At 39.6% G+C, this 144,179-nt stretch overlaps 5 protein-coding genes across 13 annotated transcripts; 4 read left to right on the top strand and 1 right to left on the bottom strand.

The window, feature by feature from the left end:
• Window positions 1–72,584: 72,584 nt before the first annotated feature.
• Window positions 72,585–81,803, top strand: zc3h12aa (zinc finger CCCH-type containing 12Aa). Of its 3 annotated transcripts, none has more exons than XM_025911762.1 (6): window positions 72,585–72,716; window positions 73,905–74,338; window positions 74,792–74,931; window positions 78,184–78,418; window positions 78,558–78,664; window positions 78,791–81,803. In XM_025911762.1, the coding sequence occupies exons 2-6, from the start codon at window positions 73,965–73,967 to the stop codon at window positions 79,831–79,833; spliced, it is 1,899 nt and encodes a 632-aa protein (XP_025767547.1). In that variant the 5' UTR covers window positions 72,585–72,716; window positions 73,905–73,964; the 3' UTR covers window positions 79,834–81,803. The 3 variants fall into 3 exon arrangements, with proteins under 3 accessions (XP_025767547.1, XP_005455344.1, XP_013130015.1); XM_005455287.4 differs by lacking the exon at window positions 72,585–72,716 and adding an exon at window positions 72,769–72,946; XM_013274561.3 differs by lacking the exon at window positions 72,585–72,716 and adding an exon at window positions 72,769–72,970.
• A 2,048-nt stretch (window positions 81,804–83,851) lies between these two features.
• On the bottom strand, window positions 83,852–87,503 carry LOC100702376 (centrosome-associated protein 350). Of its 5 annotated transcripts, none has more exons than XM_005455284.4 (8): window positions 87,305–87,503; window positions 86,955–87,074; window positions 86,755–86,839; window positions 86,375–86,559; window positions 86,213–86,303; window positions 85,975–86,143; window positions 85,467–85,706; window positions 83,852–84,088 (listed from the first exon to the last, which is right to left on the bottom strand). In XM_005455284.4, exons 2-8 carry the CDS (start codon window positions 87,021–87,023, stop codon window positions 84,031–84,033), a joined length of 897 nt encoding a protein of 298 aa, XP_005455341.1. In that variant the 5' UTR covers window positions 87,024–87,074; window positions 87,305–87,503; the 3' UTR covers window positions 83,852–84,030. The 5 variants fall into 5 exon arrangements, with proteins under 5 accessions (XP_005455341.1, XP_005455340.1, XP_005455343.1 ...); XM_005455283.4 differs by having other exon boundaries at window positions 86,955–87,055; XM_005455286.4 differs by having other exon boundaries at window positions 85,975–86,113; window positions 86,955–87,055.
• Window positions 87,504–95,400: 7,897 nt separating this feature from the next.
• Window positions 95,401–100,368, top strand: LOC102083321 (probable cyclin-dependent serine/threonine-protein kinase DDB_G0292550). The gene is made up of 5 exons (XM_019364288.1): window positions 95,401–95,518; window positions 95,701–99,559; window positions 99,773–99,871; window positions 100,115–100,167; window positions 100,283–100,368. The coding sequence occupies exons 1-4, from the start codon at window positions 95,401–95,403 to the stop codon at window positions 100,116–100,118; spliced, it is 4,080 nt and encodes a 1,359-aa protein (XP_019219833.1). The 3' UTR covers window positions 100,119–100,167; window positions 100,283–100,368.
• Window positions 100,369–105,335: 4,967 nt separating this feature from the next.
• inpp5b (inositol polyphosphate-5-phosphatase B) lies at window positions 105,336–125,289 on the top strand. Of its 2 annotated transcripts, XM_005455280.3 has the most exons (23): window positions 105,336–105,790; window positions 107,305–107,384; window positions 107,668–107,765; window positions 107,899–107,928; window positions 108,041–108,151; window positions 109,139–109,282; window positions 113,205–113,295; window positions 113,795–113,965; window positions 117,012–117,113; window positions 117,396–117,510; window positions 118,405–118,521; window positions 119,865–120,052; window positions 120,257–120,368; window positions 120,455–120,564; window positions 121,907–122,042; window positions 122,152–122,262; window positions 122,452–122,617; window positions 122,870–123,105; window positions 123,252–123,359; window positions 123,631–123,715; window positions 124,163–124,290; window positions 124,377–124,488; window positions 124,848–125,289. In XM_005455280.3, exons 1-23 carry the CDS (start codon window positions 105,734–105,736, stop codon window positions 124,955–124,957), a joined length of 2,718 nt encoding a protein of 905 aa, XP_005455337.2. In that variant the 5' UTR covers window positions 105,336–105,733; the 3' UTR covers window positions 124,958–125,289. The 2 variants fall into 2 exon arrangements, with proteins under 2 accessions (XP_005455337.2, XP_013130033.1); XM_013274579.3 differs by lacking the exons at window positions 105,336–105,790; window positions 107,305–107,384; window positions 107,668–107,765; ... (1 more) ...; window positions 108,041–108,151; window positions 109,139–109,282 and adding an exon at window positions 110,456–110,619 and having other exon boundaries at window positions 124,848–124,998.
• Window positions 125,290–125,427: 138 nt separating this feature from the next.
• Window positions 125,428–138,869, top strand: mtf1 (metal-regulatory transcription factor 1). 2 transcript variants are annotated; one of them, XM_003450508.5, is made up of 11 exons: window positions 125,428–125,537; window positions 126,755–127,282; window positions 130,863–131,101; window positions 132,376–132,507; window positions 132,764–132,837; window positions 135,413–135,546; window positions 136,026–136,103; window positions 136,314–136,416; window positions 136,500–137,158; window positions 137,413–137,482; window positions 138,140–138,868. In XM_003450508.5, exons 2-11 carry the CDS (start codon window positions 126,818–126,820, stop codon window positions 138,619–138,621), a joined length of 2,436 nt encoding a protein of 811 aa, XP_003450556.1. In that variant the 5' UTR covers window positions 125,428–125,537; window positions 126,755–126,817; the 3' UTR covers window positions 138,622–138,868. The 2 variants fall into 2 exon arrangements, with proteins under 2 accessions (XP_003450556.1, XP_025767148.1); XM_025911363.1 differs by lacking the exon at window positions 125,428–125,537 and adding an exon at window positions 125,568–125,824 and having other exon boundaries at window positions 138,140–138,869.
• The last annotated feature ends 5,310 nt before the right edge of the window (window positions 138,870–144,179 follow it).

The following is a 144,179-nucleotide window of genomic DNA, read 5'->3' as shown; positions in this document are numbered from 1 at the left end:
TGTTTCCTGAAAATTTTATCCACTCGCCCCATGGACATTTATCCGGTCCCACTAGAGGGTATTTTAAGGATAAGCTGTACTAAAAAGGACACACCTTGATGTCTGCTAATGCGGGGCTTTTTTCTCTTTATGGTTAAAAAAACCTTGATATTTTTTTTTCTTTTATGATTATTAGAACCCATTCACTGAACAATACAGTCTGATGACAAAGAAAGAAAAAGAAAGGCAAAAATTTAATGTAAGAAATATTTTATAATCATTATGGAAAACTGAATGGATGTAATATTCTTGATTAGAACTGCTCTAACCAGGGGTTAAGCAACAATAACATCTATTTATGCACTTCTTAATTATTCTTATCATTTCAGCACTCGAACATTTCCATGGGATGCTTAGTTGGCTGAACTGTTAACCCAGTGTTTTTAGTTTGAGCATTGTAGCATGTGTTGCAGCATTTCCTGTATTTTCTTCATTAACTCAGTGTCTATATCCCCAAAACAGAAAACAAAATCTCCATACGGCTTTAAAATCTCTGAACATGTTTTCCATATCTCTTATATAGCTCTTTAAGCCTCACAGCAGAACAAAGCATTTTACAATGCTTCTCCATGCACACACACTCTAATACCCAGTTCCTGCTGAGATAGGCTGCAGCCCTCCTGCAATCCTCGACTGGATATACGGGTTTCGAAAATGGATGGGTATTTTCTGTGCACAGCAACCAAATTGTGCGAAATGGGAACACACACTATTAATTTCAACGTTATTTAAATGAATAATGGTCAGTTAAAATTTGTGGATTTTTTTTTTTTAGTACTTTTACTCAAATCACATCATTTGCAGTTCTTTCGCTCGGGCAGCACATCCGTCTTTCTAAAAGTGTGGAATATTCCATGTTTGTTGCTTTTTTGAAGTCCTTCTTTTACCATCGACATTGTCAGTGAGCCCAGCAGTGTGCATTAGACATTAAAAGCTCCCTATATCTAAAATAGGCCTCTGAGCATTAGAAGGAGCTGTGCTGCTTTTAACTTGCTCTGGAAAATGAGAGCTTATGCTCCCTCAGTCCTTTGTTTCCTGATGGTTCCAACTCTGCACTGCATCAGCTCTGAGGAGCTTGGGACTTCAGAGAACCCTCTTGAAGCCATAACATCAACCATGCAGAGAGTAACACAGAAAGCGTTACAAAAGTGCCCTGGGAATTTGACTTTTTTTCAGGATAATAAGTAGAAAGAGCTTGTGTTAACTTAGGGAAAAAGTCGATTGAGAAACCCACATGTCACCTTTCCTGCCTTTTCAATAAGACCACTGTGTGAAAAAGACAATTAATCTTGGGCTTAACTTAGGTGGGTGGGGGACTTGGTTAAGTGAAAAGGTGGAATGTACTGCTTTGCTTCTTGATACATTTTGAACATTTTCTTTACAGAGCTCGTCTAACTATGGAAAATAAATATTATAAGAAAAGTAAGAGAACAGAGTTAGCCAAACAAATCTGAACTCACAAAATAAGTGAAAGACTTGGTATTGTGTTGTTCTTCCTATCAAGAGGATTGTATAAATGAGTAAAATGAACTCAAGGAGAACCCACACATATTCTCTGAATGTGCCTACCTGGAAGCTAAAATATTGATATTGTTGCACAAGGATGCTTTCCAGTTCTTCTCCTGCAGGTCTGCTGAACCCACAAGGTCTGAATGAAACACCAGCAGTCTGGGAGAAGAATGTGAAGGGCTCAAAGGGTTGAGAGCATGGGGGAAACCATGCTGAATGTCAAACTGAGGGCTAGAGAAGCCAAAGCAACAGCACAGTTCTGCACTCAGCTAGCAATCCTGGGCTGGTGATTGTAGTAGTTTTGCTGAATCTCCAACATCATAAGTATCACAGAGATCAGTCAATGGATGGGAGGTCTTCTAAAGTAAAAACAACACAATTATTCTCTTTCTTTAATAGGAAACATTGGGTGTTAACAAAAGATGCATCAGTAAGAGTAATTTGATTCTCCTTGTGTGTACTCTGACTTTGTTCCTTTTACACAGCTGTCCTCTTACAAGATGTAGAATATCTTGTAATATCACAATGAAGGAGCCTCAAGGTAAAGGTGAATTTATTTATATATTTTTTTTACTGATTAATTTATTCTGAGCATACGCTCTTACAGAGCTGTCCTTTTACCAGATATGGAACCAGGAGCTGTCCTTCTTTTAACAATAATAAACAAAAGGCCAGTGGTACCAAATGGAGAGAGATAACTCAAGTGCATTTCCTTGTTCTCAGGTGCACTGTAGACAGCATCACATGTGAACTACTCCTTCTTACACAAATATCTAATCTGATGGTCACAGACATTGCTGGCATTGTATCCCTGAGGACTGAGGACGCAGTGGCATTTAACCACTCTCAAAGCTTTCCCCTAAGACACTTGAATTAACGAATACTTTGGCTAATATTAATCAGCACAGTGCTCATTTCTCTACACAACAGATGTGTGAGATAAGGTCAGTACAATAGTATATAGAGAAAGCCTACCTACCCATATGGAAAAGATGTATAGAAATCTTATAAAGTTTGTATCTGTCTTGTGTGAAACTTGTATGAAAAGCCTACAAGAGTGAAAACAGATATAAGATCCCTTGAAAAATTATATAAATGAAACTTGTATGTTTTGGATACTTACTAAAACAATATATGAAAGTAATGAGAAAGTGGCCACTTTCACGAGAAAATCATATAAGCCTTATATGATTCACTATATGTAGTAGGCCACATCTTATGCAAGTCTTTAATAAGTTTTTTCTATTTCTTTTCCATGTGGGTATGAAGGCAGGAGTGAGAAGTTTGGTTCACAGCCTTTCTTCTAATCTTTGATTCACCTGGTTTTGCGCTTCCTGATCTCCATCCTTTTCATTTGTGTTATACTTCAGTTAGATGTATGCACTGACAACTACCTTTAGGCAATTGAAATTGCTTGGTTAGGCTCAAGTAAAGATTGTGGTGTGGATTATAATATGCCCCTCCACAGGATTAACTATCCACATGAAAGAATTACCCTTACCCAGTGTATATAAATAGAAGGTCACACTTAAATGAAGAGGATCCTTTACAAGCTTGAGCTGAAGAGTCAAGAGTGAGCGATGTCTTAAGACACATATGACAAGCCTTTTGTGTAATCTGGAGGCTTTAACAAAAAGCAGCATTTGACACCATGGAAATGAGAGAGGATGCAACTGCTTGCTGACTACATAGGAAACAAAATTTCCTCAAAGCAGCTTGTTAAAATAATAAAATGTATTAATATAACACCTCTTAAAAACAAAGTTTACAGACAGAAAAGAGAATGCTAAATTCATAGTCAGATATTACCTTCAGAAAAATAACAGAATAAAGAGAAGACATGGAAAACATCATGTAAAGGTAGACACAAAAAAGAAAGAAAGAAAACATTAATTGCAAAACAATATGAGATTATAGTAGGACAGAGTGAGACGTGTCACATAAACGCAGGTTTATAAAACTGTTTTTTGAGTGATTTGAAAAAAGTCACAGATTTGGCAAGCCTTGTCTCCTCTGGCATCCAAAGTCGTGAGACCCTAATGACAAAAGCACAGCCCCCTGTAGATTGATTTATATTTTATTTATTTTATTTTATCGATTTTGGAACAGGAACTTATGGAGCTTTGAGGTGGTCAAAGCAACATTTATTTATATATTTATTTTTGCCTTTGCACAGAGCCAGACAAGCTGTTTGCATTTTCTTTATGCACAGCACTCGGGACAGAGAAAGAGACACTGTTCCTTCTGAGTCAGTGTATTCTCCTCCTAACAGACAACTTCCTTCCAAAGAATAATACTGTGCACAAATCTTAAGCCACGCCTCATTTCTTTGTATTTTTCTTCCAAGGAACCAGAGTATTTTCAGAGGAATTTGTTTCTTAAGCCTCGTAACACTGACCTATGAATCATTCAAACTTAAAAAGGCACCTAATTCAAGAAATGCTGTGTCTACACATAACAGACAACTTAGCAAAGAACTCAAGGTACTTTGTTAATTACATAAGAACACATGGTTTGATCCCATTTCGTTAGCTGATTCTATGAAAAAAGTAAAATATATGAAAGCAGATAATTCCTATGAAGAGCGAAGTTCGAATCCACGGTCAACAGGATAAACTGAGCTGATGAGTGACGTTAAAATATTTTCATGTGGCATGGATTCATAGCTTTGCTTATTCTTTGTATGCAGTCACTCCACATGGAACATTTGCTACACATTTGATCTGAACATAGCACATGAGGGTGGAGTACCTATCTGATTCTCTTACTCACCCATTCATTCATGAACTCCTACAATACAGGGAGTGCAGAATTATTAGGCAAATGAGTATTTTGTCCACATCATCCTCTTCATGCATGTTGTCTTACTCCAAGCTGTATAGGCTCGAAAGCCTACTACCAATTAAGCATATTAGGTGATGTGCATCTCTGTAATGAGAAGGGGTGTGGTCTAATGACATCAACACCCTTTATCAGGTGTGCATAATTATTAGGCAACTTCCTTTCCTTTGGCAAAATGGGTCAAAAGAAGGACTTGACAGGCTCAGAAAAGTCAAAAATAGTGAGATATCTTGCAGAGGGATGCAGCAGTCTTAAAACTGCAAAGCTTCTGAAGCGTGATCATCGAACAATCAAGCGTTTCATTCAAAATAGTCAACAGGGTCGCAAGAAGCGTGTGGAAAAACCAAGGCGCAAAATAACTGCCCATGAACTGAGAAAAGTCAAGCGTGCAGCTGCCAAGATGCCACTTGCCACCAGTTTGGCCATATTTCAGAGCTGCAACATCACTGGAGTGCCCAAAAGCACAAGGTGTGCAATACTCAGAGACATGGCCAAGGTAAGAAAGGCTGAAAGACGACCACCACTGAACAAGACACACAAGCTGAAACGTGAAGACTGGGCCAAGAAATATCTCAAGACTGATTTTTCTAAGGTTTTATGGACTGATGAAATGAGAGTGAGTCTTGATGGGCCAGATGGATGGGCCCGTGGCTGGATTGGTAAAGGGCAGAGAGCTCCAGTCCGACTCAGACGCCAGCAAGGTGGAGGTGGAGTACTGGTTTGGGCTGGTATCATCAAAGATGAGCTTGTGGGGCCTTTTCGGGTTGAGGATGGAGTCAAGCTCAACTCCCAGTCCTACTGCCAGTTTCTGGAAGACACCTTCTTCAAGCAGTGGTACAGGAAGAAGTCTGCATCCTTCAAGAAAAACATGATTTTCATGCAGGACAATGCTCCATCACACGCGTCCAAGTACTCCACAGCGTGGCTGGCAAGAAAGGGTATAAAAGAAGAAAAACTAATGACATGGCCTCCTTGTTCACCTGATCTGAACCCCATTGAGAACCTGTGGTCCATCATCAAATGTGAGATTTACAAGGAGGGAAAACAGTACACCTCTCTGAACAGTGTCTGGGAGGCTGTGGTTGCTGCTGCACGCAATGTTGATGGTGAACAGATCAAAACACTGACAGAATCCATGGATGGCAGGCTTTTGAGTGTCCTTGCAAAGAAAGGTGGCTATATTGGTCGCTGATTTGTTTTTGTTTTGTTTTTGAATGTCAGAAATGTATATTTGTGAATGTGGAGATGTTATATTGGTTTCACTGGTAAAAATAAATAATTGAAATGGGTATATATTTGTTTTTTGTTAAGTTGCCTAATAATTATGCACAGTAATAGTCACCTGCACACACAGATATCCCCCTAAAATAGCTAAAACTAAAAACAAACTAAAAACTACTTCCAAAAACATTCAGCTTTGATATTAATGAGTTTTTTGGGTTCATTGAGAACATGGTTGTTGTTCAATAATAAAATTATTCCTCAAAAATACAACTTGCCTAATAATTCTGCACTCCCTGTACACCTGCCAAGTTTGAAGCTAATCAGTGAATGGTTATTAAGAAAAATGCACAAGAACACACACACATGCACACCCTCTCATACATATGCAAAGATTTTTTCACTTTTTAGTGAAATTTTCTAAAATGACTAAATAAGCGTCTCTCTTAAACTGTAACCGTTCCCATGATTCTTTGACTATTTTAGACGTGGATCACCAAAGTTCTGTTGTATCGCCTACATGTGCAAGTGATATAGCGGTGTCTTGGTAGATGAGAGCACCATGACTTCAGCGTTCTTTTAATTTTCTGAAGTTTTACTTCTTTTGGCATAGGAAGCAAGAGACGATAAAAGTTAACATAACAACTGTTCATTAGCACCACTGATGGGCTGATTAGCTAGTCATTAAATCGTTATGCACACTGTGTGCCTAACAGTCAGCTCCATATTTTTATCTACAGCCCTCCTCATTCCAAACTAATGGCAGGAAAGAAGAGGGTGGCTCGATCAACTTAATTAATACCAGATATTGTGTGAAGTGGATTGGATCAGTACTGTATAGAATAAAAACTAATGGAAGAGATGCTGATAAATGAGACTGGGCCAGCATACAAACAGACCGAAAGTGTTCAGTGAGCGGGATAACCATCAAACAGAGAAACAATCATGTTGTCCAAGTTCAAAATTAGAAAGTGGAAGACTTACTCAAGGATGGATTTAATTATGTCTGTACACCCTGTTGGGTCAATCGAGCCATTAATAGAGCTTGTATTTTTACATAAAGAGCCTGACATTAAACCCATCAACTTATTCATAACTCACGGGTGTGGAACATTCACCAGTACTGGTGGCTATTCAGACGCTGAGAGGACCTGACTTCTTGTGCCACTTTTTTACACTAATATCTAGCTAATAAATGAAGCTATAAGCCAGTATTTCCTTTAGGAATGATTCAAGTCTCCTTGCTTTTATGAATAATGCTTCACACTGTAATAGACACCTCTGATAGGAGCCTTGGAAATCCAGGAAAAATGACAACTGCAATTACTCTGTAAGCTAAGAATTTACATCATTCAAAAGATGAAAAATGTGCAGGTCTAAGGAATGAAATAGTGATTCATGTTCATATCCTCAAAGTGGGTATTCAAACAGAGGGAGGAATGACATAAGAGCAGTGCCTCAGCATTGATAGGGTTGCTGAAACACCTTCAGACCTGTCATTACTGTTCCTCATGAAATGAGCATCAAAAGAGTGGAAGATCCCCCACGGTGACATTTAGAAAGTTGCCATACTACCGCTTTGATATTTCAAACAGTTTGAGGTTTAAACATGCTGTCTTTGAAGCCTCCCAGTTTCAAGAGAATGTCAAAAATAATACAGGCACTTTGCAGAGGGGAGGATTTGCATAAGTTTTATCAAACAGGATTTTTTTTTAATGAAATGCGATGCTGTCCAACATATACTACAGGCAACCACAACTTCTCCAAAAAAAAAAGCTTGTATCCTATGCATGCACCTGTCCAACTTCTGCAAACATATTGCAACAGACTTTCATAATTTTATTTTTGGTTCATTTGTAAATATGGATCTGGTATTTTTTCTATAGTGATAAAGCATAAGATTAACTTTCACATGAACTCATGCAGGTGACACAACACAAATTACTTTTTACCGGATTCATGTTACCAGTAGCGTCAATCTGACTGCCAGTCTCCTACACTGGTGCAAAAGAATCGCCGAAATACATCAGTGTTAACAACCTGGGTTTAAAATATTCATTAGGCTACTTATCTCTGCACAAACGCTCCACAAGAAAAACACTCACCTTTTAAACGATGTGGCATTTAACCAATGCTGAATTGGTACTTAGGGGCCGAAATGTGCCAAGAAAATTTCCCCCACATCATTACACCACCACAGCACCAGCCTGAATGTTGATGCAAGGCAGGGTGAATCCACGCTTTCATGTTGCTTTCAACAAATACCATCTATGTGTTACAGCAGAAATTAAAACTCATTAGACTAGGCGAAATTTTTCCAGTCTTCTGTTGTCCAGTTCTGGTGAGCCTGTGTGGACTGTACGGTTGGAAGGAACATCTGCTTTAAAATTTGATGTGTTGTGAACTCAGAGATGCTCTTCTGCATACCTTGGTTGTAATGAATTACTCATGCCCTTTATCAGCAATCTGGCCTTTTCCCTCTGACCTCTGGCATCAACAAGACAACTGCGGCTCACTGGATATTTTCTCTCTTTCTGACCATTCTTTGTAAATCCAAGAATTGGTTATGCAGGAAAACTCCAGTAGATCAGCAGTTTGTAAAATATTCAGCCTACCTGGCACCAACAACCAAAGGCACATGAACCACCTTTCTTCTTTATTTTAATGCTAAGTTTAAACTTTAGCTTTATTGCCATGTGTCACATTGCCACATAATTGGCTGAAGAGACAGTTGTATTAACAAGCAACTGAACAGTTGTACCAAAGAAGTGCCTCATGAGCTTATAATACAAATACACTAAATTTTAAATTCTTTAAATTTCACCAGGTCCCATTTAAACATCTTCAAAACAAACTTTGTAAAAGTAAAAAAAAGGCTTCTCAGTTTACAGAAACATTGTTCTCAAATCTATTTTTGCCTATAACACTGATATAACTAAAGGTTTAATTCTTGATAAAGTTGTCAGTGAAACACTTACAACTTAGTCAACTTTTGATTCTTCTTTAACTTTTGTGATTTTATAATGATATTCTGTCTTCTACTGTTTTTTCTAAGTTGTTTTTGAGAGATTAGAATCCAAAGGGAATTCATCCCCACTGTCCATGACAAGTGGCCCTGTTAAAATTGGTGGTCCTCCCCACCACCCGCAGCAGCCCGATAATGGTTTGTTATGGCCGTGCCCCGAAAAGTGATGATACACCGCTTTGGCCAGCCATGCTTACTCACCGTTAAATAGGGATATCTCTTTTTTTTCCTGAACACCTTGCTCCACTGCTCTGTCCATCATAATAAGGGCTCTTGTATCCCGGCTGTGGCTGTGAGAGAGTAATCGGTGTGAAGCAGGGAATAACATATCACTTGGTATGCCTGGAAGCCCTTGCAAAGCCACAGTCCTAATGAAATATTAATCTGCAGCTCCCCACTAATGATAATGCACTATCAAGCATGAGTTGGTCCAACTGAGGCAGGCAGTTCCCTGTCACACTCGTGTTATGAAAGGATATCCCTGCTATTACAGCCCACAAATGAGATTTGAATCTGTGAATTACAAAATGGTTAAAAGGGTGGATCACTGCCTTTATTAATTCTTTACAGCCACTGATTTCCTCAGACAGTTGCACACACCTCTCACCCAGTAGCCAGTTATATACAGCATGTGCCTATTAGAGGAGACCCTGCTGTACCATAGGCGGGTTTCGTTCTCAGTTCTGCTATCTCCCACCATCTTTTTCTTTATCATTTAAAACAAATACACTTGTATCCATATTTTATGCATAAAATGAAGATAATACAATGCAAAGTTTAGCTGTACTGCAAATGTGCATTAGTATCAAATACTATTTATATGACATATTTTCATTTGAATGCACAGGAGCTTATATATTTATTTTTAAGACAACATTTTTTTAACCACATGAAAAGTGGTTAAAAAAGTGTTTGGCAGTTTTTCTAATAATCATATCCATTCTTACCGGTGCAGTTACAACAGTTATTTTCATTATTGATTTTTCTTTTTTTTTGTGAATTCTTCTCTTGAATGAGACATCACTGGCTGACGCTAACATTTTTTGAAGGTTGCGAGTTTGTTATTATCTCCTGGAGCCTTTGGAGTCTCTATGTTTTTGTTTTCTTTTCCCAGAGGCTCTAGTTTCCTCCCACAGTCCAAAGACAAGAACCTTATATTCGGTCACTTCAAATAGTATGATTTTCCCAAAGTGATGCCATCAGAGATTCAGTTTGCTAAATGCAAATATTCATAACTACCTAGCAGAAATGAGTCAGTGCTCGACATTTTTATGTGTAAGAAATAATTATAATTATTAAAACTTAATTGTCATGTCAACCAGAGAAATAAGCGGCAGTAGCTGATAAGATTGATAAAGTTAATGAGTTATTAATGAGGTCCAGGGATAGAAATACTGTATAGTCTGATCTATTTTCTCAGAGGATGAGAAAGAAATTTTTAAAAGATGGGAAACCAATACCTCAAATACAGCAGTGGTATATAAACTGTACATTATCGATATCGGCATCAATATAAGGAGCTACAGCCCAGGTTCTCTGGCTTACATTATTATTTAGGTATTTCTAGGGTGATTTTCCTCACCTGCTTCTGTGTTGTATCTATCTCTGTCATCTATCCATCTTCTTCCACTTATCCAATTTAGAGGCGCAAGGGGGGTTGGAGACAATCCCAGCAGTCATAGGGCAAAAGAACAGGTCACCAGTCATTCGCAGGACTAACACGATGAGACAGACAACCGTTTACACCACTAATTAACCTGACCCCATTCATGGGGGAGGATGTTGGAGCAACTGGAGAGAACCCACACAAGCATAACGAGAGCATCTCCCAGCCGGATGGTGGATTTAAACTCCAAACTTTCTTGCTGAGAGGCAACAGTGCTAACCACTGCACTACCATGCTGCCCTCTAAAAGCTACTTTCAGTTGCTGCCTCATACAACAGGGTCACCACAGCGGGTAGCTCTGCATATTTGATTTGGCAGATTTTTACACCAGATGCCTTTCCTGATGCAAGCCTGAAGGGATGTGTGTTTCCCCCAGTGTCAAACCAGTGAGCTTTTACTTCTTTAGCAGTTGTGTAATCCACTGGCATTCATGTGTCGAGTCCGTCTCTGTCATTATGTGTAGTATTACCAGTCATTAATCATTAATCTTTTTCTTTTTTTTGCATTACAGAAAAAGTTAAGGGTTTTCTTGTTTTCTTCATTCAGCACAAAATGGGTGAGGATGCTGCACTAAGCTCACAGGGTGCTTTCACACTCAAAATTACTACCTTTCAAAATTAAAGGTGTAAAACCTTGGTCCAGTGAAAAGTGATAATTTCAGTCTAGATACAGCTCCGTCATAATGTGGTTTATTTCGAGTGTAAAAAAATTGTCCCAGCTGAAAAAAGAGAAATGAGCTGGTAGGTTGATAGAGTTAGTAAATCCTTAATGAGGTCAACAGAGAAAAAATAGCATCACTTTTTATCTATTTTCTCAGAGGATGAGAAAGAGAGAATTTCAGAAGATGGGAAAGATATACCTGAAGTATTAGAGGTGTATAATAAACAGTACATTATCAATATCATTATCAATATTAGGAGATGGCCGCCCTGTTCGCTAATGATAAAAACCCAAAGGAGGCACTATATGTCATGTTAAGTTTCCATACTTGTAACATGAACCCAAAACTAATGACATGTTTGAAATGTAATGAAAATGCAAACTGTGTTTTGGGCTCTTTTGGAAAAAAGGCTCTTGGATTGTTTACAACATGCCAAAATGACATTGACTAGCCACCCAGTATCCATTTTATACATGTAGCTATACACAAAGGTATCCATCCACACAGAATGTGCTTTTGAAATGCAAGAGATCATATCTAGAGAGAAGTTTTAGTGACTGACAAGCAAGTTCAAAGGGACTGTTTTATCACTTATCTTCAAATGTGGCTCTGTCCTACATTGAGGCAACACAAGCCTCTTTTAACTTTGAATTAATTTTATTCTGTTGAGGAGGGAAACATTTTAGAGTAAAATAATAACACCTTCTATCTGTTCTTCAGGAGATGCTATCAGGGCTATCATAATGAAACTGGAGATCTAATCCAGAGAGAAGCTCTGTTGTCAACAATGATTTAAAACTCACAGCACAGGCGCATCACTCAGACAAATCCTCTTAGCCACTAAAGATGAGACTGAAACTCGGTTCCCACTGTGAGGAACGGCAAACAGAGTTTCAAATGTCATTTTTCAGTAATAACCCTGCTTGTGTTGGAGAATTAGTACTGAACATCCCAGTAAAGCTGCATCAAAAACAGATGGTTGTACCCTTGTCTGTTGAAAAGCTGAGGATTTCTGCCAGTACAGAGTCACTGCAGTGCTGCTGGTGCTGAGGTCACGGGGTCAAGGACAAGGAGAGGATGGAGCAAGAGAAAAATGAGTTCTTACATTCTCCGACAAGCCATGTCCTGAGTGCAATTTTCAATTACAGCTGTAGACAGTTTGTGTGTGTGCGTGTAGGTGTGTGTGTGCTGAGCACCAATGTTCATGTTTGTTGGCTTTTTGTATGGCATTTGTGCGTTTGAGTGCACTCCCATACTTGCAATGTTAACATATGTGTGTGCGTGTGCGTGTGTGTGTGTGTGCGTCTGTGCATTTTCAATAGGAGAGACAGCCAGCAGGACCCTGGCACTGGGATCCCTGCCCATCAGGACTTGACGAAGAGAACAGATGGAGCTCTCTGAGGTGTGCTTTCAGCTCGGAGTTCCCTGCTCCTGCCTTGCAAGCTCACTCCCAAAACTAGCCCCCACCCCCACCCCCCTCCACACACACGCACACGCACACACACACACACACACACACACACACACACACACAAACACACACACACACACACACACTCCTCCGACCACTTCATACACTGCAACCAGCTGTGCAATTTCATCAAAGCAAAGCAACTGGTCATCCTTTTTTACAGTAAAGCCACAAACCACAATGCCTTCACTATCTTGAAATGCAAGGCGTCGTGTCCAGGTTATACAATCCTCGCCAATAAAAACAAAGTAGATGAACTGAGTAATATGCAATACTGGTGATTGGCCAGCCACACAGTCTCCCGCGATACAGCTGCTGTAACTGTGCTAAATTAAATGAGTGCTGTTAAATTATATGAGTCTTCCCCGGCTCTTGAATGGGTGAGCATCATTTCCAGTCTTCTGTATTGATTCAGGCTTCTTTAATTTTGCACACAGGATTACTTAGTTTACTATACGTAGGCTTTATGAAATCTTTGAAGATTGAGACCCAACTTCGCAGTAATCAATACTTTTATATTAAAAATGGGTCAAATTGCTGCTCTTTGATGATTTATACACCCAACCTTCAGTTTCTTGGAGCATCTTGGCTAATGCTGTGGTTTAACTTTATAGAAACCAAAAGTAAAGGGAGAATCTTGGCATTCACTTAATGCAAAGGTTTCTGGTAGCCTACTTGAAAGTATTCAAAAGGCATTCAGTTGATATCATCTCCGCTAGTTACAAATCTGCCTGCTTGTTACTGATCTGATCCTGTGGAAACATCTGTTGCCACTTTGATATTATTTTAGTGGGGCGAGTTGAATTTTTAACACACCTTTTGAATGCGAGTTGCCGCCCTTAGGCTAGTAAGTAGTTTCTATGTAAATGCGTAATGATGAAAGTATAACTGAATTAGTCAAATTAAACAGAAGAACCACAGTAACCGTTGGTCAGAGTGTGCAAAGACTGGGTCCTGTCAGACATCCTCGGCCAGGATTTTTTATTTCGTAGAAAGCAACTGATTCATTAATTGAGCTGACAGAACTTCTAATATCAGAGTTATAAAAAGAACAGTACTGTTGTTGTTTAGCAGACAGAGCCGTCAATAGAAAAAGATTTGAATTCACTAAACACTGCTGTATCCTCATCCACACCTTCTCTTAATGCTTTTGCATGATGATTAACTGTCGCTCTTTCTTAGCTATCTTTATTCTCACCTGTCTGTTAAATACCTCAGAGTTTGTTTTTGTCAAGGCGTGAGTATTTTTCTTGAAAGGGACCAGCTGTCTATTTATTTGTTGGAGGCATATTCTCATCAATACGCTATATAGGTTTTAATTAATCTGCAGACAGCCTCTGTATGTGTTCTTAAAGATAACGACGGGCAAAGGCAGGGGAGGTGTGCTTTTTTAATTTCCTAGCATTGTTTGTGCCTGTGATTGCATTTCTCCTAACCAGAACTGTATGTATTCAGCAAACTCTCAATTCTGCCAGCTCACACAAGAAATCATTGTTTTTCAGACAGTGTTGTGATGCTGCTGCCGCCGCTGTTGTTGTTTTCTTAAACTGTTTTTGCCGAGGAAAGACCGAGCCCTGCTTTTCAGACATCACAGACTTACACCTGGGAGATGCTCTGTATGGTGCACCCCTGAGCAGACACACAAGAGCAGTTGGGGGTTGAAGACCTTGCTCAAGGGCACCTAATTAGTAGTTGGGGCAGGAGATTATTCGCTCCCTTCCTGCTCCCAGAGAAGTTCAATTCTGTGACCTTCTGCTTACAGTCTTGCTTCGCTAACCTTGAGGCTACAGCCACCCTCGACTGTACAATAAAATTCAGAACATTCTACAGCACAGCGCAATCCAGCATGTTCACATTAAGGTGTTTTCCATGGGGTTTTTTTTCCTTCTCCCATACTCCCGTGTGAGCTTAAAGGATGAAGCTAGTCTTTTTCCACATCCTAATAACCTCTATAATCTGCCCCGTTGTTTCTCATTTATTATTCTTTATCGATTTTCATCATCAGTCCTAAACCTCCCCTTAGCCCTTCTCCCAATGAATCATTCCCTTCTCTTTCTCTCTCTCGCTCTCACGCACACACACTCTCTCCAGCTGATGTTGCAACTCTCAATCGATTCAATGCCCCGAGCATATGAAGTACGGTGCCATTTTATTTTCAGTATAATACATCACAATCATGCATGCTAATGGTTTATTGTTTTGCAATCGGAACAAGTTCTGAATGCATTGTGTGGTTGGGTTGCTGTCAAATGCACTGCCGTTTGCTATACTGAGGTGATGTAAAGTGACAGCAGGGTTGTAGTTGACAAAAATAAAACTTTGACAATATGAGATTGGAATAATAACAGAATAAGTGCACGATTTTTATGCTGGGTGAAGTTAAACCTCAACAGAAAACTAAATGTGGGTAGAATGAATGGATTTAATGTCTTCTAAGGTTCCAGAGTTAGTGCCAGAGCATAGGGACAGACAGCCATTTGGTTTACCTTTTCATAGAAAACTTTCACAAACAGGCATACATTCATGCTATTATTTACGTGCACAGCTGCACTTGCACTGATGTGCTCTACCGACAAAAAAGCTTAGAAAACTCAAAATGCACAATGGGAAACCTGTTAAAGTTATATTTAGAACAGCACTGCAGGAGGCAATATTATATAATTAATAAACCTGCACACTAAGCTACCTTTTTTCAGTTTACACAACAAATTTAAGGACAAACAACTCGCTTTTAACTACGTGATGAACTGCTATGCATATTTACAACAATGAATGCATTCTTTAAGAAAGGCAGCCACATAAGTCCAGTAGTGTATAAAGCAAGATTGCCTCTTCTAAAGGTGCAAGTGAAGCAATGAACTCACTACACACCAGAACAGTCACCGATTGTAACTGAAGAATCTCCTTAACTTATTTTCAAATTATTTCTACTTTTGGTTATACTTGAAAGCTAATTGCACAAGGTCATGAATGGCCTATTCTTTGTTCCAACGAGGTTTGCTTTCCAAAGCTCCAAAATCATCAGGGAAGACTTCAGTCTCTGTTAGCCATTTAGCCCTGGCCAGCATCCTCCTCAGTCATTCTAAATACATCTACTGGATTCAGGTGCATTAGCCAAATTTTTAGCTTGAGCTTGGGCCTTCCCACAGTGACTTAATGCGGATGTGGCTATTCAGTTTCATTACCAAGTGATTTGGACTTATTTTACTTAGCTTTTATGTTTCTGGTCACCTGGCAAATGTTAATCTATTGTTCACGCCCCTTATAGATTTTTTTTTTTTATCCACCACCATTAATTCAAAATTTTTTGATCTGTAAAACTTAATAGAAAATACCGTTTTTTTCACTTTCCACTGAAGGCTCTGCACTACAGTATGAACTGCTAAATGCCTGCTTTTTCTACACCACAAAGTTAGGTGGGCTTTAAATAAACCCAAGACATAGACACAAAAGCCCTGTACTCTTAGTTCGATTCACTGTATGTGCAGAAGGGATCTGGTAACAGGGTCAGATCTACTTAGTGAACTTTCCACCACTGTGTCTCTTCTAATTTCCTTTGACCAGACTTTTGTGTCGTTGTGATCTCTATCTGTGGAAACAACGCCTTAAGGGATTAATAACTTGGGAGATGGAGGTGGTGATAAATGATGCCTTGATGGTACTCTGTCTGAGACTGTACAAATTAACTCCAGTTCACTTGACATCATTTCTCTCGCTTCTCTACACAGCACATAGCTGCTCCATTATCTTACCGTACCCTCCATTGTGTTTGATATTCAATGTGAAAAACACACATTTTAAAACAGAAAGTATCCTGAAACTCTAATACTGTTGGTGACTGACTCGCCAACAAAGCAAAAGAACCAGAGTAACTTCCATGCTGGGGTTTGCCGACAGCTGAGAATATACCAAAATGATTGCTATTGATGCTCTGAGGCACTCAAGAGTGAAGGGTTTTAATATGATAATATGAAGTGATGATTTGGAACAAATAGTGCTTTGCCTTTCAGTGCCTTTCAGAGTTGTAGCAAAACGTGTCGGCAGTCCATATTGTGATCTGCGTCTCTGCCAGAAATAATGTATTGATGGCACTAAAAGACCTGGAACAATGAAAAAAAACATCCTAATGAAATTCTCTCTGGTCTTGCTCCTTTGGGCAGTGAGGGCTACCTGTTGTGTTTCTCCATTTGCACATATCCATTTCATATGGAGTGGCTGCCATATCTTCAGATTATTTTCTTTCTGGCTGTCTGACTTAAAAGTGATATAAACTTACCCACTGTGAAAGATCAAAAGTGACAACAGTAACAGTATTTATGGCAGGCAGTATTTATCGACCACATACTAAATTCTAAGTATTCTAGTTTATTTTTACCAATGAAATGAAAATTTTGCTGGTAGATTATAGAATGTAACTAATTTAGACTAACAAAGAAATAATAGATAAATAACAATTATTATTAACAATCATTATAAATTAAATAACAAATAAACTGTCGCAAATTTTAGTTTCATAAGAGATGTTCATGAGGTTTTTTGTTGTTGTTCTCTGATCATTTTCAATATTTTTACAGAGTTTCCAACAGTAAAATACAAAATAAAATAAAATACACAGAATTCACCATTTTGACACGTAAAAGAATCAGCAGCACAAATTCTTGAGTAGACCTTATTGTCAGTGTCATCACTAAGCAAAACAAGCTATTTGTTATACGTATATGAGTTTATATTTACTTTAACTACACACCTAAAGTCTGCTGGAGTCATTTGGAAACAGGTCCCATCCCTGAGTGGATATCCAGTCATAAATCCAAACTGACCGATCAGCATTAGCAGATTATTTATTTATTCATTGCACAAAACAACAAATAAGTGGAAAACAAACACCATCAGCTGTATCAGCTATAAATGTCATTAGCATCCTGTTAATTTGCAAAACTCCTGTAAAAGAATAATATGTTTGAATTGTTTTGTTTTAATTATGACATATAACTAATGTTATATGACCAAAGTTCAGTTTAGTTATAATTTGATTGTTTTTGTCTAGAATCAGAATCAGAATCAGAATCGTGTTTATTGGCCAAGTATATGTGCAGACAAATACAAGGAATTTGGTTCCGGTAGGTGGTGGCTCTCAAGCACAGCAATGTAAATCACACACACACACACACACACACACACACACACACATCTATATATACATTACACATGCATACACATACATACACAAAGCTGTGTAAACCAACTATAAATAACTAATCTAAACTTATATACATAAAATACAGAAATGAAATGAGGTGGAATGAATACTACAGAATGTACATAAGGTGCAGTTGCAGTCTGGCAGTGGGAGCAGTGTGACAGGTCAACTGTTTAGGAGGGAGATGGCGAGGGGAAAGAAACTGTTCCTGTGTCGGGTGGTCCTGGTCTGCAGGCTTCTGTACCGTCTGCCAGAGGGCAGGAGATCAAAAAGTCTGTGTCCAGGGTGTGAGGGGTCTGTGATGATTTTCCCTGCCCGTTTCCTGGTTCTTGAGAGGTACAGATCCTGGATGGAGGGCAGGGGGGCGCCGATGATCCTTTCTGCTGCCCGTACAGTCCGCTGCAGTCTGCTCCTGTCCTGTTTAGTGGCTGCACCATACCAGACTGTGATGGAGGAGCACAGGACAGACTCAATGACCGCAGTGTAGAACTGGATCAGCAGCTCCTGTGGATGACTGTACTTCCCCAGTTGTCTCAGGAAGTACATCCTCTGCTGGGTCTTTTTGAGGATGGAGTTGATGTTGGTCTCCCACTTCAGGTCCTGGGAGATGGTGGTACCCAGGAACTTGAAGATCTTCACAGTCGACACAGGGCTGTCTGATATGGTAAGGGGGGGCAGAGTTGAGGGATGTCTCCTGAAGTCCACTGTCATCTCTACAGTTTTAAGAGTGTTCAGCTCCAGATTGTGCTGACTGCACCAGAGTACCAACCGCTCAACTTCCTGCCGGTATGCAGACTCATCACCATCCTGAATGAGGCCAATGACGGTGATGTCATCTGCAAACTTTAGGAGTTTAACAGCCGAGTTCTTGGAGGTGCAGTCATTAGTGTAGAGGGAGAACAGTAGTGGTGAGAGGACACATCCTTGAGGGGCACCAATACTGAGGGACCGAGTTTCAGAGGTGATCTCCTGAAAGAGGGTGAGGGTGAAGGGGGGAGAGGTGGAAGGTGTGTTGGGGGTCAGTGTCTGAAGCAGTGTCTCTGGGGAGGGGAGGGTGAGGCGTGGGAGTCTGTCCGTCTCAAACCTGCAGTAGAAAGTGTTTAACTCATTGGCCAGGTCTTTGTTTGCTTCAACAGTGGGTGGGGGGCGTCTGTAGCTGGTGATTTCCTGCAGGCCCCTCCACACTGACGCAGGGTCGTTGGCTGAGAGCCGTTCTTCCAGCTTCTGGGAGTAGATCCTTTTAGCTGCTTTGATCTCCTTGGTCAGTGTGTTCCTGGCTTGCTTGTACAGGGCCCTGTCACCACTTCTGTAGGCGTCCTCCTTGAAGCATGCGTAAATGCGTAAATGAGCACATAATACTCTATTTGTGTAAGCAAACTTCAGCTTTATGAGTTGAATAAACAGCAAAAGTGTTTCAACAGTTTCCTGCTTTGAACGGGGAAGCAGACTGTGTAAGAAGCTGTGTGCACTCATTTATGGCACCATGCATGCATTGGTCACCAAGATACCAATCTAATCATGAAAGGAGGTAACAAACAGCATGCACTCCAACACCAGTGTTTTATTGTTCTAGGTTCAGGCACTAACTTTGTATGATAGAACACCATTTGGTTGCTTGGTTTACAAGCTACAAATCCACAGTCTATGTTGTGTGAAGAATAATGCCAGGGATTTAAGTTACGCCGCAAACGATTACATCCTGGAGTTGTTGAGCCTGTGAAAATGAGGGACTAGGTATAAAACGCCTGTAAATCCTAAACTGATAATCGAATGATTTTGTTAAACCCTTAAAAGCTGTTTGATTTAAAAATCCACTTTAGGGGTGAACAGAGACAAAATAATTGTGTTCTAGTCCAAATACTTATAGGTGTAACTATGTATACAGTATGTTTGATATGCAATGAGCAGTTATAAAAAAAAGACAAAAAACCGAAACCTATAAAATCTGTTTTTTGTCTTGAAATATAATCAGAAAAAAACATCTTTTATACAGATCAAATTATCAAATTTCTGCATTTCTATGAAATGCAGTGTTTATGATATTTATTATTCAAGCACAGTGTAATTTAGTTGCTATTTCTGTTGTCATTAATAATGATAATTAACAACACAAAACTGAATAATTACTAGTAATAATAATAATGAATAATAATTTAGGAATTGATGAAGAGCTCTAGAAAAGCCACTGAGTGTTAGCTTTGATGATACAGTATGGGCATCACTGGTTCAATTCCTGAACACAAATGTAAATAAAATAAAAAAACAGGGAAATAATACGTCTGGTGTACTTGTTTTTTTAGTAACCTTTTTATATATTATTGAAATGCTGTTTTTTGGAAACCATTCATTCATGGACTTTAAAGTTGCTGAGTTATAGGATCTCCACGTTACACGGAGCTGTTCACAGTTCAGTGGGCTACAACTAGAAACATTCATAATTTGTCAAAGATCAAATAATGATATTTACCCAAGAGTAGTCAGCAGATTAGAGAACCTGAGTGTGTACGAATAAAACATGATGGGGTTGTAAAACGGCGACAGAGTACTTACTTGCCACACAGTTTAGTGGATTAAGGAGTGCCACAGTCACACTCGCTTAAACGTTTGTGTCAACAAGGAAAGCAAGTCACTGCCTGAATCAATGCGCTGCATGCTGTCTTGGATGCTTTAGAGGTTATGCAAATGAATGAGGCTAGAATGTGACATTTTGAAAGCCCTGGATGGATAACCCCTATTAGCAAAGGCTTTGACGGATCTTAAAAGGTACTTTCCCCTCCCTTCATGGTGGTTTATTCTACTCTCTCACTCCCCTTTCAGTGTGATTTGTGGTCAGCAGGGTCAGCAGTGAGTTCATATAAAACAAACAGAGCCTCCGCTGTAGGGGAGCCCACCTGTGAAATGGAAGCCCTCAGTAAAAAAAAAAAAAGAAGAAGAAGAAGAAAAGAAAAGCTGCTGGATTCAAGAACCGTAGAGCACATAAGTGATTCTGTGTTGCATCAGATTCTGCAAAAAATGTGGCAAAGAAAGCAGGGCTTACTGAAACCAAGACTCTGCATTTTATCACTCTGTTGTTTCACAGTAGTGATTCATGGAAATGAGCTACAACAAGCTGTCCATAGCTACAGAGTCAACAGCCGAGCGTTCCCAGAACAACAACCAGAGCCAATAATTGCTCATAGTCAAAATTATTACAAGGTAAACACACATCATAAAATGAGAACAAAATGTCATATTCACGCTCCCCAATGAAGGGTGGGTATTGTTTGCACAGTGCCCAAATGACATGCTAACCTTTATAAAAATTGGTTGCGGCAATTAACTGATGGGATGACAATAGGAACACCCAAAAGCAAAGTGTGATGGATGAGGCAGCAATTATCTGGTTGAAAGTCCTTAAACAGAACGAGTGAGAGAAGAATAGAGAGGATGATTGAATTCTGACACACACAAGTGCTCAATTAGAGGCGGGATGTAAAATTGCTGGTGTAACCTACAATTGTTGTAAACGGTGTTGGCGAATGATGATCTGCATATACCTTGAGATACTGGGCTTCTTCAGCAGAGTAAGGAAAACTGGATTCTTAGATTGTCCATTATGATAATAATCACTGTTTACATATGTATATTTATTCTTTTATTTGTTAACTGCAAATATTTTTTTAGTGAATTAGCGAGAAGAGACATTTGTGTGAAAAAGAACTGCAATATATTTATATTGTGTTGACATTAATGTGACATTGTATCTTCTGTAAATGTGCAAGCATAAACTATGACGCTAAGAACAAGGAGATAAAAGACATGGCAATATTATCACTAAAACTGCATTACATAGGCTATAAACGCAGACACCAGCTCTTCTTTTATGAGAAGTGTTCTATTTGTCATCCACCCTCCAGCCACCTTATGGCACCTTTAACGATTTAAAGTGGTGGAACTGTGAAAAACAAAATAAATGGGGTAAATTAGGGTGATAGTGGTGCTCCTTCTGCGCTGTAAAACTGCTAAATTCTATATTGTGAAATCACAATATGCTAAAATCGGAGACAACTATTCATTTATGCTTTTTTATTTTTCTTTTAAACTGGGTTAGATGTAGTCAGAACTTGCATTGCAACCAGTCAAGATAATGAGCAAAGCAGGGAGCTGGACATTTGTTGTTTCTGCTTGTTCAGCAGTTGTAAAGAAATCTTTATAGGGGAAAAATGTACATCAGAGATGCTTAAAATTCACTTTTTGAGACACCTTTTATCCAGAAAGCTGAGCTATCAACCACAATCTTTGTTAACCCTTATTGTTAACTTTTAACCTTCCTATTCAAACGCCAAAACTGTTTCATAGGTCACTATATAGTTAAATGCAGCCTTTATTTGTGGTAAAGAGACAGTGTAAGGAAATTTGTATTATTTATTAGATAGTATTGAGGGTCATATTTCTTGCTATTCGGAGGAATTGATCACGAATAATGCATGTTTTCTCTGTGTAGCTATTCAAACAAGCTCTCTGGAGGATAAAGTGGATTCTTTTAGAGAAAAATAAATTTAGAGAAATCTAAACAATTTTAGGTGAATAATGTCAAATTTATCTAAGAATTCAAGAAAGACTCGTTAAAGAATTATGATCTTAAATGAAATATCCTCTATAGTACAGGCTACCACTTAAAGAAAGTGGGGGAAACAAAACAGGCCATTGAGCTGAACATACAGCCTAATTAATTATTTTAAAGTACTTAGCTTGGAAAGCCGTGTCACTGGAGAGACATGATTGCCTGTGATGATACCACTTAGGGAAGGGTTCCCGTAGTAAGGAAAAAGAAAATTACAGGTTTGAATAAGTGGATGGTCATTACTCAAAGTCTTACACACGTAATTAAAGATTAAACAATGTACTTGATACCATTTATCATGAATAGATAAACATTGGGAAATACATTCAGATACTTCACTTTATGCTGTTCTGAGTGCAACCTCCTGTTGTTAAAATTATGTGTTGCTCCATGTCAGCATGTCATCGGTGCTCCTATATATTAAGCAAGTTGCTGTTCACTAGTGGGAGCTTTTACAGGTGCCCAAGTCTACATTATGCTCTACTTTAGTCGCAGCGTGAAAGACAGGAAAATTATCACACCAGAGCCGAAAGTTCAGTGACAAAAGCCATGCAGTCATTCATAAATCCCAAGGGACACAGACAGAGTGAGAAATGCGACAAAGGATCAAAGTCATGAATATTTAAAGTGGGGATAACAGATATAAAGTCTAAAGGCATGACAGGTAAAATCGAAGTTAGATGAGCAAAGTTTGTATTATGCCCAAGACGATCTGTATATCTCATTCAGTTTTGTACAATTCAGTCCATTTAGAATAGAAATCAGTGCATCTAGGATGTTAAGCTGTTGCAGTGAGATTTAAAATAATATAGTAGATACCTAACAGATCAAAGTGAAAGGTGAAGCAGCCAGACCTTACTTCAATGACCAGGGGCATTGTCATCTGTCACCTTTATAGCACCTCAGTTTGACTTGAGCTGTTGGACAAACACACAAACAAAAATTTAGACAGGATCAGGCCCCCAGCTCACTGAACCCACAATAGTTAAAGCTTTAGAGAGGTTTCCTATGAGCTTTCATTTCTTATTGTAGTTCACTTGTTTGTAGTGGATGTTGAGGAAACATGAAATATGACAGCTTTTAACCAAATTAACTTTAAACTCAGTACTGCACCTCCTTCCCCAACAATTATGGCTTAGTCACACTAGAGTAGAAATAAGATGGCAACCCCCTTGCACCAAGGAAAAAATTTAATAAAAAATTGGTCAACATTCAGGCCCTGCGACAGACTGGCAACCTGTCCAGGGTGTACCCCGCCTCTCGCCCTATGACAGCTGGGATAGGCTCCAGCGCCCCCCGCGACCCTGAAAAGGATGAGCGGAAGCGAATGGATGGATGGATGGATGGTCAACATTCAACCTTTGGGCAACCAAACAATTGTTGTCCAACTCGGACTGAATATATAAATACAGATAGATTGCCAACACATTCCAAAGAACTGGAGACATCATCTGCGACATGTCTCTTTGCAATAGGGGACTTGACCCAGCTGGATGCCAGCAAGCTATATTCCTATATAAAAGCAATGTTGCCTATGTCACTTAGCAACTTGCAGTTAAATCACCATTCTTGAGCAACTACATAACTATTTGTGGAGGGCTTAAAGTTCTGGCTGGACTCTGAATCTAAGTAGTTACTTACAAGTACAGTTACTTGCCCTGTTATCATAATCATATTGCACGTCATTGCCAATTTAATCCCATTCATTGCAAACTGATAACAAATTGATGCCATCTTTTTACCGCTAGTTTGACTCAAAGTCGCTTTGAAGATAGCAACTGACTGCTATTGGTCACAGACCTGGTCCCTATTTTTGAAAAAAACATTTCCAAGATAACAAGATGACAACTTCATTGCATACAATCACAATAATTTTGGTTACTGGTTACTACTTTAGTGTAACTGTAGAATTAGTTGAATGACTGTTCAGAACCAACAAAGACACAGATGCATACAGAGATTCCTTCATTTATTAGCATGATTTACAGAACTTAAAGACCACGGGTAGGTTTTCATCACATTTAAACTTCCACCTGAGAACGGCCTCTCCTGCTACAATCTTCTATTCCTTAGTAACTTAACTGAAGCAACTAAAGCTGTTTCCTATATCAAGGACAGTTAAGAGGCAGCTGAGGAAGAAACTGAGATCATTTCCTATTATTATTCCCTGACCAATTTTTTTAACAGCCAAAATTCTACCAGTGACCTTGTCAAATGCTTCCTTCTATAGCCACTAGGCAGCCACTGTGCCAAAAAAAATTGATGACATCTACAAGCACTCAATTTAATGTTGTAACATGATGTGCTGTGAAAAACTGTATTTTCATTTTGTCACCCCAATTCATAAATAGATCCTCATTTCTCTGTTGCATATTTCACTAGAGGACAATGGAGTCACACGAAACGTTACACAAATCTCTTCCCGGTGTCTGACATCTAATCTAATGCCGTCCTCCATCCATTTATTTTCACTCCTGCTTTACAGACTATTATGTTTTTAACATTTGAGACTCCCAGTGCCCAGGCCCTCCTTTATCTTATTGAGTGACTTCTCGGTTAGGCAGGATACTTGGTTTGCCATTTGTATGGGTGCAGGACGCTTCATAAAACTCCAATGAGTCAATTAGGTTTGCTATCCAGGTTCTTCACCAGATCAGAGCTTTTCAAGGACTTCGGCTGATTTAAACCGTGTCACAGGTGCAACAGTTTGTCCAAGAATGGCATTTTTAAAAAAAAATCAAAGAAAAAGAAAGAAAAAAAATGATGGGATCATGTTGAGAAGCTATGATTTCCCCCGTCAAGAGCGCCATCATATATATTGCATGTGAGTAGATTTCTCTGTGTGTGGATGTTTTGTTATTTCTTTTTCTGGTGCTGCATGTATCAGAGTTCAACCAAAATAGTTGACTTGAATAAAGAGTTGACTCTTTATTCCGATATTCTCATCTCTCGCTTCAGGCAAAGACAGCGATACACCAAATGCACACCCACATGCATCATTTCAACAGCATCCCTTTTTGGTGACAAGTCCGTTCCCACAAGCATTATCTAACATAATATTACACTCCATAATTCACTCCGTAATCGGAAGGCTGTTAGGGGAAGGATAGACTAATGTAAAAATTCAAGAGAAGAAATTTTAATTGCCCACCATCATATCTACTTGATCACATTTACAAAACCATCTTTTTTTCTTCTTTGTATCTCGGTCCCACACAGCCAGCTCGAGTCTTTAAAATAAAGACACGTTTTTATATAAAGTGATTAATGTTCGTGCTGCACTGTAGGCTGTAATTCTGGAATTATTTATTGATTTCAGACATGGGCCTTTGCCTCTGGGTGACATATGAGCCTAAGCAACATGTCCTACAATGCAATACCTGTGGTACACAGATGATGAAGTCATGCATTCAAAATCACATTAGCATGGCTTTGACCAGTTTTACATAACGTATCCCCAGATACTGTGGCTCCTACTGGGACTTGAATAACGCAGAAGGCCTTGTGCAGTATCTTCCTGTGTTCTAAATACCCCCTCTCAACTTTTTATAAATGTGCAGCATTTATCATTTGGAATTCTACCACAAAAGCCTCTGTGTATCACTGGGGGAAGGAGCGAGAAATGGCAAAGGGAGTACTGGAATAAATTATTCGCAGACAAATCTTTTATTCCAACACGGAGCACAGAAAACAAGTGTGCCAGCTCCCCCAGTAATTCAAGAGGTACTTTTCTTTTGTTCTGCCCTTTGTTTTTTGCGTGAATGTGGAAATAGAAGTTGCTAAATAAGGCCCCTCCCATTTCCCCAATTCCCCTAAAAACTTTGTCTATCTTTCTCTTTCACGTTGGCAACCTCTATTAACCAATAGATCATTACCTTTTGTTGATTTTCAGTAAGGTGCACGTGTAATTGTAAGTGACACACTCAGAGTCTAGACTCCGAGTTGGCAGGTGCATGCCTTCCACTGTTTATTAAGTTTGCCAATTGAATAAATTACCTGTGGTAGCCATATAATTGAGTTGACCTTATAAAATAGCAAGACGGATGGCTCTGATGTGCCACAATGGACGTCACACCTTCCTCCTCCCTGTGTGACCCTCTCTTTCATTGTTTGGACTAGATTCCTCTTGTTAAGACTTCATTACTGCCACACTATCAATATTTCATCCTTATTCTCTCCAGCTGCTTTTGGTTGCATTGTAGATGACAGTCACAGAGGAGGAAAGACTTGGTCAAAAGGAATGAGATTGAGGAAAAGGGAGAGGAAGCTCTTTCATCGCGCATCAACTGATGACTGTGTTGAAGCAAACGTGGTGCTTGGATGGGGTATCACAAAATGACTCACAGACCTAAATTAATACATTTTCTCATTAGATCGTGTTTTAGAGTTTGGCATGATAAGTGGAGCTTCCAAATAAGACATTCAGCTTTCAAGCCATTTGTTTCCCAAAGGGTCAAATTTAAACCCGAGAACAGTTCATACTTCAATTGATAGAAAAACTCTAATTATAGGTAATGTCAGTTCATTATAAGCTGTTTTTTAGAGTGGTCTCGCTTTTCATTTGTACTGTATTGTTTCTAACTGGGTACATTAGTGCTTGGGAGTTTATCTCAAAATCTAAGTGTGTTACAAACTTTGTTTCCACCATCAGCCCTGGGATTTGAACTGAAGTCTTTTCCTCACAAATCCACCCCGTCTTACCTTTAGCTTGCTACCTACCTTCTTGGGAGCACTAAGGCTTAAAAGAACTTCATCACTGCAGTAGCCAAGGACTGTACTCAGAGCTGCTACTGGATAAAACTCTCCAAGTCTTAGAATAACATTCTGTTGTTCTTCAGTAAAGCGTGTTCACTCTGCCAGCACAGTCTCTTGATCATGTCGAGTGTTGCGTTGCAGTTTCTTCAGGAATGTTTCAAGGCCTGCCTTGTTGTTACACCTGGGGTTCAAGTGTGTGCTTGAATTATTGATGCCTACAGGTGCATATAGTACAGTAAATGATGCATAACCCTCATCTATTCCAACCAAGGTCTGTATTTAGAAAGTGATATTCGCTGCTACAAGATTTGATTCACTCTAAATGATCGCTGAACGTTATACATGACCACATGACCGCTTACACAATATTAAGTGAGATTATCGCCTACTTATGGTGCAAAAGAGGGAGGAATTGCATCATCTCTTCACTTCCACAGCAAAAGTGCCGCAGTGATGCAGATGTTTTGTACAGCATCAAAATGTGTTTGCTCAGCGTATGTATATGTGTATGTGTTTGCCCCATGTTTTAGTGCTTGTGAGGCGTGCGTATTTGTTGTACTTGCTTGTATGTACTGAATACACATGTGTAATTGTAGGTGTGTATATGTGCGTGAAAGAGAGAGACAGCGAGAGAGAGAGAGCGATCTTGAGATACCTGTTTGTTTAGCTCCAGGCTTTCAGACTGTCAGTGCGAGGGCTGTGTAGTGAAACAAAACATGCTGTCATCTCCGTAACAAGTCTAGCCGCCGGGACTCAACACACACCTCGGTGAGACAAGATGCTATGGCACAGCATCTAACTCTCCACATTCTGGCTCAGCAGTTGACACTTAGGACCACAGCTGCTCAGGGGATAATGCAAAGGAATGAAACACAATACTGTTTTCGCATTTCTTTTTGCTGGTTCTTTAAGCTTTATGGAGCTCACTCATTTTTTTACATGAGGCAAATTTGACGAGATGTTAATCTACTCGGGAAACCAGCTTCGGTTTGAGAGATAAGGCATCACACAGGCTTATACCTGAAGATAAATGCGATCATCTAAAAGGAGGTGAAAAAGGCCTGCGCTCTTTGAAGAGTTTTTTTTTTTTTTTTTTTTTTTACCCTGCAATTCTGAGCCAACCTTCATGTTGTTTGTCTTTGCCCATCTGTTGTCTAAACACCATGCTCCTAGAGGCACATCAGGCCTGGTCTGTAAGCTGTTACAGACGGGAAGTCAAGCGCCTCTTTCAATTACTCTCTTATTGGCTTAGACCTCCCTCTGGACAGGCCAGGGCCAGTGTCAATCCTGCTCGTAATGAGAGGAGATCTCTCCCCTCGGAGGAAGTGTCTCTTTGGGTTTATGTTACATGTTCTCCTAACCCAGCAAATAGGAAGTGCATGGGTTGAGCATTGTGTGTTTGACCATATGTGTGTACAGGATTTGTGAGTATGTGTGTTTGTGGTCATGCCCCTCTACATTTTACCTCTCTACTTTCACGTTTTCTCTTGTCATAATCACTTCACACAGATGCAATCCTTTCCCAATCTCGGTCATCTGTTCAAACATAATCTACGACCAACTAAGCATCAATTTTGGAGCCACATTTGACATTTTGCTCGACAGAGGACACTGCCCTTTTGCTTGCCAGCTAGTTGTCTGGTGTAGCTGGCCAGTACAAAACACCCAAACCTCTCTCCCAGCTAAATCTAAACTTTTTGTTCTACCCCAGGGATTGACTGTGTGTTGTGTGTATGTGAGTGTGTGTTTGTATTTCCCAGCCAGACAGCTGTATGCCAGCCCAGTGTGAAGGTCAGGGTACAGCCCGACTAGCAGCAGGAGATGTCACACCAGGACAGGCCATGGCAGCCATGCACAAAATTGCCTCAACAGATCACAGACCTCCACCCATCTGCTGTGACGCCAGATTGGGGGTTGCAGAAGGTTGAATTCAGTGGTCGAGCTAATAGCTCTCAGTGAGATTCACCACAGTAGCGTAGACCAATTTGTAAATTGAGCGTTTGTTCCCTCAGAGATTTGTGAATTAATGAGATACTACTCAAATGCTCCGGGATTGCTATTAAGGTTCCACTACTGGCACATAGTGACCATATGTCGGTGTGATTTTTAGTAACAACCATGGCCTTCAACTTTTGCTTTGTAATTTAATTTACAGCAATAAGAGTTTTGGCATTTCAGCAACAGTCCCTCCTCTTAAATGTTACAGGTAGGTTACATTTGATATCAAGTGACAAGGTGTAATATACCTGTCTTTGTGGATGTGACAAGACAGCATTTTTAAAGCAGCAGGCATAGTTGCTGTCCAGTCAATGTGACAAAAAAAAAGGTAATACCTCGATAACTTTGGCAGCACATAAATATAAGTCATACCTCCACCTGTGACTGTGATAGAACAACATCCCAGCTGTCAAAGCAAACAAACATATTGCTGTCTTGTCAATAGGAAAAACACACAGAGGCAAAAAAGAGAGGATTCTATGTTTTCTAAGCCTGCTGAAGTGCACAAACATACTTTGACAGTAACTAGTACTGTAGTCACAAAGTGATGCAATAGAAGTGGAATGAAACTATAATTTAGTAGCATACCATCCTCTTTCTAGAAATCTGTCAGTCAGACATGTAAACACCAGCATCATCTTGCAAGTGCATCACAAAAACGATTTGGCTCGACCGAAGAGCAGAATTAACTGACAACTTTAGAGGAGCGACCAAGTTTCTGTGTCAAAGTTTAATTACATTCTCCTACTGTGGAAATTATAAAACTGCTGACCTGTGGGAGAATTTGATGGCTTGCAGTCACACTGCATAGAATATGTATTATTATTATATACAGCTTCGAGATTGGTTGCGGGGCTGAACAGAAAGTCTGCGAGAAAGTGCCTTTCTGTCTGCAGTTTCTATTTCTGTTTCCGTTCCTTGTGGCTGATGTGTCCCATCTTGGAGGAGTCAATCTTCCTCACAAAGGAGGAGCCTGCCTTCCCTAGGGACATCGTTTATTCATGTATCAGATTTATTTTTTGCTGCCATGGCCTCCCTGGATTCACACCGCATTTATTACGGGGGTGTGGGGTGTGGTGGTGGGGGTGTAATGAAAATTGAATTCATATGGCGAAGCCCCACATGCATTGTGTGACTTGGGTGCAGTGCGAAGGTCTCCTCCCTCCACTACAGCTGACTGTAATATCAGATTCAAAGCTGAGATAGAAATTTGCAGTTATAAAAAAAAAATACCGAAAGTTTTCAAGGAGAGAAATAGTCTCAATTTGAAGTTAATAAAAAAAGAGTATTTAAGGATGGAAAGTTCATTTTTGTTTCTTTTTTTCTTTTGCGGTTGAGTTTTGCCGGGGGGAGGAATTGAGCTGCTGGTAGAAACAAAGTCTCAGCAGCTCTTTGGAAACGCACAGAACAACAACAATATGAAATAACTGATTGCATAGATGCATCCATCAGCTTATATTTATTTTATTTCAAGCAACACAACTCTGAGAACTTCAAGTATCTGTAAAGAGAAAAATGCTCAGAAGCTATAATTGGCTGCAATTCTCCAAACAGAACAATCTTCACACCTTAGCTGTGTCCCAGATCTATACTTCATACTAATTCTTAAAGGCTATTTTTTTCTTTTGTCTGCACAGCGCTCACAGTCGGAAATGACAAAATTAAGTGCACTCGCAGATGTCAGTTCAAAATGAGCTTGACTTCCAAGTGTGCAATTGATGGACACTATTTTCTCATAACACAGTGCACAAAGGAAAAAGACGAGCTGTTCGTAGTTTAAAAAATAAATAAGTAAATAAAACAATTTGTCGAACGCAGTACGACAGCTCAACGAACATCTCTGAAAGCCAAAGCTAAAATATCACATCTGAGGAAACACAATGTTCTTTGTCTTTGTTCAGTTTAATTGGCAGTCTCCTTTTAAAATACCAGATTTATTGATGCCTGTCTCTGTGTGTGTCCTTTTATTTATTTTAGGAGGAAATCATGAACTACATGAATTTCATGTAAAGTGGGTAAAAAATGATAATAATTTAAAAAAAAAAACATTCAGTAAGATTATTACACAGTATATACTGTGCAGTACTTTTGTGATGATGTGTTTTCCTGCTGTCGCTGTTGACCATGTCTGCTCAGGAAAGAAAACATTTCAGTTCAATTCATTAGAACAATAAAAAGAAAAGTGGACAGGATGCATCTTGTATTACGTCCTCACTCACTTCTCCCTGTATAGGCTAACTGACTCTTTATTTTATAATTAACATTTAGACACATTTCAGATGCAGTCTCACAGCTGTGCCTGCAACGGTCGTGACCCTTAATCTATTGATACTTGTTTCTGGGCATTCATTTATATTTTTTACTGTTTCTCAAAAAGAATTTTCCATTATTTTCAACATTATTTTCTTGTCCCTGAACATGACTTTTCATCAGTCCACTCTCATATGTACTGATTCGTGTCCATGTAAACAAATTCAATATTTTCCACTTTTAGGGGGAAAAAAGGTCCACATTTGGAGGTTGGAGGGGCCGCTGAAACAAGGCGTTTTGACAATCATACCAGAGTTCCAAGTGTACAGATGTGCATACATCATTTTTGTCATTTATGTTATTAATAAAAAATATGCTGCTTGGCTGAGTAACAATAACTGAGCCAAGATTGGGCGATAAAAACTACTGAGTTGGAAATAGATCATAGGTTTTGGTTAAAACACAGCAATTAAGCTTTCGTTTTCATGGTTGGCATGGTGATAACTCAGCCAGGGTGACACTTGTTCAAAATATTATGAATCAAAATTCACTTTATATGTATTGCTTTAAAATCTATACACATTAACACACAAAAAACATAAATAATTCAAATCAATGGAAGCGTGATTGTTTCACTCGTTGTTATAAGATTAGGCTGATAATCCAGACATGTATGCATCATTTGTGATGTATGTATACATGTATACAGTGTGATGGTTTTGTTATAGATCCAAACATTGTGCAAGGGAAAAAGCAGTGTTGGGGCAAATACACAGTTTTTTGTTACCAATCCCCCAGATAGTGTGCATTTTATATGTAATAACTGCAGCTGTGACAATACAACATGATGTTCATAGTAAGATATGACAGAGTGCTGAATGAGCAAATAAGGGAGAGATTTCTTAACCAGTTAGCATAATGTTTTGTTTTGTTAGAATTCAAACTGATAACTTTTATTAATAATGTCATCAGATCAAAGCCAGAAGACCACTCACAGGATTAAAAATGCCTTTAAACATTCCCCTGGTGACAGATTATACAAAATGGCAGGGGAATGAAATTGCTGCATCCAAAATGCTTGTCATTCACGACTTCCTCTACGCGCTAATTGGGTAACTCAATAGAGAAGAATGTATTGTAGACATACTATCTTTTTGTATCATCACTGATGAGTGTTGAGTCACAGAGTCAAATCAATAAATGCAAGGGTATGGTACTGTGTCACAGTGTGGTGGCTTTGTTGAAGTGCAGAGGATCCAAACTGCAGGATGCAGGAGACACAAATAGTCCAACATATTAACAAAGGCCAAAGAAAAACAAAGTCTGAAATCCACAAAGATCAACAACAGAAGAACATACAGAAAACACATCAGAGAACACTGGTAAGACACCACTACATATGCATACAGTGGAGGAAACTGGAGCTGACTAAGTGCAGACTAATAGGACAGACAGGTTAGAACAATCAGGAAAAATCCGAAAAGTAAAACAAAAATGAGACACCACGAAGAGAGAGACAAGGAAACACTGGAGTTCAATGGCACAGATAGGGAAACAATGAGGGAACTAATCATGCAAGAAGTAGAACTCAATATACAAACTGAAATAAATAAAGACCAAGAATCCCCAAACAGTACTAGAATAGCCATATAAAACTATACAATGTGATTACCAGAATGATAATGAAAGCATGAACCAAAACATAAGATCACAACCTAGTAACAGCAACCTAATAGGAAAGCCATAAAGTGAAAACATAAATCAAGACTCAGCAACCGTAAGAAAGCAAAGTATCAGAATAATAAAGAAATCAATCCTGGAGTCCAAAACTTCAAATAATTTAAATTAATAATAAAACGCCTATCCTAATCCTAAACGCACAAAAGGCACTGGGACCATGGAAAATGTAGTGAAGTATATACAGTGAAACTACAGCAAAAACAGCTATGTTTAATTGCGCAATTATCCAGTCAGCCAATCACATGGCAGCAATGTGGTGCATGGATACAGACCTTCACATCAGGACCTTCAGTTAATGTTTATATGAGACATGTGGCATGGGACTCTGTCCTGTTGTCGGTGCCAGGTTTGAGCATTTTCAAACTATTTGCCTTGTGTCAACAGTCCAAGCTAATAGTGGTGTAATGGTGCTGGGACTGATTTCTTGGCACTGTGTGTGCCTCCTAATCCCAATCAATCATGGTTTGAATATTGCTACTGACCCTGTGCATCCCTTTATGGCCACCATTTACCCACTGTCCAATCATCATTTCCAGCACCACAAGACACCACAAGACAAAGTTTGTCTCTAACAGTTAGTCTAGTGTACTTCATTGGAAGAGAGCATCATTTAGAAACTGGATTATATAAAAGTGAGGTTTGCAGCACAAATGTAAAGCTGAAGCAATCATATCAACATGGACAAGAATTTCAAAGAGATAGATATATTTAACAAACTGTTCAACTCAACTCAACATTAACAAAAGACTTCTGATTACGCTTTCTATAATAAAAGGTTGCATATTGCTTTGTCAGTTACTGAAAACACAGTTTTACATTGGTTTGCCCGACTGTACTGTAGTATTGTCATTTTGCATTTTTACCCTATATCCTATATACCCTATATCAGATTGCATGAATGGTTATTGATTTATATGATTTTATATGAGCTTACAATGACACTGAAATGATTATTTTTTTTATTTAAGAAGCATCAGATTCAGAGAAGACCACTGTGCTCATCTTATCCACTGCTTAAAGTGGATACATGCAGACTCCCTGATAGGTAGTCAGTGAGACTGCATAGAATAAACTGACAGAAAATACAGAAAGACTTCACACCACGACAGGGAGTCGAGAACTATCAATCTGTTTCCTCCAAAGAGTCTTCATCTCCTCCCCCTTCATCTTCATCCCTTCCCGCTCAACTCACCCTTATCGTTTGTCCCCTTTACCTTGAGTACATTTTTCCTTCATCCGTCTCTGCAATTCCTTCTGCTGTGCCTGACAGGTTGGCCTTTTTAAATGACCGTTTGTCATTGAGGGAGGCGTCAAGTTACTTTGGAGAGCTGTTTGTCCTCAAGTACGAGGCAAAAGGAACACGGGGAGGAAGCGGTGAAGTAGGGGGAGTGGTAGATTGAAAAGTGAGGAGGAGATGACGGGAGGAAGGAAGGGGGTGAGGGTCTGGTTGATTTACAGCCCCACTGCTGTCTCAAAAGACTAGATCTCTTTTTGTCTGAAAACATCCATTTGTAACAGGGAAAAATGAATTTGTTTTGTTATTTACTCATCTAGTAGAAATAATGCCAAGTGAATTTTCCTTTTGAACCACCTCCAGTCCTGGAGTTGTCACGTGATTGCTTGTTTGAGATAACCTTTAGTTGTTGTTGTTGTAACCTCTTTTTCTATCACTGTCTATCTTGGCCTTCTCTGCTTTCCTTGGTGACAGGATTTTCTTTTCTTCTTTCTTTTTGCAGGCATAGTTGCCTCCAGATTTTCCACTTTCGACCACATAACCTATAAGGTAAAAGCTATAGCTGCCTGATTCTAGTGGCAGAATCAATCTCTACTTTTCCTGGGAGATGACCCAGTGGCATATAAAGAAAAAGACGCTTTTTTGGAACCTCCCTGATCTATCCAACAAAATCAGCCTTTACTTTATCATGATAAGTTAAAGCAAAAACCTATAAAATAAATCCTGCCTCACGACTGACAGCGAGAGGCAATGTTTTAAATGCCTAATGTAAAACTAAAACCACTGGACTGAGATCCTGTAACTTTAAACCAAAAGTAAAGCCAGTTGATCTTTTCAGACATGGCTGATGAGACCTTCTTTCCTGTCTCTCAGTGCGTTCCCTCCTCTATCTTATTCTCTCATTTCTGTCTTACAAGCTCACTCTGCCTACCCCGCTGACATGCTTCACCACAAGCACTAAGCACATCCCCACTGTTGGGTCTAGAGTTCACACTGCTGACAGTGCCAATTCATTAGTGTCCACTGACGCACAGCCAAACTCTAAGTAATGCCACAAGGCGTTACAATTTCCTTTTTTTCCCCCCAAGATTTTTTTTTGTTTTTATGGAGGTAGTGATTAAAAACTATGCTCTCCCTTCCTTCATCCTTAAAACCTAAATCAATTAGATGGAGAAAGAATCAGAACGATAGTAAATGCACCCGAGCATCAGAGGCCACAACCAGGAAGAAAGACACACACACAGCTTTATGTGTGGCTGGCTTCCTCTGAGCCTTTAACACTTTAATTAAATTGGATCTGCTTCGTAATTATTCTAATTGATAAATTATAACTTGATTATGTCACATTACGCCTCAGTAAATTTAAAATGCGCATTTGCTTGACAAATACAAAAATGACTACCACACATTTGAAGTTAACGTGGGATGGCCTTGGCCGTACCAAGGGGAATCCACAGAGCACTGAAGATTCCCATTCATTTTCTGTTGCTGTGCAGGGTTGGGCAGTAATTTGTCTCCTTTAATCACCAGGAGCCCAGTCAATTAGAGCGCTTTTCATTTTATTTCAATAACTAATCTGGGAATTGGGGTTACCGACTTTATAATGCACATGCTGTAATTATATCCACAATATATTACCACACTTTGTCTTTGTGTTTACCTCTGACTGGGAAATGACAGAACCCATGGGCTATATTGCCGGAATGGTTCCCCAATGGTCACATTAGCTAAAGCTTGTGTCAGATTTGCTGAATTAAAACAGAGAGGGATTTGCTTGATGTGATGAAAATATCAGTACACGTGAATGGCAGTTTGTAAAGTCAGTTTCACTGCTAACGCACTTTACAAACAGGAGTAAATGGGATCATGAGCAGTTCAATCATGACTCAATCAGCAAAAGACAGCAGGTACTGGTGTTCTGTTGTTCTCTGCTGCAAACATCATTTTAAAATAAGAAATGAATGAACAATAAGCTTTCCCAAGATGCCTGCTCCTCTTGCAGCTACCTTTGACCCACAACATGACCCACTCCATGAACTTTGACGCCTCCAGTCATCAGTGGTATACACAGAAAAAAATGTGTGGGTTGCAAGACAATATGTGTGGAAGATAGAAGTAGAGATGAGCAGTCTGGAGCTTACGAACCCTCTGAGACCTCATTAACTGGGGAGCTTTCACCACTTGATGTCATCTGACAGGATCTGCTGACTGATGCTCGTAGCACAAGTGGGTGGCCACACTCCAAACTTAGTTGTTTTTAGTTTAGTTCACTGAAAAACATTTGACAGTGGCTGCTGTTTGCCAAGTGACCTTATATTTGGCATTCTGCAAGTCAAAAGGTGTTTGGTGACGTAGACTACATGCAAGACATGGATGTGGCTTCCACAGGTGAAGCCTTCTGTGAAGGTAAATTTTAGAAAATCTCACCGCTAGATGTCAATAGATTGCAAGTGTATGTCAAGTCTATAACTCTACAGGACACTATAAGACAAACAAGTAAAAAAAAACTTTTTTTTTCCAGACTCCATGTGTCAAGTTGTTAGGTTATATTACCTGCCAAGTATAAAGCAGGCGTCCTTGGCATCACTAATCCTTGTCTGTCTGCAACTCCCTCTATCTGGGGAAGGCTACTGTACCAATATTTACTCTCATTTTACCACGTGGCCACTTGTGTTGTCCCTTTCCTTCTTGTTTTCACATCTTAGGTAAAGGGGAACCCTTTTCAGATTATAAAATATAGGAATGATCCTTAATGTCTTAAGTCTCAAGGTGCAGTTTGCCTCTTCGGCATGTGAACACCTGCAAGTACGCCTTTGGTGCCTACATATGTGATCGGTCTCTAGGCACATACATAAAATGTAATTAGGCATATGGATTAATTTAAAGTGTGTGAGAATGCATCAATTTGTTGAAAGACTTCACTACACACTAATCACTGTATATGAGTGCAATATTCTTTTTTTCTATTGAATAACTTTTTTAAAATGACAGTCTGGGCCTTATTTAATGGCCAGAAGGAGGGGGTGACTCCTGTTATTTGAAAAAAAAAAATGTATGTAACTAAACATCTCTCTTATTTTATTACTTCTGCAGATGTTTTCTTAATTAGTTTATGAATTCAAATCTTCTTTAATATGGCAGGATGTTCATTTTGTAAACTATGGTCCTGCTTAGGAGGAATCAGATGATAAACTAGCATATGCTTTAGGATGTACTACAATGTAAGCTGGCAGCAAAATCAGGTTTTCAGTCAGATTGTCACATCTTCTCTGGAATATAAATAAATAAAAGACTGCAACAGCCAGTCATCTGAGTGTTTCAAAATGCGAGCGCACAAAACAATGGATGATGTCACAGTGGCTACACCAATATTTTAAATTCAGCCTATGGTTGTTGATGGCTAGAGGATTGAACTGAATTGGAAGCTGTATTAGCGAGTACCATTTAGTATCAGGAGTAACAGATGGTGCAGTACAGCATGCTTTATCTTAGGAATGAGTATGCAATTGGCACATAGTAAGATCAGCTGATGACCATCTTAGACAGATGACACAAATTACTTAATGTTCTTGCCCAGACTGAGCTCCATTAGCACAGGCATTTATAGTCAGATACAGCTGCACTTACAATCGATATGTTGTGAAGAATTCACAAAAAGAGATCCAGGCGCTGGCTTTGATTGTTAGCTTTGTGTTGGCTCTCGCTCGGATGAGATGATTTCTGCAGTACTAGATGAATGTATTAGATACAGTCTGGGCCTATCATGCTGTAATTATATTTCTAGTATTAATTATGTTTGTACTAACCACTAATGGTGGTATAGGGTCCAAGTTGTCCTACTCTTTATCTTTGAATTGTTTGTGTATTTATGTTCCGTCTGCTGAGTGTGACAGAGAGTATTGATCATAGTCAGCAGTTTTGTTCAGCAAAGAAAAAGCTGTTTTTGAAAAGTAGCAAATTTCAAACCTAAGCTGAGCAGTCACACTCTGTAACTTCAATTTCTAGATACATTTTTCAGATTAAACTCTTAGCAGTAATGTGTATTAGTCTGAAGCTATGTGCTCCCGTCCCCCACTAAAATACTAAAAAGTACATCTGAAGTCTACCACAGCAATTGTCTGTTTCACAAAGCATATTGTATTTAATCTTTATTACATTTTATAGCGAAAATTGTGAAAAAAAAGTTTTAAAAACTTTATAAATAAGTTATATAAGCTTTAAACTTAACTATAAATGTACTCAGTGTATAATCACAGACTGTAAAGAATTAACATTAAACATTACTATTAGCATTAAAAATGTCAATATGTTGTGTTTCAATGATACTGACTGCTAATCACCAAAAGCCTGTGTGATTGCTCTGGTGGGGTTGATAATGACTTCAGGGTTTGCATAAAACCTGTCTGATCATGTGACTCACTGTCTGCATTGTGAGCAGGCTTTGGAGGCTCAGGTCCTTCCAAAAATTGTCACTGTGCCCACATGGCTGAATTTCTCCAGAGAAATAAAACTAAAACACTTTTACAGTGTACAATTAAGTTATCCAGTATGGTAATGATACGGTTACTCCTCCTATGTTAAATAAAGCAAAATAGTAACAATTGACATTTTAAAAAGTCTTTTAAATAACTAAATTAAAAACAGCTACAATGCTTTATATGACCAGCCAATCAACCATATGACATGTCAGGTGGTGTGATTTGTTTCTGTAAACAAAGCTAATGTGCAATTAAAGTTAACATGGACCTGAAAAAGACTAGTCAGAACCAAGCTCAAGCTACTGATTTGGCTGATATTTGCTGTTTTTAGTGCACTTTATTCTGACACAATGACCTGAATGATGGAGATAACATTATTACTGAGGAGACTGATGGTGCCCATGCCGCTCAACTTGAGATATTGTTATTCTCCATTCCCAGCTGGTGACTCTGTGTCATAAATCCACTTATGCACCTTGAGAAAATGCTTCTTCATGCTTTTTACACTTTGCTATTTAAGAAAGCATGCTGAGCATGCTGTGTGTACATGGCTGCAAATGTGCATTAGCAGTTCTTTAAGTTGCATTAATTTGCTGTATAACCCATGAAGGTAGATAAGTGTACTGATCTGGATTAATTATATAGATGTGTAAGTAACACTTTAAACCAAATGCACATTTTTAAGTATTAGTGAGGCATTAATACACAATTCAACATTTATAAAGCATTAATTCTTAGTAGCTATTAGTAATTTGTGAACAGAAATATGAATAGTTTCTTCTTGATTAATGAGCATATGTTTAATGACAAAGTATTTATACTTTATCAAGAATTGTTAAATTACTATTACATTAAGTGAAATGAGTTATTATCATTTGGAAAGTATTTACCTGTGCATTTATACATATGGTGATTAACACAGCCACTAATTATCTATGAGTGTAGGAGTTTTGTAAATACTTATTGAAGTTCATGGTTAATTTAAGTGTTTTGTGTGACCACATATTTTGTGTGAAGTACAAATGAAGGCCAGCAAAAAGGCCAGCGGTACCTTGAGATTCAAAGGAGTCTCAGCTACTATCACAATGGAAAAAGATAAAATAAGTAAAAGATATTCAGAACAAATGTGTATTACAAGTAGTGGTGGGCGGATCGATCCAATTTTCGATTGTACCAATAACTATTTAATAATAAAAAAGGAAATATCACAAAAAAACACTTAAGGTGATGAAAATTAATGGAGATTTAGCAATTCAATGACGCATCCACCTTATTTATTGAAAAGTATCGTTATCGTATCGGTATTGGCGATTCTGACCCGTATTTACTTGGTATCGGATCGATACCAAAATATGCAGTATCACACACCACTAATTACAAGATGCAAAGATAAGCCATTTTAGATTTAGAAAAATAGTGAAAGTGTACATGACCAGAAGCCACAAGGTACTGTTACTGTAACTGAAATAACAAATTTTCAACTGAAGTAAATAAATGAATAAGGTTTTCAGAAATCAATAATAAATATTTTTACAGAGCTTCACAAACATCTGCAAACACCATAAACAAGGTTTCCATCATATTAAACTGACAATGCAGGAAAATGGATCTATGATGCTCAAGCGTTTAACATTTCTTAAATTCATTCAACTTCCCTCTGATTTGCAGTCAGTCACTTTTCCTCAGAAAAATCAGCATCAAGTCAGGTTTATTTCTAACGTGCTCCTGAATTAAACAAAGAAGCCAAGTTGTCCAGTGCTGAGCTCTCACACGGGTGAAATGACCGTAGTGCATCCTCTCCTCCTCCGGACAATGAAAACTCAGAGCAGCTCCTCAGTGTAAGGAAGCAATCAGGGGTGTATCTCCCCCATCAAGGACAATCCCCAATCAAAGGGCGTTTCCATGGAATCTCAAAAATCCAGCCTGTATGAAACAGGGATGTTACTGCATCTAATCAAGACCATTATTCAGTGGTTATAATCAATATAAAATATCTGAGCCATCATTTCTATAAATATACATCGAAATAATTTCCTGAACACTTACTAAGTAAATATGCTTTAAACCAATAAAAGTTCCTAAATAACTGGTTTGTACTTTATTTAGCAATTATACTGTTTATAAAACATAAAAACACTGTCATTAAACATGTGAGTATATATGCGTTATAAATGATTTATAAAGAACAACATATGTATTTGTATTTATAAATTACATACTTATATGTACAAGCAATGCTTTATTTACTAGTACTTTACTAATGCTTAATAGGGTGTGTTGTGTTACTGAAGTGTTTCTTGTAGTAAGAAACTTTCTGCTGTGCATTTATAACATCTAGTTTTGTGGTCATGCTTATTATTGTACGATTGTTGTCTTACAATATAAAACACCTTGAGGTGACTGTTGTTGTGATTTGGTGCTATATAAATAATACTGAATTGAATTGATTTTAACTACCTTTTCAGTGTGAGCACACTGATGCTATTTAGCTATGTTCATAATAAGTGAGTCGCATAGCTGATTGCCATTCCTTTCATTTTTATCTCCTTGTCGCTGTGGATTATCTTCCACAATTCAAGCAATAATGCAACTTCTGATTTAATAATACATAATCCAACTTAGCGTTATCCTGCAGAGGGTCACTGTGGACTAGACCCTATTCCAGCTCTCGGTGGCACCCTGAATAGACTGCCATGGTTTACATTCACATCCATCACCGCTGAGAATTACGTGCTAATACATTGGAAGTAAGTCGACGCACCCAGAGAAATACTCATGGGCACTGAAAGAACAAAAAAGAGGTCTAATCTCCAAGTACATTTTGGTTTGAGGCAACAATCCTTACCACTGCACTGCCATGCAACCTGGAATGTATGAATGAATAAATGTCATTTTAAAAATAAATCTAATATGACTTCAAGCATGAGCGAAAACCAGTCCTGGTGCTAATATCAGGTGAACTGGATTGGTGCAAACAGTACTGCCAATCAAAACACTTTTCAATAAACACACAGTGGAAATGTAACTTGGAGTTTAATGCTGGCGTGTTTTAAATAAAATCAGAAATGATAAGACCTTCTGAGCACCTGATAAGGTGCCATGAAAGGTGAAACAATTTAAAAACACCATGCAGTTTGTGGGGATAGGTTAATTTATTAATCCAAATTGCCCATAGGTGTGAATGTGGGAGTGAATCTGAGCGCAAATGGTTGTCTGTCTCTGTATGTTAGGCCTGTGACAGACTTGCGACCTGTCCAGGGTGTACCCCGCCTCTCGCCCTATGACAGCTGGGATAGGCTCCAGCATCCCCCGCGACCCTGAAAAGGATAAGCGGAAGCGAATGGATGGATGGATGGATGCAACAGATAACCATGCACATGTGCAGTTACAAAGTTTTATGGTTACCAAGATATGCACAAAAGAAAAGCTTCACAGGATTATGGTATTTACTAAAAAAAAAAATAAGCAGAATTTATTTATGCTACACATTTAAAACGTAACATTTTAGTTTAAGATGCATAAGTGGGTCATTTAGGTTGTTTTCTAGCAATATCTAATTAATGTAAAGTTCTCATTTGATCTTCTGGCTATTCCTCAAAAAATGTTCAATTTTTAACTTACCTTTTATATATTTTACTAAATTGTAGTTTTTGCATTACTACCCCAAGCTTCCAAAGGTGGGCCAATTTATTTACCACATAGATTATTTTATCAGGCAGTATTCATTCAGCATTCAGGCAGCAATCAATCCCCAGTGATTGTGTCACTGTAGACAAACAGCTTGTGCCATTCAGGTGTAGGTTCAAATTTCTGCAGCACAAGACGGTCAAATATGGCCGAAACATTTTCTGGGTTTGTGATGCATGCATCCTCTATGCAATATCTGGAATTATTTTCACAGGGAGATAAATGGGGGAAAATGTTCAGAAGAACCTGGGGGAAAACATTGTCCAGCAGTTGTGCAGTTGTTCAATAGGACAAGGTAGACATCCTTCCTCTGATGAAAACTACCGAGTCATGTGAGGTTTACAGCACAGAGTTTGCATTCAGTGGCAGCTATGCCAGCAAGAAACCAATGGTTGTTGTACTCCTGAGCATGATATATCACAACAAAATGTTGGATGGAAATAGAAAGAAAGGTGAAAAAACACAATTAATTACATTCTACAACAAGACCAAAGGAGGTGTAGATAGTATGGACCAGATGATTGGCACCGCCACCTGCAAGTGTAAAACATAGAGGTGGCCCATGGTGTTGTGGTATAATTTGACATTGCCACCCTGAATGCCTAAACCTTTTTCACAGCTCAAGAATGGTATCATCAATGCATGAGGGGTCTTTCTCACTGAGCTCTCAAAAGAGCTTGACACACGGCATCTGAGAAGTCGACTGGAAGGTTGCCCCAACAGGAAAAACCAGACAGGCCTAAACAGAGATACCACGCTTTCAGACCCATGTAACGAAGATCGGAAAGTCAGCAGTTGGTGTGGGAAATGCAGTGTATCTGTGCGCAGGGATTACCTGCACACCGATGGACCAAATTATAGCTTAAAATATAATACAAATGATTATTCCTTATATATTTATATATATTATTTTTTGGCCTTTATTTCAAAGGGTACACTGAAGTGTGACAGGAAGCAGAGGGAGAGAGAGAAGGGAAGACATGGGGTTAGCCAGCCCGGATTAGAACCCGGGCCGGCCGCTCTCAGCCAATTCAATTCAATTCAATTCAATTCAATTCAATTTTATTTATATAGCGCCAAATCACAACAAAAGTCGCCTCAAGGCGCTTTATATTGTACAGTAGATAGCACAATAATAAATACAGAGAAAAACCCAACAATCATATGACCCCCTATGAGCAAGCACTTTGGCGACAGTGGGAAGGAAAAACTCCCTTTTAACAGGAAGAAACCTCCGGCAGAACCAGGCTCAGGGAGGAGCGGCCATCTGCTGCGACCGGTTGGGGTGAAAGAAGGAAAACAGGATGAAAGACATGCTGTGGAAGAGAGACAGAGATTAATAACAGATATGATTCGATGCAGAGAGGTCTATTAGCACATAGTGAGTGAGAAAGGTGACTGGAAGGGAAAAACTCAATGCATCATGGGAATCCCCGGCAGCCTACGTCTATTGCAGCATAACTAAGGGAGGATTCAGGGTCACCTGGTCCAGCCCTAACTATATGCTTTAGCAAAAAGGAAAGTTTTAAGCCTAATCTTGAAAGTAGAGATAGTGTCTGTCTCCTGAATCCAAACTGGAAGTTGGTTCCACAGAAGAGGGGCCTGAAAACTGAAGGCTCTGCCTCCCATTCTACTTTTAAATACTCTAGGAACAACAAGTAGGCCTGCAGTGCAAGAGCGAAGTGCTCTAATAGGGTGATATGGTACTACAAGGTCATTAAGATAAGATGGGGCCTGATTATTTAAGACCTTGTATGTGAGGAGCAGGATTTTGAAATCAATTCTGGATTTAACAGGAAGCCAATGAAGGGAAGCCAAAACAGGAGAAATATGCTCTCTCTTTCTAGTCCCTGTCAGGACTCTTGCTGCAGCATTTTGGATTAGCTGAAGGCTTCTCAGCGAGTTTTTAGGACTTCCTGATAATAGTGAATTACAGTAGTCCAGCCTGGAAGTAATAAATGCATGAACTAGTTTTTCAGCATCACTCTGAGACAGGATATTTCTAATTTTAGAGATGTTGCGCAAATGGAAGAAAGCAGTCTTACATATTTGTTTAATATGTGCATTGAAGGACATGTCCTGGTCAAAAATGACTCCAAGGTTTCTCACAGTGTTACTGGAGGCCAAGGTAATGCCATCCAGAGTAAGAATCTGCTTAGATACCATATTTCTAAGATTTTCAGGGCCGAGTACAATAACCTCAGTTTTATCTGAATTAAGAAGCAGAAAGTTAGCGGCCATCCAGGTCTTTATGTCTTTAAGACATTCCTGCAGTTTAACTAATTGGTGTGTGTTACCTGGCTTCATGGATAGATAGAGCTGCGTGTCATCTGCATAGCAGTGAAAATTTATGCTATGTCTTCTAATGATGTTGCCTAGGGGAAGCATGTATAATGTAAATAGAATTGGTCCTAGCACTGAACCCTGTGGAACACCATAATTGACCTTAGTGTCTGAAGAGGACTCTCCATTTACATGTACAAACTGGAGTCTATTAGATAGATATGATACAAACCACTGCAGTGCAGTACCTGTAATACCTACAGCATGTTCTAATCGCTCTAATAGGATATTATGGTCAACAGTATCGAACGCAGCACTGAGGTCTAGCAGGACAAGCACAGAGATGAGTCCACTGTCAGAGGCCATAAGAAGATCATTTGTAACCTTCACTAAAGCTGTTTCTGTGCTGTGCTGAGCTCTGAAACCTGACTGAAACGCTTCAAATAAGCCATTCCTCTGCAGATGATCAGTTAGCTGTTTGACAACTACTCTTTCAAGGATTTTTGATATGAAAGGAAGGTTGGAGATTGGCCTATAATTAGCTAAGACAGCTGGGTCTAGAGATGGCTTTTTAAGTAAAGGTTTAACTACAGCCAGCTTGAAGGCCTGTGGTACATAGCCGATTATTAGAGATAGGTTGATCATATTTAAGATCGAAGAATTAATTAATGGCAGGACTTCCTTGAGCAGTTTTGTAGGAATGGGGTCTAAAAGACACGTTGATGGTTTGGAGGAAGTAATTATTGAAGTTAACTCAGAAAGATCAATTGGAGAAAAAGAGTCTAACTTAACATCGATGGTACTAAGAGTAGCTGTAGATAATATTACATCTGTGGGATGATTATTGGTAATTTTTTCTCTAATGATAAAAATTTTATTTGTGAAGAAGTTCATGAAGTCATTACTAGTTAACGTTAAAGGGATGGTTGGCTCAGTAGAGCTCTGACTTTTTGTCAGCCTGGCTACAGTGCTGAAGAGAAACCTGGGGTTGTTCTTATTTTCTTCAATCAGTGACGAATAGTAAGATGTTCTGGCTTTGCGGAGGGCTTTCTTATAAAGCAGCAAACTATTTCTCCAGGCTAAATGATGATCCTCTAAATTTGTGACACGCCATTTCCTCTCCAGCTTACGAGTTATCTGCTTTAGGCTACGTGTTTGAGAATTATACCACGGAGTCAGGGACTTTGGATTTGAGGCCTTAGTTTTCACAGGAGCTACAGTATCCAGAGTCGTACGTAGTGAGGAGGTAAAATTATTAACAAGATAATCGACCTCTGTTGGAGTAGCGTTCAGATAGCTGCTCTGCTCTATGTTGGTACAGGGCATTGAAGATGATAACAGTGGGTGGATTATATTCTTAAACTTAGTTACAGCACTTTCAGAAAGACATCTACTTTGATAAAGTCTACTCTCCACTGCTGTGTAATCAATTATTGTAAATGTAAATGTTATCAGGAAATGATCAGACAGCAGAGGGTTTTCAGGAAACACTGTTAAATATTCAGTTTCTATGCCATATGTTAAAACAAGATCTAGAGTGTGATTAAAGTGGTGGGTGGGTTCTTTTACATTTTGAGAGAAGCCAATTGAGTCTAGTAACAGATTAAATGCGATGTTGAGGCTGTCATTTTTAGCATCTACATGGATGTTAAAATCACCCACAATAATTATTTTATCTGAGCTGAGCACTAAATCAGATAAAAAGTCTGAGAAATCAGAGAGAAACTCTGTGTAAGGCCCAGGTGGACGATAGATGATAACAAGTAAGACTGGTTTCTGAGTTTTACAGCTGGGGTGGACGAGGCTAAGCATCAGGCTTTCAAATGAATTAAAAGTCTGTCTTGGTCTTTCGTTAATTAATAGGCTGGTGTGAAAAATTGCTGCCACACCGCCCCCTCGGCCTGTGCTTCGGGATTTCTGGTAGTTAGAATGACTCGGGGGTGTTGATTCATTTAAACTAACATACTCATCCTGCTGCAACCAGGTTTCTGTAAGGCAGAGTAAATCGATTTGTTGATCAATTATTAAGTCATGTACTAACAGAGACTTGGAGGAGAGAGACCTAATATTTAATAATCCACATTTCACTGTTTTACTCTTTGGTTCAGATGTGGATACTGTATTGTTCTTTCTTTGTGATTTTTTATGTTTAAGTTGTTTATTGCTGGTTTTTAGTTTGTTTTTTCTCTGTTTGGGAGCTGACACAGTCTCAATGGAGATGGGTTTTTGGGGGGGTAGCAGGAGGAGAGAAGCTGCAGAGAGGCGTGTAAGACTGCAACTCTGCTTCCTGGTCCCAACTCTGGATAGTCATATTTTGGGGGGTTTAATGAATTTGTCCATATTTCTAGAAATGAGAGCTGCTCCATCCAAAGTGGGATGGATGCCGTCTCTCCTAACAAGACCAGGTTTCCTCCAGAAGGTTTGCCAATTATCTATGAAGCCCACATCGTTTCTGGGACACCACTCAGACAGCCAGCAATTTAAGGAGAACATGCGGCTAAACATGTCACTCCTGGTCTGATTGGGGAGGGGACCAGAGAAAACTACAGAGTCCGACATTGTTTTTGCAAAGTTACACACCGATTCAATATTGATTTTAGTGACCTCCGATTGGCGTAACCGGGTGTCATTACTGCCGACGTGAATTATGATCTTACTGTATTTACGTTTACCCTTAGCCAGCAGTTTTAAATTTCCTTCAATGTCGCCTGCTCTGGCCCCTGGAAGACAATTGACTATGGTTGCCGGTGTCTCTAGCTTCACATGTCTGAGAACAGAATCACCAATTACCAGAGTTTGACCCCCGGCGGGTGTGTCGCCGAGTGGGGAAAAACGGTTAGACACATGAACAGGTTGGTGGTGTACCTGGGGCTTCAGTTTAAGACTATGCTTCCTCCTCACCGTCACCCAGCCGCCCTCTTTCCCCAGCTGCTTGGGGTCTGCCGGGGAACAGCTAGCGGGGCCTACGCTATCTTCGGCTGCACCAGCTACAGGGCCTGGCTAGCTACGGGTGAATGAAGGGTGCGAAGCCGAGTCTCCAATTCAGTAATCCTGGCCATGCGGCATATGGTCGCCTGCTCATCCCACTGAGCTAAATAGGGGCAACAAATGATTATTCTTAATCAAAATGAGAAATGTGGGATAAAAAAACACATTCATGTTAACACCAGTCACACATAATTTATCCCCAAATTCATGTATTTAACATTTGATCAATAAGGACATTTGATTTTCTTTGTTCCCATAAAAAAAACATTTTTCATGGGACTTTGTTTAAATTTAAGTTAACGGGGTTATTTTTTCAGTTTTAGTACACTGCATAGAGGTAATAACAATCAACAAAGTGATTGTACTGCATTTCCATATTACGGTGTGGTGATTATAATTTGTGTTAGTTTGTACATCAAGCTCTTCCTAACGAAATTGTAAAACAAAAAGACGCCTGGATGCAGTTTCCATCAGTGAAGAGATCATTTCCAAATCAGCAAAATCAAATGCCTCCACACTATTTTGAGCCTGTGATTTGGAGCTTGCAAGCTCAAGCATGACAGCATAAATCTCACTTGGTGAAGTTTGAGGCCAAGGACAATATTGAATAACCAGCCGCGGCACAGTGACAGATTGATATAGCGTGAACATGATACAGATGTAACCACGCTATTCATCTTATTCCTCTGTCAGTGCATTAAGATGCAAGGTGTGTTTGCCATGCCCCTATAAATAAGCTTTTATTGTGTCAAAGCCTCGGGGACTCATCTGAATATTTAAAATCTTTGGAGGAATACACTGGTTTAGTAGATTCGAACATCCGCCTCAGGGTGCTGATGTGAATTTATGAAAGTCAGCCTCAGTTGATCATCATTAATCTTTCAAATGACAGAAAAGAGATGTTGGAGGTGAGGCGAAATGAAAAATATCCATCTATTCATAATTAATTACTAATTGATACATAGAAAAAGGAAAATTTACCAAAATAAAATGTTATTACTTCTGAATTTTCAGTCTTATCAAGTGCTAATGGACAAAAGGGGATAAGATTTTTATGGAATCATCCCAAATCACAGCAGTTTCTAGAAACTGTTCATTTCACATTTATATTTTAAAAGCAAAGTTGATTTTATAAACTCAATGTTCTGCACACTGGCAAAATATCAAAAATAAATTTTCCAGGGATGGTGGGTTCAAAGCAATATCAAAACCTCAATCCATCATCAGTACCTTATATCTCTGAAAAACCCACATGAACTCAGGTGGATATTGATCATGATACCAGCACACAGCAAAAATCTGTGTGAGGTCATGAAAAAAGAGCCTCCAAGGGACCTCCAATTCCCACAATCCCCTGTTAACCCGAACATCAGCACAAAGTGAAGCAGCTCTCAAGGTCAGAGGAGACGTCTATACCTACATAAATCATGAGAGGAGTCATCACAAGAAAAACTCGAATGCCCATAAGCGTCACTCAGCCTCAGTGTGTAAGCATTTTTACTTCTCTCTGCCTCACCGAGGCATCTATCAGATTTTTCTTCTCGGACTTCTCGCTGTGTATTTTTCATGATTCACCTCATGTTTGAATCCACAGGTCAGCTGTTTCTGCTTTCTCTTTACTGTGTATTTGTGTTTATTCTGTACTAAAACCCCTCTGAAAAATTAGTCCCCTTGCTCAGAGGAGCAAGACACTGACATAAGCGCTATCTTTAAAAGAGAAAGCACGCAGGAAAGTGCCAAGATGCCTGTATTTATGAAAGACAAAGTTTATTGTGAAGCTTATTGTGTGACTTTAAACTCCTAAATGCCAGTTTGTGATATCAGTGTTTATTTGCTATCATTAAGCATTTAATTTAAATGTGACCTTATCAGTAGCAGAAGCTACTCTGAAGGAAAGAATCACATCTTTAAAGTTAATATTTACGTTGATTAAGAGCATCACTGTGGTGTAGCGGTTGGCACTTACCTACCAGCAAAAGAGGGAGTCGGTTCGAACCTGCAGACCAGCTGGAGCCTTACGTTGTACGTTTGTTACTGACAAGTAACACAAACAGACACTTGTTGGTGGGATCTGTTCATTGTTAGTTTCTTTTCAAGGAATCTGTAAGACAGGAAAAAAAAGAAGAATAAATTATTTATCATACCATGTTTGAGAAAAAATGAACACATGTACAACATGTGCATTAAACATTCCCATTCCTGCCTGTAGATGACAGCTGACTTTCATAATCCATGCATGGCTTCTATCTTTGTCCTGCAATTCATCTGCACATTGTAGTCTTCTCACAAAGGCCCATTAGCGTTTCTTTATCATGAGTCTTTGATGCACCTTTTGAGAGAAATGGCTAATTAAATAGTCAATACCTCTTGCAATTCCTGGAAATTTGCTTATTATTGATCCACTCTCCATCTCTCCTGCTGTGAACCAGATGCATTTCTGTATTGATCCCACATCAGACTGTGCAGTGTACCGGCACAGTATTTTTAAATCTCAGGCTATTATGTATTGATCTCAAAAAAACTTTTCATTTTTGCTTCAAAATACGTACAAGTTTAGTCTGAAGAGGAGTCACTTTCAGCTGAAAAGCAATATCGGACCCGCTGGGGTATTAATTGCGCTGCTCTTAATGAAAAAAAGTATTTGTTTTCATTAATTTATCTGAGGTACTACCAAATGTTCCTGTGCTCCATTAGTACAAAGGACATTTTTGGATTGCTTGACTCCTTTATAAAAAAAAAAGGGAAAGAAAAATCCTTTCCTCTGTCATTGCCAGCATCATCATTTTTCTGAAGGTGTTTGAAATGTTCCGCCACCTCAGTGTTAATTCATGCCTGATTTACATGATTTCTATATATGGCTCCTACTTCAAGGTACACCCATTGCGGTTTTGATACAGAGGTGCTTTGTTGTGAGGAAAGGGAGAAAAAAAAGAGACCAAAAAACAAAAACAAAAGTCTATTTCTGTCGAACGACAACCCTCCACAGTGTTGCGGATGTCAGAAGTTGAATTTACAAGACAAAGGCGGTGAGTGCACTGCCGACATGCTGCAGCTTTCTCCTGACAGAAGGATGAGAAATAAACGGCAGCAGTTCAAAGGAAAACATGTTCCCTGTGTGCTGAAGTAAGACGTTTGGCAAGATGTCCACTGTTTCTAAATGACAGCTGCAGGTCTGTCATTTTATTTGTTCTCTACTACGTATTAGCCATGTGTTGATTGTAGCTTTGGTCTTTCTTTTGCTTTTCCCTTTTTTTAAAAAAATTCTTAACTCACATTACACTGTCCAGCATTTGTTTCACACTTCATTTCCAGGCTTCATCAGCCAAGCAAACAACAGCAGCATTTGCTAAGCTTGTAGTAATAAGGTGCAAGGAGCTACTGCAGGATTTACATGTTAAATCTGAGCATGCTTGTGTCTCACATACATTTAGGTGATTTTACTTGAGTGTTTTAATTGTAATTAGCCATTAATCTTTAAATACGGTGGTTTGAAGATGCACTGACCCCTAACCAGAACAGAAATCCTTGTTTCTGCATATTGACTTCCTGTAATCCCTGTTAATTCCGTATGCTGCTGAACTTTTAGAGTTTACAAGTACTTTAAGTTGTATATGTGGGAAAAGTCCCAGTGTATGAATATGTAATGAAGTTTTACGGAGCCTCAGCCATGATTATGGCTTATGAATATGCATAATTTAAATGTGGGAGACTTTCACACTGTTTGGGAATTTTTCCAGGCAAAAAAGGGTGTCAAGCATCGCACTGTTGCTGTACCAGGGTAACTGATGGAGAGAAATTCTTAATGTATTCAGAAGAAAACAAGGAAGACATTGTCCGTAACACAAAGTTCCTGCTTTTACTGGTGTCAGTTTCAGCAGGTGGTCGCACGGTGAGGCGAAAACCTGCAACTACAACAGTTATGGAGCTGATTACAGATCTGCGGTTTGTTTGATTGCTCACGGTGGTCACTGTAATATTAAGATGTTGTTATAGGTTTGATTTTTGCCCCCATATTGTAGCCGTGGCTTTGCACTGCCTCTGTTTTTCAAGCCTATGCGAATAAACAAAGTAAAGCAAGAAAATCTTAGATGTGGAATGAGACCATCATTTTGGTAAATATAGCAACCTTGGATTGTGCTGCTGTCTTCACATGTTTTCTTCAGTTTTATAGCCCTCAGTCATTCTGTGTGTCTGCGATGTGTTGACCTATATCATAATGATTGCAGTCCCAGACGTTTCATATGATTATGATTTAACCAAACTATGAGCCGCTTCACATATATTTTTCCCACTCACAATTTCAGTTTATGCAAGAAAGGTTTTGAGAGATGCATATCTGGTATTTCTGTCTGTTTTGATAAAGAGAAGTCTTTTTAATGCTTCCATCACATTACAAAAATTATAAAAATAAGCATTTGTGTCCTAAATGTGCCAGAAACTAAGGAGAATCCCCAAACTTCACTGCAAACACTTTTCATTGGAACTACTTTCTGTCACAGAAATAGCAGCTGTGAAAGTTGTTCACTGAAATCTCTCCCTTGTTCACTCAGTCACCTATATAACAGATTCTCAATCAATAAAAGCGTTGTGAAGGGTTGTGATGTTTCCACCAAAACTGCACCAATCATCTATGACTTGTTAGATTAGCTTGTCCTCACACCACAAAGATACCTGCCTGCATCTGCTTTCTCTCTCTCTCTCTCTGCATATGTCAGTGAGGGACTGTGGCTGAGACTGCGCCCAGGTGATGAATGACCAATGGTGGATAAAGTACACAGCAATAACCTCCAGGCAATCCAGAGCACATTCGGGTACAGGCCAGCAAATTTATCATTCAATTGTCAGAGGATTTTTATCAAGTGTGTTTTCTCTTGTGTCTTTTGATTTATTTTGCAATTTATAAAAGTCACTCTGAGTCAGCATTCGACAAGTGTCATGAGGGCCGTTTCACAATAAGCTTAAACAAGACAGGGAAATATAAAGATTTGAATAATGCCCCCCAAAGAACAAGGATAAAACCAGGCATTTTTTTATTTGGAAAAAAAAACCATTTTTGTCGACAACAGAGCAACACGAGTGGTGCTGAGGCCAACAGTACGCTACAACCTAAACAGGCGACCTCGCTCTCTTCCCTCTCTCCGCTCAGACGAGTGGAGTGCGTGGGTTTGGGCAGCATGGTGTAGGAGGCACAAACCCTGCTAAGCCCCGTGGGCTATGAACACTCATCAGCACATGGAGTGCACTTCACTATCTTGCACAAAATATACATGCACCCCCATTACGCAAATGGGTCTACAGCAGTGGAAAAGTTGTCTCAGCAAACCGCTTGTTTATTTCTGTCTAGCAGGCTAATTGTTAATCATTTTCTTTTTAATTGTGGTGGAGGAGCTGGCCTTTCAATCTGCAGTGGCAGGCCTCCCAAGGCTTGCCACAGCGTTAATGTGATGCTCAGGCTCATGCGTTTTGTCTTGCAGCAGCAGCCTGTCCCCCTGCAGCCACTGAGCGCAGCATGAAGGCAGCCCTTGAGGGACATTAGCAGGCCAGCCTCTCGGAGGCGTAATATCTAAGCTGTTTCTCTCTGGAGGCAGGGAGCCTGGTTCTCTGTCTTGCCCAGCTCTTGCATCTCTCTCTGGGGGCTTGGCAGTGCCTATGTGGGGGTGGCAGTGATTGATGATGCCCACTCCGTTTAACACACTGTGAAAACCTAGCAGCAGATGGGCATCTACAGATGTGTGCTTCATTGAAAAGCTACACAAGCCGAGGTCTTAAGGAAGTTAGCTTTGCCACAGCATGTTAGTGTGTCTTTTTACATTTGTTGTATATCATGTTCCCGTTTTTTTGCATTTGGATCAACCCATTGAACATGTATCATTCAATACGGCACTTGTCAGGAGAAGGGTAAGCAATGATTCAATGGGTTGCCTCACTCTGAGAGCATAAACCCTGTTTAAACATTATAGCACAATGGGAGGGTTTTTTTCGACACGTTGTAATGCATTAAGTTGCAAATTTATTGCATGACTACATGCATGAATTTTCTTATTGTGCAGCTGTTGGACCCTTATCATGTCATATAGCTTGGAACCATCTGTAGAGAAATAGCATTTGTGCTGCAGGTTAGCACTTACTCATTTTGAAGAAAATTGACCCCCGCACCCCCTGATTTCCTCCACCAGTCTGATTTGACGTAATAATCTTATCAACTTTACAAGACTGCAGATGTGAATAACTTAAACATTCTAAAGTTATTTCCATGCAAAGGGGAAAAGAGGGTAGGAGGAAGTTATTTGTCGGTCTGGTGAAGTGGGAGGAAGTCCCATTTAATTGGATTTTGACGTGCCCTGTTGTCATGGCACCCAGATCCCAACTCTACACGTGTGTGTGTCTGTGCATGCGTGTGTGTGTGTGCATGTGTGTGTGTGTGTGTAAAAGACAGAATAGGAGCAAGCGAGAGACAAGTTGGAGGAGAAATGGAGACAGAGAGACAGACAGATTGGGAACAAAAGGGCGAAGATTTATCTGATACAGGAAATGAGGTTCTGTAAGGACCGTTTAGTGATGAAGGTACAGACAGTAATAGCAATTGAGAGAAATAAACGTGTTTGACCATTTCTCCCAACTGGCCCGGACTACAGCTGGTTAAGTAGCCACGAATCCCTTTACCAGTAGCAAGTGAAATCACAGCCAAGAGGTTTAGTGCATGTGTAATGAAGGGACACAAAGTCCATCTGCATCTCAGTCTGCTTTGATGCTTTGATGTGGCATGTGCTCTATCTCGTTTTATCTCCAAAGGCGACTCTATCAAAACTCAGATTAGCAAAACACACATATCATTTGTCTGTGCTGGATATGAAGTTCAAACAACGATCCTCTACATCTTTTTTAACCCTTGACTAACTAGTAGACAAACAGTATGGGGAAACAGCTACTTATACAGTACTTGCTGCTGTCTAGGGTGTCTTTTGCAATTCCAGTGGAAAGCGCTTTGGTTAAAGGTGTGTTGCTGACATGCTGAGTTCAATTTAATTGTCTGAATACATTTTAAAAAAAAGTAAATCAATAAAAGAAATCTGACTTGAAAAATAAATGTTAAGGATATTAAAAGAGCAACATAAGGGCGGATTAGACGTCTATCCTCAGGAGTAACAAACTGAGTCCCATTTCAGTGTGAATGTAAACACTAATATTGACATGGAGAGCTCCTGTAGCTTAACTGTGAACAAGGGAGCTCTAGCCAATCCACTCTAACGCTTAAACACACATAAAGACACTTCTTTTGAAGATGCTTTACGTCACAGACAAAAGGACACTTCTGTGAGTGTGAGGCGTTTGATTTTGAGGAGTTCCCAAAGCGGAGAGCAGATTTTCTTAAAATAATTTTCAGGATGCATAATTTCAAGAAATTCTGAGACATTAGGGAAATTCTCTGTGTGGAGGAGGTACAGTAAAAGTTTTAAAGAGGCTTCTTCACATTCAAAAAAATGGACTGAGACGCTGCTTCTGACGGCAGCTTACCATTTTCATAGCATATCGTTTCATTTTGTCATTTCCTTTGGATGACAGAAATCAAAATACCTAAGGCAACACCTTACTGGAGCATTCAAATCTGGACAAACACAATCGAGTGTTAATCACCCAGGATGCACTGCAGACACTCAAACATTAGACATGGCGCAGTACGATAGCTTGCATGGAAAATTCATTTTCTCCTCAATAAACAAGAAGGGAAATTACTTTGATCTCTGAATGGAGAAGAAATATTAATAATCTTTTTAAAGATGCACAAAGGTGTCCACGTAGCTTGTTTTCATTGCAATTTGTCAAATAGTGGTGAATCTGGAGTTGGTGTTTTTTGTTGGTGTTTTTTCATGTCTGTCTTAGAATCTGTGTTTGGAGACATTCAGAGCTTTAGAGCATCTGCTAAAACACTGTATTTAACTCAGACTAGGATATTTTCCTTTACCTTACTAAGTGAAAGTAAACCGCAGGTGAAGGAATCCGAAGGAAAGAGCAATGATACCAATGCTTTGTGAGAGTCTAAGTGCAGTCCCTAAACTGAAAGTCCTTTGACTTTCATGCTACCTTCGGCCTGTTCCCATCAGTGGGTTAGGAGGTTAGGTGCCATTTTGTCAAAGAGCAACAGTTTGCTTGCTGACAAACTTTCAAAATATTAAACTGCACTAATCTAACTTTCAATTAAAAAATCAAAAGTGAATCTTGTTATTTTCTAAAACAGAGCTCTCGTCCCTCTGATGTATAAATCAGGTAGAATCTGAAAAAAGGGCATTTATTTTACACCATAGGATAAGAACTTGTTGCAGCACCATGAGATGGTGTTGGTCCATGAGTATGCCTGCCTTTAAGCAGCCAGGGGTCCTAACCTATTAGACCGTTCAATTATTCCAGTTTTATGAACTGTTAACAGTGACACCATGCCATGGGCAACATGGTGATCAGCAGTTTTCACTGTGGCCTCAGAGCAAAAAGATCCTCTCTTGGAATCCACCATCTTGCCAGGGTATGCATGTTCTCCCTTTGCCGACCTTCTCTCACAATCCTAAGACAAGCAGTTAGCGGGGTGAGGCGATTCTAAATTGCTCATAAATGTGAGTGTGAGTGGCCTGTTTGTCAGCCCTGCCACTTGCCCTGTGGCTCCAGCCCCCCCTTGACCCAGAATTGGAGAAACAGAAGAAACTGGATGGATGGTTTATATTAAAAAGCTCAACTGCAATTAACACTGAACAAAATCCAGTTTGAAAAGGTAGTCACCTGAGTACACAAAGGTTTGGCAAGGCTAAATTAAGCTAAGCTTTGCAAATGTTATGGATATTAACCCACATCAAGTGAAGGATTATTTCTAGCCAAGTGAGCATGAATCATTTCTAAAACTCTGAAATATCTGAGCTTCAGATTTTTAAATCTTAGGCACAAAAGACTGTAGTGTTTTGTTTTGTTTGTACGTTTCCCCTTTATCTAACAAGGCCACAGCTCTGCGGCTAACCTTGCACTAACCTAACCCCAGTAGAAAGCTTTGGTCGGTCTCTAGAGGGCTGAAGGTTTCTATCCTCTCAAGTTTAGACTCCATTGTATTCTATTCTAGGATAGCTGGAGTGTATTTGTTCACAGTTTCTTGAAAGTGCAACTCTCTAATGAGGAGTTTCCCTGACTGTTAAATTGTGAGTAGAATCTTTTGGCTGGATGCCTGTTAAGCTCTTGCTAATTGTCTGGGAGGAGGGTTACCTTGAAAACACTCTTCAACTCTCACTTCACATTAAGGATTACCAATACAGGGGAGTGAAAGGAGAATAGAACAGACTTCAATCCACAAAAACTTAAGATGGGATCCTATGGGAAGATCCCTGCCCATTCATCTTTAATGTATCTCAACTTGTGCTCCGAGGCTCAGAGGACTGACAATGGAGAACAGACAGAACGAAAGAAGAATGGGGAAAGAGAGAATTTGGAAGGAGAAAAAGGAGGACGAGGGGGCAGCTTACTGGGGAATAGGAGTATACTGTGAATGATTGATGAGAAGGCAGGGCTGTTGGGTGCATTCGCCAAGCAATAAAAATGGACTAATCCATCCTTTTCACTCCCTGAGGATCATATCACCATAGCTGTCACTGAGGGTCTGATTTTGAGAACTTTTCAGTCTGTTCACTGACCAGTTTTCGAGAAGCAGAACTAGGAGATGCGTTTTTTTTGCCAAATGGTATCCATCCCAGCGGAGCCCCTGCATCACTTCCTTTTTTCAATCACTTTTTTTTTTCATTTCCATCATGCTTTCACTCGCCCCGGCTGTCTGTCTGTCCATCTGTCGTTTTGTCTTTCTGTGTACCTGTCCATCTGACTGTTGTTTGGTTAATTTGCTTGGATCAATCTGGTCTCCCCTCAAATGTCCACACTCATCTCCTGTGTCATTTCCCCCTTGACCACCCACTCTCACCAATGTAATTTTCCCTCCACATTCACCTTCATTCATGCTGCATCCTGATTACCCTTTTCTCCCTCTTGTTACTACTTTCCCATCAGCTGTCGGACGTTTTTGCTAAACACAGAGTGACCCCTATTGGTGGAAAATATGCTTACAGGCAGTAATGGCACATCTTTCTCTTCTCTGGGGGACCTCGACCGTGAAATCAGGCTGGCATTGGCTACACTGTGACAGACCCTCTGTCTTGGGGCCATATTTGCCCCCTGCTCTCTCTCTCCTCTTGGGAAGTAGCACCAGTCAGCAGGTGGGTTTAGTTTCCTTGCTTCATATGTCTCCGTAGTGTTTCCTCTTTCTTTAAAAGCCACTCTGCAGCTGCCCCTAATCCTAAGTCATTAAAATGACCAAAATCTTATAGCTAGTATTTAGTTCTCAGTCTAAAATAAACAATAACACAAAAACAGCGTGCATGTGAAAGCAGTGAAAGGTGCTGTTTATTTTTTGACATCTAAATAGCACACTGAATGCAATTTAATACTGTGTTTTTCAGTTGAATGTCTTAGTTTTTTTTTAACAATACATCCCATTTTTAGCCCTTCCCAGCTGTAGCAATAATTCCTCTTTGCATAATACATTTGAAAAAGCAAAAAGATGTCTGTTTGTATGAAGACCCTGACATCTACAGTATAGCGAAATATTGGATTATTATTGTTGTTGCTATTATTACACAGCATGTGGGCAACATTATTAGCTGCTTACATAACAGGGTGTCTAAAATGATCATTTTAATAAATGGCAAGACTAAAGGTCTTCATAATTGTGTTTGCGATGTTATTTTCATATTAAGAAAGAAAATATGTCGGGTTCTCTGCTCTCCCAAGTGCTTTTCCATCCATCTGATTCAATTAGAGCAGAAAAGGTAACCAGAAAAGTCAAAATATCCCAACAATTTTTATTTTTTAGTGACCAAACGAGATGAAATCATGTGTATCATGTTGGATCAGTGCTTAAATTATGACTTAAATATTAAGTCAAAAGACTGTTATTCTTCTTAAATGCAAAAATGCTGCAAATACAAATGTACATCTTGGTCTTTTATTTGAGGTTTAAACAAAGCCTCCTCCTCATGCTTTCATAGCACCTGAAAACAGAATTAGTGCCATCACATGTTAATATTCATTGCCTCTATTCTAGAGACTTGATTAAAATTTGTGTTTAAACCTGACCAGTGTGTCATGACAAGCTCAAAAGCCATGACAAATAACAGGAGGCGACAGCATTAGTCAAGAAAAAGAACAAAAGCTTTTATTTGAAATTAATGACACTAAATAAACGTATTAGAGTAAATGCCATGAGGCATGTAAGTCAGTAAATCATTAGTGCTGGCATGTTTGCATGGAGCTCAGGATTGATGTTGTTCTTTTTACTGAGTGCACCTTTATATTGGGGAACCCCGGGCCCAGACCAGACCTGAGCACACCTATGGGGCACCTGCAACACGTAACACACAGACAAAGACTGCCAGCTCTGGGTTATCACAAGATATATATGACAACCCTTTATGTGTGTATAAACATTTTATTTTTAGATACATGTCAGTAAATTGTGTTTATTTATTGCATTTTTATTTATATTTATAAGTATATTATATAAATATTACCTTAATTTCATTATGCTTGCATAATGACAGTAAAGAGTCTTGAATCTCGAGATGCAGTGAGACATTATTTTTTCAAAATAAATGCTAGTCTTGCTCTGCAGTTGCTTGATTTGTAACTAATCCAGTGTACGCTAACAAGCTAACTTGTGTTCACAGCATGTTTCAGTACTTTAGTAATTATAGGAACTGTGCACGCCAGAGCACAATTAAACTTTTTTTAAAAATCTTACATCCAAGTTTAAAAAGCACGCATAAACAACAATTATAAACCACACTATTTTTAAAAACTGCCGGCTGTAATTTCAGTTTACGCACTAAGGAATTAAATCAGCCAATGTTCCTCCACATTCACTTTGCTGCTATATAGCTGTAACTGTATGACCCGTATCCAGAACATTGTCTTTCCCTAAATAAATGTAATGCAATTACTCTGATTTTAGTCACGTATCTATTTGAGAATGTTATTATTACTGTATGTATCTTTTTTTATTGGTTTTAAAAGTCAAAACTGAGAGAAGTGAATCGTCTTAAGCGAAAGCTCTTAAGTTATGACACAGACAGCCGAGATTTCCTTTGAATGTGGAGTGCAGTGTACCAGGCTGTCTATAGTAAGTGGAGTGTAATTGGGTTTCAGTGCAGAAAAATGTCCTGAGTTCAATTTCAAGTTTAATTTGTTTAGGAGAGGAAAGAACAAATAAGATATATGCAAATATGTCTAGAGGCGTCATGACAATGTGGATTTTTTAAAGGATATTCAGCTGGAGAAGAGAAACAAAAAGAGATGACGAGATCCTTTCTTAGAATCTTGTTGTGTTTTTAAGAAATCATCCTCAAAAGACCAATTAGGGAAAGCATCACTGACAAAAGTTACACAGGGAAATTGTGGCCAGTCACACCTGACTTCCCAGCAGCCAATCACATTCTGCTAATACGTACTTGGTCTCTGGATGTGACTGGACCTCCTTTCACACTTTCAATTACCTCACATGATTTACTTCAAATTTCATTTGATGAGACTGACCCTTTGCCCCAGCCACACAGACAAACCCATAAACGTCATCCATGAGATTTTGATTTAGAGAGATCCAAGTGATTAAAAGTTAATTGTTGAAATGTGTCAAGGTGGCTTGTTTAATTATGGCGAACGAGGCATTCATTTGGACTCGACTTAAAATAGCTCGGCGGGTAACTAACACTGCGAGGCTTGTCTGTGTGAATGCAGCACTGCCTTATTTACTTTGCAGAAGTCACAGCGATGACCCCTGGGGAACATAATTAAGGTGGAATCAACATTTCATTCTGTACGTGATGAGCATATCAAAACAATTATGCTCTCCAGAAAAGGGATAGGAAGCTTGAAGCAGGAAAAAAATGCTGATAAGCACGGCCGCGCCATCTTAAATTGTGAGGTTTAACAGACAGTTTTGAGTATTTAGACCGGCTTATCCGCAGGCTGCTGCTTACATGGGATAATTAGGTCCACTGTAGTAACTGGAAGAGGTAGCTGGTGGAGTGGGAGTTCATGGATTCAGTCAGGCTGTGTATTTTACTGTACTGTTAAGCACTTGAGCTTTTCGCCCAGTCTTGTCACTGGGGAACTAACAGAATGCTTTAACCATCTCTTTTAGATTTGTCAGGCACATTTTCATTGCCACTGATTTATGTGTCAGGTCATAGTCCTCCACTGGCGTTAATGTATTCCATCATTTTCGCTGTGTGTGAGAAGAAGAGAGGCTATGAAGAGCTTTCTTGCCTCCCGCAAAGTTTGAACTGGGTCACGGTAAAGACCTTGCAGGCCATTTCTCTTTGGATAAGTATTCCTTTCATGCCAGGCCAGTTACACAGCAGATACTTAAGCAAAGTTCATTTTCATGTAAACTAGATGTCCTTTTCTTTCCATTTCAACTGAAAGTGTGCATTTGACTATTAACCAACAAGGACATAACACTTAACTATTAATATTTACTTGGAAAGTTGTACGGTGTTCACATTTACAAACACGCTCTTCTGAAATTGCCATCCCGTGTGCAGTGAGTGGCACATTTGCAGGGGGTTTTTTTTCTTTCATATGTCTTTTTCCTTTGTTTTGCATTCAATATTTTGATTTTTCATGCATATTAGAAAGGCAACCATCTATTAAAAAAACACTATTTAAAAATAAAAGTTTCCCATCTTGCAGCAGCTTGATCAAATGCCTTGCTCAAACAAAGCTATTTAAATATATTCAGATAATAAATGTACCAAACAGAAAGAGACAAAACATCTGGTATCCTTAAGAAGCTGGAAGGAGATGAAGATAGTGTGTTGGCACTTTTTTTCCCCTTTTTGTTGTTGTTGTTGTTTTAGGAAATTCATTATTAACATTTTGTAAAATTAATTAACGGCCTGATAAAGTTCTATAAAACAGCTGAATGTTGCGAAGAGGCTATTCCCTTTCTCGTGTCTACTGTATTTACTGTTCCTGCAGGTCTTTTCACCAACACTGCACATCATAAATCACATAAAAAATAGGATCCAGCATAAACATATTATTTTGCATGTTTCACTGGCATTAAAACACAAACGCGCACACATATACACACCCAGTATAATTGCAAAACTAAATTATGGCAGCCATGGGGAAATATGAATTATTTTATGTGTGCTGTACTCATTTCACGCCTGATGGACTCTCACCTTTAACCAGGAGGTGCATGTCTTTCAGTGCCGTTTCGGGCACGGGTATTCTAATAGAAGAATAATGGAAGCATTCTTTCTTTTTAATTGGACATTGTTAGAATGACATATCAACCCCACTGCAGGAATGGCCTTTCCATGTATACTGTAATTGAAACAGTCCCTATTTTCCCCTCATAGTCCTCTATACAGGAGACTGAAACGGGCGATGTTTGGTGAATCTGGACCCCTTGCACGGTTGTGTATTGTTGATGCTGCTTTGCTGAGCATCATTTCATCATATCAGAGGCGGGGGGGGGGGGGGGGGGGGGGGGGGGGGGGGGGTGTTCAGATTTTCCTATTAAAATCTTGATGTTTATGTAATTTACCATTTATCTTCTGGGTAATAAATTTTTTTGTGTGCATAAACGCATTATCATACAATTCCCTTTGTATTCTCATTATTGATATTAGCAGTGCTATCACTACTGGTGATTCATCCGCCTTCATAGTATTTGTTTTCTGCAATTTTACATTCCAAAGGCTTTGATTTCCATTAGCATTTTTGCAATTATCCAGAAATTCCATTAAAGTTCTTGGCAATGAAATGACAAGAAATGATCACCCTATTAAATCCCCGAGCTAAAAACATCATAATGTGCATGGTATTGTGTGGTAATCGTTTTCATTCAGGAAAAAACAGTGAATTACTACCTGTGTTTAACCACTCAAAATTCCATTTTAGGTATTCATCGCATGAGGCTGACAAGCAGACTGAAGCCGAGTAAATAAAAACTGGCAGCCGCTGGATGAATGACTGCATGTTTGGGTCATGATAAGGAAGAATTACATTTTTACACATCACTGAGGAGAGGAAAACAAAGACTGGTGTGAGGTTAAAAGCTCTATAAACTGCTGGAGAATAACCAAGTAAAAAAAACAATGAAGTATGGTTCTCTCTTAGCAGTTTAAGCCTTTTCCTCAGTGGAAGATGTAAGTGATTTAGAGCTCATCAAAAGCACACAGTATGGCCCCCAAAGCACACATAGTAAAAAAGCATGATAGTTGTCCACAGAGCGGGTAAGGTACTGTCTTAGGCTTCGGGGGGCACTCCTAATGGAGCCATTACAAAGTCAGTTGTCATATCCGAAGGACTTCATTAATCATTACAAGTGGGATAATGCGTCCTCATTTAACAGGACAACTTCCATATTCTCCATATTCTGTATGATCAATCCAACACTTAAAGCTCTATTATGGTTCCCATCCATCCAGGTCTGTCTTTATATGCTTAGCACTAAAATAGCTTCACAGCCATAAAAACATATGCATCTGGGAATCAAATAACAAGAATACTACTTTATTTGTGCAGCACCATGACAAGCCATGCTGGTTTACCAAAGAGGATGAAAAAGTAAGTTGTGATGTTTTGTCCTTTTTTCAATCTAAATAAGATAATAATGTTCATGTTGTGTGTTGTCAGTGGATCCTTTGTTTAATTTATTTTATTAAAACAACTACACTCATAAGCCAAGGCACACAGCCATGATAACATGGGAGCTGCACACACAAATGGCAATTAAGATATTTATTTACAATAAACTATCAGGAAATAATGTAAAGTAACAATGGCAGGTGTAGTCAGTGCTCTCAGTGCTAAGGAGTGAAGAGTTGGGAAATTGAGTTTTGTGTAGTGTAAGGAAAACAAACCAAACATCAACCAAAATCCAGAATGGTGTCTCATGGTGGGCTTAATGGGCTCAATGGGCCCAGGTGTTATCAGTGTTGATGACTGTGGACAAGCCAAACCCTCTCTCCAGTACCTGCAGAAGACAGCTGCCACCCACACAGACAGAAAGGGAAGGTGTGGTGAAGAGGGCCGTGACACTTCTACTACTAATTACTGTGCTCATCTATGTGCATGAGATGCAAAATAAAATTTTGGCTTGTTTTTTCCTTTTTACACCTGAAAAAGCTAGCATAATTAACTGATTCCATCCATTTGTTTTATTGCCGGCTCCTGGAGCTTATCCCAGCTGTCACATGGTGAAAGGATGGGTAGACACCTGGACAGGTTGTCAGTGTTTCACAGGGGCTGACACAGAAAATCATACACTCTTAAATCCACACCTAAGCCTATTTACATTTGCCAATTAACACAGTAGGTATCTCTATGGACAGTGGAAGGATGCTGGAGCGCACAGAGAGAACCCGTGGAGGCACAGTGAGAACATGCAAACTTCACACAGAAAGGCCCCAGACAGCCAGCAGATTCAAACCCAGAATCTTCTGGCTGTGAGGCAACAGTGCTAAACGCTGCACCAGTGAGACATTCAGTTACCTTATTAGTGAAACATTAATAAAAATAAGAAGAATGAATGACAACCTATTTTAATAGTTAGTTTAAATTGTGTAGATCTGACAGATTTGTGTTTGCCTTTTCTGAGTCTGAAGATTTCAGATTTAAATTTCAGTTAAAGGGTAAAATAATATTTAGGTGTAAAAAGCAGAAATCCAGATTCAGTTCAATTAGAGAGGACAAAGCAGGGGCACCGGGGCTACTGTACGTTATCCCAGCCAATTGGCAGCTTGGCTCCTGAGAGCCCACTCCCACTGGGTGCGAATCAGAAATCTAACGGCTAATGACAACAGTCACCCCATGGTACCAGTACTGACAGCAAACTAATGCCCACACATACAGAGTAGAGCACAAGAGCTGTCAACACCCCGTCATGATCCTGTGGGTATATAATGAACAAAAAAAGAAAATAAAGAGGAGAAAAAAATCACTCCCAGTTTAAGCTGATGACTGTTATTTCTTTTTCTCACACCTCTTAAGGAGACTTTAGCCATTTGCTATTAAGAGCAGATTTTCCTCCTCAGTGTTTCTCTTGCAATGATAAAATGCTGAATCACATTTAGAATAGGAGACTGTTGAATGGGTTGGAAAAGCAATATGTTCATTGCAAATGTAATTTCAGCTTTCATTTGAAACATTCAAAGCCAGGGCGGTCTTACAATATGATTTAAAGCAGAGACATATCAGATGAAAAACAAACAACAAGAAATCTTGAAACTAAAATTGGTGTACTAAAGTCATCACACGCAAGTTTAATTAATCTGTAAAAATCTAATAAGCCTATGAATTCTATGTATTTTAGCAATGAGCAACTCGACTGACTCAACAGCTTCCTGTAAAACATTTTCTCTCATTTCTGTTGTGAATAAAATATCTTGAAATCATGTCAAATACTGACCAAATCTCCAGTAAATACTGAAATTGCTTAACATTTGGTGATATCAAGGGTCAGAAACATTCATATTATTGTTATACTACCATTAGACTCTGTTTGTGCTACTGTATTTGTTCTTTCCTCCTCATTAAATTGAATTTGTGTGTATAAGTAGAGCAGACCTGTATTATAATTCATTCATTTTGCAATGACATTGCTAATTAAAAATCGATTATATATTATTTGGGTTTGCATTGATTCCACTTACATGTTTTAAGAGGAATTCTTCTGAATTTACATATAAATGACAGTCCCCTTGGCGCAGTAGTGTGTATTTTTTGTGGCTCTGCTCTGCTGGACAGCAGTGTTTCTAAAACATGACCCATTCGACTAGTGTTAAGAAACCCCATCTTCTGCTTATTTGATTGTAATCTTTATTTATTTATTTTTTAATGAGTCTTTTGCAATCCCCGCAGCTGGAGCCCTTTAACTATTATTTATTAATTTGCTTTTGTCGTAAAGCTACAAAAGCCTCTATCAACAAATCCCGCAGGTTGTTATGAGTGAAGCACTGAATATAATGATGGAATCACTGAAGAGCTGCGCACACTGAGACGAGCACTATCTCCAGCGTTCAGCCCCTCCACCAAGCCAAATCAAGTTTGTGTTATCAGTATACAGCTTATACCACAGTTCTGAGCAACGTCAGCAAGAACAGGAGCCCCGAGGTGAACAGACATCAAAGTAATCAAGCAGTGAATGCAAGAACTGAGAGTAGCTGTCACACCATGAAACTATGTTACCTCTTTTATGCAGCACAAAGGAATAACTCCCTAATAAAATCCCAACAAACACTATTAGGCTATTTATTTTCCTTCTACTACCATCATACGCAAACACAATCATGCACTGTGACTGTTTTATGCTTAGCTCCTTCTGGCCATAACCTGCTTGATTGATAAACACTTGTTCAAGTTTGAAAAAAAGCAAAGCTGAGACTGAAGAAACAGCAGTATATTCGAAACAATCCTCAGAGTAAACAGGCATCAGCCTAATTCATCTTGAGCAGCACAGCAGCACAGACATGGAAGAATGCAGGACCGTTACCATTTTCAATTTTGATGCAGTTATTTTTTTTTTTTTAGGATCGCTCCACAGTGAAGATTTTGTATGACTGAATCACCACAATATGAGCGAAGCGCTTCAGCTGAAACTCGAGGTTCTTTTCCCGAGATCCTGGCAGTGAGTGCATTAATCACCACAGTCTCCCTTCCTAACTGAAGACAGAGAGCAACAGCTGGGGGAGAGGAGCTCGGCTTTAAACAGTACAGACTGCAGGAGGTTCAGCCATCACTTCTTGTTGTGAATTCTGACATCAATAGTAATGAATACCTTGGAGCGTTGCCTGACTGCCTGAGCCTGAATTGCTATAACACATGAGGCCGGGAATTGGAAGGGGTTTTTGTTTGTGTGTCTTTCTGTGTGCTGGTGTCCATGTCTGTGGGTCTGTGTGTAACCATATGTACTGTATCCACCTCTGTTTACCTGTGCAAGCGCATGCATTCCTGCCAGTGTGTGCCTTTTTTTAGTGTGGATATGAGTAATATGCAGAATAACCGGTAGGGCTAAATGACCCAGGCTGACAGGAACAATTAATCAGAACATTGTTGGAGCTCTTGGATGAGGCTTCATGCCGAGGTTACACCTGCAAGGGCTTGAGCTGCACTGGGATCCAGCACACCTACACACGGTGATCTTTAAATGATCTATGGCTGGCTGGACAACATTTATTTCAAGTACAGAAAAAGAAGTATTTGCATGGTTGTTGGACAGTTAAAGGCTCAGTTATGAATTATTATACACTTTCATGAGACACCAAAAGTATAAAAATCTCCTTGTTTTATTGCCCCAAATTCTAAATAAGTTGGGGAAATATGTACAAAGCAGGGGCGTAATTTCCAGGGGGGTTTGGGGGGTTATGACCTCCCCAATAATCAGACCTAACCAATGTAAACCCCCCCCCAATAAAATTATGAATTATCTTGCATAAATAGTCTGTTGATTTTTTTTTACTCATTTCAGGTATTACCAGCAAAATAGTTGCATGTTTAATCATCTGGGAATTTACCCAGATTTATTTATTTATTTAGACGGAGATCTTGACTCCCCCAACGTTCAGCACAAAGTTACGCCGATGGTACAAAGTAAAGACCAACATAATGCAATGATTAGAAAATCTCATAAACCCAGATTTTAATCACAATAGAACATAGAAAACATATCAAATGTTTAAACTGAAAGAAATTAGGCCATTTTTGATTTTTGATTGCAACAACACATCTCCCAAAATGACATTCTGGGAGAGGGATGGTTTTCCATTCTTCTCTGACAGAGGATACTAGCTGCTCAACAGTCCTTGGTCTTCTTTTTCATTATATAACGTTCCAGATGTGAAGTCATGCTGTTGTTAGAGATATTATGTGGCTTTCTAAAAGTAGAATGTGAAGCAGAGCCTTCAGCTATGAGGCCGCTCTAATATAGAACCAGCTCCCAGTTTAGATTTGGGAAACATCTATTCTTTCTACTTTTTTAGATTAGGCCTAAAACTTTCCTTTTTGATAAAGCTTTTAGTTAGAACTGCCTCAGGTGACCCTTAGTTACATGCTGCAATAGAGTCAGGCTGCTGGGAGGATTTCCATGTTTCATTAACAGTTTCTTCTTCACCGTGTGGTTATACATCACTACTGCATTTAATCATTAGTGATTATTAATCTCTTGCATAGTGTGTATATCATCATTTTTCTCTGCTTTCTGCTCTTTCCCCTCACCCAAATCAGTGAAGGTGGTGGCCGCCCCTCCCTGAGTTGGATTTTGCCAGAGGTTTCCTTTGTTAAAAGGGAGTTTTTCCTTCCCACTGTTGCCAAGTGCTTGCTCTGACCTATATTGTTGGGTCTGTAGGGACTGTTGCTGTAAATTGGTGCTATATAAATAAACTGAAGTGAAGTGAACTGAACCAAATTGAGGGCCAATTTTGACTTTCTGCCATGTCCCTTGCGCATAGATGTGTTTCTAGATTCTCTGTTTTTTTTGATGATAGTATGCACTAATGAGGTTTTTCCTTTTTTTAAATTTTGAAATTATTCCACAATTTGTGAACAGGCTTTTTTGCAGATTGCTGAAAGTCTTCCTCTGTAAGATTCTCCTTTTATACTCAATCATGATAGTGACCTGCCGCCAATTAACCAAATTAGGTGCAAAATGTTCCTCCAGCTGTCTTTTTAGTACCACTTACTTTTCCATCCCTTTGTTGTGCCTGTCCAAACTTTTTTGAGAAACAGTGCTACCTTCAAATTCAAAACGAGGTAATAATCTTCACAAGATAGTAAAACATGTTGTATTGTGAATTAAAACGGGTTTATGCGATCTGCTAATCGTTGTATTCTGTTTATACTGCCATTTTACACAATGTGCCAACTATTTAGAAATTGTGGTTATAATTTAGAGTATTTCGTCTGCCAACAGAGTAAACATAAGTCCGGTATTCTCCTTCTAGCTCTCTTTTGGTGAAAGATCTAAAGGTATGAATGCTTTAAAGATTGCAATGAATGCATGTTTGTCTGGAATTTTTTGTTTTCAGTGTTGCCCTGATCACGTTTAAAAGTTTAAAAGACTATCTGGAATCCAAGATCTTTGTCTTTGACTTTGGTATCCAACAAATTTTGACGAAGCAGTATCTCAGAGTAGTAAAACCAGTTAGGATTGGTCAAACTGGTTTTCAGAGGAAATAAGTTGTGGCAATAAAACCAAACGGTCAAGTCGCACGTAGTAAAACAAAAATACTGAAACTCTTAACAGAGCTAAGATGTGCTGCTGAGTTCAGTGACCCATATTTCACAGATTAATTGCATCATTAAAACAAAAATTATGATTTAAACATCTCTCATTAAACTGTCTTTCAGTGTTCCCCAATTTTGTAATGTATACAACACAGGAAGGTTTAATATTTTTTTTAAATTAAAGAGGCCCTAAATACAAATTAATTAACTGCTGGCCTATACAAAGGTTGACAAATGACCCTAATTAAGAGAAAACAAAACAAATTAGAGTACATGATATTTAGATAAATACATGGGCTTCCAGTGCACATCTACATGAACAGGTGTGCCTGAGCAGCAGGCTCAGGTAGCTAATACATTACGGTTTTCTGCTCACATCTTTCTGTGGGAATTCAGTTGTCACTTATCAAAGTAAATCTAATTAAACACAGGCTTAAAGTGTGCACCCTCTCCATTCTGCTGATCTTTTGTCCAATTTTCTATCAATGGTGTTGCCACTGATCCAGTGGTAATGTCTTGCCTCCTCTGCACTCACACACAATGCCAGGAGGTCTTTGCTTGATGTTCTATGTAGGACAAGTCGTAGTGTGTCTGAGGTAATAAATGAACAAGATGAATGTGGGGGATATGTTCATTTGAAAGCTCTTGTCACTGAGGGTTTGTCGTCCGGCTGCACAAAGGGTAGAGCCTTCCTGCCTGATTTACTTTAGATTCAAACCATGGCTAAATTGGAAATCGTGAATCACTCTGACACCATTGGCATAAGATGGATTAGTTCAGTTAAAGGCTGCCTTTTCTTTACTTTGGATCTTTTTAAAGAAATCATACAAAAATTAATTTTTCTGACAGACGGCTGACCCGGGCAGCCACTGAAAGGAATAGCAAAGGGAGGCCGGCACTGAGGCACTACAAAGCTGGTTTTATCAGCACGACACTATCCCAACCACATCCAAAAGCTCTCAGCAGCACAATGAGCCTGGCTGAATATTTGATCAACTGTCTCAGGTTTAACAAGCCTTGCCAAACTACACCTGCCTGGAGGAAAAAGATATGCCTTTGAGCAGGGCAATGCCTCCCCCAAGATGTTAAGGAAATAAGCGTTTGATGTTCACAACAACCGATCTGCACTAAGCTCATCCATTCTTGAGCACTCGGATTCTCAGCAAGGTTCAAGATTTGCATTTCCTGAACAATAGTTTTCTGAATGCCAACAATGTCTTCCATTGTAGCCTAGCCATAAATTACAAAACAATGCACTCAACCAGGAACTACTGTACCTGTAATGTTGCTTTTACAGGTTGGAGTCAGTAAAACACTGTATAACTTTGCTTCTTGCCAAATGTCATACAACAGATGTTTCTTGCTTATGCCTCTGGAATCTCTCCCACAAATAAAATCAGAGATAATCCTCTTGTAGGAAAGTGTAAATTTATGTGCTTTTGCTATATCTCTGAATAAGCATGTGTGTGTACTCAGTCACATCGTGGGGACTGTTGGTGACAAAAAGCAGACGCCCAGTGTTAAATTAAAGTAGATGTCCCTCTAAAAAAGGTTATGGTGTGTCTGTGGGAAAAAGAATTAAAGTCAGCGTAATTGTCTGTTTGTGTGTGTGTGTGTGTGTGTGTGTGTGTGTGTGTGTGTGTGTGTTTCTGTACGTGTGTATCCCCAAACCTACGGTTGCTGGCTGCAGCTCATTGCCCTGCAGTAATATCAGGCCTTACGGACACCTGGGACCAGCGGTGTGGGCCCTCAGAAGAGGCAGCCGTCTGGCAACTGGCCCTGATTACTTTCTCCACTCTCTGGAACTCAACTCTGTATATGCCATTAACATGCTCCACGTGGTGTGATCCCAACTCGACCATGCCATTAAACCTCTACACAAAAGCTAGTTTACAAACACACACACACACAAACTGCACAACTTAACCATCAGTCCACTGAAACCTCTACCACCTGCAGACCAGCGTTTTCCATAACCTCTCTTTTGAGAGCAGAGCCTGCACAGCGGAAACTGTGAAGCAACGGTGACATCTAGTGGCCAAGTTACTGTATAAAACAAAAAGTTGTAGATTTGTTTTGCTGTGCTGCCCCAAAAGCTAGTAGAATTATTTGACTGTTAGTTGCTTCCCCTTCCTTTCATAAAAACGTTATATTTTTATTTCATTTCTTGTGGTATTCATATTTATCATTTACTTGTACACAACCAGATACTAAAAATTGCATAGCTCAGTTAGGGAAAGGCTTTTTTAGGATACTTTTTATTATCTTCTTGTGTTCAATTCTACATGTTTACACTACTCAAATTATATAATTTATACAATCTATTATTTTATTAATTTGCTTTTTAATAGTGCATTTAATAGTCTGTAAATAACTAATGTAATTAATTAATTCAAGTCTACACGTTTACATGTTTCAAAAACACAGAAGTATTTATATACATATGTGTGCATATGTGAATAAGCATATGTATGTAGATATGTGTGCGTGCATATAAAGAGTTCTGTGAATAAGTATTTGCCCCCTTCCTGATTTCGTTTCCCTCATTCACTGACCACACCCAGATCCCACTGCCAGACCGGCTGAATCAAGAAATCGCTTAGATAGAATCTGTATTAAGCAAAAATATCTCTGCATGCAACAAGTCATGCCATGATATAAAGAAACTCAGAAGGAACAGAGGAATAAAGTCAGTGACATTTATCAGTCTGGAAAGGGTTAAAAGCCATACAAAGGCTTTGGACCCCATAAAAATTATGACTTGCTGTAATTGATGGAACCATGAATTCTGCTCCCTACTAGAAAATGCTGACAGGAAAATGTCCTGGGTTTGGGTTATGAAGGACAATGAGCCAAAACGCACACAAGCCCACCTGTGAATGGCTCAAAAAGCAAAATGTAGGTTTTGGAGTGACCTAGCCAAAGCCAGGGCTTACATCTGACTGAGATGCTCTTGCATGACCTTAAACTGACCATTCATTCTGGAAAACCCTCCAGTGTGAAGGAAAAAAACCTTGTTCCCAGTTATTGCAAATGTTTGAGTACATTACGTTTAGGGTCGACTGCTTTTTTCACATAAGGTCAGATAGGTTTGGATAGCTTTTTTCCTTTTTAACTGTAATTTAGTCATGCTTGCACAATGTCAATAAAGAGTATTGAATCTTGACTCACAATACTACTTGGGGACCACTAGGGGGCGCCATGTCCTATTTATTTAATATGTCCTATCAACAATTTTCACACTGCCTACAACCATTAAAAAACAAACGTGTATTTGGATCATGACAACATATTATTGTTTTGTTTTGTTTTTAAAAGAAGAAAAAAGAAAACTATTGAGAGACATGGCTTCTGAACAACATTAAACTATTACAAATTACACACGCATATATTCAATTAAGGGAATAAACATGCAAATACTCAGAAAAAAGGAAATTAACTAAAAGTGGAGACAAAATAATTCACAGGTCAGCTTTATTGGTAATCCTCAGTTTCAGAACATATAATAGCACTGACTTTGGTTTGGTGTCATTTTCCGATTTTAGCTCTAGACTAACTGGAAAAACAAATAAGCTCTATTTTTAGACGCTATACAGTAAGAGTGCTGTGAGGTCGGGCTTATTGCGCATTGCCTAAAGGGGACGCAGCAACAACAAACGTGAGATATTTGATACTCTTTGTGATATTTCAGACTTTTGTTCTTCTTGCTGCTGAAAAAATGGAACAAACAAAGAACTGGAATATTACAGTGGGTGAGTGACAGCCAGCGGAAACAGGCACACCTTATCGTATCTCTCTTATATGCAAATGTTTTCATGGCTGTGCATGCCTGCGCCTGGAGGAAGGGGAGAAGAAATCATTTCCAAGAGGGCGGTGCTACTGTATGAAGTAGGAACAGCGTCAAAGTTAAGAGTGCTTCCAAACATTAACTCGAACTTTAAGTGGCCTCTGCTGTTAAATAGAACAGAAGGAAACCGAGCAGGTAAGATGACAGCTCGCCTCTGCGGTGAGATTTGTTGACTGTAATGTGATCTGTCGATCGGGCTTAGCAGGGGAAATGTCCCGTTAGTAGCACGGCTAACTGAGCTCTTACCTGTACAGTACAGGTAGAGGTACACTTTTCTGCCTTGTTCGTTTATTTGTGTGTAACATGCGCTATCGAAGAGTAGCCTACCTACGTTACACAGAGCAGGGCAGGACTACTTTCTGATCTGCTGACTTGCGTAAAAAGAAAATGAGTAAGCGATCTAACTTTACAGTAGGATATGTTACAACAGGCCTTTTACAGCCTGTAAGAACTAACTTGACACGTCTATCAAGAAGCTATTAAAAATAAGAGTAATATTACTTGCTTAAAGTGCTTAATCTGGAGGCTGTCACCGTAATTTGCTATATACAGCTGGAGAGTGTCCATTGGGCGTCAGATATGTATTGTTTCTTTGTTTGTTTTTTTACACTATAGTTCAAAAGACTACGAGAAGAGAGGAAGGAAGCGCATTTTCAATTAAAGCACCAGGAAGTGCCCAAATATTGGCGTTATCCTTAAGAAATGACAGGTTGAAGAAGATTAGTTCAGTTTAACTTGTCTAAATGTTTAATCCATTAATCACCATAGTCCACTACTTTAGTAGCCTGTATAAGTCTTTAAAGATTACTTAATCTCAGAACACGAAGTTGGTGGAATTGGTTTTGAGGTGTCAGTTCAGGGCTAAAAATCTTGTTGGGACACCAGAGTTTTTATAAACTTCAAATATGTAAGGCTGAATTTTGTTGAAGCATACATAAAACAAATTACAGAATATTGAGGTATGTAATTAGTGGGTTAGTGCGGCCACTGAAATGTGTATTATCATGCTTTATTTTACTCTTTGTAAAATTTAAGACTATATGCGCTATAACTCCTTTAGTAACTAATGCAATATCATATTTTTTTCACCCAGGCCCAGTTGATGTAATTCACCTTCTATGCTCCTGAAAAAAAGAGGCTCAGATGCTTCAGGATGGACGAGGCTCTTCCCAGCCTGAGCTCAGTTTCAGACTCTCTGGAAGCAGACAGTGAGGAGTTCCAGCTCAGAGTGGACTTCTTCAGGAAGTTGGGTTACACCCCATCAGAGGTCATGGCTGCTTTGAGGAAGCTGGGCTTAAGCACAGACACTAATGCGGTGCTAGGAGAGCTCGTTAGGAACAGAACCAGCAGTGTACCTTGCATTTCCAGCTCTGACAGTGACGAGAGGAGCACAAGCCAAAACGACTCCCTGCAGCCTCCCAGTTGGGCTCTTGGGTCCTGCAAAAACACAACGCAGCTGTGGGACCAAAACAAACCGGACGAAGAATTGAGGCCTGTTGTTATTGACGGCAGCAATGTTGCCATGAGGTAATCCTGATGATACTTCCTGCTCTGTAGATCATCAGATACTGATAATTCATGAATGTCACAGCTGCTATGAACACTTTCTGAATAAGGACAGTTATTTTTCAAAGTCTTATTTAACTCTGTGTTTTCCTACAATGTCGTGTGACTTTTTAAAGGGGGCGTTGACTGCTCTGCCCGTGCATGTTTTAGCATAGACTGCTGAGACATTACGCAAATTCTAGATCCTCTACTCAGAATCCCCACCTTTTACCAGAAATTATGTTCAATATGTGGCTTTCAGACTGGGTAATAGCCAGAGGGAAGATTCCTTCTAAGCAGCATTTGAAGAAATGTGGTGTTTACTCATATCAGTGTGATTTGTTAAGCCTCCTTTTGACTATAATTTAGATTAGATTATTTTCGGTCAGATTAACTGAACCCATGTTATCTCTTATGCTTCTTTTTTTTTCACAGTCATGGCAACAAGGAAGTATTCTCATGCCGAGGGATTCAGCTGGCGGTGAACTTCTTCCTTGACAGAGGTCATACTAGCATTACTGTGTTTGTTCCCAGCTGGCGCAAAGAGCTGCCCAGAGCTGATGCTCCCCTGACAGGTGAGGATGGCAGAAATAAAGCAAAGCAGACAGATGTTTCCCATCAAGTAGACAAGACAAATTTCAGCCTAACATCCCTGTGAGGCGAAGTTAAATGAGGTTAATACTGGTGACACAAAAAGCAGTTTTCACACGGGGTGTGAATGACAAATAAGGTCAAACAGAAATGACACTGATATTATTTTCATGCTGGACGTTAGCACGACCATAAAGATGGAATTAGATCCTTAAGACTGACTAATTGCTGGGGGGAAAAAACCAAATGTCTCTGCACTTAACGTAACGCCTAAGAAGCACAAACACCAGTGATGGGGAGCAATAGCTGAGTTTCTGTCTATATCAGATGTGTGCATCGCTGACAAAATATTTTGATGTGCTTGTGTTCTCATTGAATCCCAGCCAATAAAGAACAGGTTTTGCATGTGTAATAAGGCGTCCATTGTAAGCTATCAATGAAAGAAATTCTTAGAATTGAAAATTCGTTGACTGTTCTTGCCACTGCTTTTAGTGGTCAGTCTGGTGCTACTATCTGCTAATTTTCTCATTATTGGTTAGTTTAATGTTAGAGAAGACTTAAAGTTTATATTCTAGTCTTCTGGCAGCAGGCAAGACCAGTGGATCCAGGACAATGAGAACCACACCTTCTGAGCTGTCAGATAAGACAAAAGATACAAAAATTCCCCTCCGGGCTCAGTGTGTGGCACATGCAATGGTTACAACATAAACTGATCACTTCTGTTAAAGTGCCGACTATGTTAGCCTCTTAAAGTTTCAGTTTTCTTACGATGAGATAATATCTGCAGGACATAACCTGCCATAACCACACTGTAATCAGAACGTTTACCCATAGATTTAGAACAAAAAGTTGCAAAAATTGATATGAATTACTAAAGATGTTCTTAAATGGTAGCCTGATTATTTTACTCAAGAAGGTAACAAATTCTTACTGATAAGGAACTGAAATAAATGAAATAAGCCCACACAACTATTGTAACAGAGAGGTTGCCATTTATTCTAGTTTTTGCATACAAGTCGTGCTAAGATGATATTTTTTTCTTCCCCCACTCACGCTTTTTTCTTTGTCAGTACAGAAACACATTCTGTATTATACAGTGAGTTTTAGAGGTGATTTTTTTTAACCAAGAAATGCAAACTTAGAAATTCTATCACATAATTCTGTATTCATGAATAATTCCCACATGAGCCCGGAGATATTACAGAAAAACTAATACATCTTAATACATCGCTTAAATGAGTCACTCTGACTGTTTTTGGGTGGTTACAATATTGTAATCACAGACAGTCGAGTATAATAGAGCTCTAAATTTATCCCAACTGAGTCACTTATGTCCGTGTATTCATAAAGCCCAGATTAATGTAATGTCAGTGTATCTTTGTGTAAAGACACCACCTGCAGCACAACAACTAAATAAAAAGAATGGCACATCCTGGAGCATAAGCCCCTTGTTGCTCTCATGAATTAATGACTGTGCAGCCTGGGTGGAGCAATCCAAAGGTTGTTTTTTCAATCTTTGAACAAGGAAGTAAAAATCACCATATAGTTACTCGTGGGAAAGTCCCATTGGGAAGTACAGATGGGGATTTTTTTTGTTTGTTTTTTTTGTGTTGTTTTTTTTCCACACCTACTGTACTTGATGTTGTAGTTAACTGTTGGTATCTGTTTACAGTAAGTTGTTAAGTTTTGACAGAAGTATAAGTTAGAAAAGTGATTTTCTATCACATAAGCTTTTCTATCTTGTGTTCATCACACAGAGTTCAAGGTTCATTTCATTTACCCTTAACTTGTTTTGAAGCACTATCAGTGTGTGTGTGTGTGTGTGTGTGTGTGTGTGTGTGTGTGTGTCTTTGTCATGCATTTATTCACTCAGCTTGCACGTAGCATGATCTAGAGTAATCTTAAGCTACCCTTCATTTCCTTATGTTCTCCTTCCAAAAAATCAGTGGTCTTGAGCAATCATTCTCCAAGGTTTATGAAGGTTTTTCAAAGTTCTTCTATAGAAATTGGCTGCTTTTCTGCTCATTTTCAGTCCAGTATTTTTGCCATAACAAGTAGATTCCCAACAGGTATTAGCAGAAAATGTGGCATATATTTGCATGGTGTGCAGCATGTCTTTAAATTTGAAGAACCTGGACAACAGAAGACAAAAGGAGAAGTGTCAGGCCTAAAAAAATCTAAAGCACGCAAAGCATATCTGAAAGTCATGTCCTTAAGAAATAGGAAAAAATCCAGATCTGACACAGACCCAGAGAGATGCATCCACTGTTCACTGAAGCCTCGTCAGAAATGGTTTCAGTGAAATGGTGGCTGTCAAAAACCATTCTTAAGGAAATGAAACGGGGAGAAAAGGCTGAGCTATGCCAAATTACACAAGACCTGGACTGAAAATCAGTGGCAACAGGTCTTATGGAGTGATGAATCCTGTTAGAATTTTTGGTTCTGTACAGAAGAGATCAGGAGAAAGGTACAACAGTACACGTCTGCAGGCATCTGTAAAACATGGTGCAGGCTCTGTCACGGCTTTGGCCTGCATTTCATCCAGTCCTTTGTTGAAATATGAAAATAGAAAAGTGCTGTCAGATTTTGATTTACCATGCAATACCATCCCAGAGGGGTCCAACTGGTAAAAGCTTCATGTTTCAGCATGACAGTGATTCATAACACACTACCAAGTTTGTAAAGGAATACCTGGTTAGAAAAGAAAAAAATACAATGATCTCCCGAGGCCTAGAAATTCAATTCAATTTTAGTTTTATTTATATAGTGCCAAATTACAAGAACAATTGCCTCAAGACACTGAAATCAACATTATGGAAGCAGTGTGGGATGATCTAGACAGAGAAGGGAACAAAAGGCTGCCAACATACAATAAAGAGCTTATTGGATGTTGGCAGCTTTTAAAAAGCCTGGAGAACTATTCCTGAAGACTACATAAAGACATGACAAGAAAGCTTGCCTGAGAGAGTTGAAGCTCTTTCGAAGAATAAAAGCAAATATTAACCTTCAACCTTGTTAAAAATTGTACAAACTTTGTTTTCACCTTATGGTTTGGCATGCATCTTTCAGTAAATCACAGCACCTCTTTCCCATTTTCTTAGCAAAGTATGAAGGGTGACTGGAGACTTTTGCACATCTTTTTAATGTGTCACAGTACAGTTGAATACATGAAATCATTTAATGCAGCGTAAAATGTCAACTCTGTGTCAGTAACTGATTACTGGTTGCACTTTCAGATCAACACATTCTGCTGGAGCTTGAAAAAAGGAAAATCGTTGTCTTTACTCCATCACGCCGTGTTGGGGGCAAGCGTGTGGTTTGCTATGATGACCGCTTTATTATCAAATTGGCGTATGAGTCCGATGGAATAATCGTATCCAATGACACCTACCGAGACCTCCAAGCAGAAAGACCTGAGTGGAAGAAATGCATTGAGGAGAGGCTGCTCATGTACTCCTTTGTGAATGACAAGTAAGCCTGTTCTTCTGTATGAGCCTGTGAGATACCACATTTTCCTTCCGTGGTGAATTTTCCAGAAAAAGAATTTGCAGCTTACAGCAGAGTTGTACAAGTGGATGAAGAACTCTACAATTTTTGTGTGTTTCTACAGGTTCATGCCCCCAGATGACCCTTTGGGTCGCCACGGCCCCAGCCTTGGCAATTTCCTTCGGAAAAAGCCTCGTCCTACGGAGCAAAGGAGACAACTCTGTCCATATGGTAGGCATGATTAGCATAGCGATCAAGAAGTGTTACCCTCTTCTGCAGCAGAGAATGTGCTGTCCAAATTAGATCTCATCAACAAAAAATGTTTTTGCATGTGTGTCTTATTTTTCTCCATCACAGAAAAAAAGTGCACCTATGGCATGAAGTGTAAGTTCTACCATCCTGAGCGGGTAAACCAACCCTATCTGTCTTTGGCTGATGAACTGAGAGAGAAAGCCCAGATTTCTACTGTAAAAGAAGAGAGAAATGCCAGATTGTCACCCAGACAGCTTCAGTCGGATCCCGCACTTGCTCAAAATGTCTATTTTCATCCTCGAGACTCCAACACAGAGCTCAAAAGAGACCAGCAGACTTCCTCACCCCCTTCTCAGGTTAGTGAAAATAAGCTGCTGTACTGGGAGGATCCGAGACACAATCCAAATCACATGCCGTGTTCTGTAACAGGAACCCAGTGTCAGAAAGAGTGGCCTGGGTTGCACTTGATGCCAAATCATTACTATGCCAACATGTCTCAAGAGTACCTGGATTCAGGCCTTGGCTCTTTTGAGAGTCAGTACTCTGATATTTCGCATTCCCTCAGCAACTCAAAGAAGCTCAGGCCGCAGTATCAGAGTGCTCCTCCTGGAGCCACAAATTCTCCAGTACATTTAGAGAAAAATAACATCAACCAGCCTTGCAAGTGCTGTTCTCATGCAGTGCCCTCGACAGTTCACCATCAACTTCATGGAAACATGGACTCTCAGGCACAACCTCAATACAGCACCTATCACCCAAATGCCCTCACACCCACTGCATCCCACCAGCGCAGCCTCCCCAGCCATTTCCCGTACAGTGGAGGCACCCATGTTCAGCAGCATTACTGGTCAGATCCCTTTCAGGGGTTACCACAAGCCAGCAGACCGAATAGTCTCCCTTCTTCAATTCGTTCTTCACACTACCATAATTCTTGCTGCTCTAGCAACAGTCATCAGTACTATTCAAGGGGACAACAACCATCTTCTGCTGCATTTGACTCACAAAGGTTAGAACTCCGCAACAACCTGAAAGCCATCTTCAACCCACATCTGGTGGATACTGTCATGGACATGTTTCCAAATCTGATGAATCCTGAGAAACTAGCTGCAGAGATACTGAAACTAAAAGCCCAAAGAGATCTTTTCTGATTATTCTTCTTTCAGATCTGTCATTACTACTTGCCTTGACCTCAATAGCATCCTTATCACAAGTGAGAACCTCTTCAGAAGGTCGCATAAGACCTATAGCTGAGTCATTTAAAAATGAATTCTGTGCAATGTTCTATTAGACTGTAAACATGAAAAATTTTGTTTTATTTATGAATGATTTAGTTAATCTGTTATAGATTATATATATATATTATGACACTGGAGTCATATGTCTTTGTCATCCATGTTTTGGATAAAAAGTGCCTCTAGATGGAAAACGGTTACATTTATGCATATTTGTTTATGCATATTGCATCAAAAATAACCTGTTGCTGTAGTATGTGCTACTTTTAATCTTAGTTGTCCAGAAACAGCCTGCAGTCAAGTATTATCCTTTTAAGGGACAGTTGCAGTATACTAAAAAACACTGGCAGTCAGTCCAGAAAAGTGTCCAGGCTTCCAAATATTATTGAAAGTAAAGTAGCTGAGATACCACAACAAAAGAAAAATGAAACGCTAGTTATATAGGTGAGCTATAAAAACCTTTATGAACTATGGATACAGCCACCATGACATAACCCACTGGTTTGGGAAGTCCCTTTTTGAGAGCATTTTTGCTGTTGCTATTTTGCTTTTGGGTTTGTTTTTGTTTTTTTAAACAAACATGACAAGCGAGGACGGAGAAAATGAGGACACCACACGCTCATGCAGTTGTAACTTGTCACACAAGTTACACAGAAGGCATTTTCAGCTGCTTTCTTATCACCACAGTAGACAGATCTGCATGTTTGACCTTCCTGGTGTAACCAGTACTAGGAGTGCATTAAACCTGTAAGGTTGGCTTTATGTCTCCTCTCCATCTCTGGCCAGAGAGCTTTTACATGTAAGGGTAACATGTTAGCCTCAGAGCTACATCCTGCTTATCTACTTCACTGTAAAGACAACACAAAAAGACAGCTAAATAGAACTCCTGCATGCTGTCTTTGTCATTGCTCGTATATTTAATAAATGTTTGGATCTATCCAAACTTCAGCATTTGGGAAATTACATCTTAAATGTGCAGGCTTAAGGCAGTCTTTGATCTCCCCTCAACATAAACTGGGAGCTAAAGAAGCATTGAGTCATCCACTTCACACTTATGTCTGAGATTTCCAAAATAAAGTTAATTGTTGAATTTGTTACCTGAATTTTTTTCTATCTTGACTTTTGAGTTTTTGCATTAGAAAAGGCAACTGATGATGTCCTGCTGCATTTTTAAATTGTTTTTATTGGACAGAAATTTTGTTTCTCCTTTATTAACCAGCTCAAAGTTTAAACTTTCAACAGTATTTCATCTGATATATCAATAATTTTGAAGTGTTCCTATCTGTCACTCTTTTGTTCCTGTCCTGATGAGATCTGGCATGAGAAAACCTGTCGCAGGTTACCTCACAGAGGGCATGTTTCTCTGTAGTGTAAAGTCAGTAGTTTGATTTACGGCGCACGCCCCTCCAAAAAGCGACTCTGTTGCTTTTAGTTCCCCACTTCTGAAATACCTTTGATGTGCTTGCTCTGTGAGCTTCATAAGTAAATATAAAAGTCATGTAGTCCACAAAGATAAGCTAACATTGCATGTTTTTGCCATACAATGTAAATGCTGATCTTGCTAGGAAATTGAAACTAAACGTAAGAAATGGCTTTGACCCTAGCAAAAGGAACTTGCTGATGTGTCATCATCATTTGTTCTGTAAACCTGAATCAGCTTCATGAATCATTCTCTGAATAACTGTCCCTGTGACAATTAGTGTGTATAGGAGAGACTACAGTATAACGCATGAAAATGACAGTTATGGAATTTAGTTCTCATAAATGATTTGTATTCTCTATTCTTATATTGGATAATTAACTTCAAATGTTTACTGTTAGAACTCATTGTAAGAATATTTAGGAAATGCATTGTCACTACCTATTAAAGTCTATTGTAATAATAATATGTGTGCTGTCTATTACAACACAAAGGGACGGGGATTAGCACTGTTGCGTGGAGAGCCAGCCAGTGGTTTAAATCCAGTTTTCTGTGTGAAGTTTTCATGTTTCCCCATACCTGTGTGGGCTCTCTCTGGCTTCCTCCCACAGTCCAAAAACATGCATGTTGGTTTAATTGGTGATTCTAAATTGGCAATTGGTGCGAATATAAGTGTGAATGGCTGTCTTTGTTGGCCCTGCTGTCCACAGTGTATACTACTTTGCACCCAATGAAAGACAGGATAAGCTACAGCTCAACAGCATTCATGAAATGGATTTGCAAAAGAAAATAAACAGCTGGTACGGGGTTATCGGATTAATCCCAAACTAGCTCTTCAGGTTTATTCAATTCACTTGTAAATATCCCTCTGACGTTAATCAGAGACCAAACAAGCTAACAGTGATCCTGATTGCCTCACAGATAGAATTGCTGCTAAACTGTCCCACTCAGTTTCACAAGAAACATCGCAGCACGTGTCGCAAGCCTGAACGAGAAACTGATGTTTTTTTCCCCAGTGACTGAGGGAAAGGTCAGTGTGTGTGTGTGTGTGTGTGTGTGTTTCGCGGGGGGGGCATGCTCAAGTGACGGCCTGCTATGTTACGGCTAAATACCTTTTTTGCCACTTGAAGGCGGACATGATATGATGAAAAGTAACTTGTGTTTAAAAACAAATGTTAAATGAAATCACAGTTGTGTATAATAATAGGAGAGAAACTAGATAACTACGATCTTGCACTTCATTCATCACCAGTCCCTGCAGATGTAATTTGTCTCACTGGGAAAAGACCTCATATTCGTAATGATGCTGGTACAAAGTGAGAGTTGTTTTTTTATATTAAGAGTCAACTTTTTCATTTGTCTCTATGTTGTCCAGGTTGCAGGGACAGATCATTTAACTTAATTTAAAAGTCTATATGGAGTTCATCGGTTTCTCCAACTCAGTTTTACACACTAATAAGGTAATTGTGAACTAATTAATTAAACAAAATGCTGCTATTTTAAAGCAGCATGAACATTAGATTTATTATGTTCAAATAAAGGGAACCATCATTATGCTAATACACAATGAAAACTATAACTGTTAACATGTTAATCGCTACAGTTATTGGTATTATAATCATTGTGTGCAGAGTCAGTAGCTCACATTTAGCCTCACAGAGCTGCTAGCCTTCCAAAACCTCCATCTGTAACCCGTTTTGTGGAAATACACCAACCTTTCTGACACCCTAACTCTATGACTATATGCCTGAGAAATGTCCTTGTTACTTTTAAAGTTCACAAAGTTGCAGATATTACCCAACATGTCAATTCTTTGTTATCTAATGTTGTTTTGAGAGTCGATGGTCCACTTCCGTTTCTTGGCTTTTGATTCTTTTTTTTTTTGATAATTCAAAAATCTAAACTATGCCAACTATCCATCAGAGGCAACAATAATATTTGTTTAATCAAGGAACACAGTTACCATTACCAGCTAGAGTGCGGTGTTAGGGTTGAATGAATGTAAATATTTACCATAAGTTGTGCAATGTTCGCACACATGTGTCCCATGTTTTACCCGATGTGTAAACAGGGAATTCGGTTAACATAATCAAACAACCTTGGGCTTCAAAGCCTTTGTTTAAAGATAGCTGTTAGCTTATCAAGAATTTTATTTTATTATTTCGACAATTTCTCTACAACATGGAGTTACTTTGTCAGTTTCGACAAGGAACATAAAAGCTTGAGTACAGGTTGTGTTTGACAGACGCGTAGTATGATGGCCTCTTCCTTTGTCATTCTGATACTGGCTTTAAGTAATAATCCTTGAGGGATAATATTTGAATGTCAAGCAAGAAATGTGCTTTGTTCTGAGCGTTTAACTGATTTTCACTATCACCAGTTATCACACCTGTAGCCAAACTTGACCGTGCACTTGATATTCAGCATTTCTCTCAGCGTTAGAGGGTTTTTTTCAGCAGACTCAAACTAGTTCATCAAACAATCATCAATTACTTTTTAACACATTAACCTTCACACAGCACTGTTTGTTGAACTGATGTTTTTATTGTGAATAGGAAAGTGATATCGATTCACAAGATGCATGTGTAAATGTACCATTATGCTGCGGTGTCAGATTGATGATACGAACTACTGTTCTGTATTCAGCTGGTCCTCTAGTCGATGGCGAGCTTGGTAAGATGTATTTATTTTTGTTACTCCCATGCCATTAGTAGTTTGTGGAAAGGTACAAAAGCCCCGTATCCAGGTTTGCTGCAAAAAAATGGAAATTAGGTTAATATTCAAACAGACTATAGGTTAGAAAATAACACACTTATATTTATAATTTTAATACTTTAGATGTCGGGCACATTGTCTGTTTGTTGTTGTCTGTTTTTTTTGGGTGGGGGGTGGGGGGTGGGGGGTTATAGTCTTGTAAGAAAATACTACATTTAACACACATTTCCAGCTGCAGAAAGTGAAGTTTGTCATTGTAGGAAAGTGAGTTCAAATTTCAAGGTCGCACCTCACTCCTTTAATGCTGGAATTTAAGACAGCCAAGTTGACCTGAGATCTGCATGTGCAGCACAGATACAGCATCCAGAGGATTGGAGATGACTACTGAAGTAAGTCCTAAGAAATACCCAGACACAGTAGTACTGTGTTGGACCTTCTTTTGCATCCAGGAATGGTTTAGTTCTTCATGACATGGATTTAATAAGCTGTAAGAAATATTCTTCAGAAATTCTGGTCCATATTCACAGAGAGTTGTGGAATGTGCGCATCCATGATGCAAATTTTCCATTCCACCACATCCAAAACACGGTCTATTAGATTGAGATCTGGTGACTGTGGAGAACATTTGACTATAGTGAACTCCTTATCAGGTTTAGTAAACCAGTTTGAGATGATCTGAGCTGGAAGCAACCATCAGACGATGGGCGCAGCGTGGTCGGTGACATGGTCTGCAACACTTCTCAGGTAAGCTGTGGCACTTGAAAGATGCTTATGGGGTCTGTTGGTGTTGCTTCAAGGTTCAATGTGTTATGCATTCAGAGATTTTCTTCTGCTTTCATCTCATTTCATGTAAACTCTTGAAATAAAAAAAAATCCCAGTAGATCAGAACTCAGACAAGACCATCTGATACCAGAAACCATGCCAAATTTAAAGTTACTTACCCCACCCCCCATTGTGATGTTCAGTTTAAACTTCAGCAGGTCATCTTGACCAAGTCAACATACCTCAGTCCATTTAGATGTTGGCATGTGACTGCTGATTAAATATGTGTTATTTACAGTTGAAAGGGTGTACCTAATAAACTGGCAGGTGGGTGAATATGACACAAAAAAATTGAATTCATGTATATGAGAGTTGTGGAATATTGAATTATGGAATATCAAATCCATCAATGTTAATGTATTAATACATTGTGTAATTGTGTGAAAGAATGGTGCTTAAGGTAAATAAGCTTCAAAACGAATGTAAAGGGTTTAGAAACATTTGAATTTAAATAGATACTGAGATTATTGTAAAAAGCATTACTTAGTGCACACATGCAAATCACAGTACATAACTAAATGTCAAGGTGCACAACCTTAGAGAAATGTACATGTTGCTTGAGTATGGCAGGTAGGAAAACACATCGGTTACCATTCAAAGTAGTTGTGTCCCAGGTGGCTCCCATCACATAGACCTGAATCACGAGTTTGCAGCTCCACTCCAAGGTGGAGATCTACCTCCCCCTGCAGGCGGCCGAGGTAACGAACTATTCCTGTGCTGATCCTCCCAGATGGCAGCATGATCCTGACCCGATGGCCTAGCTGTAAGTCCATCGGGGAGTGAGGAACAAAAACTCGATGTGGCCCTTGAGATTTCCTCCATGATCTCACACTGCAGAATGAAAACTTCTCTTAGTGAATAGAAACAACATCACACACATCAGTAAACCAGGAATTATGATCCATATACATATGTACATAGATATATATATATATATATATATATAAAACTGTTACCTAAGTAAAGTGTTATGTTCAACTTTTTACGTAGAACGATTTTTTTACATAATCCATTTCCACTGTTTGCAGTTTGAGCATAGATATAAGTTGTTGTTTTTTTTATCCAACTTTCTGCCAAACCGTTTTTTTGAAAGCAATACCTGGAGGCTGAAGTTGAGGAGGAGGAAGGTCTTGAACTCTGTGCTGAGGATGAAGAAAACTGGCTGCCTGACAAACTGCATTCATAACTATCACTTCTTGATGACATGTCAGACCTTCTGTGCTGATGGAGGCCGCCTGCTTGTGAGACATTGGCTGCTGATATCATGGCTAAATTCAAAAGGATGTGCATATGAAAATTTGTTCTGTCATTGCCATAACTGTGTTACTGTCATTTACCTGAACACACTTCAAATGCTTCTCCATTGTCCACTCCTGACTCTCCCTGGTCACTGTAACTGCCCACATTCACCAACACTCCAGACACCAGCTGAGGGAAAGGAGGCAAGGTATAATTACAGAACCTCAGCCACCCACACACAACTTCACACACAAACACACCTGATTATGTAGCTCTTCCTGTTTTCTCTTGAGCTCTGTAAACCTCCTTTCCCATGATGCTCTCTCACAAGCAATCCTGGTCTTCAGTGATAGCACCTCTTTTTCAGTTTTGGTCAGTCTCTTCTGGAGGGCAAATGTACGGTCAGGGCTGCCTGGTATGGTGGCAATCCTGTTATTTTCGGCACCTGACAAATAACATCAAATAAGGTAATCATCTAAATCTGCACATTAGCAAAGGGGATGTGAAGTAGGATTACATAAGGATGAGGAGAGGCTTTAAGAAAATAAACTGTGAAATTGAGTGTTTAACAGTTGACTAAATAGTTTTAAGATATTTTAAATGTGCTGGTGATCACTCTTTGATTTTATGAGTTTCTTACCCACAACTTGTTTCAGCTGATGACTTTTGCCCTCTGTGATGGGGTTGTCCCTTGGTAAGAATTTGATAGCATTGTATGGACATATCTGCAATGCAAATCAACACTGATTAAAATTTTTATAATCACCACTTACAAGAACCTTCATTAAATTGTGATGTAAGCAGATTACCCAGATGTGAATATAATGAGCATGCACTCACCCAAAGGAACCTGCAGGTGCAGAGTATCCCTTTGACTGCCCATGTAAACACAGCCCATAGGACTGTCATGTCAAAGCGCCGTCCTGTCACATTGTGCTATCCTGGGCAGACAAATCACAGCTAAAAAAAGGCCCAAAATAGTAACGGCTGAAAGATTATTACTTTACAATAGAGTGGATTTGGTTACAGAAAACTCAAGGCTAGTTGTAGGTTTTCTAAGAAAAACATAGGTTGTACCAACTGTAGGTCAATGCTGCCAGGCTATGCCCTCGTAACACATAAACACACTCAAAAACCACATTGAAATTAAGATGTGGTTGAAAGCTTATGACTTAGAGCAGGACACTGACCTTTTGCAGAAGCTTAACTGTAGGCTAGAAGAAAGCTCCTATGTGAAGTCATTGGGAAATGGTAGCTTCCATCTCTGCAAAAAGGGCCTCTGTCCCAGTCTATGGTGAATGCTAATGTGCCACACAGGACTCACTGACCTGTTGCTATGCGCCAGCTCTGTGTGAGCGCTGCTGACGACCGCCTGGGAGGTAAATCTAGTCTAATCTTCTTAGTCGTGCAGTTACACTATCTGGTTGTATCCAAGCTGCTACATATGGTTTACTGAGTCTGATAAACAATGTGAATAAGCCTCTACATTTAGTGCAACTGTTACATCTGTTGGAGGAAGAAGGATTCAGTATCATCACCCATCTGTTTAGTCTGTCTGTTGTCAAACTGGAGAAGTAATCCCTAAATATTGATACAAAAATAAATCAATTCTCTCCTTTCCGACTGTTTTTTCACTCGTTTTGCATTTGGCCAAGATCAGTGTCACTGCTGGTAGCATGAGGTGATACCTGGACCCTACAGAGGTTGCACAGGTAGTCCAAATGCTCCAGGATGGCACATCAATACGTGCTATTGCCAGAATGTTTTCTATGTCTCCCAGCACAGTCTCAAGAACATGCAGGAGATTCCAGGAGACAGGCAGTTAATGTAGGAGAAACAAGGCTGTAGAAGATCCTTAACCCATCAGCTGCAAGTAGGAACAAGATGAGCACTACCAGAGCCCTACAAAATGACCTGCTGTTAATGTCTCTGACCAAACAATCAGAAACAGACTTCATGAATGTAGCCTGAGGACCCGACCTCTCTAATGGGTCCAGTGCTCCTTGTCCGGCACCATGGAATCTGATATGGATTTGCCATGGAATACTAGAATTAGCAGGTCCAACAGTGGCACTCTGTGCTTTTCACAGATGAGAGGAGGTTCACCATGAACATATGCAACGGACAGGAAAGGGTCTGGTGGAGACGGCATGGAGGACACTACGCTGCCTGTAACATTGTTCAGCATGACCTGTTTTTGGTGGATCAGTAATGTTCTGGGCTGGCATATCCATAGAGGGAGGCACAGACAGGCTAGTCAATAACACCCTGACTGACATTAGGTATTGGGACCATATCAGTGGATCCGTTGTTAGACCATACACTGGTGCAAGGTCCATCTATAGTTCGGTTCATCTATCCCACCACCAGGTTACACTTAATGTTTTTTAGGAGCTCGGCATAGTCCTGGTGCAGACCTGGGAGGGCATTCCCAGGACACCATCTGTTGTCTTGTTAGGACCATGCCCCAGTGTTGTCAGGCAAACACTTGAAAGTAGGTAGGGACTATACAAACTATTGAGTACCATTTTGAGTTGCTGCAATCAAATTTCAGCAAAATAGACTTGTCTGCCACATCACTTTTTCTATTATATTTTTGGGGTTTCTTTGAATTCAACCATCTTTAGACTGTTAATTTAATTTCCATCAAACAATGTGTCATTCTTTCATTTCTAACACATTACCCTGGCCATATCAGAGATCCAGCATACTGGATATGCTGGAGATCTGATGTGTTTTCCAAGTGTTCCTATTCCTATTTTTTTTTAAGTTTATATAAAACATAATATTTTTAGTCACATCTATTATAAATAATCATACTGTGCACAGAAACATGAAAACTGCTTGGGAGTGGCAACACAAATGTTTAGGTATTCTCCTAGCAACATCTACAGTGACTCACCAGCTGTGTATCAGACTAATTAGTTTGCCCTTATCAGTCATGTTAATAAGTCAGTAACACTGAAACTTGAGGCGGCATTTTGCAAGAGGTAGTACTGAGAAATGTCCCAGGAAAGATTGATTCTGTATTCATATCTTTTGGGTGTCAGATTTGTACTTGATAAGCTCTGATGTTTGAAGAATACATCCTATGTGACACACAAGGTTTTTGTTCTTTTACAAGTATGTGTAGGTTCATACCAACGTAGAGGTAAATATTCAGCAAGTTTATGAAGACAGAACAGAATCCACAGTAATGAGGCCAAGAAACTACAAAAGTAAATTGCATTTTAGGCTCATATTATTAACAGTATGAACCCTAAATGATTTCCTATTTAACCCAAACCAGCCTTCAGATTATTTTTTCTTCCACAAAAATTAACAAGGCTGCAGCATAAAACTAGCAAAATATGTGGCCGTCCAATTCAAATAGTTATTAGAAAGGACTGGCAAACACATGTTGCTTATATGCATCCATTTATGCGGTTAAAGGCTTTGGTGGGTGCCAGAGGCTATGCCAAAGGCAGCTTACAGCATAGTCATCAGTCTATCACAGCGCTAACACACACACATGCACATGATAGCGCTGCATGACACATGACACTTACTATGACAAGCTGTGACAATTTATTGCTGAATTCAGAGATTAAAACATTTATCTCACATCATGGGTTTTATCTCTTACGCATACATACAGTCACTTATAGTCACAGACACAAAACACATACAAGTAATGGTTTATGAACTGTTTTGCAAAGTGCCGATGACGTTATAATTATCTAAGCTCATCATAGCTCCTCATTTGACTATGTTTGCAAGGTCCCAGGCATCTGCAGTCGATGTTACTGTCACTTATATTTTGCAATGTAAATTATATACCTTTACATAGTTTTGTATCCAGTTTATGGAACTTTTTAACCAACCCTGTATTTTCTAGACATGTAAGATACTTAAACACTTGAACACATGAAAACGAAATGACTGTAATGTAACTGTTCAGATTAATAATTAACTGCTTGCTACAGATTCATAACACCACAATTTTGAAGGAGTTCGACATCCAAAATATTCATTTTATTTATTCTAATTTAAACATTCTTTCTTAAAAAATAGTCTTATATGGCATTAACTAAAATGAGGTGTCCACTTACACCCAAATGCAAACCCATTAATTAAATGCATAATTAATTATGATAATCAGTTCTCATTACCTGCTTTTAGGACTTGTCTTAAAACTAATGGTATTTTAGGTGTCAGTGGGACATCTCTGCTGGAGACGATAGCAGCTTAAGCTTGCATTAACCAGCATAGCTCATCACTGCCCAAACTATTAACCTTCAGGCTGTGCTGTGAGTGATTCCTGATAGGTTTGGCCAATAAATTACTTCAAAGATTTGTGATAAGAAAAAACATTCTCTTGTTCTGATATGTTTTTAAAGTAAGACATTCTATACCTTTTTATGTCTTTTATTCACTATTATCTCTATATATGTTTATATAATTAACAGTAAAATAGCTCATACTCTGCCTAATGAGAAATCTCTAAACATTAAATGACAGTTCAAAGTCAGAGTCAGATTTTCCACCTAATTTTGAAATCCAGAAAACTCCCATTTTGAGGGTTATTTTCATACAATTATCCATACCTAGCAGACAAAATGTCGTTATTATTATTGGAGCTGCAGTGAAAAAAGGAAGGACTTCTGTCACCTAAATTGTGCAAGGTTCTTTGGTGTCATGCCCAAGAATTTTATGTTCTTTGAGCCACAAAGAGCGAATTGTAGTGTGCAGAGGGGGCGTATGGCTGGCAGAAAGAAGTGGGTCTGATTTCACATTGTGTTGAACCGAAACCAAGAGGCCCCCTATACAATCAACACACAGGACACTGAAATCTCACCTGTGCTCTCATAGACAAGTACAGGCTTAATCCACTGAATTATTTCAGTTAATTGTAAGTTTCGGTATGTACACTTTTATTTGAACTCAGAGTAATCAAAACTGTGTGAGTACTGTAAAGTAATATCGGATTTTATGGTGAACTAAGACAGGAAAATGCCAGATATTGTGATAAAAGAATGTAGAAAACGATTCACCTATTATTGTAATGTTGTGTTATTTGATTGTTGAGATCAATTTGCTGCAGTATCCCTGAACCAGTAATATAATCTCTGAGGCTTACTGGATTAGGTTCATTAAGGCTCATTTCCACTCAAAAAAGGGATAATTATAAGAGATTCTTACCCCCTGTTCTCAAAACAGCCCAAATGGTTTTTACATGGCATCATTACAACATCAGTTGTGGTGCATCCAGCAAGTGCAAGCCTTTAGTCTCCTCCTCTCACACTTGAATAAGCGTCCAGCTGAGAATTTGTGCTTATTGCGTTGCTATCAGCAGTGCTATCAGCAGTGCTATCAGCAGGAAGCAAACAGGGGAGGTGACAGAGAGCAAGAGAGAACTCTGCAGTGGGACGAAGCTCATTCACTTCAACCACAGCTGAGACAAACCATGCCCAGTGCACCACAGGTGAGTGGATTTTACTGATTTTGAATGATGGACTTTATTAGTTTTACTTAAATTCCACTAAACAGAGCTATATTTATGCATAGCAAGCGGGCGGTTCCATTGAAGCGGGATAATTATACAACAGGCGGATGTTTTCTTCATTTTTCACTGTAAGTTTTTCAGTTACAAGTATTATTTTACATATGCATTATTGCAAAATATGGTCAATATGGTTTTCTAATGTTTTTTCTAATATTTGAATAAAGGCTTTATATGCCTTAATAATTAAATTGTAATACTCAGTTTTTCAGTCTCAAAAACAGTTAGTGTTATATAGTCCATAAAATGAACCACTTTGAGGATTCTGATTTTTTTACTCAGGTGTTCTGTTTGTAGCATGTGTTGCCTATTCTCTATTGCTCCTTATAGAATAGGCTGTTTCTAATAAAACTAATTCCTTCCCTGAAACCTCCTAATATTCCCAAAAGATGACATCATTCATGACTGCTTTTGCCAGACACTAACTAATACATCGACTGAGTCTTTTTACCAATAAGATGATGTAAACAGGAAGTTTGTGTAAGGAGGACACTAAAATAGGTATATTTGCGTCATTAAGAGTAAACATCTTGCACCAAACCAAGAAATTCACGCCAGTTTTCCCAATTAAACTCTGCATTTTGACATGGAAGCCAAAACGGCCACCGTTGTTGGTCAGTTTCCAGGGTGGAGAGCCCATAGGAGGCCACCCTGGGATCCAAGGGAGAAGAGGAAAAAACAAGCCATGCTGCTTAGTGGCTCTCCCAGGGGCACTGAGCATGGAACAAACACATTTTAATTGTGTTCACTGCACGGCAAGACACTTAAAAAAATAATTATGTGTCACTACACAAAGCTAAACTTTACCTCATAAGGGGGATTACCATGCAGTGCTGGTTAAAAAAAAAAAGTACCAGAAAATGTTGAAACTAATTGATTGCTTGAGAAACTGTGCAAAAAAAAAGCACGCCAGCTTTAAATATCACATTTCTTTTAAATTTCTTATATTGTGACTCAACCAAACAATAATGAGATCAGTTTCACCAGAACAATTGGAGATTTGTGAAAAGAGAAGACCATTGATGACCATCGATGCTCTCACAGATCAAACAAAGTGCCCAGGTGCGTTACAATGACTGAGCATGGCTGTAATTCAGAGACCTATTACCGTGGGTAAACAGTGTGAAATGTGCCAACTGATACAGACCTTGTCAATACAGAAATCCAGTTATTGTTTAGTTTATTTACCTTGGTGAGATTAATCTTCAATTTTGAGTAAAACTCAGTGGGTAATAAAAAAAAAAAAGAAGGACATCTGCAAGATGTTCATTCATGCTGATAATGAGTTTACGGGGAATTTGATGGTTATTATATAATTACAGGCTGGACAAAGAGCTCTCTCCATTTCTGGCAGTGGCATAATGACCTCCACTACTTTTATAAAAGACACAGGTATGAGTTTGTATTTTATTCTTTATTTAAAAGCACTATTCTTGGTGACATATATATTCTGTTACACAGGGGAAATTGAGACTCAATCAATATGTTTGGGGTTTTGTTTTTTGTTTTTTTGTTTATTTTCAACCCATCCTGCCTATCATCTAAGAAAAAAACTTGCACAACTATAATGTCTCAAGCATATTACGCCCTCTGTAATACCTTAGACTTGAATTTAGGAAAGGAATATAACTAAGGAATGGAAAAAGAAGACATGCAGTATTTGCTGTATGTACGGAATAGAGAAAATCAGACAAAATTATTGCTGTCATAGCTAGGGGATAGTTTCGTGACTGGGATTTGGTTGTTTTTATAGGCAGTTTGCATGTATTACAAAGCAACTTGCATCAATTACGGCTCAGGTCTTGCATGTTTTAGAAGAAACCAATGCACGTCTAGCCACTGAAACTATGGGACCTCACGGCCACTGTCCCGAAAGCTGTCATACTGTTCTCTCATGAATAAATAGATGACACACGCATGTTGGCATGGTAACTGTGCACCAGAGCGGCATGCCTGGCTGCAGATAAATACAAGCATCCACGATTACAGTCAGTCTGTGGTTGCTAGAGACACATGTTTATGTGAAAGGGTTTTTTTTGCCTCCTAGGATTGAACCAAGGAAACCTTTGCTTGTTAGGCACATCCATAAATGATTACACTATGGAGCCACTAGGATTGTCGTTTTAAGTATTTAGCATAATTGCATCATTGTACTAAATTACTAAATTACTAAATTTTGCATCATAGGGCTGTTGAATGGTCTAGCTATCCTATCATCATCATCATCATCATATCATCAAATAGTCTCTGAAATACAAAATTCAGGCAATGCAAAATCACGCATTATGTTAAATATTAAGAATGACAGTCCTAACATCTGATGTTAAGGACAGTGTTTAGTATCAGTTTATCATTATAGGGCATGAGCAGAGATGGGCCGAATGCGTTAAAAGTAACACGTTGCATATAATTTAATTTTTTGCTTCATGCAATGTGCATAAAGTTGAAAGATTAAAACTAATAAAACAAGTTTTTAAAAGAGACTTTTTCATTTGATTCAATTTTATATGATGAATTATGCAGAATAAATAGGTCTGTTGCTTTATAAAGTATTCAGGTTGTGTATCATGTTTCTGAAAAGTAACTAAGTAATAAAGTAACCAGTTACTTTTGAAAATAAGTAATCAGTAAAGTACTGGGATTACTTCACTTGGAGAAGTAATCAGTAATTAGTAACCAATCACTATTTTCAAGTAACTTGACCAACACTGGGCATGAGTGTAAATGGATTAGTACTTATATACTTTCCTCCAATTTGAGCACTGAAAACAGTTTTCTCATTTACCCGATTTCATGCACATTCATACAGCACTTATCTAAATTTTTACGTTCACAAGATACAATCAGGGGATACACTGGGGCAACTCTGGGTTCAGTATCCTACCCACCTAAAGAACAGATGATTTACTCTCTTGGCCTCCCCTTCTGTGATATATCTCTTCAGCCTAGCGTCCAGGGCTGTGAGCCTTTGTTTGTCTCAGTTATGGACATCTTGTTGTACCTCGTTTTAATTCAGAACCAGTGGAGTATATGACTTTACCAGTTCTGAAAGTAGCTGTCTTCAGTTGAGGTTATTGCACTGATCTGCCAGGTGATTGCTTTCTACCCAACCAAACTTTGAACATGCTCTGCAGTCTTTGTCATTGGGTCAGCAGGCATAGTAGCATTTCATCAATTCCATATGTCAGTTCTTGTGCATGTATGTCCATGTCCAGTATTTCCTGGTTTGTCAACACCTGATGCAGACTCTGTCGGGCGACATCTGAGCCAGTATGGCTTTAGTTATGTATCTTTTGCTCATGTTCCAAGATAAGCTTGGATAGCATGCCTAACCTGAGGGCACTATATAGATATATAAACATCTCAGGTCCTGTATTTCTTTTTAACAGATTTATAGTTTTATCAGCAGAAGTAATAATGATAATGGATTGCATTTATATAGCGCTTTTCTAGGCACCCAAAGCACTTTACAATTCCACTATTCATTCACTCTCACATTCACACACTGGTGGAGGCAAGCTACAGTTGCAGCCACAGCTACAGACTGACAAGGGCAGACTGACAGAAGCGAGGCTGCTTGACTTACCCTAAAAAAGGGTAAGTCATATGTTCGGGAGTCCATACACTCTGTGCCATGTTGTTAAATAAAATCCACGCAATCCTCTGTCTTGTTATGTTTCCTCTAAAATGCTCAAATTTACAGGTATTCTGCGAGTCCTCCCTTTAGGACTATTTCTGCTATCAATGTTAGTATCAGGAGTTGGTTCTGAAAGCACCCCCAACACCACTGTGACCACCACTGCCACCCCACAAACCTCAACAGCATCCAGTACCAACCAGCCCTCTTCTACCACCAGTGGAGGTATTACAGTGTTCACTACTCATTCTTCCTCAACCACTAACCACTCCGCAGTGTCAGCATCCACTAACTCCCAGTCTCCCCCAACCACCTCTGCAGTGTCAGCATCGACCTCTTCCCAAGCTCCCACAAGCACAACTGCCTCCACAAGCACAGCATCAACCATCAGCCAATCACCCACTGAGCCCACTTTAACAAGTGCAGCTTCCACCACCACCCTCTCTTCAGTAGTTACCTCCAGCACAACTGCATCAGGAGGCACAGCATCAACCACCAGCCAGTCCCCCACATCCACACTAACAGGAACAGCATCAACCACAAGCCAGTCCCCCACACTAACAGGCACAACATCACCCACCAGCGAATCCCCTGTATCCACACTAACAGAAGCAGCGTCAACCACCAACCAGTCCCCCGCGTCCACACTAACAGGAACAGCATCAACCACCAGCCAGTCCCCCACATCCACAGGCACAGCATCAACCACCAGCGAGTCCCCTACATCCACCCTAACAGGAACAGCATCACCCACCAGCCAGTCCCCTACATCCACACTAACAGAAACAGCATCAACCGCCAGCCAGTCCCCTACATCCACACTAACAGGAACAGCATCAACCGCCAGCCAGTCCCCTACATCCACACTAACAGGAACAGCATCAACCGCCAGCCAGTCCCATACATCCACACTAACAGGCACAACATCACCCACAAGCGAATCCCCTACATCCACACTAACAGGCACAACATCAACCACACTAACAGGAACAGCATCACCCACGAGCCAGTCCCCTACATCCACAGGCACAGCATCAACCACCAGCGAGTCCCCCACATCCACCCTAAAAGGAACAGCATCAACCACCAGCGAGTCCCCTACATCCACACTAACAGGAACAGCATCACCCACCAGCCAGTCCCCTACATCCACACTAACAGGAACAGCATCACCCACCAGCCAGTCCCCTACATCCACACTAACAGGAACAGCATCACCCACCAGCCAGTCCCCTACATCCACAGGCACAGCATCAACCACCAGCGAGTCCCCCACATCCACCCTAAAAGGAACAGCATCAACCACCAGCGAGTCCCCTACATCCACACTAACAGGAACAGCATCACTCACCAGCGAGTCCCCTACATCCACACTAACAGGAACAGCATCAACCGCCAGCCAGTCCCCTACATCCACACTAACAGGAACAACATCACCCACCAGCCAGTCCCCTACATCCACACTAACAGAAACAGCATCAACCGCCAGCCAGTCCCCTACATCCACACTAACAGGAACAGCATCAACCGCCAGCCAGTCCCCTACATCCACACTGACAGAAACAGCATCAACCGCCAGCCAGTCCCCTACATCCACACTAACAGGAACAGCATCAACCGCCAGCCAGTCCCCTACATCCACACTAACAGGAACAGCATCAACCGCCAGCCAGTCCCCTACATCCACACTAACAGGAACAGCATCAACCGCCAGTCAGTCCCCTACATCCACACTAACAGGAACAGCATCAACCGCCAGCCAGTCCCCTACATCCACACTAACAGGCACAACATCAACCACACTAACAGGAACAGCATCACCCACCAGCCAGTCCCCTACATCCACACTAACAGAAACAGCATCATCCACCAGCCAGTCCCCCACATCCACACTAACAGGAACAGCATCATCCACCAGCCAGTTCCCTACATCCACACTAACAGGAACAGCATCACCCACCAGCCAGTCCCCTACATCCACACTAACAGGAACAGCATCAACCACCAGCCAGTCCCCTACATCCACACTAACAGGAACAGCATCAACCGCCAGCCAGTCCCCTACATCCACACTAACAGGAACAGCATCAACCGCCAGCCAGTCCCCTACATCTACACTAACAGGCACAACATCACCCACAAGCGAATCCCATACATCCACACTAACAGGAACAGAGTCAACCACCAGCCAGTCCCCCACATCCACACTAACAGGAACAGCATCACCCACCAGCCAGTCTCCTGCATCCACAGGAACAGCATCAACCGCCAGCGAATCCCCTACATCCACCGGCACAGCATCAACCACCAACCAGTCCCCTACATCCACACTAACAGGAATAGCATCAACCACCAGCCAGTCTCCTACATCCACACTGACAGGAACAGCATCAACTGCCAGCCAGTCCCCCACACTAACAGGCACAACATCACCCACCAGCGAATCCCCTACATCCTCACTAACAGGAACAGCATCAACCACCTGCCAGTCCCCTACATCCACACTAACAGGCACAACATCAACCACCAGCCAGTCGCACACATCCACAGGCACAGCATCAACCACCAGCGAGTCCCCTACATCCACCCTAACAGGAACAGCATCAACCACCAGCGAGTCCCCTACATCCACACTAACAGGAACAGCATCACTCACCAGCGAGTCCCCTACAACCACACTAACAGGAACAGCATCAACCGCCAGCCAGTCCCCTACATCCACACTAACAGGAACAACATCACCCACCAGCCAGTCCCCTACATCCACACTAACAGGAACAGCATCAACCACACTAACAGGAACAGCATCAACCACCAGCCAGTCCCCCACATCCACACTAACAGGAACAGCATCAACCACCAGCCAGTCCCCTACATCCACACTAACAGGCACAACATCAACCACACTAACAGGAACAGCATCAACCACACTAACAGGAACAGCATCAACCACCAGCCAGTCCCCTACATCCACACTAACAGGCACAACATCAACCACACTAACAGGAACAGCATCAACCACCAGCCAGTCCCCCACATCCACACTGACAGGAACAGCATCAACCACCAGCCAGTCCCCCACATCCACACTGACAGGAACAGCATCAACCACCAGCCAGTCCCCTACATCCACAGGCACAGCATCAACCACCAGCGAGTCCCCTACATCCACAGTAACAGGAACAGCATCAACCACCATCCATTCACCTGCATCCACACTAACAGTAACAGCATCAACCACAAGCGAGTCCCCTACATCCACACTAACAGGAACAACATCACCCACCAGCCAGTCCCCTACATCCACACTAACAGGAACAGCATCAACCACACTAACAGGAACAGCATCAACCAGCAGCCAGTCCCCCACATCCACACTAACAGGAACAGCATCAACCACCAGCCAGTCCCCCACATCCACACTAACAGGAACAGCATCAACCACCAGCCAGTCCCCTACATCCACACTAACAGGCACAACATCAACCACACTAACAGGAACAGCATCAACCACACTAACAGGAACAGCATCAACCACCAGCCAGTCCCCTACATCCACACTAACAGGCACAACATCAACCACACTAACAGGAACAGCATCAACCACCAGCCAGTCCCCCACATCCACACTGACAGGAACAGCATCAACCACCAGCCAGTCCCCCACATCCACACTGACAGGAACAGCATCAACCACCAGCCAGTCCCCTACATCCACAGGCACAGCATCAACCACCAGCGAGTCCCCTACATCCACAGTAACAGGAACAGCATCAACCACCATCCATTCACCTGCATCCACACTAACAGTAACAGCATCAACCACAAGCGAGTCCCCTACATCCACACTAACAGGAACAGCATCATCCACCAGCCAGTCCCCTATATCCACACTAACAGAAACAGCATCACCCACCAGCCAGTCCCCTACATCCACACCAACAGGAACAGCATCAACCGCCAGCCAGTCCCCTACATCCACACTAACAGGAACAACATCACCCACCAGCCAGTCCCCTATATCCACACTAACAGAAACAGCATCACCCACCAGCCAGTCCCCTACATCCACACTAACAGGAACAGCATCAACCACCAGCCAGTTCCCCACATCCACAGGCACAACACCACCCACCAGCGAGTCCCCCACATCCACATCAGCAGGCACAGCATCAACCACCAGCCAGCCCCGTACAACTACACCTGCTTCCACAGGCGATTTATCCACCACAACGCAATTACATACAACCTCACCCACTTCCACAGGTATAGCATTTACTCCCACCCAATCCCTGACAAATTTACACATCTCTGGAAACGCAGCTATCACTACTCAATCCTCCACATCCACTACATAAGGGTTACCAGGCACTGGTACCAACACAAAAGCCATTGGCAATGCTGTATCTTTAACTTCTATCAACTCTTATAAATCAGCCAATTCTACCAATTCAACAACAAACTCTTCCTTGTCTGCAGTTGGTTCAACGACCATGACCGGCACCACCATGACAACTACAACTTCATCTTCCTCCATGACTTTGGGCCCTGGTTCTTTTACCACAACAAAGAACACCAGTCAGTTTTTTATATATTTATTTCCTTAATTATTTGTTAATTCATTCTTTCATCTAGTATATATGTGTGTGTGTTTCTATGTTTGTTTGGGTTTTTTATTTTAATTTTTTTTATTCATTCATTTTTCTCATACATTTACTCATATTTCAATTTGTTTTTGCATCAAAATTAAATAGATCTGTTTCGATTAATATTGTGTTGCTTTTAAAAACTCCAGCCATGACATCCGTCTCTCTATCACAGGTGACATCACTGAGAATGGAAACACTACCTCAAACAATACTTCAATGAACATGGCAAGTCAACCTTATTAGAGAGAAAATATTCTTCTTCTTCTGTTCACTTATCTATCAGTGTTTTTCATTCCTTCAAGCCTCTTCATCACATTGCTCTTAATTCTCTCAAATACAGACACAATGCCCCTCATTCAACTGCAACTACTCTGACTGCTATTCAATGTACATCAGTCAGAACACCACTTCATGTGCCGTCGATGCTTACTGTCAGGTAGGGCAGTCAGCAAATGGCACTAAAACCTAAGAAACTATTTGATGCATAGCATTTAGAAATCCCTCTTTTTAAGCAATTAAGCAATTTTCTAAATCAATTATTATAGTATAGAAATTAACGAAATTAGAGGCAATTAAAGGTCTCTCTAATCTTTCTGTTATATCTCAGTTGTTAAGGCAAACAGACATGTGGTATACTGCCAGCTGCAGCAACTCTTGTGCTGACGGCTGCAAGAACACCTCTCAGACCAACTGTGCTGTAAACTGCTGTAATTCCACTGGCTGCCTCAATGATACTTTTGCATCCATGATGAGGATAACAACAACTCCAACCACAACAACAACCTCACAGTCCACTACTACAACTACTACCAGTCAAACAACAGCAATCAAGGTAAGAACTCCTGGCTGTATGAATGAGTTTTTTGGCAAGCAAATGTGTATGCCGGAAGAAGGCTGTGAATCACTAAACAAAACTCATTTGGCCTTTAACACCACAGTCACCTTTTCTTAAATGTCAGCTACAAACTTCCTCTGTTCCTTGCTTCCAACAGAATCAATATGTTTTTAGAAAAGTATTGCCTTTTTGTCTATAAATGATTATCTTTCACTTGTTAATAAACTGCCCATCAACAATTTAACAAGTTAATGGAGGATGACCTAAAAGACCACTTTGTCCAGAAGTGTAAATGAGACTTGGTTTGAAATAAGTTTTATGTTTCTTGCGCTGTTGTTTTTGTCAGGGAAACAAGTGCTATTCTGGTACATGCAGCACCACAAATTGCTATACAAGTTTTTCTGAGCTACAAACATGTTCCTCCTCACAACCACATTGTCAGGTAAGAACATTCAATAGCATAAATATAACATTCATTAATTTTTTTCAGTTCTTTTTGCTGAGCTTCTACACACTCGTATATGTGTTTGTTTAGCGCTTTTAAAGCTGGCATACACCGTATTCATCCTATCCTTGCTTCAGCACAATCTCAGTTATAAATCTATGATTTTACTTTCTAAATTTATCAAAATTTGGAGAATATACAAGAAAAAGGAACCAGGGGTCATAAAATGTATCAATGTGAACTCAAAATAGCTTTTTATTTGAAGCGATTAAGGAATAAATTATTTATATAAAAGAATCTGAAAAACAAACATAAGAAGTACCTCTACGATACATTTTATGATCATGAATAAACAAACTTCATTAGCCTCATATTTACAGTTTTTACCATTCATAGGTCCTGCACCGATCTTTCTCACTCATTGTCTTTGCAGCTGAAAAATGAGTCTACAGATACCGCCACAAAATGGACAGCGGGTTGCACCAACTGCACTGGCTACACTGCGTGCAAGGCTTCTACCAAACCTCCATGTAATCTGGAGTGCTGCAACGCCACAATGACCTCTTGCCTATGGTTGAATGGCACACTAAATGTTCCCTCTTTTGCCACAAGAGGTCCATATCTTCACACAGAACTGATAGCTTCCTTACTTTGTGTTGTTGCTATCGCTTTTCTGCTTTGAGAACATGCTTGCTCAATTGCTGTGTGCGTTATTAGGTAAGTAGTGCTTTGTGTAACTCCTAGTTTCTCCAAAGTTACAAAGAAAATGTAGAAAAGCTATTCATATGAATATTTTTATATTCATATGTGATTGTATAGGTATGGAAATATGGAAAACATTAGTTTCAATGTTGATTGTGTTTCTTGTTTAAACTTTCCAGTCCTGTTTATGTCTGGTTCAAGTCCACTGAAATGGCTTTGAACAGTATTTCTCAATGAAATACGATTTTCAGGAATCCAGAAATACAAGCCCGAAGCAACTCGGTCCTCGTCAGTTTATCAGTTTATAATCTTTATAAGCAACAGATTGATGAAGTAAAATAAACGTTTTAAGTTATTTTAAACTGTCAAGCACGTTGTTGTACAATCTGAAATGTCCTTATCCATTGCCATTATTGATATAAGATTAAATCTCTTCTTCAAGCTTTTATCATAGTAATGCAGCCACAACTATATGCACCCTATAAAACACAAATGTTGTGCTGCAACAGGGAGTTGTCTTTTGAAGGTTTTTGAATAATTCCTATAGATGTAACATTAATGACGTATGCAAGTCAGTACACTGAGCTAAATTTTGTGATTTGTGATTTTGAGGTATTTACTATATGATTTACAAAGTATATTTTGTGGTACAACTGTGTCGCATCAATGTTAAATGAAATCAGAATATGTGAATTGATTGTAGTTTTGTGCACTGTACAATATCACAATGCCTTAGAATAAAATAAATCTTATGTAATATGTCTAATAAGTTTTTCCCCAGCTACAGCTTTCAGAGTGTACTTAGTGGATAGCGGTTTAGCCTAATCTACATTCTCTCAACCTACGGCTAAGTTCATAAAGTAATCATATAAATTCCCTTGTTTTGCATAGAGCGATGACATAATTACCAAATCTGATCTACTTTACTTTGCATATTTCCTCATTTTACTTCTTCCATATTTTCCATTGAAATACTGCATTTGTGCAGTTTTGTTTATCCATAGTTTCAGTTACCTGTTACTTTTTACAATAACCTTTACATTACAAAAATACTGACTGCTGCCAGATGGGAAGCCATGTTTTACATGTCTAAGTTATAAGCTATTCAATTAATTAGTAATTTGAATTTTATGGCAGCAACACGTCCCAAAACATTTGGGACAGAGGCAACAAAAGGCTGAAAAGGTAAGTGGTACTAAAAAGAAGCAGCTTGAGGAACATTTAACAGCTAACTAGGTTAACTGCAACAGGTCAGTAAGATGCCTGGGTATAAAAAGAGCCTCTTTGAGAGGCAGAGCTCTCCAGAAGTAAAGACGAGAAGAGTTCCACTAAACAGCCAAAAACTTTCTGCAAATTGTGGAATAATTTCACAATTTAATGTTTCTCTACAAAGAATTTCAATATCTCATTATCTATAGTACATAATATCATCAAAAAATCCAAAGAATTCAAAGAACTTACTGTGCGTGAAGCCCAAGGCTGAAGATCACTATTCAGTGACTGTTTTGCACTGATTAAGGAAAACTTCCAGAAAACATTGTTTGTGAACACATTTCACCATACCATTGACAAATACAGGTTAAAGCTCTATCATGCAAAAAAAGAAGCCAGTTGCGAACATGATCCAGAAATGCCGGCATCTCCTTTGGACAGAAGCTCATTGACTGAGGAAAAGCAGAAAACTGTTCTGTGTTCAGATGAATTTTGAAATTCTTTTTGGAAAACGTGTAAGGTGATCCAGCCTAAAGAGCACAGAGACCACTGTGTTTGTGATCAGCGGTGAGTTTAAAAACCTGCATTTCTGACACTCGGATTGGTCTTAAAGGTATACACAGGGTTAAGAGAAACGTATCCTCCTATCCAGATGACCTCTTTTTCAGGCAAGTTCTTTTGTATTTCAACAAGACTATACTAAACCGCACACTGCAATTAGATGTGTTGTTACCATCAAATTCAAAATGACCTTATGTTTTTCTTAAAATTACACATTTTTCTCAGGTCAAACTGTTAATATGTTTTCTATGTTTTATTGTAAATAAAATCTGGTCTTGAGCAACAGTTGTCCAAGCTTTCTGGAGGTCTTTTGGGAGGTGTTCCAAAAGGTGGGAGGTGGGATTTGGTTTGGACATTGGCTGCTTTTTCCCTCATTTTCAGTCCAGTCTTTGTACCTACTTTCAGAGGAATGTTTGGTTTGTTTGTTTGTTTGTTTGTTTGTTTGTTTGTTAAGCCACTTAACTGTGACATATGAATCATTCAAGAATAAAAAATAGTAAACTAAAGCACTGGATGTACCAGTATTGTGTCTGCACATAACAGACTAGCAGCCTGTCAAGAAAGGGTAACTTTTCTTTAGCTGATTAAAAAGCTGAAGACAGGCATAAAAAAAAAGCTTCTTTTACATTTCCCAGCTAAAAATTTCTATATCTCTGAATTTACACTCTGTACTAAAACAACAACAAAAAAAAAACTAGGAAACTGAACAAGCCGAGGATAAAAGAAGAAGTGGCAGGCCTATAAAAAACTGTCTGCCACAGATGAACAGTCTCTGAAAATGATTTCCTTAAGAAAGAAGGGAAAATCCAGCAAAGACCTGGCACAGGACCAAAGACATCTGGCCCTTGACTTGATCCATCTACTGTTCACTGAGGTGCATGGTGATTTACCATGCATGCAGTAATATCTGGAAACTGCCTCATTGGCAACAGCTTCATTTGTCAATATGACAACGCCAGTGCATTAAAAACAGGGATAAAAACACACAATGGAACGCTATCAGTCATGGATTTACATCCTCTAGATTACTGAAGCAGTGTGGGATCAGAACAAAATGAAGCCAACATCCAAAGAAGAGCTTTGAATGTCCTTCAGTGAGCCTGGGAACTATTCCTGAAGACTGATTAAAGAAATAACAAGAAAACCTGCACAAGAGAGTTCAGGCTGTGTTGAAGACTAAAGGTGGTCATACCAATTATTGACTTTAGAGCTCGTTAGAACTGTACAAACTCTGTTTTTGTTTTGCTTTGTTTTATGTTTTTGCTTTATTTGCAGTACAGTATCATGATTCAAGAAATCACTGAACCCTTTTCCCTTTTTCCTAGCAAAGTATACATAAATGAGAGCTCTGTGTATTTTGCACACACAGCACTGTACTTTGCACAAAGATGTATGTCCTGTGCAAACTGTGCAAAAGTACATACAGTAGAATTATCACAGCATATTATCATCTGTACACACCCTGTACAGTTTTTAAATTTTAACCCTCGAAGATCCATAGAAATCAAATAATATTAAGAACAGTAATACAGTAGTCCATTATGACACAAGTAAGATGTAAATGCAATACATTATTTTTTGAAAAAAAGAAAAAATATTACGCAATCGATGGATTTCAAAAGACCACTTCCGGTTGATTGACCGGGGGTTCATCAACACTTCCTCAAAAAGCTTTGCTACAACTTCTGAGGAGTGCGAGGTGTTGCAAGACATAACCGTACTTGAGTTAGCAGCTTCAGGCCTTTTGCGAACCAAACAGAGTGACGTCACACTGGGTGTACAGCGCGATCCTGAATCAGTGCGTGGCAGACTGGGTCGGGCTGGGCTGGCAGCGAAGGAAGGGGGAGAAAAAAGAAAAACTTCTGAGTCGAAAAGGAATAATGTGGGATTGCGCGGAGCTTCTGCGCTCCCTTTTATTGCACTGCGCTTCCACTTCAGAGAGAAATAACTGAGCTGCTCGAGTTTCCACGGAGTGGGTTTTCGTTTGGAGAGCGTGGTGCCAAAGTTGTCGCCCAGCAAGCTTGAATGTCAACACTATGGATCAGTCCGTCGCAATTCAAGAAACTTTAGAAAGGGAAGAAAACTGCATCATGGTATCCTTTCTGACTCGCACGCGTTGGTTCGTGGTTGACCAGCGAATCAAACTATAGATTACATGCTTCCAAAAAAAGCACATTTGACTGGCACGACAGCTTTTCTGTCTGCTGAGCTCGGAATGGGGCCTGTTGGGTTGTGCCACTTGGCTGTCATCTTTCTGACTAAAGAGTAGCTTTGCTTAGGCTTCTATCCCGCAAGGCACTTGAGTGCACATGGAGTTTATTGGTGCTTTTGTTTTTAGATTAAAAGCTAGTCTAGTCAGCAGTTCCTTCAAATAGGTAACATGTACTCAATACTGTAGTGAGACATTTTGTCCACAAGGTGGCAGCTTTGTCTTTGTTGTCAGTGCTGGTGAGCCTATAACTTCACTGTCATTGTGTTAAAGTAAGATGTGCATAAAAATATGTCTTCAAAAAAAGGTGCAGAGAGTAGTTACTGTTACTGTCATTCATCTTTTAATAATATAGTAATGTATTATAAATAATAACATGAAGTGTTGCGTAATACCATAAGGAGTTTGGGAAGAGATACTGAAGCCAAGTTAAGAAGAGAGGATTTGAGCTAGCAGCAGTATGGCTTCATGCCAAGGAGGAGCACTGCAGAGACGATTTTTGCTTTAAGACGAGAAATACAGAGACGGTGAGAAGGAGTTGTGCTGGGTCTTTGTGGATCTAGAGAAATCATATGATAGGGTGCATAGTGAGGAACTGTATGAGGAAGTATGTGAGGGTGATGCAGAACATGTATGAGGACAGCAAGACAGTGGTCAGGAGGAATAAAAGTTAGTAGAAGCAAGACCAAATACATTTGTGTGAATGAGAGAGGGCCAGGTCTAAGATGCAAGGTGTTGAGGTAGTGCAGATAGATGAGTATAAATACTTAGGGTCAACCATCTAAAGCGACATATGGTTTTGAGACAGTGGTACTGATAAAAAGTCAGGAGACAGAGCTGAGAGCTGCAAAGATTTTTGTTGCGAGAGACCAGGGCAGGATTAGGAATGAGTTCATCAGAGGCACAGCTCAGTTTGATTAGTTGGGAGAAAAGGGGGTAAGGGTCTTGAAGATGGTGCTGCAAGGCTCCCTACAAGTGAAGACCACAAGGTTCATGGATGTCGTGAAGGAGGACATGCAGAGGGTTGGTGTGACAAAACAGGATGCTAGGAATAAGATGACATGGAGGCAGATGATCTGCTGTGGCAACCCCTAAAGCAGAAGGAGGAGAACGTGAATTGTTGCATGTAATCGGGGAGAGGAAATTTGATCTATAAATATGTTTTTTAACCTTATTTATATGCTGAAATATACTGTACTGGTTTATACTTTTGATATTACTCTGTGAAATTAAGAAATACTGTAAAAAGTGCAATAGTTACTTGTAAGGAATAGAAATACAATTTAATGTTCCCAGCTGTAGTAGACTTTGCTGAAAGGTAATTTTTTCTGGCAGATAAATATGATATTAAACATGAAGTGTAAACAACATCTTTCTCCTTAACCAAAATGTAATCATGCTGTCCAATGCGATGTCCTCTTTGATGATGCTACAGAGAGCAGACTGCTGGGGCTGGTGGAGTCTGCAAACGAATATGCGTAAGTTTTAGTGGCTTGGAGGGAAAAAATATCTCTGACGTGAGTTCTATGCAGTTTGTTTGAATTCAGTCTAAAAAGTGTTTTCTAAGAAGAGTGGGTGGCAGCAGTACAGCATAACACTGTACACTACAGACTTACACTAACCTGCCTGACAAAGGTAACACAGTCATGCTCTATAGGGATATTTTTTAGTGTGCATGTGTTAGCCCTAGTTAGGCAGAGAACTAACTGAAATACAGACTTCATTAAACAAATCTTAAAATTACCATGTAATGTTTTACAGAATCTTTATTTATACCCATCGAAGAATGGCAATTACTGCTGACGATGTATTGCTGGAGGACATAATACCCATCTCCCTCGACTTTGCAGTTGTCAAAGGTGAATAGTATTCCAATATTTTTAGCTCATCTCAAAGAAATATTCCCTTATGATATTTTAACAGTGTACCTAATCAAAAATAATGTGACGGTAAATTCTCTGAAACATATTTCTCATACTACAATCTTTTTAGTTTCCTCACCAGAGGAACTTGTGGTTGTGGGTGAGTGCGCTAGTTTCCATTACGGCCCAATTAGAAATAAGCTGCATAACTGGTGCACCACACGATAATGAGCATCTTGTTTTCGCCCCCTGCATTCTTCTTCTGATTTTAGGTGCTGATACCAGAGTTAGAATAAGCTACAAGGATGAAGAATTAGACCTCAAACTTCCTTTTGGCTCCAACTCGCGTCTCTTCCTCAGTGAAGTCAACAAGGCGTGGAGTGGTAGGTTAGCCCCTATATGATGTGTTTACATGACATCCAGCAAGAAATAAGAATAACCTTTGAAAGCTGTCGGTTCATTGGCATCAAGTATTAATTCGCAGTAGCACCAGCATCTTATTTGTATAGGACAGGTCATTTGAATCTTAAGTGAAGAAGAGTGTGAAAAAGCACAAATATTTTGCTGTAGTAACCTATGTGAAACAATACCTATTGAGTTAATAACCTAGAGGTTATATTATGCTGTAAAACCACAGAATATGTCTATTTGGAAAAAGACTCCTGGTTACTGCTGTTTTGGTGGTGTCACTTCCCTGTGCGAGAATTGCTAGCAGACAGAGACTGGAGGGTGAAGTTTGGACAGTATACGCTGTTCTTACTTAAATTTTTTGCACAAAGCTTTTAGCAATGGGACATGAAGATTGGACATGACAACAGTTAACAGGATGAGTTACTTCCTTTTTATTAGTTAATTTGCACCACAATTTTACAGCCTGCTTTCTGTTCATCTGAAAGTAATAGGCCGTTAAAGGTCAAAGACTGTGTGCTTTGTTATGGATGTGCCGCTTTTCCCACTGGTTCGCTGTTTTCATGGTGAAAGTCCCGAATGAACACAGGCAAAGACTGATGTGTTTTTTTGCGGTACTCCAAGTAGAGCCCCAAAGGCTTTTAATTTGCTGTGGGAGACCGGTGATGGAAAGAACAAATGGCATGCCGCCTGTAAAGAAGAGTCAGAAAAATTCTCACGGTGAGCGCATACAGGTGAATTTAACCATGGAGGTTGGCTTACAGAGCAATTTACTATGAAAACAAGACGAGGAATTTAAGGTGGTAGCTTTAAAATAAAGTTGCAAAATGCAACTTTTCTCATTCTTGAAATTTTTCTCGTTGCCTTAAAGCACACACCAGGCTCGTGTCGAATTTCTCATTTAGGCAAGAATCATTTACAGTTCTTTTATCACTCTTTTCCTCCCTGCTTATTTTTCACAGATGTTTGCAGGACTCCCACACAGATACCCAAGTTTGAGTGGATCACCAAGTACCACAAAGACACTAGAGGACGGGGAGTTGTCAAACAAGCCCTCGCACCCATCGGCACAAGTCTCACTAAACTCAACCAGCACAGAAAAACAGGTTTTTCACCTTATTTTAATTTGTATGCGCCGTCTGCCAACGTCTCCCTATGCAGTAAAATGAACTGCACTAGAATTGGTCCACCAGCATCTGTGCAGCGGATTTCGGGACGTGTTCTCAGTTTTGTCTTTTCGTGTGTGCAGTTTTTGCGTGTCAGTATTGCATCATAAATTACATCCAATTTTGCAAATGCCACTTCCTCTGAATTCAACGGACTCCACCTGAACGTGAGTTGAAAGGAGCAGACATCTTGACGTGACAAAGCACGAAAACCACAGGAATAACCTGTATTTTTAATTTGTCCCTTTTTCATTCAGTGCACCGCAGTAAACTAAGAGAGTGGGAGCTCACAGGGCCAACAGGCCTAACAGAAAATGTAGTGCAGTTATTATTAAGCCTCCTGTGGCATTAAAAAAGGAAGAGTTCTGGTAGGTTTCGGGGGTTATTGGTTTTATTAGTGTCATTAGTTTTACACTGGAGTGTGAACACTAAAAGCTTAAACTCTTTTTGGCCTGGAAAATCAAAAAATTGACATTTAAATAAGATGGATGCTACTTTCAGCTGCTTCCTTATTCACACACACCGCAGCAGGTAGCTCCATCCATCCACTCTGGGAGATTTTTTTATTCCAAATGCCCTACCGAGTTTTGTGTTTCCTGCCAGAATCAAACCACGCATCTTTTCTTTGCTAGGCAAAAATGTAAACCACTATATAATGGAACCACTATTTAAATCAATTTAAATGTAAAAAAACCCCCAACAACAACAATGAAAGAAATAACATAAGAAATTGAGAAGCTATGTGAGATATCTGAATGTTTTTGTGCATTGCTTCTAAACAGAAAAGTTTCCAAACTTGTGTATGTTCTTCATGCTGTGTGTGATTTTAAGCAGGTTTTAATCAATCATTATGCTTGTGCATGCTGTTTTACTGGCATGCTACTGCTGACAAGTATGCAAAACATGGAATGACCATACACAAACCACACAGCATGTGATCCCGTGTAAAACTCTGCATGCAACATGTTTTGTCAGTCAAGTGCCACAGAAACACACTTACATACATAACAAGTAAACAAAAATATTTTTTTAAATATGTATTTCTCGTCATATATACATCTTCCTAATCTAATGCAATGTTGTTGAGTTTTCCGATTTCAATCTGCATAGTCGATTAGGTTTGTTTCGGTGTCTTATCTCTGCAGCAGTGGGAGTGTAAACTCCTCCTCCTACTATAGCGTTTGTATGGGCAGGATTGACACTGAGTGGACATTGGTCTTCTGCACAGAATGCGTGGGAGCGATACATGGAGATGTCTATGGAGATGAGGGACTTTGGTATGGAAAAAAAAAAACTATTACTGGTTTCATTTGCTGAATTTGAGGAGGTGAAAAAAACGCCGGGGTCCCTGCCATCCGGCTGAGATAAGCTAGCTTCCTAGTTAATGCTAGGGCGCAGTTGTAGTTCTTCTGTCAAGAAATGCTAACTTTAGCCTAATTAGCTTAAGTGCTTATCGGTGAAACTGGTTAATTTTACATCCATGTAGCAATGTGTTCGATACATTGTTTTTTCACCACGAATCATAGAATCATAGGCGCTCGGTTAAAAAGAACAGCAGGTAGCGCTAGCACAGACTTCACCACCGCGATATTAGTCGTCACTGTGTGGTTTGAAAAAAGTGGAACACCTGTTAGGAAAAATGTTGCAACAACACGTTTTAGTGGCACATTGTTGTGTCGTTCACCGAGAGGCTCTTGTTTTTGTCTTGAATTTTGAGTCATTTGCACTGTTGTCAGGCTCTATCCACGTTCACCCTTTCACTCCCGACTTATCCTCTTAGCCCATTTAGCTTGTTAGCTTCAATCAGTTGCCTGTAAACTTTGTTCCCACCGCCTCTCTCTGTTATTATAGGTCTCCGTTTACTGTCTGCTCCGCCTTCAAAAAGAAAAGTCTGCATGTCATCCAGTTAAAAAAATATGACGCTCCAACCGTTTATTAACCAGCTGTAAATTTACAGTTAAGCATTAAGAGAAATAAATAATTCATATGAGCAATCTGACGTGTTTCTACTTGTGAAGCAGGGTAATGATGAACTTTGGCCGGTTGTAGTTTGTAAAGATACTGCTGCGTTAATACGGAAGAGAGCCCTGATAGAAGAGATTGCCATTTATGCTACGAGTAACTGCAACATATAGAGAGGCATCCTATGACAAATGCAGTGAGCCAGAGGTCATACAGCTGGATTTCCGCTGTATGGTTAAAGATAATAAAGCATGTGCAGGCTGTACCATATAATGTTTTAAAACCCATAGCCTCATACTGCTTGTACGGTTTTTAACTATAAATTGTTTTTTCATATATCTAACAGATAAGCAGCTGTACTTTAAGAGAGAGAGAGAGAAAAAAACTTGTATGTCTTTAATAAGGTGCATACAACAGTATAATGGCCACAAGGTTTTGCAGTCATTTCCTTGCTGATATGAGAATGCAGAAATATGATAAGATCTTCAGTCAGTAGTGTGTGTGCATTTAATGCCGCAAGATTTGTTTCAGAAGTTGTCTGCACTGCAGCAAGTATTCAAAAGTTTGTAGCGAATTAGAATGAACATACACATCCTGTAATTTTTATTTATTGATGCATTTTGTGTGTTACTGGGCAAGTGCGGTTTGACAGCTGCGTGTGGGTTTTGTGTGCAAGAGGAGCATCTTGTTTGTGTTTTCAAGAGCAATTTCACAGTTTGCTGGAAGTTCTGCCAGTCAAATAAAGGGATTTTCTTGTTGACTGAAACAACAGAGTTGCTGGTTTTTAATTAAAATGTTAGCGTGTTAGTGTAAGGACTTTTAAATAGGGCTTAAAATGGCTTGAACTCTTAGCACCTTTTTTTTTTTAATGTTGACCTTTTCTTAGGGTTTGGCGCACATGTCACAACCTGTCTTCTAATTAGAGTGACATTTCCTAAAACAACGATGCAGAAAAAGTGACATCAACTGCCTGCTGAGGTGAAAGTAACAGCAGACTGCAGTTGTTCTGCCAAAAGACATGTCTATTAAAAAAGAAAAGAATAATCTATAAAACCAGTTTTATTACCACATATTTTTGCTTCACTTTAATAAGAATAAGATAATAATTTTAATATTGTTTTTGTTTCACTGGTTTATGCCTTGTCTGCTTTGTCTTGACCCTTTTTTCATGTCTGAAATGCTGCACATAGAAAAGAGTTACACGCATATTCTAAAAACAGTAAGAGACCAGTTGGTTTTAAGTTTGTCATTTCGACACAGTTTTTGAGAAAAGAAATTAACTGTTGTGTTTTTTTTCGTAGATTGTATCTACTCTTTTGGGTCATTGCGTTGTACTGTCTAATGTAGCTTACTATAACTTTGTAGAATTTAATTTCCTGCTCAGAGAACCTGGCTTTCCCTTTCAGTGGAGCCAGCTGTCTTGCCTGCCAGGCTTCAGGAGACAGGGGCCATGCTGTCTAATACTTCACACTCAGCTATTAAATCCAGCTACTTGGAATGCAGAAACCGTATCCAACTGCAGGAGGAGGCCTCAGTCGATTGCCCCCAACAACTAAGCTCTGACTTGGCATTTTTATGATTGACTTATGTTTAGTCACATTTAGCTTAATTATATTCTTACATTTGGTTGTTTAAAGGCTGAAATATGAGTTTATTAAGGGATGGGTTCTTTCTTATTAGAATGAGTTGCTATCAGGCATATTTAAACATAATGTTGGGAAGATCTACCAGTAGTTGTCCAAAAAAGGACATTTTTAAAAAAAAATATCTTAACTGCTAAATGAAAACAGTACTTTAGTTTGTGGTTCACTGTGCAGGCAGTTATGATTGCATAACTGTCCTGCAATCATGTAATTAACCATTCTGAATGTGTTTTATCTGTCTTGCTTTTCCTAAACAGAGAAATCATCAGACAAAAAAGTAACTTCAGAAAAGGAGAAAGGTTCCAACGGTGGCACGCAAAAGTCCAGAGCGTCTGCCAGCCAAGATAGGTGAGGAGGCCTTGAGAATCCTTTCACAATTTTTCAAGGGTGGGGAAGTCTTGCATTATACCCACACTAATACAGTTATATTTGAATACAAAGACAAAGGCGGTGTCTGTTTTCGGTCCTGCTGTGCTTTGAGTTAATGTCTATTCCCTATGATGGAGTTAAATTTCAGGATGTTCCTGGAAGACTGCATGATATGGGCATATTACATTTTCTCCTCTCAACTTAGCTCATCCCATATTGACAACCTGGAAATAGAGATTGTTGTTTTTGTTGTGTTGAACTGCTGTACATTAAGACTGTAGCTCTCCAGTAAGTATGGCTTAATGCATTTAGGCTAAAGACTATGCTGACTATTAATACACAGCTGGAGATGAGCATTTCTAGCATCTCACTAATGGTTGTGCCCCCCCTCCGCCCCGCAAAAAAAAAAGAAAACAACCCTCTGTGACTCAATTTTTCCATCTCAAAACACACACGTTATTTCTTCTCTGGTGTGCAGCCTGGGCATCTCCAGTCGAGAGGACCGGGGTGACCTGGTGCGATCCTCCAGCCACACCCCATCAAACAAAGCTCACATACTAGCCATGCCGCAGTTTGGCCTACGCGACAACCTTATCAAGTGTGAGCTGCTGAAAAAAGAGGAACTGTACACTTTCTTGGAAAATTACAGGTATGTTGTTGTTTATTGCTTTTTGTGCCAGTGTGGCCCTGAGTAAAAGTGTGTTTGGCTCATTGATAGAGGCACATAGATGTTGGTGATCTCCTGAATATTGCATAAGCATCATCAGTATTTTAAAAAAGGTAACAAAAAATGCTTCCTTGATGATGATGTTAAAGTCTTGGTATTCTGGGTGGGGCATTCCAATCTAAAGAGAAGTGATGTGATCTTTTCCTGTTTGTCCTTCTTAGCCTAAAGCAGTAAAAAAGTCACTCTAAGCCTAACATCATGTATATTATAGTAGTTTGTTTTTAAACTCTACACTTTAAGCTTTAAAAGTAAAAAAGAAAAACACTCCCAAGTTTCAAACTTAGGTGAGTGCAGATATTTTTAAACAAAAGTTGTATTTCGCTGTACTCTGGTGTTCACTTTGAAAATCGAAAACAGGTTGTAAAATCTGTGGAAAAGATGGTTTGTGCATGAAGACTGTGCCCACAGTGTAACTGTTAACACAGTTTGGATGATAGAAGTGTTATGTAAAAAGCATGAGTCAACATCTGTGGGTTTGTCTTGCTGCGTGCTAAATTAAGCCGCACTGTCTCAGACGTTCTGAACACTCTGAAAATAGCTATAACCATAATGGAAGGAATCTTGAATATGATAAACATGAGTGAGTTAGATCCAAAGGGAAATTTTTATTTCCCATACATACATATAAAAGGGAATGCTAAATATGTAATGTTGGACATATTTAAAAAAAAAAAAAACATATGATTAACAAGAAGTAAGCTTGAGTTGTGCCTTTAATCAAAAACGGTAGACATTTAGTATCGTGCTTGCACACATGCATTTGTCTGCTTTTGTCTCATTTTACACGGTATATTCGGGACACACTGGCGGGAAAAAAATTCATGCTGATATGAATATTATGAATAAAAGCTTTAAAAATGTCCCAAGCCCCTTTTGTGTAAATATAGTTTCAGCGTCTCTCTGGTTAGCTGAGGCTCGGGCTGTTAAAGCAGAAAGTGTTTTAAGGTTCAGTGGCAGTCAGCACAAAATAAAAAGCCCCATGCTGCTCCTGTGAAAGAGCATTTGGAAAACAGCAGCCGCCTGAAGGTCAGAGACGTGGCATATTGAATAGAAGGAAGTTGACTTTTTTGAGCTGGACCTGTAGAGTAAACCTCAGTGGGGATGTAAATGGCAAGGGCTCGACCCTCTCACGATTTCTCACAGCATGTTGCCTTCAGTATTCCGTTTGAGTTGCAGTGAGGCTGCTCAGTGATGACGAGATGTTTATGTGTTTGTCTTTATACATTTCATGCAATAACTTTGTATAATATTGATTATTTAAATACAGGAAATTAGCATTTCTCTTTTGCATTTTTTTATTCTTTGTGTTTCAACACTGTGTTTTGATTTAAGTGCATTTTCTTTGTTTTCAATTTCGTTTTTCCCTACAGCGCTGCCCTCCCCATTGGCCAGCAGCATAGCAAGTGGTAGCCAACAGTCAAAAAGTGGTGCAGCTCTATTTATCTTAATGTGCATATTCTTTATAAAGTATTTACAGTAGTTTTTTAAGATTGAAAACTAGGTCATCGATTAGTTTGTTCTTTTTTTTAGATAGTGTTACTGTCTATCTGCTAACGCCTTTGACAAACACCAACTTGCACTGATAAATCTGCAGTTACCAGCCTGTAGCTATAAAATAAAGCAAAGCCATGACACTAAGTCCCCTTCTCCATTAGTTCATTAGTACTTACTCGGATTGACTTGCCACGTTTTTTAGGGTTTTCCATTAGGTCATAGTACCAGGTACTAAAATGGGACCTGCTTGGCCGAGGCTCCAAGCAATCCGAGCAGGTACTAAAATGTGACTTCGTCAGACTACTTGCCACTGATTAGCTGATCACTTGATGAGTTATGAGAGCGTCTCGTTCACGAACATCAAAACCGCCATTTAAAAAAAAGAAGAAGAAAGAAATTGGTACAAAAACAACACAGTGGTTCCCGAGTCTGATGAAAAGCCACAGACCTGAGCAGCAGATATATTCTTGCCCCAACTTTCACCTTTGTTGTAGCGTTCGTGTCACATACCAATTACATCAAGGGACGCTCGAGCACGTTGTTGTAACAACAGCCGAGCACATTAGGTTGTACTTGATTGTAATGGAAAACCAGTCGATGCGAGTCTAGTCTTGGCAAGTTGAGCCGAGTAGGTCCTAATGGAAAAGGAGCTTAATTGGAGATATCTGTACATGTTGTGATAAAAACAAATGAAGAAACTTGTTTTTAGTTGGTTTTTTGTTTTTGTTTGTTTTTGTTTTTCCCAAATCGCCCAACATAATTTCTTTGTCTACATCATTGCAGTCTTCTTGCATCAATGATGCGGTCAAACAGAAACTTACTATTATTTAGCTGCACTTATGTAGTTAACTGGCTAATATGGTGTCACAGTTTACAGCCATGTAGTGTTACAAACTGTTGTAACGGTGTTGATTATTTCACAACCTCTAATGTCTAATACAAGTATAGAAACTAGATGGTGACACTACTTTCTGCCTGTTTGCCATCACATAGAAAGTTGCGGACCATTGACTATCCAACCTCGTGACACCTGCCCACCCAGGATACTGTGCGTCCTGACGGAAACTGAAGAAGTCAAAAGCAACCTAGAAAACTTGACAAAGGAGTCTGAGAGAAATCCTGATCAGTGACAGAAAGGTCAAGGATTGGTAGAGGATTACATGTAGGACTCTACCACTGAAAGCAATTTCTTTCGTTTCAGGGTTTTTTTTTAATCCTGTTCATTTTATTAAATGTTACTTCTGCAAAAGTGCAGTTGTGCTCTTAAACATACAAAAAAAAAAAATATCAAGAAATGAGTCACTGCTACAATGCAGCAGCAGGGCATCAGCTTGATATAGACTGACATTATTGTTTCACCATTTCAGCCTCGTAAAGTGGAAACCACTGAGGGGGGGAGGGGCAAAGGAGGAGCCCATCAAAGCTATAATTTTATTCCTTTGTTTTGTGCTCACTTTTCATCATTTTTTTTCAGCTTTTTTCTTGGTACATACAATGTGAACGGACAGGCACCAAAGGAAAGCCTCCGTCCTTGGCTGAGCTGCACTCCCGAGCCCCCTGACATGTACTGCGTGGGGTAAGTCACATTCTCCTGCTGAAGAATAGCTGTGCACTGCTCCGCTTAATCCTATTACAAAGACAGACATTTACTCCTCAAACCTCTGACAGATGCATGCAGCCGTTTAAGTGCTGAAGATGCCTGCCCACTGATTTTTGCACTGTGTATCCACTAATCCGGCCTGTGTTTCAGTTTACCGCTTTGGTGTTAAGGAGCCAAAAAGTTTAGTCAGTACCATAGCACTTCTGAATGAAGTGGAAATCAAACCCTTAAAGTTTCACCATTTGTCCTTTTTTGCAGTTTTCAGGAGCTTGACCTCAGCAAAGAGGCTTTCTTCTTCAATGACACCCCCAAGGAACAGGAGTGGACAAAAGCTGTGTCTGAGGCATTGCATCCAGATGCCAAGTATGCCTTAGTAAGGATTTTTTTTTCTCCCTCACATCTTGTAGTTCATCGCTATTAGTTGATGTTTGAGCGGACTTGCGAACGTCACGATTCACGCCATTGTTCTTCATTTTAGACGGCATGTTTGGGTTTCTTCTACATGGGCGACAGTCACACTTTAAAATAGATTCCTGAAACTGATACAGTGCATGCGTTACAGTTTCAGGAACTTCTAGCACCACCTTTCTGTAGTCATAATAATTATCATACCATCTTATTACATGGATTATTACTCAGTTCTAATAAGAGTTATTATATCCCTGTTGCTTTCATAACCTTAGTCAGACCTTACGTTTTAGGTTACTTTTTTGATCATTTTCTTGTCTTTTGTCTTCACTTTTGTGTGTTTCCTCATTCTCAGAGTGCTGACCAGCACATTAGCTTCCTCTTTTTATAGGCCTGGTTGGTTTTTTATTCAAGTCTTCTTAACTCTACATGATATATGCCAAGTCACCATCCTGCCAGTTTGTTGGATTTTTTTTCATCCACTGCAAGTTCTCTGACTAAAGTACACTTGGCTGCTCTGTTTCTGACACTGAATAGCTTAGAAAGATGAAAAAGGAATGTTTCCTCATGATTTTTTTATGTGAAATAGCTTTAACTCTTACATAAGTTAAAGCTATTATTAAGCTTGTGTATGAACCTCATACACAACTGTCTCTTATTCTGAGATGTGATTCTCCGCTTCTGTTTTACTGTTCCTAGTATTTGATGCTGACAAAGTGCTTATATAAGCAACAGAAACTGCACTAAAGCATGTTTGATGTCTTGTGGCTACACCATCTCTTGAGTTCCAGTGCAACATCAAAAATGTTTTCATTTAACTGCAAGAAATCATTTGTATACTGTTGATCTGTTTCTGCAGGTGAAGTTGGTGCGCCTGGTGGGTATTATGTTGATCTTCTTTGTGAAGAAGGAGCATGCAGAATTCATCTCAGATGTGGAGGCTGAGACTGTGGGCACTGGCATCATGGGGAGGATGGTAAGGACAGTATTTCAAAGCTCTCTTTGTGCATAAGTCATCATATAGGTTTCTGGTATTGTGCAAAGTCATTAAGTTGATGTCTGTGGTGTCTGACCACAGGATTTGGTTGCGTGACGGTAACACTGTTGCCTCAGAGTAAGTAGTTCCTGGGTTCAAATCCAACATCTGGCCAGGGCCTTTCTGTGTGGTGTATGCATGTCCAGGGTGTACCCCACCTCTTACCTTATGGTAGCAGTAATAGGCTCCAGCCCCACCATGACTCTGAATCTGAGAAATGATTGGATGCAATTGGAAATAATTTTTTAGAAATAAACCATGTAGAGTCAGGAGCTTTAGGTCAGGGGTTCTCAACATTTTGTGGGCTAAGGACCTGGCACAGGGAAAACATTCTTTAAGGATCTCCAAAAATCCTATATTTTGTTGGGTTGAGCTTACCGTCAGGTGACCGTGTAGGCTTATCAGCCAAGCTATGCAAGCAGCAGGAAAAATTCATTTTACCCTAATATTAATGAGGGATTTCCCCCACCCAGATCAGTTGACATATTCCACAATTATATTAGCATTTATATTCAGCTAGAAATGATGTAGGAACTAGTACAGCCTGGTTTTACTGCATAAATTGCCAAATATTCTGCAGACTGCTTGGGTGTGTGTCCTTGTACACATTCTGCCTTTCTGTTTTAGATTATGTCATTAGCATTGTTTTTAGTTCCACATTGAAATGATTTTCCTCGTAATATACATATAAACAGGAAGTGTCGAGTATTAGCATTTACATGAAAATTGAAAGGATGAAAGAAAACAAAAATTGGGCTTCTGCTATGATGGTGTCTGTCAACTGTCATACAAATTTTTGGCAAATAGCAATAAATGAGGCAGTTTTTAAGCACAAGCAATCTCCTTCGATGATGAAAAGGCATCTCTGTTTCCTGTGAACTATTCACTTCAGTGCTTATTCATCCATGAAGCACTTCGTACAGTAGCTTCAACTTTATTTCTCATACACTGGTGCAGGAAAGGTTATTCTTGACTCATATGCGACCGTGCTTACTTAGCAGTCCCTGCAGAGTAGAGCAGATGGCTGGCTAGGGACCAGTGGGGGGGGGTAGAGCTATGTAAGGTCGCTCCATCCTTTCCTGCAGTAATGGGACACTGGTTTATGAATTGCAGCAAGAACTATCCAAAACATGCCAAGCATGAAATTGTTTGCATAATATTGCCTTATTGTGTAGCAGATGAGTAAAATCATAGTAAATAAAACATGTAGTTATTTTATTTTACAGTGTTTGCAGAGGTGTATCAGTGTTTTCTTTCCATTCTAATCAATTACTGATTCACAGGGAAACAAGGGTGCTGTGGCAATCCGTTTTCGCTTCCACAACTCGGATATCTGTGTGGTCAATTCCCACCTTGCTGCTCATGTTGAGGAATATGAGAGACGTAATCAGGACTATAAGGATATTTGCAGTCGTCTCCAGTTTCGCCAACTTGACCCTACTCAGGCACCACTCACTATCATGAAGCACGAGTAAGTAGCACAGTATTTACATTGTGAATCAAATTTAAATTTATTGTGCCACTAATCCGAATCCAGAGTTTGGAAACCTAACTTGAGAATGTGTCACGCAGTCCTTTAAACCTAAAACATATATTAGCGGACACTGTTCATACAAATCAAGTTTCTCGTATTTATGAGTATTTGATTTGTTTCTGTGTTCCGTTTCTGAATCAGTGTTATTTTATGGATCGGGGACCTGAACTACAGAATTAGTGAGCTTGACGTTGACAACGTGAAGGATCTCATCAGCAAGAAGGACTTTGAAACTCTACACAGTTTCGATCAGGTAATATTAATTATGGTTCCCTGATGTGTTTTGTATTCAAACGTGTTTGTGAGCAGTGATATTTACCCATTGCGTGTGGTCATCAGCTCAAGAGGCAGATCGACGAGGAGGCTGTGTTTGTGGGATTTGAGGAGGGGGAGATTGATTTCCAGCCCACCTACAAATATGACACTGGCTCTGACAATTGGGATACAAGGTAATCTGACATGGAGGCATTGTAAGTCATTCCATGTCAGTGTTCGTAGCAAAAGGTAAACTGATAACAGAAAGAAGTAGCAGACATAGTATCGTTGTAGTTCCAACACTATAGCTGCTTGTGTTATCATCACATTTTTTGTGACACACCAGTGATTCAGGTCAGCCCACATTTCTTTTCCTTCTCTGTTGAGACATTTCTGTCTCATCAATTGTTAAATGGTTGGAGCTTCCTAGTCTGCAAACAATTATCTCTCTATTCAGAGCTGCTTAACTCTGGTTTTTGTCCATACTATTTACTAAAGGATAGCCACAGTAGCATTATAATAGAAATGTCAGGCTTAGGGTTGATGACTGCAGTATTGCAAAGACAATGCAGAGTGATTTTTGGCCGTTAAGGCTGTTGAGAAAGCTCTGCTGTGTTTAAAGGTTTTTTCTGTTTTGTTTTTTGATAAAAATGTTTGTTTAATACACTCACAGCTACTTTATTAGGTGCAGCTTAGTAGTGTCATGCGTTAATTGTTTCAACAAGGTGATGGAAACATTCCTCACAGATTTTGATGCATTGACATGATAGCTTCACACAGTTGCTGCAGATTTGTAGGCTGCACATCAGTGATGCAAATTAGTTCCACCACATCGCAAGGGTGCTTTATTGAATTTAGATCTGATGACTGTAGAGGCCATTTGAATGCAGCGACATAGTGTTATTCTTTGTTACACACACTATTCTGCTGGAAGCAGCCACAGGAAGATGACTGTAGTCATAAAGGGATGGACAGTGTTAGTAATTATACTGAGGTAGGTTGTGAGGTTTAAGCAATACTCAGAATTTTCTGGAATATTTCTAAATCAACCTTCTGGCACCAGTGACCATGCTATGTTCAAACCCTTTTTTCCCCAGACTCCGATGCTTGTTATAAGCTTGTACATGCCTAAATGTATTGAGTTGCTGTCACGTAACTGGCTAAATGGATATTTTCGTTAACAAGCAGTTGAATATGTATACCTAATAAAGTGGCCAGCGAGTGTATGTACAAGAGCTACATTGCCTAAGAATTTACTTGGGCAATGTAAGGAAAAAAAAACTGCAACATCTCATTTGCATCAGTGGCCTTTATAAATTGGTTTAGCCATCCGATGTGGCCCTGAACTGTGAGCTTTGTTGTGTAATATTCTGTACTCTTGCAACACCTCGCAAGAGAATCTCCCTGCAGGGATCGTGTCATTAATTTTGATAATGGATAAATGGAGTCAGAGATAATTCCTGCCTTCATTGTTTTATTGCTTTGTAATAAAATAGACACTTGGGAACTAATGTTTGCCATTTATTTTGAACTTAGTGAAAAATGTCGTGTCCCTGCGTGGTGCGATCGTATCCTGTGGAGAGGAAAGAACATAAAGCAACAGCATTACCAGAGTCACATGACTCTGAAGACCAGTGACCACAAACCTGTCAGCTCCCTGCTCATCATTGAGGTAAATGATTCAGCTGAAGAGCTTTTATTTATTTATTTTTGTTGTGGCTTTTTTTAAGTATACATTGTTTCTTTGCTTTTACTTAATCCTGTTTTTCTTCATCCTACAGATCAAGAGGATAAATAGTGAGGATTATAAGAAGACCTTTGAAGAAATTGTACGTGATATTGACAAAATGGAGAATGAATGCATTCCATCTGTAACCTTGTCCAAGCGAGAGGTAAAGTTTCACTTTACGATTCTCCCTGGCATTAAATTAAAATGCATAATAATAAAAATAATGAAAGGGTGCATTTTGCAGACATTCAAAGGATACAATAGCTTCACATGGTCTGAAGGAAAAAACTTTTTTTTTTATCTTGCCTCATAAATGTGCTTTTTTTTCCCTTTTCTTTTCTTTTTTTCTCAGTTCCACTTCAAGGACGTGAAGTTCATGCAGCACCAGGCAGAGACGTTGAGCCTCTTGAATGACGGGCAGGTCCCATGTCAGTTTGAGTTTATTCCGAAGCCGAATGAGTTGACATACAGCAAGCCCTGGCTCACAGCCAACCCCCCCAAAGGCTTTATTGCTCAGGGTGAGTAACATGTCATCGTTGTGTAAAAAGTTAATTTTATTAAAACATTAATCCATTAGCCTGGTCATATAGAAAGAGACTGGCTTGGATTTAAGTGGCAGACTCCTTTGAACTGACAGATTATGCTTATTATAGTGTCTTTGAAATCCTCAAAGAGTACTACGTCATAATTGCTTGTTATGACCACAGTATAACATAACAACTGACTGGAGCAGCCTTCCCTTTAATTTGCATTTCCCTCTAAATATCTAGGTGGTTCTGTGGATATTGACCTTGAGGTTTTTGTAAACCGCACAACAGCACCTGAGCTTAACTCTGGCAAGCAGGAGATTGAAGACATTCTGGTGCTCCATCTAGAGCGAGGCAAGGACTATTTTATCTCTGTGATGGGAAACTACCTGCCAAGCTGCTATGGCACTTCTATCCATGCACTATGTCATCTGAGGGAGCCCATTCAAGACATTCCACAAGAGACCCTCCTTCAACTGGTTAGTGCTCACTTGAAATACCTCTATTGTATTCATTGTTGCCTCAGAGGCTTCATTATAGTAGTTTTGAGGATTTGAGACTAATTAAGCTTACTTTAACTAAACTGCCTTTCAATTTGTTTTGTTTTTTTCCTTCTCAATATCAGGCAGAGTTGCCTATAAATGAGAATGCAGCAAACACTGAAAAGCCTCTTGACATTCCTAAAGAACTTTGGATGATGGTGGATCACTTATTCCGCAATGCAGTCAAACAGGTCAGAAAATTGATGGTGATGTAACAGTGTTGTAATAAAATCAAACAATACTATGCTCCTTAGTTTTATAGTGTCCACTTCATGTGAAGTGCACTACTCTTGGCTTCCTGCCAGCTTTTTGCGATTAAGGATAAATAGACTGAATGAAGATCCTTGCAATGAATTTATTCTGCTGCATTATCCACTGTGCTTCAAATAATTTCTTTAGCTGAAGGGAATCTGTGCTGTATAAGGAGAGAACGAGTCTGAATGTATTGTCCTCTATTTGCAGGAAGACATATTTCAGCAACCTGGACTCCGGAGTGAATTTGCTGAAATAAGGGATTGCCTCGACACAGGGATGCCAGAGTCCCTCCGTATCCTTCCAAAACTATAATAAAATTAGCAGAAAAATATTGTTTATCCTTATAGAATATTTGAAGAAGTCACAGAGCACAGTCAGTACATATGTTTTATTTTATCTTAAGAGCATTAAATCTATATTGGATGGGCACTGTGGGTTTTAGCAGCCCTGTAATACTCAACAATCAGGATTTAAATGCAATTAAATTGGGTCTGAAAGTTGGGAGCTTAGATGACTATAGCTTATTACAGAAACTAATAAGCTTGATTTTTCAAATACTCTATATTGCTGCTTTAATCCATGTAATTGCAAACGTGTTCTTTTGAATGACTCTTAGAATGTCATAGTATGTTTGTTATTTGTTTTTTTTTAGTATAATTTATGTTTTACTTTTATGTAATATGTACATTTTTTTTTTCTTCAAATTTGCAACCTTGACCCTGCTACTCTTGACCTGCAGCGGGTAGTAATCACTCAGTAGCAGAGGCCTTGCTTCTGTTCCTAGATGCCCTCCCAGAGCCTGTGGTTCCCTACTCATTTTACCAACGCTGCCTTGAATGCTGCACCAGTGCCAGCCAGTGTGAGCAAGTAAGGAAAAAAGAACAGAGTTAGTCACCCATTTCTACTAATTCTATATTGAATTCTAAAAGTTAAGTCTTGTATTTTTTGTCTAGGTTATTTCCATGCTACCTCAGTGCCATAAAAACGTGTTCAACTATTTAGCTGCCTTTCTCCGTGAGCTTTTGAAGAATTCTGCTAGCAATCGATTAGATGTCAGCATCCTGGGTAAGAAAATGAAGCAAGTGGTTCCTTTGGTTTATAAATGTGTTATTACTCCTCGAGCTCTATGCAACATTTTACTTTTTAACTTTTTTATTGCTCAGTGTAAACCCAGGGACTTGTGTAAATATGTCCTTTGTACTAATCTGTTCCACCAAATAAAGGTTGATTGTGAACTAAAGTATAGCAGGAAAATGAACTTCAGTTAAAAGAAATGTATCTATTTAAAACCACTGGTTTATTACATTTTGTGTCATTTTCTGTGTTACATTCCTTGAAATGTCAAAATTATTACAGACACTATGTTTTTATGAATGATTTCTCTATACTGTGTAATATGAATAATATATTTTCTTTATGTATAGCCACCATTTTTGCCTCCTTGCTTCTGAAATCACCTGCGAAGCAGGATCTTGCAGAGAAGAGGAAGACTCAGGAGTTCTTTCAGCACTTCCTGACCCAAAGCTCCTCCTAGATGGAGAGCTTGTCCTCCTTACTGAAGCTGAACACTAAAAACTGTAAACGTCCAGTATTTGAAATAACTGTAATGATTTGATATGTTCCCAGATTCCTCTTTGTATAACTATGTAGAGTTATTACTGTCAGTGATGTTTCTTATTTCTAATTACTTTATTTCAAAACCAAGTTTGTGATCAGTGATGCAGAATTTATTGTATATCATTGAGCATATGTAGAAGCCTAACAAATTTTAATGTATGTATATTTTATTTAAAAAGAACAATTTGTATTTTCATGTCTCTGATCTAAAAAGTGTATTGTTTTTATATATAAAATAGCTGGAAACAAGTTGTGTTGCTAGTGATTTTTTAAAAACTCCAAATTGTATTATTTGCTAAAATAAATCAACACTATATATAAAAGAGAAACCCCTCCCCTACAATCGTCTTATGGAATTTTTTAATATTGTTATTTAGCGTTATTTCCCATAATTCATCACGAATGGCTGCGAGCCTGTGACGTATGGCTTTCTAGGGAGGGGATAGGAAGAAAGTGGTCAACATCCAAAGCATCGGAATAAGGATTAAAATTCAGAGGTAAATTTATTTTAATGTCATTTCCTTCTAGTCGATCCACTTAAACCTCGGTTTGCTACTTTATCACCGGGCAAACTGAAACTGACCATCTTTGCAGGAACGACGAGTAATCTCGACAGTAAACGTTTATCGTTAGCCCCTTAGCTTAGCAATGAGCTAAAGTGTTGCTATCCAGCGAAGCTATGCATGTGTAGAGAAATAAGTGGCAGCTGACTTACCTAGCTTTTGGCTAACTAGCTCCCATTTAGCTTTCTCTGGCTTACGAGCTGAAGAGAATAACACTAAAGGTATGTAACGCCAGATGCAAAATAAGCAGCCTACGATTAATTTACAGCAGCTAACCAGCGACGTATCAGGCTGGAGACGATGTAATCATGATATGAGATCAGATATCCACCAGAATGCTAGCATTGTAAAGCTAACAACCTCAGTGCTATGACATTAAGTTGTGAGAATGATATTGTTCAGTCAGCTAAAGGTTAACCTTGCAGCCACTGAGTGCCTATAAGGTCACGCTTATGTTTGGAAACTGCGCTGCATTGTGTGCGTAGCCATGTAAAAGTTCACTGACATCGTCAGTGTAAAGTGACAGCTTTCATACGTAGCATTTAACGTTATCCTTTAGAGGTAGCCTGATGAGTTTTGATTGATGAGAAGTCACCGAGTAGCTAGGGCTAAGCACCAGCTATCTCATGACTTCTGTCATTGGAGTAAGAAAGTTCCAGATCGCGATGTGTAGCTTTAGTTTCTGTGAACAGGGTTGATGTCTCTTAGTAAGCCACTACTTGCGGGGATTTCAGTCTGATGTGTTGAAGAAAAAAATTAACTGCTTTTGACTGACACCCGCAAATCCGCTACATTAGGGGGTGAACGTGTTTAAAAGGGACATTTAATGTAGTCCAAAAAAAACCTATTCTGCCAACAGCACACATAGCTGTGGCTCTGTCTAGTTATTTGTTGCCAAATGTTCCTGTCTGTCAGTGTGGGGCTACATAGTGACAGCTGATATAGTTTAACTGGGCAGCCCTAGTCAGATCTGCTGCTGAATCACTAAACGCTGATAAATATATTCAGTCTTTATACTGGGCTCATGAGAAACTATGAGTTTCTGCTCAACAGTGTTTGTTTGGTTTTGGTTTTTTCAATTAAAATTTGTAATAATTCAGCTGAGCTATACAACCTAACAGCGTAAGTGAAGTAGCTGCTTTCTTTTTCAGGGTGAAACATTAAGGTGTGAGAGTGCAGTCCTTCTTGCCAAGGAAGGAGAGGCATCAGAGACCATGAGTGAGAATGGCCCTCATACGGAGGCGCCTATGTACTTTGAGGTGGAGGTGGCTCCGCTGGAGCGGGATGACGAAGAAGATGACAAGATCCACTTTGGCAAAGACGGTGACCTAATTGCTGAACCTTCGTCATCCTCTGGTCGGGTCTATGACCGCACCACGGTCCTCATTGAGCGGGACCCAATACGACTGGATGAGGAGGGAGAAGAGGAGGGTCACTGTGGAGGGGATGAAGATGGAGTCACCTTCCTAACAGAGGGAGAGGGTGATGGAGATGAGGAGGAGGGCTCTCTGGCCTTTATGACTGACCCAGATGGGATGTCACAGGGTTATGTGCACCACACAATTTCTCCTGACCAGATCCAGTTCACAATAAATCCAGGGTCCACCCCAATGCCACGAAACATCGAGGGGGCTACGCTTACCTTGCACTCTGAGTGCCCAGAGACCAAGCAGAGAGAGGTGAGCATAAATAAGTGCATCTTGTCCAGCTGTTACAAGACATATGCTTGTTTGGTTATCAGAGGCTCCTCTGATTCGCTCTAAGGTAGTGCACATGTATGATTGATTGCAGTGATTGCTTGTCTAAGCTGTTTCAGTTATTACAACAAATTGCTCTGCAGAACAGCAGATGGTTTAAAGATTTCATCCTCTAATAATATAGTGATCATTTTTTTAAACTTACTTTTGTCTTGGTGAAAAATGGTGTGCAGTTGAAAATATGTCACTGTGCTTCAAGTTCTTTTAAAGGATCTTCTCAGCAACTATGCAGAAGTTGCCATCCTGTTGCCTTCAGCTGCAACCTATCTTAATTAGCAGAGATGAACAGCATAGTAAAATCATCTGATAGGAAGTTTGCACCTGTTAACCAGCAGGTACCTAACATAAAAGTCAGGGAAGCACATGGGGGAACAACATGGTTCTCTTTCCTGTCTTTAATGATGATATATAGCCTACCATTTCCCATAAAGAAAGGCATCACACGTAGCATTACATCGCTTGACTCAACATATGTTATTAGCTTTTTTTTGTAAAGCATAAAACGTATTTAACCATTTGCGTTTTTCTTACAATCTCAATTCACAAAATGCTAGGACACTGTGTAAAATTTAAGAAAAAATCAGAATGCAGTGATTTTTAAATTCCATACGCACATATTTTATACATAGTAGAACATAGAAAGCATATCAAATATTTAAATGTAGAAAATGTGGTATTATATGTACCACAATTTATAAGTATAATTATGTAGAATGAAATTTTTTTTCTTACTTTTTCAGCACATAAAAAAAGAAAGAAAATTTGGAACAGAGCCATCTTTACCACTATTATGATCCTTTCTTTTAACAGTAGTCTATAAACAGTTGAGGAGAACAGTTGTGGGACATTTGTGAGAGAATTGTTGCCAGATTCTTGTCTGATACAGGATTGTAGCTCGCAATAGCTGTATATTTTTAATTGATGAAAGGTCTGGACTCCAGGCAGGTCAGTTCATCACCAGGACTCTTCCACTTCAAAGCCATGCAACAGATGCAGTAGCATTGTCTTACTGAAATATTTAAGGACTTTCAAAAAAAAGAAATCATCTGGGTAAGAGCATATGTTGCTCTAAAGCCTGTATAGACCTTTCAGCATTGTCTTTCCAGATGTGCAAGCTGTTAATTTCATAGGCTCTAATGTATCCCCCACACAATCAGAGATGGAGGCTTTTGAACTGAGTGCTGATAACAAGCACGTTGGTCCCTCTCCTCTTTAGAGGTTGCAAGAAAAATGAGGATGCACAGTTAACTGTGATCACAGACACGGATTTCTAAAAGTGTTCCTGAGTCCATCCAATAATTTTTGGTCTTCTCCCTTGCACACAGAGATTTCTCCAGATTCTCAGAATCTTTTGAGGAACAATATTCTGAAATTGTTCCACAACTTTTAGGTGCAGATTTTTGCAGATTGGTGATCCCCTTCCAGTAAAGAGAGGCAACTTACTTCTGAGTAACACTGCCTCTCTACGATCCTCTTCTTGGTGTTGGCCTTTTTAACAGTTCATCTGATTGACTGCAAAGTGTTCAAAGCCGTTTTGTTGCCCCCATCCTAATGTTTTTACAAAATAGTAAAATGTCTATTTAAACATTTAGTACGTTTTCTGTGTTCTATAGAAGTTACACAGAAGTTTTTGCTCATTTTACACAGCAGCAAGACTTGTGTAAAAGTTATATAGAACAATAGAATTACACTTAAAACTGACTGCAAACAATCGAGAGTAAAGCATTATTCCTGTATTGTCTTGATCATGGTATTTTCATACAAATCATATTGTGTATTGAAGATTAATATACTAGTAAAATTAGATTTTGTTATCTTTAGATGGGTGTGGTGCTGGAGCAAATACCTTATTATTTCTGCATATTATTGGCAGAAACTTTGCTTCTTTTGTAGCCAGTTTTGGTTTGAACAGTGAAGTTAAGTCAAGGTATCGGTAATAGACTGATTTATTTGTTAGCAGTGTCAGCCCAGTTTTTTTTTAACCCTGAGAGAATTGTTTTGTCTGTCATTAACCATCATTACCAACTGCAATAATAACAAATATCTAAAGAAAAAAAATTAAACAACCCTCTGAACTTAAAGACAACTATAGATTTCTTGCAGCAGTATAGAAGCACACTGGGATCATGTGTACGTGTATGACTTCATGTCACTTCTGTGAAATGAATTTATATTTGTATTGCACAACAGTACAATATAAAGTGGTGCCACACTGTTTTGCAGGCCTGGAATCATAAATGAAGACATTTATTCGTTGTGTTTCACATCCTCTTTTTTTTAATGAAAAGTAGTTGCTGACACAAGTGTGAGAAGACAGCGTGTTGTGTTTGTGAAGTCATGTGCATGCAGGTCTTTGTAATATGTCAAACAAAGCAATTATGAAATATGAATCCCCGTGGAAAGCGTGCACTGGGGTGTGGATGGTTTGCCCAATATTTGTTGGCCATGCTAAGCACTCCTCTTTCATAAACCATTTAATTTGTAATAGAGTGGTCTCTTCCACTATGCATGTGGGAAGCTGAAGCATAAAGTGCTCCCTTGCAATGAGCAAATTCACAGTGTGGTGGAGTCACAATGGTGTGGGAGATAAATGCAGATCTGAGCTGCCAGCTTTAGCAGGGTTCTGCTGTGGGTTTGCGTAGATATTTGCCTAACAAATGATCCCTGCCACACACTAATAACCAAACTGAATGGTTCCAGACTACCATCGCTCAGATTAGCGTTTGTCAGAAGGGCCGAAAGCTAAGTCAGCTGTGTGTAACTTTCCCTGTATCACAGTTGTGATACTGGGTGTCTTGGACTTCTGCAAACACTGCAAGGTTGCATGAACATGCTGCGTTTTCTCTGATGCATCTAATATTCTAATAATCTCATTTGCCTTGCTTCGATTTAAATTGGGCTACAATTCATTTTTACAAGAACACTAGAAGGATTTAGTTTTGTAAATGAGGTAATAGCAGCAGAGTAAAGAGAGTCTCTTGTTGAGGAAGCCAGCCACAAGCTTTCTCCTCCTGGTTTTGTGTTCAATACACTATAGAATTTTTCTAAGTAGAGACTGGGCTGCTTTTATTCACAGTGCCCCCAGGATATTTGTGTGAGAGCAGAGCAGGAGACTGCCCCACTGCAATGGACATCGGTGCTGTGAAACAGAATTGGAAGGAGTGTATTGCATGGGGGGTTAGTCATCACTGATGTCCTTCATGTTCACCCGCTTTGTGTACTGATGGGAGGTTGAGTCATTAAGTTCAAATCCTATCCGAAAGGCCACTCTGAGTCAGACTGTCACCTCATTCAATGGCAGGGCTGGTTATTATTATTATTTCTTAGCTGGATTTACTAATTTCTCCCTGTGTTATTGTTCAAATGGTGTTGTTAAATAAAGTTAAAAGACAGATTAACAGATTTATTTTTTTTTTAAGATATTTGATGCAATCCTTTTCTTAGCACCAGCATTCTTTCACTGTTTTAATTCCACTTACCATTTTTATTCTCTCGCTTTCAGGTAAAGCGGTACCAGTGCATGTTCGAAGGTTGCACAAGGACGTACAGCACAGCAGGAAACTTGCGAACACACCAGAAAACACATCGGGGCGAGTACACATTTGTGTGTAATCAGCAAGGCTGTGGAAAGGCCTTTCTCACCTCTTACAGCCTTAAGATCCACGTCCGTGTTCACACCAAGGAGAAGCCATTCGAGTGTGACGTACAGGGCTGTGAAAAGGCGTTCAACACGCTGTACAGGTGAACCTTTTTTGTTGTCTTTCATGTCTCATGTTGCTGTCTTTACATTGCTGTGGAAACTTGAAGTTTATATAAAGTCACCTTTATCATCACTGAAGGTTCCGTTTCAGTTTTGTTAGACTTGATCAAAAGTAGGTTAAGTAAAGATAATGAGACCTAAGTGTTGGGGGCAGTAGACAAAGCGTGATGCAGTAGATGTTTTGACACAAAAAATGACTCGAGCGACTCGGGACTTCTTTAACAGAGAAACATATTTCAGTCATTCTGTCAGGTCTCTTGTTTGACCACAATTTATATCAGATGTACAAATCAAAGGACATCCAAGTATGCAGTTTGCACTGTTTCAGTAGCAATGACGTGTCTGTGGCTTGATGCTGCTGTGCCATCGTAATCATCGTAAGCTACACAGGGCTTAGAGCTGTTGAGATTCCTGATCCAACTGCAGGTTTTTCTTTACATTGTGGATCGCATTAGTGGTTCGTCATGGTTTGCTTCGCATAATCAATCTTTGCATCAAAATAAAATTGGTTTTCCTCATTCACTGAAACTCCATGCGTTTCTTAGAAAAACGATAAGAAGTATGAATTTAAAAAGAAAAAGAAATTGCATCAAAACTTAACAGAAAATAGAATTAACAGAGCGCTGCTTTCCCTTTTACATTGTGCTACATTCTTGGTTATTAATACATCTTTGCAGACAAGTAAGCGTTTATTCACCATTTACCTGATCTTAGTGCATCTCCTCGAACAAAAAATCTTTCATTCCATTTATTGTATCTGCATGATGGATGCCAAAAAACACTCTATTTCCCTCCAACGTTTACCCAAAAGTATGTGTTTATTAGACACTTAATTTTCATATATGATTTGTTCTTGGGTAAAATCTCTTGTACTGAATCCAAAGTATTTCCAAACAGCTGATGATGATCCATTTTAGGGGACAAGCTCTTCATGTTCTCTTGTGCCAGACATTTTTTGATTTTTGCTGTATATCTGGTCTTTTATGTGGTGTTACTCGTCCAGACCAGTCCAGCACTGCACGCTGTGTTGTGCAGGGCACAGCTGTGATTGTATCACCATTTAAATGTGAGAAGCCAAAACTCATGATCAAGGTTAAAATTCTATTAATAGCCCCATTCTCCGTCTGACTCAGCTCTTTTTTTTTTTAAAGACTTTTTTGAATTAAATGAAACCGAAGGCTGAATGCCACTGCGTTTACTTTGTCCCTCTCAGAGTTTCCCATTGTGGTTTAATGAAACACTATTTTCTCTGCAGGCTAAAAGCACACCAGAGACTTCACACAGGCAAGACTTTCAACTGTGAATCAGAGGGATGCACAAAGTACTTTACCACCCTCAGTGACCTGAGGAAGCACATTCGCACACACACTGGGGAGAAGCCATTCCGGTGAGCATTTCCTTTGTCACAGCAGGTTTAATTTACTCCTAGTTAAGGATGAAGGAAGTGCTGTACAAAACTTTTAGTGTATTTAAATTTTACTTGTCTATGTTAACTGTTCGTTTTTCTCCATATAACGACACAGGGGGGGCAATGGGTCATGACTTTAATCTAGAAGGATGATGAAATCCAGCCTTTAATGATTATCACTTTATGTTTACATTTGATCTCACACTGTTTTTTTTTTTCCTGTTTTTGCTTTCAGGTGTGATCATGATGGCTGTGGAAAAGCCTTTGCTGCAAGTCATCACCTAAAAACGCATGTACGGACTCACACAGGTATACAGTGTTCTGGTTCACCTCAATTATCTAGGGAAGCTTCAACAAAGATGTATTTGTTTTTATTTCTTCCTGATTTCCATTTCCATTGTTCCCCAGTGCCTCCCATGTGTTGTCTGTTTAAATAACCTAACCTGAACCATCTTTCCTTCAAACAAAAACATATTATAATTGCTTTGTCTTCCTTTCAGAATTAGAAATTGGAAAAAAAAAAAGCAATAATTGAAAATGCTCTTTCCATGTGTGCTTATATTGGTTGAACAAAAGCTTCCAAATAAGACCCACCCCCCAGATGGACAGCTAAGGCCAAGCTCTTTGCTCTAATGATTGCATGCTTGTTTAGGGCAGGTGAACATCTTTCCTACATGCCAGCTGTCAAACACACAGACAAATAATAGCTTCCCATGTATTTGGTGTTTTGTTTTTTTTGTTTTGTTTTGTTTTTTTCCCCCTTATATATCAGTATAGTAGATCATGTTCACCTGGACAAGGAATAACTTGAATTGGCTTATGCTTTGTGTTGTTGAAACAGAAACAATTACATGTACAAGAACAAGATGTATCAGTCACTATCAGGATATTAAAATCCAGCTACAAGATTCATTGTACTGTGTTTATGTCCATTTGGCTGGATTTTGCATATTCAGACTAAGGAAAAAACAAAAGCATGTAGCTTAACAGTGATGACACTGCATAGGTAGGATACTGATTGGGTAATGGTAAATTGATTGGTATTTATATAGCCCCATAAAGTGCTATTTAAGTACCAATGTAACACGATTGGTTGAAAAGGGGACTTTACTGGAAACAAGAGAACCACCACAAAAAAAACAACTTCTAAGATCAAAAATACACCATGAAAAGCACAGACATTTCTTCTGCAAGTGGTTTCACTTCAGCAATTCGTATGTTAAAACTTCATGCCTGGCTGATGCACCAACAGCAGCACATGCAAGAGTAGCCCACAGATTTGATCACAGACTTTGTACACTGCCTCCATCGAAAAACAGAACTCTCTGCAGAGAGACGGGCCATCCCGACTACCAGCAGACTGCGAAGGTGCTCGCCCTGCTGGCACATCAATTCTGCTTAACTGACCACTCAAAGCACTTTTAACTATAAGCTTCTTTCACCCAGTCACATACAAGAGCTTTATTCTATACCTAACCTACACCTTTTCTAATAATCACACACACCATATCTTGCCCAAGGACACTTAAGCATGAAGCTAGAGAGCAAACCACTGACCTTCCCCTTGGTAGACTACGCGTACCACCTCCTGAGCCACAGTTGCCTCAAGGTTGAAAACAGAACAGTTTTCATTATTTTAACGTTTGGTTTTGCTTTACTACAAACAGTTTTGTATATTTTGACTTATTTTGTCTCTGGCAGCGACTTAGCTTAAGAACCAAGAATTCTGCTAACACAAACAAGAGTAGCTCATATTAAGAGTTGTTTCACATATTTCTAACACTGCCCCCTGGTGACAGTACATAGCTATAGCGTGTGTAAGTCTGCAAAGCTATAGTAAGAGCTGCAAAGAGCTGATTTTATGGGACCCCTAACTTCTGAATGTACTTCCTCCATTAAGAGCCTCGGTGTTACTTTTGACAGTGCTTTTAAATTTGATAAACAAATCAGCTCCGTAGTCAAGGGATCTTTTTATCACCTACGGATTTTAGCTAAAGTCAAGTCCTATCTGTGCAGGAACGATCTAGAAAGGGTGGTCCATGCTTTTATTACTTCACGGCTGGACTACTGTAACTCCCTTTATACTGGTTTAGATCGTTCCTGTCTGCATCGCCTCCAACTGGTGCAGAACGCTGCTGCTCGCATGCTGACCGGTTCCAAAAAGAGAGACCACATCACTCCGGTCCTCTGCTCTCTCCACTGGCTCCCAGTTGCTTTTAGGATTGATTTTAAAATTTTACTGCTGGTTTTTAAGGTTCTTAACGGTACTGCACCTCCTTACCTGGCAGAGCTTCTTAGCATTTACTGCCCCAGGAGATCTTTGAGGTCAGCAGACTTGATGCTTTTAGATGTTCCCAGGTACAGATTAAAGACTAGGGGAGAGAGGGCTTTTGCTGTGGCTGCACCCAGACTGTGGAACAGTTTACCCCCTCACATCAGATTCTCCACAAGCCTAGGAACTTTTAAAACTGCTCTTAAAACTCACCTCTTTTCATTGGCTTTTAGCAAGGTTTAACCTATTGTTTTAATTTATTGTTTTATCAGTGAGGTATTTTATGTACTTGTGTTTTATAGTATTTTATATTTGTATTTTATTGTACAGCACTTTGGTCAGCCTTGGTTGTTTTTAAATGTGCTTTATAAATAAACTTGACTTGACTTGACTTGCAAACAGCCATGCTGTTCCCTTGAAATTTTTATATTATTGTGACAAGAGTAAGGTTGACTTTTTAAACCATACGAGTGTATCATTTTCTTAATCAAGCTGCATCTTAGAATTTTTATTACTTTTTCCTTTCAGGAAAGATATAAAAAGTAAATAATAATCAATAAATTAATCGGTCTCATTCTGTATTTTCTGCCTTTGTCTCTGCTCGTTCTATAGGGGAGAAGCCATTCAACTGTCCTAGTGATGGCTGTGAGAAGACTTTTAGCAGCCAGTACAGCTTGAAGAGTCACATCCGGGGTCACGACAAAGGACAGTCCTTCAGCGTCTCTCTCACCCATCCACTCTCTGAAGTGAGTCACAGCACAGCGTCTTGTCAGAGTGTGAGCACAGTTGGCACAGTCGTCTTGTTCTCCACGAACAGCCTCAGGGCTACATAACACTGTGCTCCTCGTGCCATTTACTGTATGCCGTGTTCTGAAGTAAAGTGCTCTTTTTTTTGTTGCTTTTCACATAATAAACATTTGTGTTATCACTTCTCATATCTCAGGTATTACTACATGGTACATTGACTTTCTACAGAGCATGTCACCATAAAACTAAAGTATTTAACGTTTCCACTTATGCAGTGGCCTGTGTTAACAATGGCAAATGTTTATAGACCAAGTAGATTACATTGTTCTTTCTTTAAAGGAATAGTTGTTAATTATGTCATTATCTAATGGATTACCTTTTATGGTAAAGCCTAGATTTTTACAGTAGCTTTCATTTCCATGACTCAGCACTTGTAGTGGCTACTTTAATCAGGGACCTTTTGATCTCTTAATTGCAGGATGCAAATCACTCGCTGTGCCTCAGTGACTTGAGCCTCATCTCTACAGACTCAGAACTACGAGAGAACATTCATAATGTGAGTTTGAACTTTATTTCACCTTTTTCAAACAGACACTGTGTTGACACAGTAGAGGAGCTGTCAGGATGATCAGCGAGATGTCAGTTAAAAGATATTTTCACTCTTCAGTTGTTTTTATATTCACTGTATTAAAATGTCAAGGTTAAAACAATATATTCACTGAGTGCACTTTTTTAAAGGCTTTTGTTCATTTAAATTTTATTGCAGGCTCAAAATTTGGACCTCAACAATACGACCCCTGTGAAAATCTTCGAGCTTATGTTCCAAAGTCCTGAAAATAGCATCAGCCAAGATGATGCCCATCTCGGCGGTAAGAATATTTCATTTAAAAATCTACCTGTTTGGGTTTTCTTAAAGTTCTTGTTCTGAGAGTTTTTTTCCCCTCTTTAACAGAGAGCCTTGCTGAGCGCTTCAGCTTGGAGACTCCCACCCAACCGGGAGTGACAGAAACCTCGTCTCTCATCTCTTTCTCTGTCAATCCTACCTCCTCATCTTCTTGTTCACGAAACGCTGCAGTCATGGAGGCTTCTTCCCAGCTCAGTCAGAGCTCTTCCTCCCAGACCTCCACCCCTGCCTCCATCACTGCAAATGTCAGCACAACACAGCCTCCTGCTTTCATGCAGCTCAATGGGCCTCAGCAGATCTCAGATGTGCCACAGGCTTCTGTCCAGCCACAAAACCACGTCACCCCCCAGCAATATGTGGCACTGCCACCAACATTCCTACAGCAAGATAGTACTACCCAGACCACTCCACTACCACCACCCATTACTACGCCTGCTCCTGCCCCTGCACTGACTGCCACAGCACCAGGTCCTGGTCCTGCTGTTGTTGCAGCTACCACAACAGATGCTCTAGCACCTGTGGCTCAACCTGTGCCTTTGGCCAACAATCCTGGTCCAAACTCTGGCCCTGGTCTGGCAACCACCCCTGCCACTATCACCATAGCACCCACACAGAACCTGCTGCAGCCCAGCTTGGTCATGTCTGACCAGAATCTCCAGTGGATCCTCAGCAGTGCCGCCAACAGTCAGCAGAACCCAGAGCAAGCAGTGAGTAATGATCCCACACAGTAGAATCTGTTCTCCTCTTCATCAGTATGTTCATATGAGAAAATAAGCTAGCACAAACAAACTATGAAACTAGGTAAATAAAACAGTAGGGAAAGTATGGCTTTTAATTCATACACAGTCCATCCCCTTTTGATACGGTCTAAAAGAAGGAAAAAACATGGTGTAATCATCTTGATAATACTCATATTTATCGTTAACCCTTTTGAACTTTGGTGTTTTTTGTTTATTCACAGGCACATCAAGGAGCTCCAAAAGTGGAAAAGGTTTTCTTCACTACAGCCATACCAGTGGGAGGTAATGCTGGTAAGCCACCATGAAACGAATCTTGTGCTGTTGACACTGGTCAAAGACTAAGGAAATCATACATTTGTTTTGCCACCAGAATACTTGGGTTAATGACGAATAGTTAAATAGTATGCAATAGTTACTAGGAAAAGTATTTGGCAATATAAACACAGAGTTTGAGGAAGGAAATGGCAATCTCAGGCTGAGGCTTGATAGTAACCAGCTTTCATTTTTGCTAAATTGTTTTTCCGCCTAATTAAATGTAACGTTTATGAAATGGGGAGGAAAAAAGTAAGATTCCCTGAACTATGTGGGGTTTTTTATTAAGACTTCCCCCAAAAATATTAATATAAATTGACAAAACAGGAAATGGGGGGAAAAAAATGCTCTAATTGGCAAGTTGAAGTCAAAGATTTTTGCTTTGTTATTGATTGCTAGTGAATTTACAGCTCTTATGGTATGCTTATGGTCCTTAAAAGAACCACTGCCAGGTTTACCAGATGATGATATGTTTGCATCAAAGTTTACAGTTCATGTTGCTGATAGGAACGTGTGGTCACCTGATCTAATGTAATGTTTCCATCCGTAAATATTGACTGGGTACAATCAGACACCACTATGGTTTTGACTAATTTCTTTGCATTGGCCTAATCAAATGTTATGCTTCTGTTATAGGTAACTCAGTCCAGCAAATCGGCCTCAGCCTGCCAGTCATCATCATCAAACAGGAGGAATCCTGCCAGTGTCAGTGTGCCTGCAGGGACTCTGCTAAAGACAAGAGTGCAAAGAGTGCCTCCTCCATCGTTTCAGCCCCAGCACAGCAGCAACCACCAGAGCCCCCTCCCCCGCCACTATCAGAGCCTCAGCACCATTCGGCAACTTCATCTTCCTCATGCTGCCCCCCCAAGTCTTCCTCCAAGGTGGGTGAGGTGACACTGGAGGCCCCCTCTTCTTCTTCTTCTTCTTCCTCCTCCACAGCTCAGACTTTCTCCACAATAGTGAGCAGCACTGCCACCAACCCACCCTCATCTGACGGGTTAGCCAGTATGGACGTCTCAGACTTCCTCTCCCTGCAGAGCCCTGAGACAGCCGCCAACATTGAGGCTCTGCTGCTGGTCGCAGACGACTTCAACATGGCTACTGATGGCAATCCTTAAAAGAGCTGCCTTCGGAGTCTGGCACCATGTGTTTGTCTGTTGCACCCACTCACCCACAAGCGTCGATTCCACCCACACCTCGAGTCACTCTCCCAAGTGATGCCTCTTCTTTCACCCTATATAGCGTGTGCATTGAAACCCCCCTGTACCTGCAGTGCATTCTGCATGGCACTGGGACACGTATAGTATACAGGTCCTTCTCAAAAAATTAGCATATTGTGATAAAGTTCATTATTTCCTGTAATGTACTGATAAACATTAGACTTTCATATATTTTAGATTCATTACACACAACTGAAGTAGTTCAAGCCTTTCATTGTTTTAATATTGATGATTTTGGCATACATAACTCATGAAAACCCAAAATTCCTGTCTCAAAAAATTAGCATATCATGAAAAGGTTCTCTAAACGAGCTATTAACCTAATCATCTGAATCAACGAATTAACTCTAAACACCTGCAAAAGATTCTTGAGGCTTTTAAAAAGTCCCAGCCTGGTTCATTACTCAAAACCGCAATCATGGGTAAGACTGCCGACCTGACTGCTGTCCAGAAGGCCATCATTGACACCTTCAAGCAAGAGGGTAAGACACAGAAAGACATTTCTGAATGAATAGGCTGTTCCCAGAGTGCTGTATCAAGGCACCTCAGTGGGAAGTCTGTGGGAAGGAAAAAGTGTGGCAGAAAATACTGCACAACGAGAAGAGGTGACCGGACCCTGAGGAAGATTGTGGAGAAGGACCGATTCCAGACCCTGGGGGACCTGCGGAAGAAGTGGACTGAGTCTGGAGTAGAAACATCCAGAGCCACCCTGTACAGGCGTGTGCAGGAAGTGGCCTACAGGTGTCACATTCCCCAGGTCAAGCCACTTTTGAACCAGAAACAGCGGCAGAAGCGCCTGACCTGGGCTACAGAGAAGCAGCACTGGACTGTTGCTGAGTGGTCCAAAGTACTTTTTTCGGATGAAAGCAACTTTTGCGTGTCATTCGGAAATCAAGGTGCCAGAGTCTGGAGGAAGACTGGGGAGAGGGAAATGCCAAAATGCCTGAAGTCCAGTGTCAAGTACCCACAGTCAGTGATGGTCTGGGGTGCCATGTCAGCTGCCGGTGTTGGTCCACTGTGTTTTATCAAGGGCAGGGTCAATGCAGCTAGCTATCAGGAGATTTTGGAGCACTTCATGCTTCCATCTGCTGAAAAGCTTTATGGAGATGAAGATTTCATTTTTCAGCACGACCTGGCACCTGCTCACAGTGCCAAAGCCACTGGTAAATGGTTTACTGACCATGGTATTACTGTGCTCAATTGGCCTGCCAACTCTCCTGACCTGAGCCCCATAGAGAATCTGTGGGATATTGTGAAGAGAAAGTTGAGAGACGCAAGACCCAACACTCTGGATGAGCTTAAGGCCGCTATCGAAGCATCCTGGGCCTCCATAACACCTCAGCAGTGCCACAGGCTGATTGCCTCCATGCCACGCCGCATTGAAGCAGTCATTTCTGCAAAAGGATTCCCGACCAAGTATTGAGTGCATAACTGAACATAATTATTTGAAGGTTGACTTTTTTTGTATTAAAAACACTTTTCTTTTATTGGTCGGATGAAATATGCTAATTTTTTGAGACAGGAATTTTGCGTTTTCATGAGTTATGTATGCCAAAATCATCAATATTAAAACAATGAAAGGCTTGAACAACTACAGTTGTGTGTAATGAATCTAAAATATATGAAAGTCTAATGTTTATCAGTACATTACAAGAAATAATGAACTTTATCACAATATGCTAATTTTTTGAGAAGGACCTGTATATACAAAGTATGTGTAACTTTTCTGTTGAGTCTCATTGCAGTAGTTGGGTTTTAGCAACTTAAACGCTAATTAATGCAGGGAAAAGCCAGTAGATCCTTTGTTGAAAAGATGAACTCCTTATAATAATCCTCAAGATATCCACTCTGAATTGATTGAAATGACCAAGTGTTGTCCAAGCACTGATAATTTAGAGTTTCATTGTCCTGTTCAAGGTCACACACACCTTAGCAGGAAAACAAAACTCGTCTGTCCTTGTACTGTATCCTCGTACTGTACTACAGGTCCTAACAAATGCTTTAGGCTGGTATGCAAATAACCATAATGCACTGTATATGAGAGGATTTTGCTACAATTTTAATCATGCATTGCTCCCAGCGGGAATTTAAAGAGCTTGGTCACACAGCTTCTCACGTGGCTGTCTTATAATATGAAGTGATTTCCTCAGTATTTTGTTTTGTTTTCTAGGAAGCCTAGTGCAGTCCAGATAATGTGATGATTCTTTTTTTTACTTTTTTTGAGAACCTGTGATCAGATCTGCCTGTCTCCTTAAGCGACATAACGTCAATAAGTTGCCTATAACTTAAACTAACTTAAAATTGTATATGTTAATTTATTTAAATGCCTCATTCTGTCAGTATAATGATACTGTTGTCTTTGAGATAGCAGAAATAATCTATTAATTTATTCCAATCACATGTTGTTTTTTTTTAAGTTGAGCTGCTTTTTTTGTTACTGAATTGTTTTACCTTCATAAAAACGTAGTAAGTATTGTAAAAAGAGGTAACTGCACAGTCAAGCAAAATATCCTCTAGGATCTGCTTGTTTGCAAAAACTTGCCCACAACTAAACTATAAAGAACTACTGTCAACATCCCATCTTCTTTAGGGTTGTGACCCTCTCAGGGATGCATCAAGTCATAACTGTTCCCTGGTTCCCACAATTTGTTTCTCAGACATGCATTTTCCTTGCCGGACAGCCCACACTTGCAGTAGCCCTCGTTTTTGCTGCACTCTTCCCTGTCTATTGCACACTAACTTGTAAAGTTGGTTCTGCATATCGGTTAGGCTGATTTGCAGCACCACTACAGAGTTTTTGTATAAACCTGCTGTAAAGTAGCATTTAAAAGATGGTGTCCTGGTGACAGTGTAAATATGGTACATTTTAGTGTAAACATCTTTGAAAAACTTGTAGATTATTCTAGAATTTGTATTTTTGTATAGACTTTTGAATTGTTAACTCAGAGTTTGAACCTAATGCATACTCTCTGTTCATTCTTCTCCCCGTCACATTTATGCAGAAGATGTTTTTGCTGTGTTTTAGTTGAATAGCCCATACAAGCCGCTGGGCTTCTGTATAGTCCACATTGTAAGAAAATATATGTAATGCATAGCCTCTGGCTCAGAGTATAATTTAACAGTATTGTTTCGCATGGGACACAATGCAATGATGATAGAGTAAAGGCATTATGCCCTGTAAATGGCAGTAGAGCTTCTTGGCCTTATAACATTAATTGTTCTTGCCTTGATGGGTCTCTGCTTTAGTAATCGACATGTTGGCACACTCAGTTTTCACATTCACCGACTCTCAGGCAGCCATTCCAGCAGCAGATCACACCAAGGCAAAAGCATGGAGCTTTTCCACTTGTGATATTGGGAAAGTCTAATGGGCTTTCCCAATATAATATAATAATATTGCAATAGTATTGCAGCGTTGACTAAAAAAGAAATTAAACTCAGCTCTATAACAGATGCAGACATTGTGATTCTGCTTTTAATTTCCAATTTGCAGAATCAATCTTTTATTAAAAAAAAAAAGAAAAAAAAAAGAAAAATTTGAATCTGGCTCCTTTTTTGTGTGTGGTTCAGGAAATTTATAGGTGCCACAAGGCAAATTTCCTCCCATAATACAATATTAATTAGATGTCTGGAGCATCTAAATCTGACATTGACTCCAGTGGATATTAAAATCATTCCCACAAAGAAATAAAAATACCACCGGGAGTCGTACCTATTCACCATTATAGGTTCTCATACAAATCATTGGTGAACCCAACTATGCAATTTTAAGTGTGGTATTTACAAGTTCACTTAATGACTCCAAGATTAAATGGTTACTTATGCCATGAAATAACATTTGCTGCAAAATAGTTTGAGCTATAGTTCTCCTGAACATTTTGCATTGAATGGTGTGAATCTGGACTCTAGTGAATCCATAAAGTACCGTTTCACAGCCACCCCATCGCCTCTGTAATTGGTTTAATATCAGCTGGATTTGCATGTTTAAGTATTTGGCAGTTTTGTTGTTTTAATCAGATATTTTCTGTTTTAAGCTTAAACATGTTTAGGATTCCCTCCAGTTTCATCATTTCACATTTTCGTACGCTTCAGTTTAACATGTGAATTACTGGTTTCTATCATTAGACAGAGAAATTTTGTCTTTGGCCAAGTTCACGTGGCTGATATTTACATCAAGCTGTAGTGTCAGCAAATCAATTGTGGCGACATTTGTTTGGAAGCAGATTGTCACAAGTGTAGATTCTTTGGAAATCTTTCCGCCAAAAAGGCTATATTTTCCAGGAAGGGCTGGGGCAGGGAGAAAGAGGAAAACGACATGCTTCCAAAGGAATGTCTTGACACCCAAAGAGTGAGGAAATGTTAAGAATTTGTATTTTTAAAAGAATGTATAATGTGAAACTGTTTGCTTATGCGTTTCATATAAATATGAGTAACTTTCTGAATTGAGAGCAATATAATACTAATAAAACCTTATCACTGAAATGTTTGCTTGGTGAAGCATTTTATTTGTGTTACTATAATAGAATTCATTCATTTAGTTAGACAGCAATCAGCAGTTGGGAGGAGTCTTCCTCTTCTCTTCATTTCTGGGGTGGTGCGGACACATCCTGGGGTGGTGTAGACACATCCTGGGGGGATTTCCTCTGTAACATATGACCAGTATCATTTTTAAAAACCATTAACCATTTGTAGTACAATTCAGAGACCAGAACTCACTTCTAGGGTACGACGCAAGTCCTTCAAGTCATTCTCGATCATTTTGCACAGGGCTACTTTTTCAGACAGGTCCACCAGTCTGTCCTCGATGTCCTGTAGAACCTGTGGAGGACGTGTTGGTTAAAATGGCTAACACCATCAGGCTAAAATGTCATGCTGTGACTCACCTGGCTATTCTCCGGGCCTGCCTCATCAACGCACCCAGACGGCAGATCCTCTGCGCAACCTGCAAGTGTTCAAAACATACCTGGAAAAACCTGCTGACAACATGAAAGCTGGAGGGCAGCAGGCGACCTTACCAGTTTCCGAGGCCATGATCAAACACACATTTGTCTTGCAAGCTCAGCGTGTTTCATAGACGAAGGGAATTGGGTGTTTTTAAGCAGGTGTGCACAGGTGATTTATAATTTACTAATTAGTGAGTGACGAGGGAAAGAACTATCTGCCCAGCCCACATATGTTTCTACCACTGGGGAGGGACAAAAAAAAAGGCACCAATGAGTGAAAGGGCATATTTCGGGGTATAGTTTCCCATTTTCGACTTAATTACTCAAAGTTCTGAGAAATTCACTTGAAATTAATAATCTGTTTGGTTTTTTGTTGTTTTTTTCCCTATTAATAGCAACAACAAAAAAAAACATAGGTTTGTTTTTCCCAGTGAAAGTGTCTCGTATTAAAAAAATTTTATTCACTACTGTTTTTCCTCTTTTTCCCTAAACGTGGTGTATTTTATTTAAAAA

Source organism: Oreochromis niloticus, linkage group LG11 (assembly GCF_001858045.2).
Source record: "Oreochromis niloticus isolate F11D_XX linkage group LG11, O_niloticus_UMD_NMBU, whole genome shotgun sequence".
Taxonomy (NCBI): Eukaryota; Metazoa; Chordata; class Actinopteri; order Cichliformes; family Cichlidae; genus Oreochromis; species Oreochromis niloticus.
This window is presented reverse-complemented; position numbering and strand designations above follow the sequence as displayed.

Coding starts and splice junctions, on each gene's coding strand:
- LOC102083321 (XM_019364288.1), top strand. CDS start 95,401: ATGTTAGTATCAGGAGTTGGTTCTGAAAGCACCCCCAACACCACTGTG. Junction 95,519..95,700: donor CTCTTCTACCACCAGTGGAG/GTATTACAGTGT, acceptor TCACCCACTGAG/CCCACTTTAACAAGTGCAGC. Junction 99,560..99,772: donor AACCTCACCCACTTCCACAG/GTATAGCATTTA, acceptor CCTTGTCTGCAG/TTGGTTCAACGACCATGACC.
- LOC100702376 (XM_005455284.4), bottom strand. CDS start 87,023: ATGACAGTCCTATGGGCTGTGTTTACATGGGCAGTCAAAGGGATACTC. Junction 86,144..86,212: donor AGCATTTGAAGTGTGTTCAG/GTAAATGACAGT, acceptor TTTTGAATTTAG/CCATGATATCAGCAGCCAAT. Junction 84,089..85,466: donor GGACACAACTACTTTGAATG/GTAACCGATGTG, acceptor ATTTTTTTGCAG/CAAACCTGGATACGGGGCTT.
- zc3h12aa (XM_025911762.1), top strand. CDS start 73,965: ATGGACGAGGCTCTTCCCAGCCTGAGCTCAGTTTCAGACTCTCTGGAA. Junction 78,419..78,557: donor TACTCCTTTGTGAATGACAA/GTAAGCCTGTTC, acceptor GTGTTTCTACAG/GTTCATGCCCCCAGATGACC. Junction 78,665..78,790: donor GAGACAACTCTGTCCATATG/GTAGGCATGATT, acceptor TCTCCATCACAG/AAAAAAAGTGCACCTATGGC.
- inpp5b (XM_005455280.3), top strand. CDS start 105,734: ATGGATCAGTCCGTCGCAATTCAAGAAACTTTAGAAAGGGAAGAAAAC. Junction 105,791..107,304: donor GGGAAGAAAACTGCATCATG/GTATCCTTTCTG, acceptor AAATGTAATCAT/GCTGTCCAATGCGATGTCCT. Junction 123,360..123,630: donor TCCGCAATGCAGTCAAACAG/GTCAGAAAATTG, acceptor CTCTATTTGCAG/GAAGACATATTTCAGCAACC.
- mtf1 (XM_025911363.1), top strand. CDS start 126,818: ATGAGTGAGAATGGCCCTCATACGGAGGCGCCTATGTACTTTGAGGTG. Junction 132,838..135,412: donor GCATGTACGGACTCACACAG/GTATACAGTGTT, acceptor CTCGTTCTATAG/GGGAGAAGCCATTCAACTGT. Junction 137,159..137,412: donor AGCAGAACCCAGAGCAAGCA/GTGAGTAATGAT, acceptor GTTTATTCACAG/GCACATCAAGGAGCTCCAAA.